General features: G+C 39.1%; 7 protein-coding genes and 5 pseudogenes across 7 annotated transcripts; 9 read left to right on the top strand and 3 right to left on the bottom strand.

The window, feature by feature from the left end:
- The first annotated feature begins 4,836 nt into the window (after nucleotides 1–4,836).
- Nucleotides 4,837–10,941, top strand: LOC129351457 (protein phosphatase 1K, mitochondrial-like; annotated as a pseudogene).
- A 3,201-nt stretch (nucleotides 10,942–14,142) lies between these two features.
- On the top strand, nucleotides 14,143–30,973 carry LOC129351454 (broad substrate specificity ATP-binding cassette transporter ABCG2-like). Its single transcript, XM_055020308.1, is given in 22 exon segments — nucleotides 14,143–14,472; nucleotides 18,174–18,254; nucleotides 18,332–18,456; nucleotides 21,630–21,631; nucleotides 22,904–22,961; nucleotides 24,026–24,140; nucleotides 24,396–24,548; nucleotides 24,686–24,843; nucleotides 25,035–25,078; nucleotides 25,081–25,136; nucleotides 25,242–25,290; nucleotides 25,372–25,470; nucleotides 26,770–26,880; nucleotides 27,057–27,202; nucleotides 27,387–27,469; nucleotides 27,565–27,654; nucleotides 27,784–27,908; nucleotides 28,675–28,829; nucleotides 29,353–29,442; nucleotides 29,560–29,618; nucleotides 30,520–30,536; nucleotides 30,539–30,973. Coding segments are annotated over 22 exon segments (1,944 nt in total). The 5' UTR covers nucleotides 14,143–14,469; the 3' UTR covers nucleotides 30,664–30,973.
- A 3,286-nt stretch (nucleotides 30,974–34,259) lies between these two features.
- Nucleotides 34,260–36,806, bottom strand: LOC129351404 (uncharacterized). The gene is made up of 4 exons (XM_055020268.1): nucleotides 36,153–36,806; nucleotides 35,410–35,497; nucleotides 35,228–35,324; nucleotides 34,260–34,703 (listed from the first exon to the last, which is right to left on the bottom strand). Exons 1-4 carry the CDS (start codon nucleotides 36,773–36,775, stop codon nucleotides 34,585–34,587), a joined length of 927 nt encoding a protein of 308 aa, XP_054876243.1. The 5' UTR covers nucleotides 36,776–36,806; the 3' UTR covers nucleotides 34,260–34,584.
- Nucleotides 36,807–36,869: 63 nt separating this feature from the next.
- Nucleotides 36,870–40,657, bottom strand: LOC129351395 (cyclin-dependent kinase-like 2). The gene is given in 9 exon segments (XM_055020262.1): nucleotides 36,870–38,000; nucleotides 38,098–38,186; nucleotides 38,298–38,437; nucleotides 38,510–38,622; nucleotides 38,700–38,735; nucleotides 38,737–38,882; nucleotides 39,085–39,279; nucleotides 39,491–39,670; nucleotides 40,542–40,657. Coding segments are annotated over 8 exon segments (1,971 nt in total). The 5' UTR covers nucleotides 39,659–39,670; nucleotides 40,542–40,657; the 3' UTR covers nucleotides 36,870–36,916.
- Nucleotides 40,658–41,652: 995 nt separating this feature from the next.
- LOC129351431 (tyrosine-protein kinase TXK-like) lies at nucleotides 41,653–55,316 on the bottom strand. Its single transcript, XM_055020290.1, is given in 19 exon segments — nucleotides 41,653–41,830; nucleotides 42,838–42,995; nucleotides 43,080–43,198; nucleotides 43,432–43,496; nucleotides 44,489–44,705; nucleotides 44,789–44,960; nucleotides 45,505–45,552; nucleotides 45,555–45,575; nucleotides 46,088–46,212; nucleotides 46,296–46,321; nucleotides 46,323–46,376; nucleotides 46,579–46,633; nucleotides 46,718–46,736; nucleotides 46,739–46,776; nucleotides 46,931–46,995; nucleotides 47,229–47,354; nucleotides 47,425–47,506; nucleotides 48,703–48,751; nucleotides 55,217–55,316. Coding segments are annotated over 19 exon segments (1,524 nt in total). The 5' UTR covers nucleotides 55,230–55,316; the 3' UTR covers nucleotides 41,653–41,758.
- Nucleotides 55,317–57,245: 1,929 nt separating this feature from the next.
- LOC129351432 (tyrosine-protein kinase Tec-like) lies at nucleotides 57,246–71,567 on the top strand. The gene is given in 19 exon segments (XM_055020291.1): nucleotides 57,246–57,322; nucleotides 61,309–61,504; nucleotides 62,796–62,900; nucleotides 63,544–63,625; nucleotides 64,689–64,817; nucleotides 65,091–65,134; nucleotides 65,223–65,430; nucleotides 65,966–66,015; nucleotides 66,722–66,805; nucleotides 66,988–67,070; nucleotides 67,531–67,664; nucleotides 67,852–67,926; nucleotides 68,034–68,205; nucleotides 68,354–68,570; nucleotides 68,646–68,710; nucleotides 68,776–68,870; nucleotides 68,873–68,893; nucleotides 69,696–69,853; nucleotides 70,761–71,567. Coding segments are annotated over 18 exon segments (1,944 nt in total). The 5' UTR covers nucleotides 57,246–57,322; nucleotides 61,309–61,366; the 3' UTR covers nucleotides 70,845–71,567.
- A 941-nt stretch (nucleotides 71,568–72,508) lies between these two features.
- On the top strand, nucleotides 72,509–75,988 carry LOC129351410 (endonuclease domain-containing 1 protein-like). Its single transcript, XM_055020272.1, has 4 exons — nucleotides 72,509–72,538; nucleotides 73,340–73,672; nucleotides 74,371–74,600; nucleotides 75,075–75,988. Exons 2-4 carry the CDS (start codon nucleotides 73,343–73,345, stop codon nucleotides 75,460–75,462), a joined length of 948 nt encoding a protein of 315 aa, XP_054876247.1. The 5' UTR covers nucleotides 72,509–72,538; nucleotides 73,340–73,342; the 3' UTR covers nucleotides 75,463–75,988.
- Nucleotides 75,989–76,659: 671 nt separating this feature from the next.
- On the top strand, nucleotides 76,660–79,808 carry LOC129351382 (uncharacterized). Its single transcript, XM_055020254.1, has 2 exons — nucleotides 76,660–77,384; nucleotides 78,126–79,808. The coding sequence occupies exons 1-2, from the start codon at nucleotides 76,989–76,991 to the stop codon at nucleotides 79,056–79,058; spliced, it is 1,329 nt and encodes a 442-aa protein (XP_054876229.1). The 5' UTR covers nucleotides 76,660–76,988; the 3' UTR covers nucleotides 79,059–79,808.
- Nucleotides 79,809–82,787: 2,979 nt separating this feature from the next.
- Nucleotides 82,788–84,683, top strand: LOC129351415 (tripartite motif-containing protein 16-like; annotated as a pseudogene).
- Nucleotides 84,684–87,089: 2,406 nt separating this feature from the next.
- On the top strand, nucleotides 87,090–88,999 carry LOC129351393 (tripartite motif-containing protein 16-like; annotated as a pseudogene).
- Nucleotides 89,000–92,251: 3,252 nt separating this feature from the next.
- LOC129351316 (E3 ubiquitin/ISG15 ligase TRIM25-like) lies at nucleotides 92,252–93,196 on the top strand (annotated as a pseudogene).
- A 14,812-nt stretch (nucleotides 93,197–108,008) lies between these two features.
- The window catches only part of LOC129351280 (F-box/WD repeat-containing protein 7-like), a 20,789-nt pseudogene continuing 6,901 nt past the window's right edge, over nucleotides 108,009–121,896 (top strand).

Below are 121,896 nucleotides of genomic sequence, written 5' to 3'. Positions count from 1 at the left end.
CACAACTTCAGGAACCTCACAGAAGGAGAAAACAGCATCACCACTTCTCAGGACCAAACCCTCCCGAGTGACCTCTCTGAGTCCGAAACCATCCACACAAAGAAAACCCACCAGAACCAGAACCATTAAGGAGTCACGCTCTGAGGGGAATCTTCACAGTAAAGACTTAAAGGCCGCGCCTGCAACCAAATCCAGTTCAACCCCCAAATCTACGAAACGATCCAAAGACAGTCTGGATTCACAACTCGGCTCCAGGTCCAGAGACGGGTCCAGAGACGCTCTGGATTCCAGAAGCAGCAGCGCCTCGAAAAGCAGTTTGGACTCTCGGGACAGTTTGGATTCTAAGAAGCTCCAGAGTTCAAAGGTTATCCGAAATCCACATGACCCAAAAACCTCAGCAGAAACCAGGATGGAGAAAAGCCTCCAACGTTCAGAGGAAGTTACTGATTCCAAAACGGTCCCAAAGAACAATCACGAGTCTAAACGTCTTCAAAACTCCAAAGCAAGTTTTGATCCCAAATTCAAAAGCAACTCTGGTTCTGATTCTAAACCAGGCATGACCCAGTCAGACTCTCCAGCTGCCCTGCAGGCCTCTGCTTTCAATATGTACCTTCTTGGATGTGGTTCCCTTTCTCCCATCTCCAGCGGAACCATCAAGACGTCAGGTTCTGCTGCCGAGCTCAGTTTTAATCATAAGAGTCAGTCAGATTCATCGAGATCCAGACAAGTTCTGCCTGGTTCTAAGTCAACACTCACTGGTTTGTCCTCTCCGAGTCCAGGATCCAGTACTGGAAAAAGTTTTACTTCTACTCTAACTGGATCAAACAAGGAGAACCAGAAGAGTCCAAGTTCCACTCCAGGTAACAACAACCAAAGTGTAAAAATACCACAGAGACGCAGGCAATGAGGCCGTGGACCGGTCCAGAGACACTCAGGACCCAAATATTCAGCAAAGGGGCAATTCAACGTTGCGACACGATTCCAATAATTAATGTGACTAAACTTAAATGCATGGATGAGTTTCTCTAGATCTTCCTCAGACATAAGTCAGAAAAAGGAAATGTTCTTCAGGTGGCAGAAGGCCGACTTTATTACTGTCTTTATGTGGCTCTGAAGGTTCAGGTCAGAGTCCATCATCACACCTGATCTCTGGTTTCCAGATGGAACTACTGGACTGACTTTAGGTCTGTCCAGTAGTTTTATAACTACTGTTTTTGAAGTTTGGTAGTAAATGTCTCGGTTTTACCTTCAATTTAGCTGCAGAACATTAGCTTGGCAGCCATGTTGCTACGCTATCATGTGCCAAAGCAAAGCAGATCATCCACCGTGAATTTACACCAGTTTAGTCAGAGCTTTAACCTTTATCAAACATGAGTTACTGTTTTCTTGACAAGGATGAAGCAACGTCTCTGTCAACAGATGAAGTTTGTTTTGTTTTATTATTTCAGGTATCCTGGCCCCTTTGGCATCTTCCAGTCCTAAAACCAGGCCTGTGGTGACCTTGAAAATCCTGGAAGGATCCACAGATACCTCACAAGATCCTGCAGTTACGAAAAAAGATCCTAACAGTTCATCCCGGAATACTGGTCTGACTCGAGGTCTTACCTTTGACTCAATCACAAAACCAGGTGATGATACTGACAATAAGCATCTAAAAGCCGCTCAGAGTGAGTTTAATACTCAAGGACAGGTGGAGGTTTCCCAAGAGGCCAAGAGTGACAGGGATGGATGTCCATCAGGAGATTCGGAGGGGAAATCGGTGCTCCCACTGAGTAAAGCCGGCCACCCAGGAGACACAAACATCATCTCATCACCTCGGCCAACCAGAGCAAGAGAACCGAAGCAAAAAGTCCATGGAAAAAGGAATGAAGGGAATCCTTCACCTCCCCTTCGTCCTACCGCTTCTTCTTCCACTCATACACCAACCAAGAAGAAAGTCAAAGAAACTGCACCTAAACCTGAGCTTCCTCAAAGACTCCATCAACGTGCAGGGGAGCAGAAAGAGGTGGGCGTCCAGGTGGAGGTGGAAGTGGTCGAGCGTTCTGCTTCTACAAGCCCCAGCCTCCACCGCGGACCCCCCACCTCCTCCATGATTGGCTCCTCCAGCTGCCAATCATCGCTGAGCGGCGTGCCACCTCTCAAGCACGTCTGCCAGATTGAGATTGAGCTGTGCAGCCAAACGCTGCTTCCCTGCGTTGTTCCTGACAAGGCCGGTTCCCTCCCTGCATGTTTGCGCTTCCAGCAGAACCCCGCTCTTCTGTCGGGGTTTGGACCGCACCACCACCCAGATGTCAGCGCTGAGAGCATCTGGGACGACGAAACTAAGGAGGAGGAGCAATGGCAGCCCAACCAAAACCAGGAGGATGGGGTCAAAGGGCAGACGGAAAAGCCCCCGGAGGTGTTGTGGGACAAACAAGGGATGACGTGGGAGGTTTACGGCGCCTCTGTAGACCTGGAGTCTCTGGGCTCGGCCATCCAGTCCCACCTGGAGATGAAGATTCGAGAGCAGGAGAGGCACATCCGGATCCTCCGGAGGTCCATCTGCTCCAACAGCAGCTTTGCTCGGTACAAGAGGAAGAAGAGGCGGAGGAGGTTACTGGGCTGCTGCATCAAGGCGTCGGCCGTGGCCGACTGAGGTCAAAGTTCAGACACGTCAGACATCTGACTTTGACTAATCCAAGCTGGATTAAGATCCACCAAACTGTAAAATGTCCCTCACATTAAAATGTTTGTAAAGTAAATAGGCAACATAACAACTGCAGAACAAAATGACCTTCAATAAGACCCTCGGGTCAGAACCTTTAGCTTCATGTTACTAAATATTATCTTTCTGGGAAATTGGATGGAAGATAAATGTTTATCCTCGTTTGTTTAAGAAAGGATTTTAGTTATTGGGTGTCCATGCATCCGTAGAAAGTTGTAAATTTATATATCTAAAATTAAAGCCTTATAAGGTCTTAAATTAACGTAAAAACTAAGTTAGCCTTTAATGCGTCAAATCCCAGGTTGTAAATTTGTTTTGACAAGATTATTTAATCCCATATAATCCATGTATTTTTTTATGACAGGATTTTCTCCCAGTTTGAGTATTCAGAAGATGGTTGAAGCTCTAATAAACCCCGGCCAGCTCTGCAGCTTTTCTGCTGCTACCATCTATAAGTGCAAATTTATCGCCAGTTAGTTTGACGAAATGGGTTCGTTTGTGTGCAGAACCAGGTCTTAAATTTAACTCATAATGATCTTAAAAAGTCTGAATTGGCAAAACTGATTGAACAAAAACGATCAAACTGTGAAAGTTTGACAGAAAAAACTCTGGTAGAAGCTCGTCTGAAATGTCACGTATGAAACTGAAATCCCTTCTTGTGTCCTGCTGTCCGGGTCTTTGTCAGACCGTGTTTAGCCGTGTTGGGTTCTGTCTGACAGCAGAACGGGTCGGTACCTCAGAACAGCCGCAGTGGTTGTTGACGTGGAGCTGAGAGGACAGCAGCTCCATTCCTGGTAAATATTTCATCCCGTTTCTTTTTTCTGAAACTCGGCACAAAGCACTCAGGCAGAGCAGAGAGATCCCAGCTGCAGGGATTTGCTAAGGACGGAGGAAGTCTCTTCTGTTTTCTCCTTTCCTCTTGTTTTTCTCTTTTTCCTATTATTTTGGTTTTCTTTAAGTTTTGCTTTTTCCTTATTTCCTTGTTTTTTCTATTTTCTTTTTTCTCCTTCAGTTTTTCTTTCGATCTCTTTTGAAATCTTCTCATTTACTTCTCGTTTATTTTCTTTCCTTATCTTTTCCCTAACTTTCATGTTTTCCACTTTTTGCAAATTTTACTCCACTATCCACACAACTTTCTGACTTTTCTTCCGTTTGTACTTTTTCCTGTTAATTTTCACAGTTTCTTTTTGTTCCTTCTCTTGTTTTGTGTCCATGATATTTCAGACCCGAGTGATGAACTTGTCGTTCTTCCCTCCCTCTCTCTCTCTCTTCTCCTCCTCCTGAACCTCTCCACCGCTGATGGAGTTGCATCATTTATCTGAATTATTCAGAAACATTAAAGCTGCGCTCGTGTTAACAACGGAAACACCACCATATTTTATTCATCTGTACATAAGAACACAGCGACTGTAAGGATTCCAATATTTAATTAAAGCTTCTTTACAAACTCGTTCATGATTTTGCATTTCATTGCATGTCCTGTGTAAATTGTTTGTAATTTCTGAGCCTTTATGTGTGATGTTTATACCATGCATTGGTTTTAACCACTTATTATTGTAACGTTTCCTACATCCAGCAGCCATTGGGTGAAAACAGTCAGTTACAGGAAACTCTTACTAATGGTATTTTAGAAAGAAAAGTCAACAAAAATGTGGACACAGGCACAAGAAAAACATACAAACTCCTTGGAGAAAGGTCCTAATGTGGGATTTGAGTTTGTCTTATGAGTCTTGTATTTTCTTGCTGCAAAGTTGTACCCAAAACTTGCCTTTAAAATTGATTTATGAAATAATTATTCCACTGAAGGAGAAATGGGTTAAATTACATCAACAAAAGCCTAAAATAAATATAACATACATGTGAATAATGAGAAGAAATAAACTTCTGAATTTTTATTGTACTTTTTGAGGAATAAAAAATATTTATAATTTTATATTTGCCTCCAAATAATTAACTACCTTAATCTTTATTGTAAGTTTTGCACAGAGTCTTTATTTTCTGGCTCAGATCAGAAACTTGGACCTGATTAAACAAGAGAAACCAAAACAGCGTCACGTCTGTTTTGGGTGCTGACGTCAGAACATGCTGTGCTCTGATTGGTCGCCTGGGGATCAGTTTAAAACTGCGCGAGCTGAAGAGTCACAGCGCGAGCGGCAGTCCGGGACACCTGTTGCCAGTGAAACCGGAACCAGTGGGAAAATTACCAATTAATGACGTGAAAAGGTAAAATTATTATTATTGATATTATTATTATAACTTACCGCCATTTTGATTTGAATGTTTTCAACAAGTTTGTGAATTGCTTGTAGCAAAAAATTTATATCCTATATTTTATTTTTTTAAAACATTTTTAGTTTCTTGAGTTTTTTCCTGTAAATATAACAATCTCACCTTATATCTATTATAAAAATAAGCGTCAATTTTATAAATAAAAACAGTGTTTTAGAAGAAATATATGCTACTATAGTCTTAAAACATTTATTTTCTCATCACACGCTACTTTCTGATCATGCTTAAATTAGTATTAGTTTGTTCATAAATTTAATTCTGACATATTGAGTCTCAAACATGCATGTGCTGCATGTGTTTGGTTTTGTCGTCAGCAGGTCACATGTGTTTTGTTGTGTGCACTGCTCTGAAGGTCATCAGGTCTCACCATGAAGAAAAGTCTCCTCTGGTTGTTGCAAAGACAATTTTAGTCCAAACATGTCAGCAGCAGCAGGTGATCTGTATTAATTACCCTGGTAAAATATTGGACACATCACCAGAAAATGGGAGAAATTTGATACTTTCATATGTGAAATTAGTTTTATGTACAGATTTTAAACTCCAAAGTGAATTGTTTCATTTGGATATTAGTCATTTTTCCTTGGGTATCACAGGTTGAGCTGAGTATTTTTAGAACGAGCCTGTTGTGGGTGACAGATAGAGATAGGAAAGCAACCGCGGCTATTTGTGGACCACACACTTACACAGAAGGCTTAATGGTCACTGGAATGTAATCCATGTTAATGTCAATAATTTGGAAGATTTATATTACCAATCTGAGGCCAACAGCTAAAGCCCTCTTTCATCTTTCCTAAGTACGCAAAGGTTGGAGTCAGAGATACGGTTACAGTAATGATAGTGCCGTAGTGTGTATGTTTTTCAGGACTCTGCATGTTTCCCAGGTTTCATTTCTACATCTAAAATCTCTGCAGCTGTTAAGGACAGTCAGTCATGTCGTCTCCTGTGCTGCTTAACCTGCTGCGCTGCGGCCGCTTCTCCATGTGCAGACAAGCCCTCTTCGCTCTGGAAGCCTCCACACAGTCTGTGCAGGTGAATCCGACTACGCAGGTCCAACGTGTAGCAATTAACTTTACTAAAATAGCATGACAGGAAACACTGACCTATTTCAACAAAGAATGTGGATCTTATTCTTTCTTGCCTCTATGTGGCCCATAAAGGACAATATGAACGCTCACTTTAGAGGAAACTTTCTAGCCTTTTGCGGTTACAATAGCTTTCCCTAGAGAAGACAGGATGCAGACTTTAACTTCATCCATTACATGTCAGAAAGTACTGTTTGATCCTTGGTATTTTTGTTTATTGTGGTATTTCAACCAAACTACACTCTGGTGCTTTAAGGGATCTTTACCTTCAGTGAACATAGATGTGCTAAATGGCTAGCTAAGGGTTGGTAATTATAGGATATCAATGGGATTCTTCAATGGTACCTAAAGATACAATTAAGTACCTTCTGGTTACCTACATGGCACTTCTATAGCACCTATATGAGGCATTTACAGGCTGTGCACTTGGATGGGTACAAAAGTGGTACTTAAAGGTGTAAGGATTCCTGATTATTTATTGGGTATTGACAGGATACTTACTAATGCCAGTACTTCCATGTTGCTACTATTAATTGTACTCTATCTAAAGTTTATTTGTACTGGTTACTTTTGGACTAGGTTGGTGGACCGTTGTTGGGGCTGCTGGGTGTGCGCCAGGCCAGCGGGTCGATCAGGTTCGACAGTGATGGCAGCGGCCAGCCAGTGACCTGGGACTCGTTTGGTATTTGGGACAACCGGATAGAAGAACCAATATTACTGCCTTCCAGTATCCGCTATGGAAAACCCATTCCACAGGTAAATAAACCACTGGATTAAGGAAGAAATGGTTGAAGTTCTAGTTAGATTTGACAAAACGATGTTTGAAAGGACAGACGCACAAAAACAAAGTAAAAGTAAGAATAGCTTTGTTGGTGTATTCAAGTAGATAAAGGTCAATATTTGCCTTCCTCTCAGATCAGCCTGTCTCGGGTCGGCAGTGCGTCTGTTTTGGGTCTCCGGAAACAGAATGAGGACCGACTCCGTATCGCCCGAATCCATGACAACCTGCTGTACTTCGCCGTGTTTGACGGTCATGGCGGCCCACACGCTGCCGACTACTGCTGCACCTTCATGGAGAAATTCATCAGGTTGAATAAATTTCCTTCTGTTAACTTCAAAGGTCGACATCTTAACCAACAAGTATTATAAACTCTCGGGATTCTTGTTTTAGAGACGCTTTGGAAGAAGAAGATGATCTTGAGAAAGTTTTAAAGAAAGCTTTCCTAGAAGCCGATAATGCTTTACACACACACCTGAGGTACTTCAACAACGGTAAAGCTCTGGACTAAAGTACTTACTAAATGAGTCATATTTTTTAAATGAACCTTTATATTAATTAGGCATTTGAATCTAATTTTACACTGAACTTGAATTGCTAGGCAGAAATGTTTCAATCTTTGCTTCTCTTCCACCCAGACTCAGTTCTGAGGTCAGGTACAACAGCAACAGTTGCTCTGCTGCATGACGGCATTGAGCTGGTGGTTGCCAGCGTTGGTGACAGTCGGGCGATGCTGTGCAGGAAAGGTCATGCCAAAAAGGTCACCAAAGACCACACACCAGACTGCAAAGACGAGAGGAAACGGTACGAGTCCTTTTAGTCCTAGTGTGATATCCAGCTGCAAAAACTTTCTATGCAATCTTTTTGTAGTCCTCATTTGAGGACTTACTATGTGTTTGTGGGTACTTACATCATATCAACAACTACTTATAGAGTACTCACAAGGTATTAATGGCATACCTCCAGGCCATGTGTGAAGTACCATATAATTATTAAGTTCCTTGAGACACCTACAGGGTACTTACAAAGTATAGATCGGTACGGTTTGGTGTGCGGTTTTGTAGCGTATCCAGGAGATTGTTGTCAACACCAGTTGGACTCTCACTAACCAGGTGGAGTTAAACGAGGCACATAGCCTTGTTTGTTTGTGCAACAACAAATGTGATGGACTAGTGTGTCGTGCTTGTCGCAAGAAGTGACGTTTCTCTGTCCTCCAATCGATGGACTGTGTTGTGTGATGCCAGTAGCTCCACTATAACTGTAACATTGTCCTGTGAACTGAATGTGGATTGGTGTGGTACAGGTGGGGAGCATGGCCCACTTTTACACTGGAAACATACAAAATACCGTACCAATCTGTACTGACCTGTACCGTACCAACCAGGTAACCATGGAGTATCTCTGAATATTGATAGGATACCCAGTGGGTAAATATTAACCAGAACATTCCTAATTCTCCATAGTTACCTCTGATCATCTGCAGGATTCTGGGTGGTTGATAATTGGTAAATATTAGAGGTGCCTTAAATCTAGAGACAAAAACTTAAACTCAATCTTAGAGCAAAGACCAGTGGAATGAGACCACTTTGAAGATAAAGATGTTTTATGTTGAGGTTAAGAAACAAGCTGTACAGTTTTCTACTGCAGACAGACGACTGATCCCTTCTCCATATCCAAGACACTTGTTTAAGTCACAAGTTTCAGTTGAGCCTTTATGGTTTCAGTTCAATTAAATCCCTCTGCTTCACTTTTATTGTTCACTAGTTTTTGGGGTTATTGTAAGGCGCTGCAGCTTTAAAGCAGCAGCGCGGTTCAGGTTCCCAAACAGTCGATGATCAGTTCGTTTGGTATGAATAGTGTGGAAGTCCACATTCAGGAGCTGAAACTGGAGCAGAGCTGCAGGTCGGCAGGTTTGGGATTCCCTTCAGCTAAAAGCAGCCGGTGTTATCTAACAGCAGGGCAAGCCTTCGTCTGGCTGTGGGCATCAATCAACCGGTTAGTGCAGGTTAAACTCAAACACTGTCAGAGACACAAAATAAACTTTCATTTCAATGAATTCATTTGATCCAACTTGAAATGGTGTAAAACTATTTACATTTTAACTGTGGGAAGTAAAAGCTGCAGAGTGTCTGACTAGCTGAGGAACTTGCCTTCTGCAGGATTATGTAACATTTGATGAGTTGATGGAAATCAGTGTGTAAAATTTCCAGTGCAGCCGTCTTTGACCTAGTCCAAGTCCTACTGTATCCTTAACAAGACACCGGCTGGTCGGCTGGGCTTTTACTCTTTTAGGGTGGGTACAGTGAACTCCCATCTATTCACGGTTCACTATTTATAGACTCACTGATTCTCAGATATGTTGGTGGAATATAACTCCAAAATATTTGCTGAAAATTCACTTATATAATGTAAAATTAAACTCTGGAAGTTCAAAACCCTAAAATCAACGCTACTTGGAAAAGCAGCAAATCCTGGAGTTCTGTTAATTTCCCTGGTAATTACTGGTACCCTGCTGAAATGTGCTATGCACATAAACTTGATTGATTGAACCTGATTGATGTCTTATTGGTTGAAGACAAGAACAAACCCAGAATGTGCTTGATCCAGTTTATTGAAGACCCTGTAGAGAGAGGTATCTTGGTTTCCCCATTGGACCCCAACCTCAGATAAGAGGAACCAGAGAGTTAAATATTCAAGCACTGGTTCAGCCTCGCCTGGTTTCACACAGAAAATAACTGATCCTGTTTGGTTTTTGTTGTTCAGGATCCAGAAATCTGGTGGTTTCGTGTCGTGGAACAGCGTCGGCCAGGCAAACGTTAACGGACGGCTCGCCATGACGCGCAGCATCGGAGACTTCCACCTGAAATCCAGCGGCGTCATCTCAGAGCCGGAAACGCATCGTCTCTCCGTGAGTCCTGGACCAGCTTGGGCTGATGTCTTAGTTTCAAATCGGTTTGGGTCTGTTGAGTTTTGAAAGTTGGTTGAAGCGTTTTTACCGAGCTTTGTTGTAGTTCGGTACATTATTCCACTGGACAATCATCTTATATATTCATGATCTGTTTCTGCAGGTCCAAACATGCCGTTGACTCCTTCCTGGCTTTGACCACAGACGGCATTAACTTCCTGCTGAGTGACCAGGAGATCTGTGATGTCATCAATCAGTGCCAAGACCCGACTGAAGCAGCAGAGATCATCTCTCAGCAGGTGAACGACTGCTGAGAGTCTTTGATACAGAAACAGTAGAGGAAAGATGATTAAATTTAACAATAAATGTCTTGGTCAAAATTCATAAATGTCATATCTACGACCACATTAAAGGCATTTCTGTGAGCAATAAAAGTGAATACTGCCTGAATAAGTGGATGAAATGTGTTTCAGGCGCTGCAGTACGGCTCAGAGGACAACGCCACCATCGTCATCATCCCGTTTGGAGCCTGGGGAAATATAAAAGCTCCTCCAAGACCTACAGCATGAGCAGGAACTTCGCTTCGAGCGGCCGATGGGCGTAGACAAAAACATACATGAAACACGACAGAACTCAGCCGATTACCTTAATTTAACTTTAAGTAACCCAGAGGATTTAAATGATTTATGACGTAACGCAGCCAAGCAAACCCACCAGCAGCATCGTCATGCTTGTTCCCAGCTGGGCAGTCGACACTGTAAATAGTGTAAAATAATGAAGGTTGTACATATAAAGATACTTACTGCAGGGTTTGTTGTCTGTCAACTTTGTCAGTGTTTTGCATTTAGAGAGAACATTTTAGTATGTTTCCTCTTTCGATCACTGCTTTCGTTCTGTAAATGTTGAATGAAACTCCAACATATCAGCGTTTTATCAGATAAGAAACTCAGTTTTAAATTCATCAAAAGAGGGAAAACATTTGAACTCCAGGAGAAAACATTCGAGAAAAATGTTTCTGTTTTGTTACCAACAAACCTTTTAAATATTTACCAATGCCAGAAGTTTGGCTTGATAAATCGATGTTCACCTCGACTCCGTTGGTCCTTTGGAGTGATAAAGTAGTTAAACGTAAATTTACTGTTTGTTTTCTCAAGTTGTATTAAACCAAGTCTGTGTTTAATCAGTCAGGCTCTGCTGTTTCATTTTGTTCCTTGACTTTCTTTACATTTCACTTCAATATTCTCTAATATTCTCTGTTGGAAACTTTAGTTCATTCCTCCTTCATAATGTCTTTGGCACTTTGTGAAAGTGCATTGAAAAGATGGGATATTGAAAGGATTGTATGTTTTCTAATGTCTCCAGTGAACTTTTCTGCACTAATGGTTCCAGTGGAAATGAGCTTTGAAACCCCAAATCACTCAAAAAGCAAATTAAATTATTACAAGGCTTTCATTACCTGGTCATGACAAACATGTGAGAGGCAAAGCATCAGAAAGAGTTAAGCTAAATCTCATCGCCACAAGCAAATGTTTGTTTTAATGGTCTGCTTAGTGGCTTTTATTGACAGTTATCTGTCAGAGCGAAGGTTTGGAAGTAACTCCTGGCGGCTGAGTCTAGGAGTGGAGGATCGTCACACGCTGCCTCAGAGGTCACTGTTTAATGCTGTCCATTTACCGTCACCTTTTGAAGCCAAGATCTGAAGGACAGCAGTCACATTCAAAACAGATTCCTTCAGAAGATGTTGGCAATGAACCGACCATGTTCTGCGTAACTTACCCTGTCAGACCAGCTGTGACCAGCTGCCCCCTGCTGGCCGAGGGGACAGAGGAGCCTGAGATGCACTTGAAACAAGCGAGATATTGCAGGACATCTGGACATCAGCTGATCATCGCACCGCCCGGCTTTGGGACTCTTCCCCGACTGCAGAGTGACTTCCCATCAGTTCTCTTTCCTTATGATCTATTTTGTGGGGAATAACAAGCGTTATTAGGCCAAACTGCTACTTTTGGAATTGGACCATTTGGGTCGTTCACCTGATGAATGAGTGAATCCTGAGGCAATTCGTTTTGATGTTTCAGTGCCGTCACAGCAGGAAACTGTCTGTTTGAGCCTTGATATAGATCCACACATGTTCCTCCATTCATCTCTAATGTTGTAATTTACCAATAACAATCAGGACTGAAGCTTACAGAGTCATGACATCATTATCTGTGTTTTCAAAGCTTTTAAAGGCCTCAACAGATTAGATTCATCAAACTTCCAGCCTATAGAAACGTTTTAGCCTTTATCAAACAGAAATATTTCTGTTGTTCTGCCCAACCTAAAAGGATCGGTCCGCTTGAATTTGGGTGAGATTCAAACATTCCTCTCGGACATTCAGGTGGTCTTGACTGGAAATGTTTGGCTCAGATTTAATGGCTGTCATGATTTTTTGTTCCCGGTTGACTGACCGCTGACCCTCCTCCTCAGCCGTCCAATCACTTTGCAGGATTCTCCGCCCAGCGAGGGGCTCGGATGTTGGGAGGTAAATTTAGAAACCGTCCAGCTGAACTGGATTCATATGACCAGGAGGTGACGTTGGCCACAGCAACACACCCTCCTCACCGTCCGCGTGAGTCTGCTGACCTTCACGAAATGCTGCCCTGTAAGTCAGAGTCTGCTGCCGGTCATGTGGTCATGTTGGTGAAGACCAGGTTACGTTTCAGGGCTTTAAAGGGGAAACATTTGCTGACTGTTTTTCTTTAGTTAGAAATTCTTCTGTTTCTTTTAGTTTTTTCCTGTTAAAGGGAGTTTTTCCTCTCCACTGTCGCTCCGTACATGCTCGGTCTTTAGTGATTGTTTGCTGTCGCTAAATGTTTGAATCATAGTTTAGATAAAAACTTTTTAGCCGGTTTAAATAATGAACTGACTTCACCGGATCTATAAATAGGATCAAACTGGAATGAATGCCACCAACTTTTAATCTTTTTATGTGATTAAATTTGTGTGTATAAACTGGATTTGCTTTTAAATGGTTGATATCATAACTTAATCAAAAAATATTTGAAACATTTGGCATTAGATGACTGAAAATGCATTTAATTAATGATCTTTAATGAGCAAATTTCATGAATATAACTTTAGTTTTTGGATTTTTTCCTTTTCTGGTGTTAAACAATATTCTGTGATGTTTTTTTACCGTAATTTCATAATTAGGTTTTTCAGGGGAACAAAAAGGCAACAGGAAAATTAAAGAAAATCAGAACAAAGAATAAAAACTAGCATTTGATCATTAATATTATGAGCTATGGGAATATAGACGATCACAAGAGGTGGATAAACCACCCAGAAATGATCCAGCGAGAGCATCGCACCCCCAACTGATTCTTATTCAAATAAAGGTCAAAACTAGCCGTCCAAGAAATTACTCTAGTAAAAAAGTATTTGGTAAAAAGTTTACCTAACTACTGAATAACTGATTAAATGATCAACCATTTAATATTTAAAATCTACATCATCAGATGAACCGAAACATAAAGTTAAGTGAAAATTTGGGCAAAAATGACAATAATTCAAATAATAATAATAATAAAAAAAATCAGGCAAAATAAAATGTTTCCAACTCAGTTTCTTTCAGTAAAAAACTCATGAAGCTTTTACAAAAACTGCAGGTGTGTGTCTGAGTTTGGTGATTGTTTGGTTAAATTATGTTTGTTTTTTATTCAGTGGGTAGAAAATCCAGACATTTTATTCCAACCGGAGTATCAATAGTTCATCATAAAATTATTGAAGTAAAAGTTCAGTAAAAATACTCTTAAAAGTAGCCCACATTTAAAAAGTCAGTCAAGTAAATATTATTGAGTAAATGTGAACAGTTACTACCTCAGGATATGATTAGTAAATTAGTAACTTTTACCACTTTACTGCTCAAGTATTTAATGTTTTCTATAAGCTCGGTTTGGTAGCTTATCCGATAAGAGCTATCAGATTCTGTGACCGTAATATTCATAACATTAAGTGCAACAGCGCCTCCTGCGGTCACACGGTGGTAACAACGTGATGTAACACCGGACTGTAATTCCACCTTTGGACCAGCAGGGGAGCCAAAGCAGCGCCTGACAGCAGTTACATCACATCAATTTCAACTCTTATTATTAACACTAACATCATTTAAAACATGAGTTCATCTCAGCTGGTTATTTATTCTCATTTCTAAAGTTTTTAATTCAGCTGCATCCGGATGCAGAGAGGATCAGTGAGGGAACAAACATGTTCATGTTCATGTGTGTGTGTGTGTGTGTGTGTGTGTGTGTGTGTGTGTGTGTGTGTGTGTGTGTGTTGTGTGTGTGTGTGTGTGTGTGTTGGTTACATGTGGTAACAGGATGTGTGTTTCTCTGACTTCCTGGAGCTGCGGGTCGCTGCGGGTCGCTGCGGGTTCCTGCAGTCCCGCCTCCTCTGCTGCTTTCCGGGTTAAACAGATCCGCACCGGCGCGTCGCTGCGTCCATCCTGAGCTGCTTCATTTCATCCAAACATCAACGCAGGTTCAGAAAACTGTTGGCTTCCGATGGTTCAGGGTTTTTTGCGTGTTGTTTTCATTTTGTGAACCGGGCGGGATGTGCGCCAGACTGCAGGGATGATGATGATGATGGTCCCTGGAAATCATCTAATTATCCAGAGAAAGGAGCCGCAGGCACGACGTCACGCAGTGGGCGGGGCTTCACAGCAGACAAGATGGTGAGGCTTAATTCACCAAACAACTTTCAACCCTCAGAAACTTCTCTGGTTTTCATAAACCTTTAAAACAAAACAAACTGAACCACGGATTGACTGTTCAGATTCTGTTTTGGGGGAATTTTAGAACTTTAATTAAATTTTCCACATTAGCCAGAGGTTCAGACAGAATAAATTGCTTAAATTGAAGCAACATGAAGTTGCTAAAAATGCTTCAGCAACAAGGCAATTCAGAAAGCTTTAATCCATAAAACACAACAGAGTAAACAATTATGAGACAAAAAAACATCCTTAAATCTGCAGCAAAATATTAATAAATTTTCTACCAAAAAAACTTTTTGATAAAAGTTTTCTGTTTAGTGTTTTGGTCTGAACTAGTTTTGTTTACAGAGACTTCATAATTAATTTTATTTGTTGTTTTGTTTATTTATTTATTGCAGATATTTAAAATATTTTCCAGTTCCAGAGTTAAATATTCATTAGGATTTTAAGTTTATCGATCTGTGAGAATCAATAAAGTCATAATTATGAGATTAGCATTAAAATACTGGAAAATGGTCTCAAAGCATCAATATTATCATTTATCACAATAATTTCTTTGAGAATATATTGACCAGTCTGTTATTGTGACAGAGAAAAACAGCCTTGGAGTTCTTTGTTTCCTTTTTGTTTGTTTCCTTTTTCTTTGTTTCCTTTGTTTCAGACCTTCTGCCATGACAGCAGCAGATCTTTAAGCCTTCAGTGGTTTATAAACTGACATTCAGAAGGCTGATTTTGTAACCGTCTTTATGTGGCTCTGAAGGCTCAGACCAGATTCCAATGAGACGTTACTTATTAACACAAATAAATCCCTGTTCTTTAGAGATCTCAACCAATTTTACGTCAAAATAAAGCATCACTTTGTGTCCAATCTCAATAAATAAAAAAGTAAAAACAAAGAGAATTAGAGTCTATTAGTCTTAAAATGTTATAAAGTAATTTTTTAAGCTCCATGAATTCACTTTACCATTTTACTGAAGTAAAAGCAGCGACACTTTGAAATACAGTTACTCAAGTAAACGTAAGTCATTACTACCAGCTCTGTTATTGGGTTAGAGATGGTAAAATTAACTTTAGGATCATGTGTTTCATGTTACGCAAAAAAAAAAAAAAAAAGTCAAAATCCCTTTTATTTGTCTGTTTAAATCTATAAAAAGAAACAAAATTCCTGATTCATCTTTGGTTTATTTCTTTAAAAATGTTCCTGTGTGTAAATTAAGAAACCTGATGTAAAATTTAAAACTAAACTTTGACATGAAGGTACAAACCTGAACCTCTTTATTGCACTTTCTCTGTATTTTATAACTGTAGGTAGGAGTCATCCTCAGTTTTTCCCTTTTCCCTACTTATCACGCCTCGGTTATAAAACTAGACTTAGCAAACTTCCTGGCATGCGCAGCCTGAACTTAAACAAGTGGCCTCTTCTGTGTCAAACACACATCGATCAGTCGGCTCCCTGCAGGTCAGCGTCTGTTGCTCTGCGACTTCAACAGGTAAAAATATCTGTGCTCTCTTCTCTCACTCCGAAATGCTGAACATTTTTATACAAGTCAGCGTCACGTTTAATTCACTTTAGCTCATTTCTTGCGTTAAAAAGGAAGGTTTGCGCTGCTGGAAAGAGGAATGAACAAAATTAGCTGCTTCTGAGTTTTTGACAGATTTGGGTTTTTTGGACAAAATCAGCAGAATCTCAGGAAATTTGTCAGAGAAACTGCAAACTGGACTCTGGTGATGCAAATAAGACAATGACTAAAGTTAAGCTAAGTTTGCCTGTCAGTGCTTAAAAGTTACATAACTGAGTTTCTGGAAAACAGTTTTTATGCAAAATAAATAAATATAAACAGAGAATAAAAAAAAAAAGGTAGAAATGATCTGTCATTACAACAGAGTTGGTAACTCGTTACCTGAGGACCTTTTGCAAAGAATTATGACGTATTTTTACTCTTACTTGAGGAATATTTCTGGATTTTCTTCCCACTGAATGAAGAACAACCAGGTTTTAATCAAAATTCATTAACAGTTATTGTTAAAGTTTCATAAGTTTTAAATTGAAACAAAACTGATTTGGAAACTTTTTTTTTTTACCTGATTGAATGTTTTTGTAACTCTTATTTATACAATTAGTTTTTTGTTTTGGTCCTTAAAATACTAACATTTCCATTTAACTTTATATTTTGGTCCGTCTGATGACTTTTGAATATTAACTTACTGATCATTTGATCATTTATTCAGTACTTTAGGAGACTTTTTTACCAAATACTTTTTTACCCTTACTTGAGTAATTTCTTGCTTTTTGATTACTTTGGTAAATCAGTTGAAGTGCTACTTTGACTTGAATACAATTTTTGGGAACTTTTCTCACCTCTGCATTACAGAGGTAGTTAATCATACCAAAATGATTAACTAATGTCCACATTTTAACTATATTCTTTTATATTTTATCAATTAATAGTTTATTTTTTTACTAAATATCTGCTGTAAAAGATAAAATGAGTTTTACGTTTAGACAGAAGGGCATTGTTGTCTTTGCAGCAATTTTATTATTTATTTTTCTACAGTTGTTGAGAATAAGTCTAACCATTTCGGTTTGGTTTTTCCACCTAAAATAATGACCAAAAACATTAAAATCGAATTTAAAGACTTTTTTCACACCAGCATGAAAATGCTCTACCGTAGTAAATAATTAAGATATGTTTATAGATAAATGCAAACATCTGATATATGATTTATCTTGTGCTTCTGTCAACTGTCAAGTTAAAGTACCATATTATTTTAGGTTTGGTAAATGTAGCAGTGGATCAGAATAATGACATTAACAAAATGTTTTTGGAGTGAAAACAAACACGGGTAAACCAATGGCACTTTCCTAAACCCGTTAAAGTTTTACCAGAGCAAAGCTGTGTTCAAATTAACATTTTGGAAAAGTGTAGTGTGTTAAAACAAAGAGTGTAAAGTTCTAACATTGTATCTAATGGAACGAAACAAAACTGTTATGGTTAGCTTGTAAATAACTGTTATGTAATATATCTTACCCAACAAAGCCGTAACTGTTGATATTTATGGCTATCAGATGATAAGATAACATTGTGATAAAGCAATGACTCTGTTAGCTTCTAAAGTTCTGACATGTGACTGAATCAAACTGTTAGCATTAGCTTTCATAGTATATTAAAAAAAACAAAGTTCTTAGTTTTAATCTCTAGCTTGTAAAGTTCTGGTTTCCATTAGCTTATTCCGGCTAACATGTTAGCCAAGCCGTTTCCATTAGTTTTTTTAAAGTTTGGGCTAACACTGTGCCTGACAGTTTTTGTTATTTTACTGTTTTAGCCAACATTGTGTGTCAGGAAGAATATGCTGTTACATTTAGCTACAGCTGTGGCTAACGCACCTCATAAAGTAAAGTTGCTATTAGCTAGTGAAGCTGTGGCTAACAGCAGTTAGCAAGTGACATGATTTTCAACATTATAAATTCTAAAGTTTTTCAACTGATGCTTTCACCAACATTACATATTCTAAGTTAATGTTTCTCCAAATTTTGAATTTTTAGTTGGTTTCTGAAATTCACTGTGATTCTATGGAGTTGATGGGTTTTACAGAGTTTGTTCTTTTGTTGATTCATATTGATGTAAAAAATATTTACTTGTTAATCCAAATGGACTTTTCAGGATTCTGAATACAGGAGGTGCAGCACGTCTAATGACCGAGACGCCATGGAGCTTGGGCAAAACGGAGCCTCCAAGCACCAGGTAACCGCCGGCCGTCATGCTAGCAATATTTTAACTTAGAAGAGACTCGTCTTTTGGCTAAGGAATATTTTTTTCAGTCTGCAGGTGCAAACAAACACGGTTCCACCGTTAGCTTCCACAATATTCACTATAAAGTGAAGCAGGGAGGAGGATGTTTCTGCATGAAGAAGGCCACAACCAAAGACATCCTCATTGACTTGAAGTGAGTACAGGCATGTGTCCAAAACACTGACATTTATCTTAAATAGATCTAAATACTTAGATTTTAAAGTAGCAAAGCTGAAATAAAAGGTTATGTTTCTGAGATTTTTCTAATTTCAAGTTGTTTTATGAGATCTGAGCTCTATCTACGCTCACAATGCAAAATCCTGAACACTACAACATCACAGCCAGCAGGTATGCAAACTGTCCAAGAAACAAAACACCCTGAATTTGTTGGTCTACGTGCCATCGGCTGGGAGGCAAAACGTGACATGATCGGACCTGTTCTTTGGTTCCAGATCAAATACCACATGTTGGGAAGCAAAGGAAGGAAGCGTTGCTTTGTGAAGCGACTCCGGTTTTCTGCTTTGCCTCTGCAGCACACATCGTCCGTTCTGCAGGCTGTTATAGCACAATACCTTTGAGCTTAAACCAACAAACAGACACAGTAGCAGGATGCCGATCTATTTAAATAGCCTGACACAATGAGAAAGTTCAGGGTGTTAAAGTCACAGAATCAAGTTGGCTTTAAGGATTTCACTGTTGTGTAACAAACGCAATTATAAAGAAAATTAGCAGTGAGGTGCAAAGCTGGTGAGGCACTGACTGAATCATAATCATATTAGCAAATATAGACTCTTTGATTGTTATTGTTTACATAAGTTTTGCGCATGCAGACAACACTGCAGGCAAAAAGATGTTCTTCTACACATGCTGCATCGCCGCCGTAGAATAACTCCGTTAACTCAATCAAACTTGGTCAGGCGGATGTTATTATTTCATGCTGTGCTCCACAACAAAGGAAAATAACATTAAAGTGAAACTCAAAACCGCTTCTTTCCTGCTGCTTTAGTTACTCTGCAAATTTAGCCCAACAATCTGAGTTGAGATTTTTTAATCACTATCAAGATTTTACCAAACTCTGGATCTTCCTGGCATCATTAATATCAGATCATTGATTCCCACAGACGTTATAGTTGGGCATAAATTATGAATATATTTAATGAAGATTCCTTCAGCTCCAGTTATTCTGACTGTAATTTAGCCCAACAGACACAAAAATGTTGTTTTTATTTAATTTGAAGACGTACCAAGCTGTGGATCATCCCAGCATCATTAATATCATATAATTGATGACTACAGATGTCATAGTTAACCAATCACTGCTCTTCCACTATAAACCCAAACAGGCAGTAGAGGGATGGATCCTGAGTTTATTTGGTCTCTGGTGCATCTGATGCTGTTCTTAGAAACAAAACTTCATTGTGTGGATGTTGTGGAAAGTATATTTGGTCAAAGTTCAGGGTGTGTGTTTCTATGCATGCAGGATACTGTACACAATGCCTGGTATCTTCATTATATTCCTGTTGGTTTAATCATTGACAGAGTTGAAGGAGGGTTGAAACTTTATTTAAACTCACATGACTTTGAAGCGTACATCCAGCAGATTTTACTCCGCTAACTTTCCCCTCACTGCTGTGTGAAGTAAAAACTGTTATTATTTCTGTTAAGAATCTTATTTTAGTTCTTTAGTCATTTAACACGAGTATTGCTCAGTTTGTTAAAACGTGCTCAGTTTGTTAAAACGTGCTCAGTTTGTTAAAACGTGTTCAGTTTGTTAAAACGTGCAGGTCAAGGAGTCTCTGAAGAATCAGGTTTCCTTTTGACCTCTCCTTGTTCCCGTAGGCTGTCAATGACTAAAATAAGGCGCCAAAGTTTGTTAACAGATAACAACAGACAGTTTAGGTAAATACAGTAAGATGGAATAAGCCTAAGGTCTAACAAATTTCTCCATTGAATGTCAGAAGCTCAGAGTACGTACGAGGTCTGACAATGTTTTTGCTTTGGAAAATTGTTCCATTAGCATCCTGATTTTTGGGAACTCCCATATTTTGACCAAGAAGATGTTTGTCAACTAAATAACTGACCTTTCAGTAAGGAGAGCTGCATCCTGTCCACCCTGCGGCTACTGACTGTGCATTAACCTGTTCAACTGGGTCTGGGCCAGGTGTGACCACATTGTATAGACTAGAGTCCTATGTATTGTGAGAGCTTGCAGCTCCAAGTCAGAGCTCATTGTAGCTACAGCTGCTGTGTTGTGGTTGCTGTGTGTTCTCCGTTTGCAAACGACAGAGAAATAAAGATTTTGCTCTTTGCCATTTGCCAGAGTCTCAACCTGATCTGTTACTACAGATTAGATTTTGTTTTTTCCACAGCTGTTCATATGAAGAGTTTACTGGTGGCTCTGGTGGTTTGGCTGCGGCTAAAATCTAACAGAAAAGAAAGACAAGTGATGGATTTTCTTGAAAATTATGGGGTTTTCTACCAAATGGACATTAAGATCTATTGAATCAGCAACAAAATCCCATATTTTGTTTTAACTGGTGACTGTATGTCCAAAACCAGCAAGGCAACTTGCAGCATCATGGTATCGATTAGAAAGTCTCTGAATGAATGACTTAACATTTTTCACGTTGACATAAAATGCAGAGTCAGCATTACTGACGCAGCACTCTGTAGTTTTACTGATAGAAAATCGTAAGCAGTTTTAGTTCCTTGTTGCATGCAGTCACACTAGTTACACCCCTCGGGATGCAGAACTGAAACTGGAGCTTCACTGTCATCAAAACATTGGAAAATGTCCTGAAAAAAACACATAGTAGGCAAATTTAGAGAAAAAACTTTGTCATTCATCTGTCTTATATTTTTCTCACCAATTTTTCAGTAGATTTTATCCAATCCGATCTGTTTAAATTATATTTCTTCCACTATGTATTATCTTAGATATTTTAATTTATTTTAGGAATATTAAACATACAGTCAGCATGAAAGAAGTTGGTTTTCAGAAAGTTTTTTCCAACTCAAGTCAGTTTGTTGTTGTATTAATCTGAGAAAGCAGCTTGGTGCCCCCCCCCCCCCATAAATGTTTATATTTTAACACCGACCATAGATCTATAATTTTAACATTTATTTATTAAGAATGAGCATTTTGCATTTTATTAAATTTGAATTCAACAGTTTCAGCATAGATAAATTAAAATATGTTAAATAAACCAAAGTACACTTTGTAAAACTGCAAATAATCTTTATATTGTTGTGTCACCATAGCAATAATCTGATGCTATGTGTTTAAGGTTTGTTCACAAATAAATCTCATCAGATATTAATTATCAGTGGTGATCTATATTGAAATGCTGTAACTGATGGTGATTTTAACTGGGGCCCCTGAATCACATTCTGCTTAGCTTAAGGTAACTCTTTTTGGTCGGCCTGCAGCAGTTTTAAATCTAGTCTGTTCTGTGCTTTAATCCTACAGAAAATCATTTTTAACTTATTCCATTAAATTAAATCACAAGATACCTTGAATACACCTGACAGTTCACCTCTCACCCTCAGTCTGATGGAAAATCTGATAATCTTCCAGGATTAAATGTTTATCTTTATTGAGATCAGAACAATTCTCCAAAAGGTTAAAGATCTTTCTGTCTGATAACGCTGGTTATGAAAACACCCAGGCCTGTTATTATAATGTTATGAAAACTTTGGGCAAACAGCGTCTTGTTTCATGTTGGTTCTGACGGCTCTGAGTCGTTCAGCTGCTGTTTTATTGTTTATTTTGTCTAATTATTGACGGAGTTAAAGCCTGGGTCAGTCTGTGTTGCACGTGAAGCTGAGCTCTCCTGCAAACTCGTGTTTTTAGCAGTTTACTGCTGTCTGATGGTAAAAATTGTCTCATTTGACTGGATAAGGCAGATTATCCACCTTGAGATTTTTGGTTTTATGATTTTAATCATCCTCATTATTCTCGTTTTAAACTGTAAATTCATTGTATGTTTAATCTCAGCTGTATGGATGTTACAAAATGTTCCTGCGGTCAAAGGGCGGAGAGTTTTTATTGGATAATGATGGTAAGGTGAGCTGACCGTTTTCTGCAGAGTTGCACTGAAGCAACAATAAAACCTTCCTCTTTATGTATTTAACTTCCAAGATGACAGTTTTAGCATGTTTTCAGATTTGCAAAGTTAGAAAACTCTAAAATACACAGGAGCATTTATTTGTACTTTCACATAAATTCACCATAAAAAGAATTGAATTGCTTTTAGTTGTAATACATGGCTTGTTGAGCTGACAAAACAAAAACTCAACAAATTTGCTACGTTTCCTTCTTAAATTTTGAACGACTTTTTAAAATGTCGCCAAAGGAAAGAACTTTAAATTTGAAGTGAATAAATTAGTAATTTATTTGTAATGTTGGCGTCACAAACAGGAAGTAGAGGTTGAGTCTTTCAGCCTCCATCTTTACAGGTTTTGATCCTCCTTTTAAAACGTGTTAATTGTTTGAATGGTGGTCGAATTAAAGCGACGGTGACGTGTGTCGCCAGAGGTTCTGTAATCAGCAGCTGGGTTCTGTTTCATGACCGGTTCCTTTCACGTTTGGTCCTCCTCAGGGCTCATGAAGCCGGGCCTGAACGCCATCATGGGAGCAACAGGAAGCGGGAAGTCATCGTAAGTCAACTGCATCTGTTTGTTATAAAGCTCTCACCTTTCCTGCATGTTTTCACTTAAACTGAGACAAAATGAGCTCAAACGTTCTTCCCTTTTTAGACCAGGATACGAATGAGGTCAAATCCAGAATTATTTCTATAATTAATCAGTTTTTTTGTGTGTTTATTGTTGGGAATAATGTCATGTTGGTGAAAACAAAACCATTTTCTAACTGATCACTGAGAAAATGGCTCCCAATTTTCCACGTCCTTCCTGTTTCCTGAAGATGGAAATAAAAACATCTCATCCATAACTGGTTCACATGGTTTGTATTCTTAGCCTGATTTCACACCAACCCTAATAATAATAATAATAATGAGAGTAATAATAAATAATCCCAACTCCAGTCCGTTTGTCTAAAAGTCTGGTGTGCTCAGGTTCTTCTTCAGAGGTTTTTGTGTTGTTTCCTTCTGCAGCGCCCCCACAGGCGAGGAGAGGCAAATGTTTGGTTCGTTTAACAATGCAGTGTGAAAGCAGCAGCTGGAAATCAAACAAATGTTTGATTAAGAACCAAGTTTTTTAGCTGCTGTGGTTCTTTCTGCAGTGTTTCTGCTTCTCTCCTGTGGGCGCTACAGCAAGAACCACTGAAGGCAAAAACACAAAGACCTCTGAAGAAAAGCCAAAAGTTTATTTCCTTCTTCACAAAATGTAAACAAAAATGGAGCAGCATCAGATTTCAGTGGTTGTAGAATTTCTCTTATGTCACAAACCGTTGCTCCTGCTAGCACGAGGCTAACGTGTTTGTTGTGGTTGTATTTACCCAGAATGCCCTGTGCTTGTGGGCCCTATGCCTGCTCCTGCCTTGTGGAACAGTCTGATTCACTAGATGTTATATGCATTCGCTCTGCACCAGAGTTCACTGCAACCTCACACTGACAGGTTTATCGGTGACATCAGAGTTCAGTTGAACATTCTCACCTCCCCTAATGAACTAGAGTTTAATTGAAGTGGACTAAACAGCGCTGGTGTGAATGCACCTTTAGAATCAAGCCCCGCCTTATTTGCTGCTGCTGGTTTTTCTCCAGGTTCCTGGACGTTTTGGCAGCCAGAAAAGACCCTGCAGGTCTTTCAGGAGAAGTCCTGATCGACGGCGCTCCGCAGCCTCCCAACTTCAAATGTCTGTCTGGATATGTGGTGCAGGTAGGCGAAAGCAGTCAGGAAGCCAGACCCACAGAAACCAGCTTGAAATGTTTTTCTGCTCAGGAATGTTCCCTGGAAGGGAAGGAAGAGACGCCTGCAACAATACGACCCGCTTCTTCGGCCAAATCTCATTAAATAAACTGTTTTGAAACTCAAAGTCGCAGCAGAGGAAGTTTGATTCAAGGACAGAAATAAAGGTGCATCCAGCTGCAGCTGATGTTTGAGTTTTTCTAAGCGGCAGCTTCCTGTCTGCAGGACGACGTCGTGATGGGAACCCTGACGGTCAGACAGAACTTCCTCTTCTCTGCCGCGCTGCGTCTGCCGTCCTCCATCAGCCAGAAGGAGAAGGAGCAGAAGGTGGAGAAACTGATCCAGGAGCTGGGACTGGGACGAGTCGCTAACTCCAAGGTGAGCTGAAAAATGTTCCAACATAATATGACGCCATGAAAAATGAATAAACATCTCGATACGTTTCGCATTTTGTCACAGAACATGACGTTGAATGGGTTGCTTGTGGTAAACGTCGGCCATACGCTGCGTTTCAGGTGGGAACTCAGCTGATTCGTGGGATCTCAGGCGGGGAGAGGAAGAGGACGAACATCGGCATGGAGCTGATCATCGACCCGCCCGTCCTCTTCCTGGATGAACCCACCACGGGGCTCGACGCCAGCACCGCCAACTCTGTGCTGCTGCTGCTGAAGAGGTGAACAGCACCTAACCGGTTTCCCCCCAGTTAGGCCACATAATAACTTATTTACTTTTTATAATCCCATTTGTGAATCTGTTTTTGACCAGCTTACTATAAATTGAAATATCATTCCTATAATCACATTTGAGTATTATTCACACTTTGTAGACCTGAGCCTTTAATTTATTTCTAAAATGTTTTGGTAGGATGGCGAAACACGGTCGCACCATCATCCTGTCCATCCATCAGCCGGGTACAGCATCTACCGCCTGTTCGACAGCCTCACGCTGCTCGTCAACGGAAAACAGGTCAACATAACCGAAACATCAACGTCTACTGACCAAACAGGAGGCCTAAATGTGAAGAAAAATAATAACAATAACTTTGTTTTATGGTGAAATTGAAACGTCCAGGTTTACCACGGCCCGGCACAGGAAGCGCTGGAGTATTTCTCTGAAATTGGTAAGAAAGTGGATCAAATATTCAACTTGTTTTGATTCAGCAGGGATGTTTTTCAGCTCAGTTTGGGTTTTTTTCTTCCAGGGTATCACTGCGAGGCTCACAACAACCCTGCTGATTTCTTCCTGGACGTCATCAACGGAGACTCGACCGCCGTCACCCTCAGCAGCCTGGAAGGAGACGGTAGGAGCTTTTAATCCAGTAAATAACTGTGATTGTTCACTGCTTCTTTGAAAAAATGATTATGGTTAACCCACTAATTTATGGTGCCAAATATAGCTAGACGACATTAATGAGGGGTGATTCGTCATGGTCTTTGAAATCTAAACAAACACAGTGATTGGGACTTATCAGAATCTCTTTCTGGTCCCAGGAGATGGACATGTGCCACTTGGGGTGAGTTTTCAACAGAGAGTAAGGACTTGATGAATAGGACATAGGGACAATGGGTTGGTTCGGTTCGGTTCGGTTTGGTAAGAGTGGAGCTGCTGGTGCTGAGGCAGAAAAATATTACAGCTTGAGACACAACAAGACGTATTAGTCGTCACGTCTGTTGTTGCACTAATATGGCGCCAAGTTAGACATTTGGGTTTAATCTGCCCAACTGGTGGTTGAAATACTCCTCTGGACACAGAGGACCATAAAGTAGCGAGCTAACCCGCACCGTGTCTTACCACTGTGGACAAAACAAAATCTAATCTGTAGTAACAGATCAGGTTGAGACTCTGGCAAATGGCAAAGAGCAAAATCTTTATTTCAGTCGTTTGCAAACGGAGAAAACACAGTAACCTCAACACAACAGCTGTACCTGCAATGGGTTCTGACTTGGAGCTGCAAGCTCTCACAATACATAGGACTCTAGTCTATACAATGTGGTCACACCTGGCCCAGACCCAGTTGAACAGGTTAATGCACAGTCACTCTTAACAGGGTATAGAGAGAGTGCAATATCCATCCTTAGGGTAAGTTAATTGTTCAGATGATAAACATTTTTGTTCAAAAATAGGTGTGTTTCCAAAATTCAGGTTTACTAATGGAACAATTTTGCATAACAAGAACATTATCAGACTTTGTACGTTTAGCGCGTAGCCTTAGCTTGTGACATTTAATGGAGAAATTTGTTGAGCCTTAGGGTTTATTCCATCTCACTACAATTACCTAACCTGTTTATTGTTATCTGTTAACAAACACTGGTGCCTTATTTTAGTTACTGACAACCTACTGGAACTTTTCCAAGGAGAGGTCAAAGGAAACCTGATTCTTCAACGACTCCTTGACCTGCACGTTTTAACAAACTGAACAATACTAGTGTTAAATGAATAAAGAATTAAAATAAAATTCTTGAACAAAATAATAACACAATTTTTACTTCACCACTCAATGATGCTTCGGTCTGCATCAAGTAAAAGTGAACAGGGTTGGTGCCTAGCTGTTGATCTCAGTCTGAGTTCATTTGACTGAAAGTTGTTTTTCTTGTTGCAGACTCTCAACAGGATGCAGAATCAATATCCAAGTCCAGAAAAGGAATTGAGGACAAATTGGTGGAGGAGTACAGAAACTGCCAGTACTACAAACAGACTAAAGACGAGCTGGGTAAGTTCAAGAGAATGAGATTTACCCCAAAAACCTTTGGAGAGACAAAGACCCTACGAAGGCAGACTATTGATTAACTAATGAAGCCAGATCTTTATTGGCAGAAACATTGACAGAGGCCACTTTGTCTTGAGAAATGTTAGTTTTCACATAATTTTCTTACCTTTTTCTTCTAGAAAGGATTTGTCAGGGAAAGCCAACAACCAAGAGTTCTCGGTTCAGGACCATCACCTACAACACCAGCTTCCAGACCCAGTTCAGATGGGTTCTGAAGAGAACGTTCCGCAACCTGGCGCTGAACCCGCAAACCTCCATCGCCCAGGTAATGAAGCTCTTCCCTGAACTAAACAGTAAACTGTGAAGTTCTGCAGCAGCATCTGCTGGACAAGAAGAGGAACTGCACTTTCAAACACATGAAGTGTCTGAGTTTCAGAAGCAGCAGTCTAACTGGCTCTGAGTCACACAGTTGTTCTGAGTTTGTTCAGAGTTTGTTTTGTGTGTTTCAGGTGGCGGTGACGCTCTTCCTCGCTCTGGTTGTCGGAGCGCTTTTCTTCGACGTCCAGCTGGATGACAGCGGCATCCAGAACAGGTATTTCCCTCCGTTATAATCCAGAGCCGGGTTTGTGGGTGTGATGTCACTCTGCTTCCTGACTTGGCCTCGTCTCTGTGTTGTTGTGTTTCCAGGACCGGCGCTCTCTTCTTCATCGTGGTGAATCAGTGTTTCAGCTCGCTGTCGGCCGCTGAACTCTTCATCACAGAGAGGAAACTCTTCATGTGGGTCTGACTCACAAATCACATATTCTGACCCTAAATGACATTTAGATTGAGAACTGAGTAGCAAACATAATTCATCTTTACGGAGGAGGCTTACTGATGGAAGCTATCATATTTCTCTCTCTGCAGCCATGAATACATCAGCGGTTACTACAGACTCTCTGTCTACTTCCTGTCTAAGATCCTGTCTGACATCATCACTCTGAGGACCATCCCCGCCATCGTCTTCACCTGCGTCGCCTACTTCATGGTTGGTAGGTAAAATACTGTGATTGTAGGAGAAATTATTTTACTGTAATTATGAAGTCGTAGCATGTCAAATTTAAAGGATTAAGTTAAACCTTGTGGCGTCTTTATGGGAAATGAAAAACTGGATCTGAAGTAAAAACATGAATAACTGCCTGAGCTGCTGCTTTGTAGTTGCATATATGAATCTAAATGGCAGAGAAATGGGGAGTTAATCTCATATTTTCACCACGTTATCAATTCATTTATGGATTTTACAGTTTGATTAGTGAATCTCATACTTAGTTTGCTAACAATATTCAAATTGCTAACTAAAAATTTAGTTTGTAAGCTAAATATTTTTTCTTGTAAATATATTTAGCTTTCCTACTAAATATTAATTAGCAAACAGATTTTAGTTTGGGAATTTAGTTTGCATGCTAAAAATGTTTTTCATGGTAACTAAATATTTAGTTAGCAAGCAAGATATGTACGTAACTAATTTAGTTAGCTAACTATTTAGCTTGTTAACTAAATATTTAACAAGCTACGGTTATCTTGTTAGCGAGCTTGGCAGCTAAATCTAATTAACTATATTTAACTTTAAATATGCTAACTAGATATCTAGGCTACGAACTAAATATAGCTAGCTGTGTTTAACTATATCTAAATTATACCAATGTATATATTTAGTTCTCAGGTTAAATATTTCCCATTTTTTGCCAGATATTTGTGCAGACATGCAGCTGATTGCTTTGTCCTGGCTGAGGTTCTGTTCTGGTCGGTGTGTTTCAGGCCTGAAGCCGACAGCTGGGTGTTTCTTCACCTTCATGTTCAGCGTGGCTCTGGTGTCGTACACCGCCACCTCCATGGCCTTCGCCATCTCAGCCGACCAGACGGTGGTGGCCATCGCCAACATCTACATGACCATCACCTGCGTCTTCATGATGGTGAATAAACACCAACGATCAAAATGCTCTAAATATTCTTGCAGAGGAAAGACTTAAGACTTAAAATAATGTTTTAAAATGTTTGAAGGAAACTCAACTCTTCTCACATTTATTATTTCTTTGAACAAAATAAAGAGAAGGTTCATCTGTATTTTAATTATGCAGCGTCAGTCCAAAAATCCACCTTTTAATTAAAGTGTAAAACCATCAGTTAACATTAACACAGTTTAATGTCAGTTTGGTTTTTCAATCTGTAATTAATCATGTCATCTGCTAAAAACACATTTTAAAGATCTGATATAATTTTCTGTATTTCCATTAATATTTGTTTTTTTTTTTTTTACTTTCTATTAGCGTTGGCCCACTGTGATTTTTATTTACTAGCTTTTGTTAATAGAGTTTTACATTTACTAAAGCCTCAGTATTTTATCTCTTTTATCATTTTACTGGCTGTATTGTGATATTTGTAAAGCATAATCGATATTACAGCTGAGAAACATTTAAAATGTGATGATTTGTGCAGATCTTTGCAGGTCTGTTGGTGAATGTGACGTCCATCGTCAACTGGCTGGCCTGGCTCAAGTACCTCAGTATACCCAGATATGGGCTCAGTGTACGAACACAAACCAGAAATCATCCTTACACGCTACACTTTCAATTGTGAATTCAACATTTTTAACATGCATGCAGTATTTTTGGCTTATTTTTATTATTTCTTTTTGGTTTTTAGGCTCTGCAAGCAAACGAGTTCCCCGACCTGCAGTTCACCTTGAAAGGAAACATTTCCATGTAAGACGCAGAGAAAAACAAAAACGAACTTTTAGGAGCGACATGAACGTCTCTGCAGCCATGATTACTTTTTTTCTTATTGATTTATTCTATTGATTATTCTGACAGTTGATTCATCAGACTAAAAAAAAATTATATTCTGCATTTTTTTCCTTTTTATATCATGTTAGAAATACTAATAAAAGATACAAATAATAACTTTCAGTACCTAAAATGCATCGATCACTTGATCATCTGCAGCTAAAAGATACTTCCAACATGTTTTTTTTAAATAATCAACTAATTAATTAATAATTGACGAGTAAAAGTTTTTTTTTAACCAAATTAGAACCATCTGAGGCTAAAACAATGTCACTTGAGGACAAAGTTTATTTTTATCTTAAATGTGATATATTTATATTGTTTCCACAAAAAGAATATAAATATATCACATTTAGTGTGACTAAATAATCTTTCCAGAATCTTTACATCTGAGTCTCTATGCTCCAGTTACTGATTAATCAATTACCAAATTAGTTGGTAATTACTTTTAAAACTGACTAATCACGACTAATTTGATTAATTAGTTAATTGTTTCTTCTTTACTCGTTTGTCAACATTTTGACACTTAGTTTGATCTTAACCAGACGATCTTTAATATGTTGCTCATATTTTATTATTAATAGTTTTATATAACGTATCCTTGTATTTTTTGCACTTTAATGATGTTCTTGGGGCCTTTCTAAAAATGCCCACAGCACTATAGATCCACTACCATACTTACAGAAACAACAAATTTGAATATATTAACCTTTTAAAGTCGAATCAACCTGGAATGTTTCATGGCTAAAAGCTCCGTCTCATGATTGTGATCTCATGATTGTGATCTCATGACTGTGATTCCTGTGTGTGTGTTGAGCAGGACAGGTGAGATTTACCTGGAGAAGCAGGGGTGGATTACTCCACCTGGGGTCTGTGGCAGAACCACCTGGCTCTGAGCATCTTGACCGTCTGCTTCCTCATCATCGCATACCTCAAACTGCGCTTCATCAAGAAGTTCACATAAAGCCTTCTGGAAACACTGCAACCAAAGTTTAGATGCAATCTGTTGTTTTCCATCCGTTTGGTTCATTATTGTATTTACGGTTGTTTAACCAGCCAGATAACTTGTTTGTTGTAAAATGTTTCATTTTAAGGCGAATCTTGTACTCACTCCATATTATCACTGCATTGTGCTCTATTAGTGTAGCTTTATTTTGATTTCAGCACTTTAATGCTCAAAGTCATGTAAATTTATCATTTTATATCTGTCATTTTTTCTACAGCAATAAAGTAGTTCCTTTAAAGCAAACAAATACGGAAAGAGTTTGTTTTAAAGTAAATATGATTATATTCCAAGTTTATTTCTTAAATAACTCCAACTCAGATCAGACTTGTTGTTCCCAGTGAACATTGTGACATTTAACACAAACCAAAAACAACATCAGTTGGTTTTTGTTTGACCCTTTTAAGCTTTTATTCAAACAAAAGTAAATCTTTACTAAATAGTAATAGAAAAAAGAATTTTATTTGATAATTGACTTTATATTTTGGTTTAAAAGAAGCCAAAAGAAGAGGCATATTGGATGAATCCTGATGTAAACGGACATTTCTCCTGCTGTCTTTGGGGAAATCCACTTCAATAATAGGAAAGCTGCTTCTGAAAATGTGTGGAGGAAAAACCTCAGTGTAATCTGGATGAGTAACTGTTCCTACAAATCAAAACCTGAAAATGACTCAATCCCACAAATTACCCCAAATAACGAGGCTCAGCTCTGATCTGGCAGGTGGGGCTGAGAGACGGAGACGATGGTGGGTTTGTGCAACCATTTTTATTCATGGCGAAAAGATTTTTCTCAGGTTTATGAACAATGTACCCACTCAGGCCACAGCAACAAACAACGGACAATGGAAAGTCACAAAACTTATAGAAAAAATCTAACTTTTCTATCAAGCAAATTAGTTTTTTTTTTCATAAAAAAATCTCATTTTTGAATTTAATTTAAATTCAAAAATTTGCTAGAAAAACCTTGTGAACTTGCTCTGAGTAACTTTAAAGTCTCATTAACTGTGTAGGAGAGTTATGGAAATTCCTGAGTTTGAAAAGTCAGGTTTGTAAGCAAAAAAAATCTGAACTTTGGAGATAATCTTTTTTTCTCATTTTCAAAAGTAGAAAATTTATGATTTTCTGAAATTTTTTGAGTTTCAAAATTCAAATGTTTTCAATTTTTCTAGAACATTTGTGAGATTAAACTCCAAATTTCAGATTTTTTTTCTAACAAATGTTCAACTTTTGGAAACTCAGAAATTTCTCAAATGTTTGAGATAAATTTCTGAGTTTTTTATTTTTTTCAGTTACATTTAGTGCTCCTTTTTGTTCTGTGGTCCTGAAACGCCGTCATATAAATCCTCTGACTTTCAGATGTGAAGTGTTTTGGAAACCTCGTCTCTGGAGATCAAACAAAGCTTTTGGGCTTAAAGTGCAGCTAATCTGGCCTGGAATATAATTACACAACCCTGTTGCTGCTGCTGTTGCTCCTATTGTTGATGCTGTTGTTGCTGCTGCTGTTGTTGCTGCTGCTGTTGTTGCTGCTGCTGTTGTTGCTGCTGCTGCTGTTGCTGCTGCTGTTGTTGCTGCTGCTGCTGTTGTTGCTGCTGCTGCTGTTGCTGCTGCTGTTGCTGCTGCTGCTGCTGTTGCTGCTGCTGCTGTTGTTGCTGCTGCTGTTGTTGCTGCTGCTGCTGTTGCTGCTGCTGTTGCTGCTGCTGCTGTTGTTGCTGCTGCTGCTGTTGTTGATGTTGTTGTTGCTTCTCCTGTTGATGCTTCTCCTGTTGATGCTACTGCTGTTGTTGCTGCTGAGGTTTGGCAAGGCGGTTCAAACTTTATTGGAGGAAACGTTTGGGGAATTTCAACTGTCTCCATCCCAGATCATAATAACAGGAGGAAACCTGTTTCCAGTTTCATTATGTTCCCTCAATAAATGTTTATATGTTTGTCCTATTTTAATTTAACAAACATCCATCTGACACAATATGCTTAAATTTGTGCCTTTTACTAAAAATCCAACCGACTCTCATAAGAACAAGTAAAAGCTCCAGCGATTGTGAAACATTGCTGGGATTAAGTTGCTCAGAGATTCCCTGGGAAAAGCAGGAAGGATTTTATTCTGTTGTAACTCTGAGCCACAAACTTGCTCTGAGTAACTTTAAAGTCTAGACACCGTCCTGCTTCCACTCCCTCTCTGCCTCCTTCACTCTTCATCACCTCCCTCTGCAGTCATCATGTCTCCCTGTTTCTCTGCTTCATCCATCATTTTCCTCCTGTTTTTCCTCAAAGTTCACAGCAACAACTGGATCCCAGGTGAGCAGATTCACTCATCATTGTTTTAATAACTTTTGTCTCAGAAAATGTTTTCAGCTGAAAGAAACAGGCAGGATGATTCAGCATGTTGGGAATCAGGCTGTAATTTCATCTTTTGATGTGTTTATAGCAGCTCAGGTGGAACAAAAGATGGAGACCAAAGAAAAACACCTCAGAGCTGTTGTTCTAAATAATGCAGCAGACTGGCAGATCAGATTGCAGCAAAGACACCTTCATACAAACAGAGCAGACAAGTTATAGATCCAGGCTTTTTTTTTTTTCAAATATTTGGCAGTGAACAAGTTTTAAAAATTACAGGTTACTCTCAGTGTTTGAGAAATTGCTGTGATTTTCTCTTTTGTCTTTGGTAAAAAAAAAAAAAAAAAAAAAAAAACAAGCCATAGCTACTTGCTATGAAACCAATATTCCTCTCATTTCTCTTTACAGTGGAGTCTTATCCGTCTTTGTTGGGATTTGAGCTTCCAGAGATTGACGGTTCACCTGTTGATGAGACCTGCAGGATTTTTGACTTGGGATCTAACGTCAGTCCAACAACCAAAGCATCAACCAGGCCTGCCACCGCCAGGTGAGGAGATGGACGATAGAAACCAAACGCTGCTGAGCCTGGTGAAACCGTCCACACAGACGTCCAACACGTCTCGCTTGTCTTGTTTGGCTGTGATTCTCATCATAGTAATCAATGATTATCCAATATGGCAGCCAAAACAAAAAGATACATTATTCTGTATCTGTCTGAATGAGCTTAACCTGCTAAATATTTGTTCAGTTTGTAAATCTGAATTCAAATAGTGAGACTTTGTTAGAGGAGTAAACGTTTTGTTTTTGTAAAACTTCACAGCAGGTCATCACAACCCAAATGCCCGTGGTCCAATCGTCAGCAAGGAAGCCGGTAACCAACGTACCAATCAGGAAACAACCAATTGCTGGAGGACCAATCAGAAACCACAACAACAACCAAGCTCTCAGACTGCTCTACCAGCTGCTGGCCAATAGCAGAGGGCGTTGGGCTGGCTCTCAGCCAATGAGGAGCCCGACTGTGATGTCGAGCAGTGAGGAGTCGGTGCCAGCCTGGAAACTTCGGGTCATTACATCAGAAGACTCAAGTGATGAGTCGTAGGATTAAACCATGTTTATTTCTTAAATAACTTAAGACTGATGCTAAATGTGGAAACCAGTGGAAAGTCGCCAGCGTTCTCATCTGTTGTAATTAGTTTGTTTTATGGGTTGGATTTCTTAAAGTTTACAGAAGCTTCAGCTTTTCATGCCTGTGACTAATAAAACACCCACACGTTTTTTACAGCTTATTTATTGTTGATTTCTTTGGGAAAAAAAGTTACATTAGTTGTTTTACAGTTTCTTGTGTTTTACCACGAAACTACCAAAATAAACAATTCATTAACAGTTTTCAATAATCGAATGTTGTTAAAGGAAATGATAAATATAAATGTGTTCTCATACTCAAAGTTTAACATTTTAGGAATTTAAAGTCAGTATTTGAAGCATCACCATGATTAAATAATAATAATAATGAAAATTAAGATTAGTGTCGTTTGGTGGCGGGAACTCGTTTTACTCCATCTGTTTTGGTGTATTTGTGTTTTGTCCATATTGTCCGTCTGCTGGTGGACTGAGTGGGACTGGAGTCTTTTCTGTCCTCTGTTCCTTGGTAGCACATTTGCTCTGTTTAGCTGAGAAGACATTAAACATTTTATTTCACTTCTGGCCAGGTTTGATTTACAGCTGGAGATGTGAGTTAGGCACTTTATAAAACAATAATAAAGTTTTATTTTATTGAACTTAAATTACGTGTGGTTTGTAATAGTTTTCCTCTAATGCTTCGTTTCCACTGAGTGGTTGGTTAAATTATTTAGTCTGTTTCCAGTTTTATGCTTTTGATCTGCTAGTTTTACTATCTTTGGTATTCACAAGGCCTCTCCTACGTGAACAGTGTGATTGCTGAAAATCGCCTTGTTTTTACTTCTATTTAATTGTTCGAACGGATAGACGTGTCACATCCAGGCACAAGGAAATACATCCACATAACTCAAATGTTTTGTGTATTAGCGTGTCAAAAGCTTACGAGACCTAGTAATGTAGGTGTTTGTAAACTTCTCCTTAAAGAAAGGAAATTCAAAAATCCGTAATAACAACTACCCTAAAATAGAAAAGAAAAATGGTCAGATTTAGCGTCAGAAAGAGTTTGTGTTCATACCTTCTTTTCCACTGAGCTCCGGCAACACTGAGGTTCTTACATCTGGGAAATGGACGATGTTTTTAGACCTTTCACTTACAAAACTCTTTTCTCGTGCCTAGACAGACAGAAACAGTTGATATAAGTTATTAGGAATATCCTACATGGCTGAAGGCAAAAAAGACACCAGTTCAAACTACAACCTGCGAGGTGAAGGACCTTGCGGCCTGGTTCAGTCCAAACTGTTGTTCCTGTCGGTCATGACCATAACATATTGGTTTAACTAAATTCCTACAACAGACAGGAGGAACAGCTAGCTGTTAGTCATGTACAACATTTGTGCAACTGTTCAACAAGACTCTTATTGGATTGTGCAAGATTTATGAATCTGAAAAAAAGTTCTCTCAACTTTGCTAATGCTAGCTTTGGGGTAAGTTTGGCTGGAAATTATGACTTACATTAATAAAACCAAACAAAATCAAGTTACAAAAACACAATATAATCAATATATACAGTCTAACAAAAACAGTTGGACTGACCTAGCCATCGAGCGAGGAGACATTTAAAAAGGACATCTAACTTTGATTTTGTCCAACCAGCCAAGTCAGATTAATGCTTTCAACTACTGGACAAACATGTCAGGAGTTCTTGAGACAACCCTCTCACTTATACAATGGTTTGTCCGGCCACTGCGTGACAGATGTCACGATCAGACAGTGGGGAAATGGGAGGAGGATATTCCGTTAGACCGTCAGTTCCCGAAACTCTACACAAAAACCCCTCAAGTCCTATACACCCTGCTAGACTGCACACCAGCTTTCCGAACAACACAAAAGGCTTTTCTTAAGACCGTTGAAGGGTAGGAGGGTCAAACAAATTTAGGTTATATCTTTTGAATTATTCTTAGCTGGGTGAAAATTTCAAAGGCAAACACATTGAGAACTACCAAAGGCTGTTGGTCCCGGTATGAAAACTTCCTCTCTGAAGGGTATCACTGGCAGCAGACCTGTTGGCACTGGAGACAAAGATGGAAGGGGTGAGAGTTTTGGAAGATGGAGGGAGGTGAAGGAGATTGGTAGCTGGTGCAGGAGGAGAAGGTGTACATGATCGGGCTACACTGTGATTAAATTCATCAGTGTCTGTAGAGTCCCTTTCATGAAGGATAAGACTTCTCGTCAAAGCTTTGTGATCCACAGACATGACTGAAGTCAAATCGGAGGATAAATTTGTGTTGTTTTCTTCCAGCTTGTTGCTTTTCTTCCTTCCATCTGGAGTAAATGCAGTTTTTTGATTCTTGGGGTTCACTGGGAACCTCATGTGATCAACAAACAATTGAGACATTGTTTGGTTCTGATTATGGTGGAAAATGTTCAAAGACTTTGCATCAAATTTGAACTCCTGGCTGCTATTGTTAGTTTTGTCAATAGATGACCTTTCAGGAAGCATTAAGGTTTTATTCCTTAAGGCATTAGCTGTTGAACTAATGGACACAGAAATGGCTGAATCCTCTTGGTCCTCTTGCACTGACAATGCAAGAGCTTTTTCTACTGGTAAGTTTTCATTTGGCATAAGGGTTGAGGTAACTTTTTCTTCTGCTGCAATCCTGTTGCTTTGCAAACTAGAAAAATAATGCTGATGAGTCAGGTTCTCCATCTGAATCATGGGCCAACCAAATAGGTTTAGTTGGAGTTTCTATCATTGGATTCAGCTTCAAGAATCTGTGATACTTCCTAACACCCTGGTCATCAGAAGGTTCCTTGTCTTTTGAAGGAGTCTTTGCTTTTGAAAGTGAGAGTCCTTGAGGTAGGGTGGACAGGTTGTGGGCAGCACTGGTTTCGGTAATAGGTGTAAACGGCTGTTTGGAAAGATCTGCAGCATCCCTTGAAGGACTGAATGAGGTGTTTGAGTGTGTTGGCCACTAGTTGAAATAGTTTGGGATTTCCTGAAGCTTTTGGGTTTGGCTTTTGGACATTCAGAGGAGTCGTGCTTTGCATTAGTTTCCAATACCTCAATCTGAAACTTTGATGTCAAACTTGTCCTTCCTGACTTTGTGACATTGACCATTGTTGGGGTAGGAAAGTCATTGAAGGATGGGAGAGGATATGTAGGTGCTACACTTGTGTCCGATTCTAAAATGGTTTTTGGGGATAAATTTAAACTTCCACCATCAGTGATGGGAATTTTAGATAATTTACTGACTTTTAAGCTAAGGTTGCTTGAGTTCCTCACAAACTCTTCGTTTGTCTCAGATTGAGATGTTTCCCCAAGGAGCTTCAGGTTGCTGTAGTCTATATCTTTGGCCTTCTGAAGGTAGTCTTTGCCTGAGTCTAGAGACACATCAGGTTTATTTTTAGGTTTTGTTGCTACTGAGGTTTTTTTCTTTAAGCTCACAGCTTTCTTGGTGACATCTGTTGAGTCAGAGAGACAGATTTTAGTTGACTTTAAAATCTCAAACTCCTTTAACTCTGAACCAGGTGTTTTTTCTGGTTTCATTGAAAACTGCTCTGTGTGACAGATGTCCTTATTGCCAAATGCTTTTGGTTGTTTGGTCATAAAAGATTCATTGGTGATATGAATAGATTTAGGCAGTTTGGATGGTTGTTTTCCCTTTGTTTTCTCTGTCTTATCCTTGTTTACTTTATCTTCAGTTTCTTCTGATTGTTTCTTGTCTTTGATTTTGCAGTTTTTATCATCCCCTTTATCTTTTTCTGGCAGTGTCGTTTTGGGTATTTTGGGAAGTGTGGAGTTTTCTCTGTGGTCTTTTTGAATTTTAGTGTTCAGCTCATCTAAAAATCTGTGCAGACACAAAGAAAGATGCAGAAGTTTTTGACTATGCAGAAGATAAATTCTAGCATTTGAGACTTATTTCACAAAGCAAAGGTAAAGTATACCTGATGTTGAAAGAGTCTTGAGTAAATAGCAGATGCTTTAACAGATCTGAACAGTGAGCTCGTGTTTTTGGGTCCATCTCTAGACATTTCTGAGCAACAAATGAAGGTATAAATTATGTTAATGATTTGGTCACTTAAACAATACCTAAAAGGAACTTTCATTTGATACTTCATTGACTGATAACCAAACTGTGTAATACCTGTGTCAGATCAAGGGCAGTTGGTGGAACTTTAGGGAAGCGTTGCTGCAGTGGGACAATTTTTGAACATTCAGGTAGTTTCACTCCAGAAAAGACAGGATTTCCGTAAAATAACTCCTGGTGATGAGCCGTCAAGTTACCTGAAGCCAAAGGAAATATATTAAAAAATGGATATGAATCAGTATCCTGATGAGGTTACTGTAAGAGCTTACCAAAACATCTGACAATGTGGTATATCTGGTCAAGGTCGGAGTCTCCGGGAAACAGAGGTTGTGCGGTCAGCATCTCTATCAACAGACAACCCAGCGCCCAAACATCTACCGGTCTACACATACAAACACACTTACCAGTTATTGTTTGGCATTCATAACATCCAACAGGAAGCAGTGCAAAAATACCTACTTTCCATACTTGATGTCCCCTACAAGCAGTTCGGGCTCTGTACCAGCGAGTGGCTACGTAGTCGGTATAGACGCCACCTTCAGAGGGCGATGCAATGGTTCGGGCAAAGCCAAAATCACACAGTTTAACCACACCCTCTTGAGAGATGAGGATGTTCTCGGGTTTGATGTCACGATGGATGACCTAATGAGGGGAATTATTCCAAACACAGGGTTACACATATTTCCATGACATATTTATTGGAAAAATAATTTAATTTGTAACTTTAAAGCAGTGAGTCTTGATGAGAAAGTCTAGCCTGGACCTCTGAACCTGTGGAGTAAATTTAATGATCCTTGATACCTTTTTTGCTCATTTAAAAAGAAGCTTTGAAAGTATTCCTTACATCCTGTTGATGACAAAAGTTGACAGCTCTAAGGATTTGGAATAAGTACTGCCGACAGGTGTTAAGGTCCAACCCGCTTGAGGACTGCTGCAGTTCATCCAGAAGCGTCCTGTCCACAAACTCAAACACCAGATACCAGCGACGACGGCGTTTCCACACCTCCAGGAGGTTCACCAGATTGTCGTGACGCAGTTGCTGTAAGGTTCAAAAGAGAGCAGCGAATGTAGATGCATGTAGTTTTGTGTTTTACTGTAATTAACACTAACAACGGGTTCGATTGTGAGAATTTGAGCTTGTTTGTCTTGTGGTTGGCTGATTATCTCAGTGTTTCAGCAGCACTCAGGTTTCAGGCTCAGTTATTAATCAACTGATTGACCGAATGGTTGATAGGATGATTGGCAAGTACCCTGAGCAGCTTGATTTCCCTGAGGGCGATCTTCTTCACTGTCTCATCATCATCTGAGTCCAGAAATTTCTTGATGGCGACAAAGCGACCGGAGTGTCGATGACGGCACTTGACCACAGTGCCGTAACTGCCCTCCCCGACCGGACCCAGAGACTCGTAACGCTCCATCACAGTTTTATTCTTAAAGGACAGAACAAAGCTTTCAAGTTATTTATATCAAATTAAATATATATAAAAAAAAAACTTTTATTACACATTTTGAATGGTGGCACCTTGCTTCACTCTTTAATTTAGTGTATCCTCCTTAAAATCCCCCTTTCAATGACTTTCTTTTTATGGTTTAATTTAATCTTGATCACAAACCGAAGACTAAGAATCATCCAAAGATTTTATTTTTGTACGTCAGCTGCTTTTCTCTTGTATTTACTTATTAATATAATTGCTTTATTAATATAACTGCATTCCGATTAGCGTTTCTATTTGCAACTTAATAATGACCTATGAATTATTGAACCATAACGTCTTCTAAACTAAAGACTCTAGAGCTTTAGATTAGAAGTGGCAATAAAAAACCAAATGTCAATTTGAATCTTTCAGCCCTTTCTTACTCTCAGCTAATTCAAATTCAATGTTTTTTTTATTTCCATTTCAATAAAATGTAAGAAAAACTAACATAATAATGAAAATTTAAGTAATTAAGAAAATACAGAACTTTTAATTGGAAATTACAGTGAACATTAATGCAGATTTGTCATCATGAACATCATTATTACATTTGATTTATGAACTAATTCTAGAAAAAAAATTACACTAAAATTACAACAATAAAAAAAGACAAAGTAAAGACTTTACTTTTGAACATCTTGTATCAAATGAACAAAACAAAGAAATGACTCTTATATATTTTTTCTTTTTTATTTATAACAGTTAAAAACTTATCTTTAGTCAACAGAGCTACAAAACAAGGCAAACTAAGTGACAAAGTGTCCTAAAGCCACATAATGGAGGTTCAATGGACTAAAACAGGAGAAACCAACAAAAACAAACTCACCACGTCACCGACCTCAGCAGTTGATCCCAGTTTGTCGCTTTAATCTGTTCCATCAACGTAAACACGAGTATCGGTGTCTCCGGTGCGTGTGGGAACGTGTCGGTCACCTGAGAACACGGACACGCAGGTAGCCGCGAGGGTTTCAACCGACGCGTTGCTACGGCAACACTCCCCTCCCGCCCTGCAGTGGTGACGTAGTTCAGGGGAAGGAAGAAAAAAAAAAAACGGCTCTTCCTCCTGGAGGCGCGCGCCGCCATTGGAGGCGTTGAAATGTAAAATAAACCGATTGATTAAGAAACTTTCCTTCCATTTAACATTTGTAGCAACTATATTTGAGTTATTTATCACATGTAATAGCATGAAAACGGAAGAAGCACCAATTCTGGCCCAATTTAGCGGCTTTGAAACGGTAATGGTCAGGCTACTGTAGCCTTTTAGCTAGTCCTTTCGCGGACTAAAAAATATCAGGTTTTATCCTAAAAGGACATTTTTATTTTTATAAAAAAGGTTCAAATAGTAATCCAAGTTGGAAAAGAGCATTTTATAGTTCTTGGAGGATGTTTTTAGTCCCAAAAATGTAAAGTTAATACATATGTCGACCCATTCCTTCATCTGCTAGTTAAAAAGTTTTTCTTCTAAATGTCCAGCAGAGGGCGATGCTGGACGGAAACAATCCCAATTTGAGTTGTCATGAAACCCTGCTGGCTGAGAACATTAAACAGTCGACTGGTTTAAATTGAATTAAATAAAACTAAAAACCTTTACTTTGTCTTATTGACTTCTTCAAATTCGGTGTTAAGGTTTGTTTACAATCCTCAAGAATTCAAAGAGAGGCCATAAATTGGGCATTGTTGTTGCACCCCCTCTGAATATACACTTTAATTCACTTTGCAAAAAATAAAAAATAAAAAATGGAGAAAGTATTTAAAGTGACATTTATTCACTCATACAGTTTTGTTGTTAGTTTGTACGTTACAGTCTGTACATTAATATAAACAGAAGCTTCATAACCAATTTCACATATATAAGAATCAGCTTAAAATGTAAAATCTCTTGTTGGTTTCATTGCATATTTCAAAAATAAATAAATTATTTAAAGCACCAGAATAGGTAAGTTAAATTTATACATTTATATACAGCAATAAAACATTTTTTATTTGTACATATGAGTTTGAAAACAGCTTGATATTCAGAGGTAAAAGAATAGCATCTTTGTGTTAGTCTGGATTTTCTGCCAGTTTTCTGATTTCCTCCAACAGTGTAGAGAACGCCGGCCGTCCCTGAGGTTTCTATACATCCAAGAAAAATGAGGAGAAAAGATGTTAGAAAAAATGTCTGACTAGCAGAAAAATATACAGAAATTAAACAGGTCACTGGAGTAAGTACCTTTCAGTTCAGTTACTTTATTCGATTTGTTAAGGATGTGGGACTAATATGTTAAATCAATAACAGATTCTATCAACAAAAAGGCCAATTTCCAAATCAAAACGTTTACATGTATTTGTCTAAATAACATCCCTGGATGTTTGGTTGTTGTGTACAGGGCCGGCCAAAACCTTTTTGGGGGCCTAAGCAGATTTGTTTGGGGGGGGGTCCCCATACCAACATGTCAACACCAGAAGCTGTAGCACTTCTAAGCTACATTTTGTGCGTATTAATTAATTAGTAATTAGTTTTCATTATATTAGTGTTGTGATGGCTGTTAATTTTAACCTTACAGGAGTAACTAACTACAGAAAAATTATTTGCTTTTTGAAATGCAGAGTAGAATTAAAGTAGAATATTATTTTAACTATTTGAAAGAAACACTAGCTGATAAATACTAAATTTACAGATAACAAATTGACAAGTTGGCTTGTATTTTCCCAACAGTAGCAGCAGGAATCAACAGGAAGATAATAATTATTATTAACAACTACAAAAACAATACAGATATTGTTATTCCATGTGTAATAGCGTTTAGTTAAATATATGTTTATTTTTTGCGAGCTTGGTGTTCTTGGGGCCCCTGGTGATTTAGGGTCAGTTAACTTGCCTTGGGCCGGCCCTGGTTCTTGCCGTTTGTTTAAATATTTTTAGAAAAAGTGAAAAAAACAACAAGGATGACGGAGCTGCTTCACTTGGTCCACTGGAGGTTAATTTTTGCTTCAAAAATCAATCTGATTGGACACTAAAAATGACTACTGTTGTTTTTACGTTGTGCTAAAAGCAGTTAGCCTGTCAGCGAAGCCATTCAAAGCTAAACACCAGAACCCAGCGTTTCCTGTGCTCTGGTGCAGACGAAGCGGGTCGATACCTCGTGCCAGCAGCGGTACATGATGGCGTACAGCGGCTGGGAGGCGCGGTGCGGCCGGTACAGCCGAATCCCTTTGGTGATGTCGTTCACTACTTCCAAGTTGGAGCGGTTCTCAAACGGCGTTCGACCCTCGGAGAAGATCTCCCACATCACCACGCCTGAACACAGACACATCAGTGACCTCTGACCCCTGGCGTTAGAGTAACACAGCGATCAGCTGCTGGTTGGTTAAGGTTTCCTACCGAAGGACCACACGTCTGACTTGCTGCTGTATTTGCTGTAGTGCAGAACCTCCGGAGGCGACCACTTCACTGGGAACTTGGCGCCACTGGAACTGGTGTACTGGTTGTCCAGAACGTACCTGCAGTCGGTTTAAAAGAAACGCTCAAAGTCCAGGTGATAAACTAGAGAGGAAATAAATAATTGTAACTGATCTAATCTAAACGTTGATATGATCTGATGAGAAAAAAATAAAAGAACACACAAAACCAAGCAAATCATTTAAATTGTATCAATTAATAATTTTAAATGTAATTTTTATCACTACTAATAATTTTTTTAATTCTTTATAAGGGTGGAAGTAAAGTGTCGTACCTGGTCATCCCAAAATCGCTGACCTTCACCACGTTGTTCTCGTTAATCAGACAGTTTCTGGCTGCCTGAATAAAACAGAACAAACACATAAAGAACAGAAATTAAACATAATTTAAATGGATATTAAGGACTTTTTGAAATATTTTTGAAGCTATATTCATAATCTGCTTCCAATAAAGTGAGTATTGGCATTTTCAAGTTTATGTTGCTGGATGTAACATCCAATTTAACCTAGTTACTTCTTAAATAAAGTAATCAGTAAAGTAACTAAATTAGTAATCAGTGGTTTGACTGATTTTTCATTGGAAACACTGATGACCACATAAAGCTTGAGTTATGCTGGACGCGTCCATGAGGTCAAAGTAGGTTTTTCCAGCCAGACGCCTCCTGCACAGGGCAACCAGCAAATTTCCCTCTGTTCTTTTTAAACTTCTAAACGTTACATTTGCTCCAGGGGACTCTACACTGCCCCCTAGAGCCTAACACAATAAATCATACTGTGGGATTGGCTTGAGCGCCAATTCTAAGCTTGATCCATTCTAAGCTTAAGCTAGCAACTAGCTTTACCATTCCTTTTCTTAAGCTAGCAACTAGCTTTAGCATCCCTGTTCTTAAGCCGGCAACTAGCATTATTGTCCTTGTACTTAAGCTAGCAACTAGCTTTGCCGTTCCTTTTCTTAACCTAGCAACTAGCTTTAGCATCCCTGCTCTTAAGCCGGCAACTAGCATTATTGTCCTTGTGCTTAAGCTAGCAAGTAGCTTTACCATTCCTTTTCTTAAGCTAGCAACTAGCTTTAGCATCCCTGTTCTTAAGCCGGCAACTAGCATTATTGTCCTTGTGCTTAAGCTAGCAAGTAGCTTTACCATCCCTGTTCTTAAGCTAGCAACTAGCTTTAGCATCCCTGTTCTTAAGCCGGCAACTAGCATTATTGTCCTTGTGTTTAAGCTAGCGACTAGCTTTCATTTTTCTATGCTGGAGATAGCAACTACTATTAGCATTCTTTTTCTTAAGCTAGAAACTAGCTTTAGCGTCCCTGTCTGTCTGCTGGAGACTCACCAGGTCTCTGTGGATGAAGCTGTGAGCCTCCAGGTACTCCATCCCCTCACAGACGTCCTGACACATGGACATAAGCCACGCCTCCTTCAGAGCTCCGCCCCTCTGCCGCAAGTAGTTCAGCAGACAGCCGTTATCCATGAACTCAGCCACGATCAGCAGGGGGCGATGCTTCAGGCAGACGCCGTACAGCTGGACTAGTTTGGGATGGCACAGCCTCCTGGAGCAGAACACACAGAACCGTTATCGAAACTCGTTCTCTGTGTCTCGTTGGTGGTTTTTGTCCCGATTCTCCTCCCGTACATCATGACTTTGGCCTCTTCGACGAAGTCCTCCTCGTACATGGCTCCCTCCCTGATGGTCTTGATGGCCACTTTCTGCTGGTCTCTCCACTTGCCGAGCTTCACCACTCCAAACTGGCCGCTGCCCAGTTCCTTCATGAAGGTCAGCTCACTGGGGTTGATCTCCCACTTCTCTGAAAGAGAGAAAATCAGGGGCAATTTAAATAAAATATCAGGTTAAACTGCTTGAATCTTATTAGCTGTGTCCCTTGATAATATTAGAAGATCAGAGAATTAAGAAATTAATCATAATAATACACAATCTTTTGTGTGATTCATGTATTCTCTTGTTTGTTTTTGGTTAAAAATGCTGTATAAGTTTTATCTGCTTTCTCCCAGTGCTAACTAGAAACAACCAATCAGAGTCAAGAAGTGAGTCTTAGCATTGTCAATCCTCTCTGCTACGCTGCAGCCAGCACAGGCCTGTTCTGAATGTGAACGCTAGTTAGCATAGCCAAAGAACAAATATAAACAATAAACAATGTTTCTGTAACTATATGTTGTTTCCTGCCACTAGCACATTTAGCAGCGAGTGCATGTGATTGATTGAAAGCGGTAAGGACCGCCTCTTTGCTCTGATTGGTATATTTTGGTGGAAAACAGTGCATTTCATCAGACAGCTACAGAAGTGGGTTTTCACAGATTGTCTCAACGATGTATGATACACAACGTGTTTACCTGAGCTGAATCCTGCTGTGGCTGGAACACACCTTCCCATCGGTCCCGGTACCGTAACCGGGTCACGAGACCTACAAATACGAGCACGACAAAACCATAAGGTATGACGGCAGTGTTGGAAACATTACAGCTGACCAGGATGTGAAAATGTGAGCACAGACTCAAGCTGGGCGTTTCTAAAGCGCAAACACTGATTGGCCAGTAGAAATTAATCTATGTATTTCTCTCATGGCTCAGGATAGTTTAGTCAGATATTTAAAAAATTATATTTTGTGTGTATTTTATTAAAATTTAGTGCTTTATTCAGAGGATCCATTTTGTCCCTCTTCTCAAGAATCACTTTTAGCTAGCTTTAGCTTTTTAGTTAAATCTAGCTTTTACACTGGGTTTTGTATAATGAATGGAGTATGCTACATGCTAATGTTAGCCGAGATGCTATCATTAGATTTTTAGCTAGTTTTAGCTTTATCTAGTTAATTTTCTTTCTATCTAGTTCTCTAACATACTAAAGTAATATGCTATATCAGGTGTTGCTGTTGAGAAATGCCCTCTTCTTCTGCAGAGACAGCGATTTGTCTCCTACCTGCTGCATTGTGTTCATGGTAGTGTATAACATCTGGTATGGAGCTGAAGACGTGTTTTTCAGCCAGGTAGAACTGTCCAGTGTTGGTTATTTTTATCTGGTAATGCCTAATGTCCCCATTCAAACTGAACAGAAGAAATATTGGTTAAATATTTTCTGTAGATGTAAGTTTTATTCAAAGGTCTGGGATTTAAAACTTGTGACTCACCTTAATGTCTTTGTATAAACAGAAACGTGTGTAAGTTCCTTGTTTACTGGATTCCCGCACAACAAAACCACCTTCTTTATCCTGGAAAATAGCAATTAGTTATTAGGACTGTGGTAAAAATTCACATTTGAGATAAATCAGGAGTTCATTAATTGCAACTTTCATGTGTAAATATGCTTATATTTATACAGGGGGATGAATAATTCACCTCAAAATTCAATTCAAGTTCAAAAATACTTTATTGAACCTAAAGTGAAATTAAATGATCAGAAATAAATAATACCTGCTGTTTCAGCAGCTGTTCTGCTTCTGTTCTGGTGATGTTTTTGCAGTACCACCTTCATGAAGGACATTTTAAATAAACATTAAATGTTTTGTAACTGTGCTCTGCGGCCGAGTGAAATGAGAAAGTTCAAACTTACGAGTTTGCTTCGATTCTGTTTTCTCTGTTACGTAGTTACTGGGGATGAAGCCTTTATTCCTGAGCAAAAACACATCAGAACCGAGTTGTTGGCTTTTAGAGGATTTATAACCGACTGAATCTGTAAACTTTGACAAACTGGTGATTGAGATAAATTTGTGAGATTAAATCAGAGTTTAATGGAATAAATGATTCTGGACTCGGTCTGCCGTACCCATGCCTGTCCTCCGCTCGCCACCACAGCTGGTCCTGCTTATGGAGGATGACATATTCCTCCCCCTGGAGACACAAAGCGTTAGCATTACACACATTTATTTATTTGCTTTTTGTTGACAGCAGCGTGTCGTAATTAAATCTGATTCAATGACTAGTAAATATCTGGTCTTTCCTTGTTTAATCTCTAAAATCATTGTTATTTTGGTTTGACCAGAGGTCATAATGTAATAATGTTTATGAATTTAAATGGAGCAAAGGGCCAAAATGAATGGGAATACAGTGTAACAGAAAGTTACCTGTTTAATGGTGAGGTCTGAGTCTTCTTTGGCCGTGAAGTCGTACATGGCAACAACCCTCACCAAACCTTCACCTTCTCCGTTCTCCGGAGGCGGCAGAGGGAGCTTTTTCCTGGACCGGTCCACCTGACCAAAATGGAGCAAACATCAAAACCTACAACACAATAACACACGGATGCAGAGAAATGTTTTTTACCCGCCGGGCATTTCCAGGGTATCGTCTGCTTGGGAAGCAAAGAGACGTTCTGCCCTCCAGCTCCATGCGTGTGCTGATCTCCCTGAAATCAGTCGAATCAACTTTACATTTCATTTTTTTCTATTCAATGTGAAAACGTCAAAATTAATCTTTCCACCTCTGAGATAAATTATTTCCACTTCTTTTGGTATTGACAAATCAACAAATTAGATTTATTTGGGTGCATATACTTATTTTTAAGGTAAAATTAGGACAAATAAAAAATTATGAACAAATAAGTGTAAGCCCATTTCTTGGGCCAGCCTTAAGAAATGGGCGCAGCCAATCGTTAAACTCAGACCATATTTGCTGCTGCCCATATTAGGAGCAGCACTTTTGTGAATATTTGGGGCAACTCCAAAAATGGGCGGAGTCAGTTCTTTGACTCCACCCATTTTGGGGGCAGTCTCGAAGCTTTCACCTGCTGACAGAAATTGTGTTATGCATTATGTATTGAATAATATATTAATCATCTTTTGCATGAAAGTGGCACAACCAAGGCTCGTAAGGAGCGGGATCAAATATTGAACTCTGCTCATATTCATTTTAAGAAAACAAACCCAAAGATTTGCTTTTTTATGAAATTAAGTCAAACTTCTGGATTAAACATTTTGTTTCTTTTGCTATTTTTAATCTTAAGAGGAAAACTTACAAATAAGATTAACTGAAAAATTATATGCAACAAAAGAACATTTTCCTGTTAAGTTTATAGACTAAAGAGTTTCATGATTCAACCGCTTTTTTTAATGTTATTTTGGTGCATGCATCTTTGCAAGCTGTTCATGCGTTGGACACGGTTCGCTCACCGCATGGCTCCGAGGGTAACCACAAGCTAAAAACTCTAAAACATGGCCTCGATCTGTGAGCTTCTGCAGGACGGACGTTTCCTCTCCATCTTTAGAAATATGCAAAACAACACAACTGGGAAGTCAGAAATATCCTCATTTCACTGCCAATTCCTCCCAGTAGTTTTTATCTTTATACAACCAAACGTTTCAGCTCAACTCTTTGGTCCAACCACAGCATTTCAATCAAGTTGAGGGCTGGACTTTGACTGGGCCAAAGTAGCGACTTATTCTGGTCTTTTTCAGACCTTTTGTTGTGGATCCTCTGCTGTATTAATATTTTTAAGAGACAGAGTGCAGGGTTGACTCAGTGACAAGCTTTAAAAATCACAACTGAAAATGTCACTGAAGACTTTTCTACCTCAACATTACGAAACACAATTCTTATCTTTACCTGCTTTGAACAGCACAGCAGCAGCAGAATATAGAGTGGGTGGATTGATCTGAAAGAGACAGAAAGAGGAAAAGTTATGGCAAATCTTTTAACATAGAAGCTAAAATCTAGAATTTTTACGTTAGATTGGGTTACGTCTAAATTATCTATAAATGCAGCTGCAAATAAACAGTTCCTCCAGTTCTTTTTAATTCCACCATCATGGAAATTCACTCAAAATCAACAGATTTTTTCTCAAATTTATTGTAAATTCCACAAAATGGTCAAAAGCGTTGAGTTTTAGCTAGATGTTAACTCCCATTCACAGCACAAAAACAATCTAAGATCCTGGAGAGACTGATTCATATAATAAATGACAATATCATCAGCATACAGATGTATTTTAGCTGAAATTGATTCCTTTCCTTCTTCTATATCTCACTATAAGTCATGTATGAAAATGACTTATAGTCATTTATAGTCATTTTCATACAATTCTCATACAATGTATGAAAATGACTTATAGTCATTTTCCTGTATGAAAATGACTTATAGTCATTTTCATACATGAACTTAAACATATTCCTGAGGAACAACTGTGGATACAAAAGGAGAAGCGAAGTTTCATAAACAGCACTTGTTAAAGTTCAGGCACTATGCAAAATCAACTTTCCTAGCTTTATGTGTGATTCTCTCATCAAAAACTAACCCAGAGTGTTGATTGGATTGCATATTTAAGAAATGTTAAAAATCTCCCTACATCATTCAGGGCCTGTTCAAACAAAGTGCTGTCGTTTTACCCAAAGTTCCAGCCAAGATTCTCATCAAAACTCTTCCTTGCAGACTAGCGGCAGCAGCAATTAGCTGCTGTTCTCCTTCCCGCTGAAATGTTGGTGAAACTTTTGTTCAAGTATTAATAGAGGAGACATGTTGTTATGACTTACTGGAGGCAGAGTTTCAGAAAGAGCAGGAGCTTCTTAAAGAGACAGGAGCCCAATTTCAAGACATTCAATTACAGTGAAATTTCTCCTAAATTAGTTTTGATACTTTTCATAACAGCCGAAGGTAACTTAGTTTAAAATAGCACAATGTGCCTGGAAAATACACAATTTCCCCCTTTAATTAACTACATACTTAGATCTAAACAAATAATTAATACTGTCTAACATTTATAAAGTGTAATTTTTCAAACCAGAGAAGCCCCAGCGTTGATATCTCTGAGTTGCATAACATTTACACATTGAATGTATTACTATATAACATTAATCCTTATTTGACCATTTTAGAGAGAAAACTGTTTCTGACGCAGCTTTTAGCATACATTACATTTACTTTCTGTTTGACTTTGGCCAAGTTTAAACCACTAAAGTTAACATTTTCCATTTAAGAGTGAAATTTTAACCAGTCAAAAGATAAAATCTAACAAGGAAACACATATTTGCAAATTGTCCCACCAGCTGTTTAGTAATTTTTTTCTGTCTTTGTGCCTCTGTGGTTTCAAGTGGGAGGTCTTTGTCAGGAAGCATTGTTTCCTTCTGCAGAATTAACTCTCTTTGCTTTGAGCGAGTCCGTTTGTGTGTTTCTGTGGGCGAGTGAAAAGGTGGTGCGTGTGGCCGGGTCATTGTTTGTCTGAGACTGCAGGGAGAGGTGGCTACATTACTTCCTGTGTGAATTTAAAAAAAAAAACACTCGTGCAGAGCAACGAGTCTCATGCGATTCTGAAGGCACAAAATGAAAGCAGGTGAAAAAAAGGTGATAAAATAAACATGCCAGCGAGCGACGAACTCTTTTTCTCATTAAGATGTCTAATCTACTATTTGTGTTACTAAACATGACAGACACAATGAATAGTTCCTCTAATATATTGCAAAACAATCAATTCAAATGCTTTAACTATCATCTTTTGCAAAGAAATTTGCTTTATTTATCCAAAAGTAAAGATTTCTTATTCAATTATTTAAGATTTGCAACCCAGAAGGGATGAGTCATGTAAACTTTTTCACATTTTGTCTCATTACAGAAACAAAATTCAGTGTATTTTCTGGGAATGATCTGTTGACAAACCAGGACAAAGTCGGAAAAGGAAACAAGGCTCCAACAGTTTGAGATCCTGGGAAGTTTAATGTGAAACAATGTGCAACGAACCGCCTGCAGAAATCACAAAGGGGGCAGTATTGTGTATTTTACAGCAAAATCAAGTAGCTATTATGTTACCTCCAGTTGTTATTAAAATGCAGTATATATCTTGACTTCATAATTTAACATCTTGAAATTGGGCCTCTGTCTCTTTAAGAAGCTCCTGCTCTTTCTGAAACTCCACCTTCAGGAAGTCATCATAACATGGCTCCTCTGTTAACCATTTAGCAACATTTTCACCAGAGAAGTAGCTCCTATAATGAGCTCAGCACTTCTACCAGGTGTTTGCTAATTGCTGCTGGCTAGTCTTAAGGAGCTGAGTGGGGGAGGAGCTGTGACTCGAAGGCGGGTGCCAAAACGTGCTAAACTGGCCGTTTAGCATATTTGAATGGTGGCCATGGAGGTCAAAGGATTTCTCAAACATGCATGAAAAATCAAGGCATCACTTCATGTTTGTTTATGATGGATGGATGGATGGATGGATGGATGGATGGATGGATGGATGGATGGATGGATGGATGGATGGATGGATGGATGGATGGATGGATGGATGGATGATGGATGGATGGATGGATGGGATGGATGGATGGATGGATGGATGGATGGATGATGGATGGACATTAATTAAAATTTTGATTAATTTTATTCAGATGGGTGTTTGAAAGCCTTTATGTCTGTTAATTATGACTCTTAACATTAATAGACGTTCATAATGTCGGGGAACGGAATCATTTCTCTGCCTCTATGAATGAAACGTCGGCGCTCAGCTCAGCATGGGAACAGCTCGTCTCACTAAGGTTTGTTTTAGAAATGGTTTTAACAATCTGAGGTTTACCAGATGCATGAGAACCACAGCGTTTGGTTTGTGAGCATAACGTGACAAAAGGGACACTTTGTACAGAACGATCAGTTTTCTAACTAATTACATCCAACTGTGACATTCTCTCAAAGCGTCAGTTTCTACTGGTTTACCAAGCGGTCACTGTAAAGTTAATAACTCTGAATGACCATGTTGTCACAGTTTCTATTGATCTTGGTGACAAATCATGTTTCACTGACTGCGGTTCTGTTGGATCCCCAGGAATCATCGCCCAGTGAGGCTGCATCTGAACAGTTTGATTCAGTTCCCTCAACCCGTTTGTTTTAAACTTCTGTCTCCCTGCTCACTTATTTAAAGATTTCATTTTGCATTGGGTCATACATCTTTGGACTGGATTTGACCCGGCGCCCTTCAAACCAGCCGTGGTGATGAACCCACTTACTGAAAAAACGATACTTAATGGTAACCTGGATGAATTTCTGTTTGGATCTTGGGATCTTTTGATGTTTTGGATCATTTAGTTCTGTTTTATTTATTTTTTGATGGATGGATGGATGGATGGATGGATGGATGATGGATGATGGATGGATGGATGGATGGATGGATGGATGGATGGATGGATGATGGATGGATGGATGGATGGATGGATGGATGGATGGTGGATGGATGGATGGATGGATGGATGGATGATGATGGATGGATGGATGGATGGATGGATGGATGGATGGATGGATGGATGATGGATGGATGGATGGATGGATGGATGGATGGATGTATGGATGATGGATGGATGGATGGATGGATGGATGGATGGATGGATGGATGGATGATGGATGGATGGATGGATGGATGGATGATGGATGGATGATGGATGGATGGATGGATGGATGGATGATGGATGGATGGATGGATGGATGGATGGATGGATGGATGGATGGATGGATGATGGATGGATGGATGGATGATGGATGGATGGATGATGGATGATGGATGGATGGATGGATGATGGATGGATGGATGGATGGATGGATGGATGGATGGATGGATGGATGGATGATGGATGGATGGATGATGATGGATGGATGGATGGATGGATGGATGGATGGATGGTGGATGGATGGATGGATGGATGGATGGATGGATGGATGGATGGATGGATGGATGGATGGATGGATGGATGGATGGATGAATGGATGGATGAATGGATGGATGGATGGATGTACAGATGTATTTCTTACTCTCTCTCTCTCGTTTCTACTCGTCCATCTGTTCTTGTTCAGTAATCAACCATCAACTCATTTTTATTCCTCCTTCCTAATCCTGTTGTTACTGGATTCCTGTTTTTGTTTTCCTCTGGTTCCCCACCGTCTTGCTAGTTTGGTTCTGATCGTTTTTCTTCTCTTCCTCTCCATCACTGCTCTTTTGTGGCAGCACTCCTAAATTATGGAGTCCCTCAAGGTTCAATATTAGGCCCTGTTTTGTTTATATTTTACTTCCTGCCTCTTGGACACATTTTTCAGAAATTTAGAATCTTCTTTCTTTGTTCTTGTGTTTTTTTATCTGTGGTTTTAAGAAAACTGTACAGCACTTTGGAGCAGTTATTAGTTATTAATTATTACCACCTAGTTTTAGAGTGCTTTATAAATAACATTCATTTATAAATGTATAAATTTAAACATTTATTTTTAAGTGGGTGTTGTTTTGGTTAGAGACTCTTTTAAAATGTAACTTAGTAGAAAATCTCTAATTTTCCTTCTTATGGACCGAAGGTTAAAATAAAACCACTGCTGGATAATTTATCTTTCCTCAAACATGAAGCTGCATCTGTGGTGCACAAAGGAGCATCAACAGAGATCCCTCCTCCCAGCAGATTACAGAGAATAACATACATTTACTTCAGTAACTATTTGGAGAAAAAATGTCCTTTTATGAGTATTTTATGTTTTGCTTTTACTTGAGTAATTTTATTTGAAGTATCTCTACTCTTACTTGAGTAAAATTTCTGGATTTTCCACGTAACTTTATGTTTCGGTCTGTCTGATGATGTAATTTTCAAACATTAAATGATTGATAATTTGATCAGTTAGTCTGGACTTCAGTTTATTTTTTTACTCTCACTCTTCTGTAACCATCCTGTCTTTAAATAAACATGACAAATGTTTATCCCTGCTGGTTTTTGCACATCTGTTCATTGTTCACTTGTAACACAAACATCAATATTTTGGATTTTTCTTTAGTTATCCTGATCCGTTGTGCGTTTCTTGGCTATTTTTGATGACAGTAAAGTATTTACGCTGTAATTTTACACTTACTGTACAGAATGTAATTGTTAATTTTGTTTATTTTTGTTCTTTTTCTTTGTCTGATCCTGAATGTTTGATTTCCTGTCTCTTTGCCGCTGCTACACCTGGATTTCTCCATTTTGGGACAGTAAAGCTGATTTCTTTTCTTCTTTTCTAATCAGAGGTTCTTCTGGGTTTCTGAGTTTCCCTCTGAAGTTTTGTTGCCATTTCACTCATGTTGTCCTCGTCTTTTAACCAAACGTGTGCAGAATGTCTTTAAAAGACCAACTGGGGCAGCGAGAGGCTCAGATGCGAATGCAGCAGGTGCAAAAGCCACCATCCATTCAAAACTCTGAATTTATCAAGTTTAACTGATTTTTAAAAATAATATGAGTGAAAAAGCAGCTAATGCCAAAAGAAAATCCTTGGAACATCCTGAGAGCAACAGTCTGGATGCTGTGGAGGAAAATATTGACTTTCTCTGGTTTCTGTTGGTGGAGGGACTCAATAACACATCTTATAGTCAGTAATTAATCATTTTAATGAAAAACTATGCAGCCAGTTGGAAAACCTCCAAGCAGAAAAAGGCAGAATGATGAAAACGTAAATAGTTTTGTCAGGACATTTAAAGATGCAGCAGCTCAACACAAGAAAACTTTGTGAGCAAAATGTACATGTTGTGCTTTTGGCTGATCATCTCTGCTTGTTGTTATTGGATGTTTTGAAGAGCATCAGATTTTTGTTTGTATCAGAAACAAGGAAATAGAGAGTTCCACTTTGAAACACTGGCATGAAAATGTAAACATGAGTAATTTCAGATTTCCTGCCAGTTCTGACGATTAATCAGCTGGATAACATGTTATTTCTAGACAAGTGCAGTCGCCTTTGCCTTGTGTTCACTTTGGTTTTCTTCTTAATTTCTAATTAAATCCCTGATCAGATGTGAAACTGCTTCTCTACAAGCCGCCAGGCAGTGAGAACTGAAACCTGTCTGCAGGCCGGAGCTGCTAACCGAGGAGCTTCTCTGCGTTTCCATCTGCACAGGTGAAGCTCGGCGCTGTAAAGCTTTGTTTTGATTAGTCATGGAGAAACAAAGGCCAACCGTCACTCTGCAGGTTTGGCTGATTGTGCAGATTTAGAAGCAAAATATTGTAAACATTTGAGAGTTTCATGAATCCATGACGGCATCTCCTGTACATAAACACCAATCATCTGCTTCTTCCAACTCCCTTCATTTGCTCTCTTGTTCTGTTTAAGTTTAAAGCGTAAATGTTTAGATTTTGGAGAGTCTACTTACTCGAGTGGATCATGCTGGTGTTTGGTCTTCGCTCTCTTCTGTCCTCCTCCTCCTCCGCCTGGTTTTGCTCCAGTTCTGGTTCTGGAGCTCGAAGTCGGCTTGGTTTCTCAACACGGACGCAGCTGCTGTGATGCTGCAGGTCGGAAACGGCCGAGGCGTGGAGTCAGAGACAAGAAGAGAGGCAGGTGGGTGGAGGAAGTGATGTAGGTGAAAAAGAGCAGCAGAAAGACCCAAAAACAGGTTCAGAAAGAGGCTTTTTAATCGCTGGCGTTGATGTTTGGATTGCTGCTGAAACAGTAAACAGTTTTCTTTAAATTGTGCTTAATTCACCAAAGTTTATAGAGAATTAGAAAGATAAAGAGAGCAGTGCAGAGGAAGTGAAACAATGACGTGAACGAAACCACAAGCATCCGTCTGAGAATAAATCCAGGAAGAAGAAGAGCACACATACAGTAATCGTCATGCAGCTCTTCAGTCTGACTCTTTCTGTTAATGACGCTCTAAAATGTTTTCTGCTCCAAAGCCCTGAAAAAGAACGAAGCCACGACCGATGGTTTGGTCTAGTCAAAGTTACTAGAACAGAAATTAAAGTGAGTGAATTAATCAAAAAGATATGATTAATGAAACTGATGCTAAATCAAATTAGAAATAAGTAACTGACTGTTAGCATCTTGACTTTCACCACTTTGTACTTTTGTTGTTTTGTTACTTTGTTTTATGTCAGACTGCTAGCGCTAGGCTTCAATCTATGTCGCTAACTCTATTAGCGCTTAGCTTGTTACAGAGTAGGAGTTTATTTGACAATGTTAGCTATTAGCGTTACTCTAAAAAACTGCTAGCTTGACCAGATTAGCTGTTAGCTTCAACATCACCTTCCTAAAATAATCTGTTATATGTTAGCTTGAACATATTAGCTGTTAGCTTGCCTGTATTTAGATGTTTATTAGCAATTGTTTTAATTTATGTAATATATTAGCTTGACTTTAACTTGTTGTTAGCTTGACTAATTAGCTGTTAATTTGACTTGGAGAATTGAAAGCTTGAATAGTTGATCTCTTGACTGTCAGCAGCTGTTAATTGGGCTCTGTTTGCTGTTAGCTTAATTCTCCCGGTTCTCAACACACATGCTAATCATGCTAATCATGCTAGGTTCGTCTTTCCTCAGATAGGAGACTGAATGCCGTACTTAAAAACAAACAAAATAAACAAAAACTGGTCTGTCTTTTTAAAAAACTGCTAATGTTAGTGGTAGCTTTTGGTTTGGTTGGTAAATCTTGAATCTAATGACTCTGTGAGGTCAGACAGGAAGTTGCTGTTCGCTGAACCTCCAGGAATGGAAGTGAAACCGCCTGCAGAAAAGGTTTCCTGTTGGTCTGCAAGGACAGATGTTGGGGTTGAGCAACATTTAGGCTTCTTATTACCACTAATCTGTTGATGTTTAAACATAGTCGGTTTTATATCAACTCAACAAGGTGGTTCCTTAAATATTTTTTATCCAAACAAAAAGAATCCAATACTAACATTACAAAAATAGAATCATAATTTATGAGAATAATGCCAGAATGTTACAAGAACAGTATAATTTTTTGAGAAAAAATTGAAAAAACACAAGAAAAAAAGTCATAATATTTTAAGAATAAATATAAAACATTACAAGAATAAATGGTGAAAATCAGGTGGAAATTATACGAACATAAAGACTTTAGAATTTTATTTGTTACTTAATTTGTCAAAACTACTTAACAGAAATTAATAATAAAATAATTCATTAACTAATTAAAATCCTCCATTAAACTTTGACTTCCTGGTAAATTTATAACCAACATTTTTCTCACAGTGAATCTTCATTTGTGCTCCAGTTTCACACTGTGACCCTTTTTTCCTTCCGCTCTTTATGTGACTTTGCGGCGGCGCAGCAAGAAGTTTATCTGTGTGTTTTATTCAGTGCGCGTGGCGTTGCGTTGCGTGCGTGGCGTGGCGTTGCGTGGCGTGGCGTGTCGCTGCGTGTCCGCTCCTCCCCTCCCTCTTCATTTCCTCCATCCTGCTGCTTCACGTCGCGTCGCGAGTCCAGAGGTTCGGCTGCGACCCGGAGCATGACGCGTCGAGGTAAGACGGAACATTTTACCGCTTCACAGTCCGACAGAACCGGGCCGGTTCGGTTCTGAACGTTCTCTTGCGGCGTGGGAAACCCAAACAAGTCAGAACTTTGAAAATCCGTCAGTCTGATCAGTGAGCCAGAGCTGATCAATCAGAGGCATCGATCCAGGCTCCACTCTGTTGTTTTTCTGTTTCTGCTTGTGATCGGATGTAAACTCTTAACACCTGCGGACAGGTGCGAACACGCTGCTGCTGCTGCGTTCAAATGCCGTCGGAAACAATTTCAGTCAATCATATTGAGACCTGCGCGCGTGACTCCCACAGACACTTGATTTCAATGTTTTCAATCTGAAATGACTCAGATTGAAGCAATTATGACTTTAATCTCTACAACCATAAACGCAGCTGGGTGGAGAAGTCTTGGTTTCCTCCACAGTAAATAACAGAAATATGATTTTTTTAAAAGTATGTAAACAAAAACTAACAACAACGAAAGGTGGGTTTGCTGATGACGTCACAGGAGGACGTGGTGTTTGAGCGGATCGCTGGGTTTGGTGAAGCTTCAGTTACTCTGAAGTTTCTGATTTGATATTTTGACCTGATCTTTGCTCCCATGTTCGTGTTTAAATATTTAATCTAATTAGGGATGTCAAACACAATTTCTACCAGAATATTTTGATAAAGCCCATTAAAAATCTGTTAAAACTGTAATAAATCGCTGCATTAAGTACTTTTAATATTTAATAAATCTTACATTTTTTAAATTTGGCATTATAAAGATAAAAACTGCTTTGGTTTGATTGATTGAGAGTCAAGAGGGCCGCAGAAGAAGCTTCGCTATCCTGGATTTTTTCTGGTTTATTTGCAATATCATGTCTACTGCGTGACATTAGACTGTCTTCAGTCAGAGGCTTCTTCGACATCGCTATGATACTGACTGCTGCTGGAGATCCTTCCAACCAACCACAACAACTGCCTGAAGAAACTCAGATTATATGAGTCCCAAAAACATTTAATGACCTTTCAGGATCAATAAAGTATTTTTTAAATTGAATTTGGAAACAATTTAAACAACTTTGAACTCTTCAGTTCCTGAAATAAGTTGAGGGCAACCGTTGTTGCCGATTGTTGCACAACTTGTTTTCCAGTTCAGAGGGCAATGAAGTTTTCATGTAGAGCGACGTTCGGTTGGACAGTTTTCATTTCCTTCATTAATGAATGAAATCCTGATTTAAAAACTGTAACTTTGTTATTTACTATGAATAATAATTATATGCAAATACTAAGATTTCAGCTCTTTTCTGCAGAAGTTTTGCACATTTCAGCCAAATTGCATCAAAAGGTAAAACTTCCTTCAGAAATGGGAGTAAAAATGTGTTTGAGGCATTTCAGTCAAACGTTTCAGTCAAAAGTTCTGGAGACATTGTTGAAACCAACTCCAGTTAGTCATGACTAAAGTTTGTTATGCAAGAGTAATTTCCGTTTCATAACTTGGCATCGACCAAAAAGATTCAGTTTGGTCCAAAACAATTTAAAAACTTTCCTGTTTTTTTTTAAAGAGACGAGTCTCCTGGTGAATTAAAGGTGAAACACTTTAAATGTTTCTGGAGTTGAACGTTGTTATCAGTAAAACTGGCTCTTCCTGTTGGAGGCTGTTTTTAAGCAGGATTTAAAAAATGCATTTCCTTTTCCTCCAGCCTTTCTGAGCTGCGACGGGTCTCTGCCGACCCGACCGGCGGTTCTGAGCGGCTCGTTTATCCTGATTTATTGTTGTTGTGGTCATGCAGCCATTCTTTACCCCTGTTCTCATCAATCCTGTAAAATAAGCAACTTCTGCTCAGTAAATTTAAGTCTTAAATATGATTGGCGGCTGCAGCGGTTGCTGCTTCTCTGTCCTCATTGTTGAGGAAGTGAGTTTCTTTTTTTATCCAGCTGAATAAAAAACTGATAGTCGTGATTACAAACCTAGAAATGACATTTTTCTCTGAGGAAGGAAGTAATAATCGAGTTTCTGTCTTATCAGCGGTGCTGATGGACGTTGGAATCGCTTTGGGTTGGAGGCCAACAGGTCGATTCATCACATTCCTTCCTCTGTTGGGATCAAATATGCAGCTTCACCATGTTAAGATAATTTGGATTTAGATCATAGACGTGTGGTTATGGTGGGAGTTTCTTCTCTCAACACTCTAATATATCGTAATATCATCTGCAAACAATGTAATCCACAATGTGCAAACACAAAGTTTTACATGAATTATTATTATAATTATTTAGAGTTTTACAGATATTTTGTCAGATTGCATGTGTTTCTCATGTTCCATTCTTTCCCATATTCATCTGGTTTCTAGTTTCGTCCTTTTTTTTGTGAAGTGCACTAACTTTCTAGTAACTTCTCACCAAGATGTAAGAGATTGTTTTAAGTTAATAATTCCTTAGCATGAAGAACAGGGATTTATTTGTTTCAGTAGGTAAAGTCTCATAACATGCGGAGTCCCGCAGGGCTCAATGCCAGGACCCTTTATTCGGTACACTGCAAAAACACAGCATCTTATGTTTTGGTTTAATATTTGATTACACTTAAAACAAGAAGTTTTGTTTCTGTTGGCAGATTATTTCCGTTGTAACAAAACATTTTTCATCTTTCTAGTGAATTTATCTTCCAATGGAACAAACAGTTTTTCATCAATATTAAGGATTTTTTTAAAAACTTAAAATAAGCTTCTATGTCTTGGTAAAAGTTACTTAAAGGTTAGTTAGTTTTATTTTAAGTGTAGTCAGATATTTAAGTTAGAGCAAAATTTCTAGGGAAGGTTTTATATTTGGCAGTGTATCTTTTTGCTCAGACTCACTCAGGTTATTACAGGAAATAAGATTATTTGTCAAAACTATGCAGATGATACACAGATTAGTGTCGCTAGGCATGTTCCATTCTTTCCCATGTTCATCTGGTTTCTAGTTTCTAGTTTGTCTTGTAATAAATCAATTTATCACAAGACAAATTGAAACAAAATCAATAATTTCCATTTGTATAATTTATTGTTTTTCACTTTCTCCCAAGAGAAAAGTCTTCAGTCTGGTGTTTTAACTAAAAACTTCTTTTTTTTGAAGGACAGTTTTATTTTCAGATACTTTATAATTCAATTTAGTTTTGGTTGTTTGTTTATTCTGAATATTTCAGATTTCTTCCATTTCCAGTGTTTAATATTCATCAGAATTTAAAGTTTATTGATCTTTAAGAACGCGTTTTGAAATTATTATTATGCCATTATTACTGTTGAATCAGTTGAAAAAACAATATTATCGTTTATCGCGATAATTTCTGGGACAATTTATCGTCTAGTACAATTTGCTACCATGACAGGCCAACAAATCAGTAATGTTGACTAATTTCAGTTTACATATATTTATAGCCAGTGGAAATTCTGCGAGTGAAACTGGTTCTGTTGGAGTTTAACTGGTTCAGTTGGATCTGAGGTAAATGTGTGAAAAGTGAGTTTAAACTGGGAACCTTTCCTCTTGTTGGGTCTGTGAACGCCTCCTCCTCAGCTGGCACTCATGACCTTTGACCCCTGAGGATGAGGTTGAACATTTTCGCGTCTCTCAGGAGGAAATATGTCACCAGCTGACAGAGACTCATGGGAATCAGTGACCACATTAGTGAGATTATTTTCTCAGGGACATTTTGTAGCTGTGAAACCAAAATGGAGGAAGTTGAAGACGAAAAACTGACCAGATTTTAAGGGAACAATAAAATGGCTAATTGTCCAATTCTGGTGCATTTAGAGCAATTTTACTTCATGTGCTTTGGCCTCATTTTGCCCTTTTTTTTAAGGATAAATTAGTTTATAGAGTTCTGTCTCCATTATTTGTTGTTTCTGATGTTATTTTGCATATTTAAAATGTCTTCTAGTTGCAGTGTTAAATGTTAGAATATAAAGTTTATTGATTGTTTTAATAATAAAATCATAAAAGTGATACGTTGTATTTCCTCTCAGCCCAGCTCCGTCCCTTCGCGGCGTAGCGCCACGGACAGATGCTGCAGGTGGAGCCAGAATGAGTGCCGATCCGCTACTGCAGGAGACGCTAATCAAGCGTTCGCAGCAGAAGAAAAGGACGTCGCCGCTGAACTACAAGGAACGAGTGTTTGTCCTCACCAAGACCAGGCTGACGTACTACGAAGGGAAACCAGAGGTCGCTGTTTTTATTTCTTACTGTCACAGTAAGACATAAATTAATCGCGAGAGAAATTAAAACTGAATCAATAATTTCCATTTGTTTGATTTACTGTTTCTCTCTTAATACAAAAAACTGGATGATAAAAAAAGTCTTCAGTTTTGGTCTCAACTAATTTCTTTTTTTATTTGTTGTTTGTGTTATTTTGTTTACTTTTAGATTTTTTTAGCATTTTTATTATCCCGTCACCGTTGTATTACGATGGTGTCAAAACAACAATATTATTATTTATTCGCAGTAACTTCTGGGACAATTTATTGTCCTGTAAAATGTATCATGATGACAGGCCTACACTGCAAAAACACAAAGTCTTACCAAGAATTTCTGGTCTACATTTTAGTGCAAATATCTTCCTCCACTTAAAAGAAGACAAAACCAACTTAAAAGTATTTTTTCATGAAGAAATGGGACTTTTTGAAGTAAAATAATTCCTTAATATTGACGGAAAAGTAAGATTTCTTGTTGAAAAGTTACTTTTAAGTTAGTTTGTCTCTTTTAAGTGTAAGAAAATATTGAAGTAGAAATCAGACACATTTATTCGATAAGTTTTTTTGATGTTTTCAGTGCATCCACAATGTTTCTCATGAAGCAAATACACTTAAAAATGTTGGCCAATGTTTAATTTATTGCTGGGTTTTTAGTCTTGACTTAAAGACACTCAGGGTTTCAGCTCTTTTGCAGTTTTCTGGAAGTTTGTTCCACATTTGTGGTTTGTTAACGCAGATTTGTGAAGCTGAAAGCTGATTCTCCATATTTTGTTCTGGTTCTGGGGATGCAGAGCAGTACCAGAACCAGAACCTGAGAGGTCTGGAAGGCGATAGAAGACTGATTTTGTAATCGTCTTTATGTGATTCTGAATGTTCAGCTTCAAGTTTGTTATCATTTTAAGCTTAAATCTATGCAGAAATCATCCATGTAGATCTAAAAGGATTCAGTTTCTATCTAAACATTTTATTTTACTGTACACCAGTGACAGTTTGGTTTGAGAGAAATCCAGTTTTACGCCCACGTGTCTCTACAGTGAGGCAGATAACCAAATCAAAAACTGTTCTAGAGGAAATGACAGTTTTAGGTTTTTTTATGTATCATCATCATCAAGTTAAAAAAAATGAGAGAAATGAAACGAGCGTTGGCTTATTACTCATCTGATAAACTCCAGCTCAGAAACCAACGTGTCTGTCGGCTGACAGCAACATGTTAGTGTGAAGAAGCAGAAAAAGCATTTCTGACACATTTTTTCCATCAACAGAAGAAGTTCAAGAGGGGCTCGGTGGAGCTGAGCCGCATCAGATGTGTGGAAATCGTGAAGAATGGAGGTGGGATCATCCCCTGCCAGAACAAATACCCGTTCCAGGTAAAACACGCAGCACGGCTGCATTCTGCTAAAACACCATGAAAACTGACGATCTCGTCACGACTGGAGATGAAACGGCGTCATGCGTCTGCGCCAAGATAACAATCAGAGAAAACCTGCTGCTGGCAGAGCCCAGCTGCAGCTGCTTTAACCTGCAGATCAGCGTTTCGGCTCAACGAAGCTGCAGTCACTCCCACAAGTCTCTCACCTACAAACGTCCTTTTTCCACCTTCACAGCTTCCTGGTCAGACCAGCTGACCGTAAACAGGCCAAACTCTGTTAACTGGATTTATCATTTCACTTTTAACTTTTATTTTCCCAGGATTTTTATCTCATTACTGAATCACATTAATGTGCTTTCTTTCCTCAGTTCCTCCATTCCACAAAAGAAAGAGACTTTTAAAGTCTAAACTGGTTTTAGAAGAATTTATTTTAAATTGGCTACAATATAATAATTCACACATCAAGTCTGACCACTTTATTTAAAGTACTGCATGTTTAGTTTATTGCTGAGGAGGAACAAGAATATTTTCAGGCCTTTTTTGTTCAAACCTCGACGATTTGGACCAAACGTTTGGACAATCTTATTTATATTTGCCACATCTTATCAAATCTTCCTGAATGTTTCTGTGTTTGTGTCCAGGTTGTGTACGATACCAACACGCTGTATGTTTTCGCTCCCACTCAGAAGAGCAGAAGTCAGTGGGTCCTGATGCTCAAAAATGGTGGGTCAAATAAAAACAAGAACCAGTCAAACTGAAAGTTTAGCAGATGAGAAAAACCAAGATGGTTTAAAACCACTGAAGGATGCCAGGGGTTAAAGGTTACCTGGAAAAGTCTGGAAGTTGATTCAAGTGTTTTCCAGGTTTGGACAAAGAAAGAAAATTCTCTCCATCAGTTTATTTCCCATCTGCCCTCATCAGCACTTTTGTATTATTGGATTTTTCTGCAGAATTTAACTCCAAATCGTTGATTAAAAATTTAAGTTTTCATGGATTTTTTTCTTGTAGATTTTATATCAGATATTTGATCAATGAAGTCATCTGCCAGGCTGCTGTTGGAAATCAGAAATGGGTTTAAAGGGGGATTTTTATGCGAAATTCACATTTTTGTTCCCTTTTTGGTCTGTTCTGCTTCTAAAAACACAGGAAAATCAACCAGCTGATGTTTGTTGTTTTTTAGCAGTAAGTTAATTATTTTATTTCACTTATTTATATTTAGTCATATTTAAAATGCATCACATTTATTTTTTAAAAAGTACAAAATCTTGCCAAGTACTTTTGGGTCTTAGGAAGCGTAATGTGTCGCCTTTAACCTCCCTGCTGTCGGGCAGTAATGGACGCCGATGTTCTGCAGCTTCTGGACCGGATGAGGTTCTGTTCACCTCCATAATGTTTTTGTTTGATGTCGTTCTGATGATCGTGGCGTTGAGGGCGGATCTCTGATGTCACGCTGAAACGTTTTCACACTTGGAACCGCACTGTGAGGCTGGTTTCTCTGCAGCCCCCTCTGTTTCCACTGCGCTGTCGCTTTTCTTTCTTTTTAGCTCAAACCTCTAGTTTGGCAGGAAGTGGACTCTGACTGCAGACTGATCCGGTTTGATTTTTAAACACAAATCTGCTGCAGTCGGTCACTTTATACGTTTTGATATCGAACACGAAGCATGAAACTAAATTTATACCGACTTAATTTGTTCATAAAGACAAAAAATGATTAATACAGCAGAAAAATCCCATTATTCTTAATTTCTCCTTCACATGGTCTTTTTGTTCTGTTTGCTGCTTCCAGAGATCCAACACAACCCAGTCGTGCTGCTGAAGTTTCACCCCCAGTTCTGGCTGGAGGGCCAGTGGCTCTGCTGCCGCCAGGCAGACAAACAGGCGCTGGGCTGCGAGGAGTACAACCTGCAAGGAGACAGTAAGACCCGCCGCACGGCTTCCTGTTCAGTGTGACGCTGCGTCATCCATCAGTCAATCCATTTAGTCAACTATGGTGCAACTATATGCACGTTTATAGAAAGATGAGTGGAAGGAAAATGCTATTTATATATAAGTGTAACGTGTGACATTTAAAGCTTCTTGAGAAACATTCAGCTTGAGGCCAAAGGTCACAGTGATCCAGCCAGTAAAGACGAAACAGAAACGTTGAAACTTTCTGCTTCACTGTCGGTTTCTGTTCCTCTTCTTCTAGTTTCCAGAAAACCTTTGCCTCCGATTCCTGGACAGGGAAACACGGTGAGTAAACAAAACGAGCAGCGGCAGCAGCCGATGAATCAGGAGCAGCAGAGATGCTGACGCAAACACTCCGCCCTGCTGTCCGCAGCGCCGGCCGCGGCCGCCTCCCGTCCCGCAGGACGAAGACGAGGATGACGAGGAGGAGGAGGAGGAGGTGGTGGTGGCTCTCTACGACTTCCCAGGCATGGAGCCGCACGACCTGAAGCTGGTCCGCGGCAGAGAGTACGTCATCCTGGAGAAATGTGACGTCAACTGGTTCAGGGCACGCAACGAGTACGGTGAGAGGTCACACAGAGGTCACGCAAAACCTTCTAACTGTCCGCCATTTTGGCTAAACTTTGTCATTCTTTTGGCCTTTTTGGCATTCAGAGCGAAAATCATCTGCAATAAAGGGTCATATTTTCCAATTAAGACAAAACTAACCAGAAACTTTTCAGCAAGATATAGAAAGCTTGTTCTAAATCAATAATTCATTAATATTGATCAAAAGCAATATTTCACTGGCAGATTATTTCACTCATGATAAAACATTTTTCATCAATATTAAGGAATTATTTATCTAAAACAAACTCCTTTATCTTGCTGAAAAGTCACTTATAAGTTAGTTTTGTCTCATTTCATATTTGCACTAGAAATTAGAGCAAAAATATTTGGCAAGGTTTTCTGTTTTTACAGTGTATTGTCTCAGTTTAAAGAGCTGGACGCTTCAGTAGGCAAAGTGGTTAAATTAACCAGATTTCCAGTTAAAAAATGACACTTTGTGCAGAATAAAGTAGATTTTTTCCCACTTTTTAAACCAGATTTTTGTGGGTTTGTTCCTCAGGGAGGAAGGATACATCCCCAGTAACTACGTGTCGGAGAAAACGTGGGAACCTGGTGCAGTTCTCGTAAGTGGCTCAAATGTTTCCTGGTTCAAAGTTGAAACCTGCTGCAGCTCTCATTAGTCATTAACTTTCTTAACTCGCGTGATCATAAATTTTGTGACAAAAGGTTTTCTGTATTTAATGAATGTAAAAGTTCACTTTAATGACTGTTGCTACTTAAACTGAAGCTTATTTTTATTTCCAGCTGGTGTAGAAGGAACAGCAGGACTGCCAGCAGTTTTGCACATGTGGTTTTTGTTAAATTTCATTATTTATTAACATTAAACATTTTTCTTAAGTTTTTGATGTGAATTTATTTCATTAACTGATCAGGATAAAACAAAGAGATGCTATAAAAACAATAGTTTGTTTCTACAAGCAACTTTTCCCCCAATATATAAAGTTTTGGATTTGAAGAGAAAAAAAACAGACAAGAACAAGGTTTTCAATAACTTTGTTTGCAAATAGCATTATTAATATTGCTAGTATTGCTAAAGTATTATTGTGCTTTTTATGTACTACTTTTACTGTAAATATAAATATAAATATTTGACTACAAATATGAACCTAAACATTCCTCACCTGCATATAGAAAGTTGTTTTTGTTTCACAAGAACTTATCACTTATTTTGAATTTGTCATGCATTTTTCTAAAAATAAAAGTCACATTTAGGTTGACATTTATTACAAAATATAAGGTAATCTCTCAGATTAAGTGTGGAAGTGATAAAAGTCTCATAATGTTTGTTTCAGGTGGTACAGTAAAGGAGTAAACAGGAACATGGCTGAGGAGCTGCTGAGGAAGGAGGTCAGTCTTTATTATTGTTTATTTTCTGCTTCTTTACTTTTAATATTTTATCAAACGTAAACCTTCGTGATTCAAACGCAGAAGCTTTGATTTAAATCTCCTCAGTTAAATATCAATCAATTTATCTGTTAACAAAAAATGACCAATATTTTTGGTTTGTTTGTGTTTGTCGCCCCCTGCAGGACAAAGAAGGAGCCTTCATTGTGAGAGACTCCAGCCTCCCGTCGACATACACAGTCTCTCTTTACACCAAAGCAGGATCTGGGTAATAATCCCTGTCAGCCTGAATTTGACTTGGTTTCTGTTGGTTTTGTCTGTTTTAGACTCTTGACAAAACTTCTGCTGGTTACTATGATTAATATTTAGCTGTTTAGATGTTTTTAAACCTCTGGTTTGACTGGATTTAGGCCATTTTTAAAATTAAAATTAAACTTGGTACTTAAACCAAACCTCAGTCGTATTGAGTATTAATTTTGAAGTTTTGTCTCGACCAGTTTAAGATTTCAACCATTTTTCTTTGCAATGTAGCCAAAGTTTAATTAAAAGTTGGACAAGAAACATCTCTGAACAACAATGTCTACCTCAGACTTAGGTTTGGACTAGGCCGTTGTAACACATAGTAAAGATATGCAGTGAGTTTTGCTTACAGACCAAACGGTCCGGCTTCAGTTCAACGTGGATTGTTTCTTTCTCCCTCTGATCTGCTGTTTTATTGTGTTTTATAGGAAAGGAGGTCCAATGATTAAACATTATCACATTAAAGAGACGCAGTGCTCCCCCAAAATGTTTTACCTGGCTGAGAAACACATGTTCAGCTCCATCCCTGAACTCATCGAGTACCACAGCCACAACGGAGCCGGTAACAAAAAGCCCAGCAGAACGGAGCTTAGCCGAGGCCCAATTTAATTTATTAAGTTGTATTTGATACATGTAGCATTTTTGTAGGAACTAAAGATAATATAGTAGAGTGAACTATAAATATTCATTATTGCCTCTTTAAATATTTGAATAGCAGATCATTTATGTGTGAATTTGTTCTTCTTCAGGTCTTGCAGCCAGGCTCAGATATCCTGTAGGAAAGCAGGACAAGTCAGGTCCATCGACGGCAGGCTTCAGCTACGGTGAGTGGGACAGCCAGATTATCTTCAATCTTTATTTCAGACTTTAGTTTACAGTATTTTTACCTTCACCTGCTCTTGGTTTAACCCTGCATGTGTTGTATCTGCAGAGATGTGGGAGATCAACCCGAGCGAGTTGACCTTCATGAAGGAGCTGGGCTGCGGTCAGTACGGCCAGGTGAGGCTCGGCATGTGGAGGTCTCAGCACAAGGTGGCCATTAAGGCCATCAAGGAGGGCGCCATGTACGAGGAGGACTTCATCGAAGAGGCCAAACTCATGATGTAAGGACCAGAAAACAACCAAAACGAGAATTACTAGAGTGGTTTACTTGGCAAACAAACAGAGCAGAATACAGAGGGTTAATGTGAATGAACCCAAAAGCCTGGATTTCCTCATGACGGGCGGCTCATTCTCTTGCCGTCTCTCCAGGAAGTTGTCCCATCCCAAGCTGGTGCAGCTGTACGGCGTCTGCAGCCAGCAGAGGCCCATCTACATCGTCACAGAGTTCATGCAGCAGGGCTGCCTGGTGAACTACCTGAGGCAGCGGCGCGGCAGCTTCAGCCCCGGGTCGCTGCTCGACATGTGCCTGGACGTCTGCGAGGGCATGGAGTACCTGGAGGAAAACAGCTTCATCCACAGAGACCTGGTACGTCTCTTCTGCTTCTGACTGGGGCTTTGCAACCTCTGCTGCTGTCATTTATGAGCTGCTTGTCTTGTGAAGGCGGCCAGGAACTGCCTGATGAACGACGCTATGGTGGTGAAGGTTTCTGACTTCGGCATGGCCAGGTAAGACTCTGATTATTTTCATATCACTCACACAAATCTGCGGCCATTAAACGCTCCTCTTGCAGGTACGTCTTGGACAACCAGTACACCAGCACCAAAGGTGCCAAGTTTCCTGTGAAGTGGTCTCCGCCTGAGGTCTTTAACTACTGCAAGTTCAGCAGCAATCGGACGTCTGGTCGTACGGTGAGAAACGCTAAAACCACAGAGCAACACATTTACACATCAACACCAGAACAGAGCTGAGAATCTCACTCTTAAGTAAGTCAGCGTTAATTGTGATAAAACAACAAATAAACATTAGAGGAAGCTAATGCTAAAGCTAGCAGAAACTAATGCTTAGGCTAGCAGGAGCTAATGAGAAAGTTAGCAGAAGCTAATGCTAAAGTGAGCATAAACTAACGCTAGACTAGCAGAGACTAAAGTGCTAACTTAAGTTTAAATTATATATGCACCGTCTATGCCCAGTTTAAATTTGAAATTATAATTTACATTTTCTATTTTACCCGGAGATATTTTGTTTGTATTTATATCTTTTTCTCTGCTGTCTGTTTTATTTTGTTCTTGTATGTTTGTAGTTTTAAATAGGGGGAAAAAGAGAAGCATCCCATATTTCAAAATAAGAGCATGAAGGATTTTCAACAGTTGATAACAAAAATGTCAACACAGATGTTGAACTTCATCCATCTGAAAGTTTACTAAATAATTACGCATTTTAAAGAAATTATAATGCGTTGTTTTCAAAGTTAGCAAAAGTGCTAAATTGAAATTTAGCTCTGCTATTAGCATATTAGCATGTTAGCGTATATCGATGGTGTCAGAGAAACAAAACCTGGAAAAACACAACGAGAGTCTTGGGTTGGATCGGTTCTGATCGTTATTTGAAAAGCGATGTTTCTTTTGTCTCTTCGTTTTCTGATGTCTAAACGTCTTTGAGTTAAAATCAACATCTCTTTGACGACGTTGACATGCTTGTGTCTGTGTCCAGGTGTGCTGATGTGGGAGGTCTTCACAGAGGGCCAGATGCCGTTCGACCAAAGACTCAATCACGAAGTGGTTGCCATGGTCACCAACGGGCATCGGCTGTTCCGGCCCAAGATGGCGGCGCCCGCCCTGTACGACATCATGCAGCTCTGTTGGAACAACGTAAGTGGAAGGAAAAAGAGAAATGTCTGTCTGCTCCCTCAGCCTTTTTCTGCTTCACTGACTCACAGAGCAAACAGCTCAGATTAGATGCTGTTTTAACACGGAGTTGACAAAAACAAACGTATTCAAGTAAATAATCAGATATATTTTTAGTTTAAAAAAATAATCTAAAAAGAAATTCTGACTGTTGACAGAAGTTGAATGAGTTTTTATGTTTTATCTGCTTTTTTATTGAATATACTTTTCACAATGTGTCTGACATTGCTGTCTGTAAATGATATTAATTGCATAATTTTTATGTTTTTAATGGACGACAGATGAAAATTATCACTAATATTTTTGTGTGTTTAATAATAAAAGGCTTTATTTACAGAGCTGGTTATTCATTATTGAATGTGTAGCGCCATCTGTTGGACTGTTCTGTTATTTCAATTCTTAACTTTGAATTCAAAAGGAAACTAGAGATTCATTTTATGTTTGTAGATAAAAGGATTTTTTTTTTTTAGCCTGAACAGAAATGTGTTTATTTCCTTTAAAACATTCCTGTTTTCTGTTTTGTAAAAACTGGTGATGTAAGAAATTATTGTTCAAACTTCCATCAATGTTAACTGAACTGTAAATATTTCATACTAAAATAATCTCCTGCATGAAAAGTTACCTGTAAGTTAACAGGTAACTTTAATTTCAAGTGTACTGAGATATTTGCACTATAATCTAGATAAAAAACACTTGGGAAAGTTTTGGGCTTTGCTCCATTTGGCGTTGTTCCACAGAGCAACACAGTTACTTTATTGTTGTATAAAATGGCTCTATGAGGTTGGAAAATGCATACCGGCCCTTTAAGAGTTCCAGATTCTGCTCTGTTTTTCTAGAGGACGTTTCTGAAGTTTTACTTTTCTCTCTGCAGAGGCCGGATGAGCGTCCGTCTTTCTCTCAGCTTTGCCTGATGCTCTCAGACGTTTTGGAGGACGACGGTACTTTTTCACCCTGAGCATCCAGGATGATGCTCAGGATCCTGGCTGAAGACGCACCTGCTGTCCCAACCTTTCCAAAGGCTTTGTGGTGTTTATATTTTAAAACCACAAACGGAAGGATAGCAACCTGCACATTAATGCTGCTTAACGCGATGAAACGTCGAGGCGCGAGAGGAACCGACCACATCTGCTCATCAGCTGCTGCGTCTCTGCTGAACCCGATTCAGGACGGCGAACTGGACCTGAGCGACGCTCACTGACTGCAGAGGCTTAGCCAGGTGTTTCAACATGTTGGGTGGAAATAAATGGCTTCCTTTCTTCTGCTTGTTGGAGTTCTTACTGCAAGTAAAGAAACTCACAAGTCGAGGTTTGGATTAACCGCAGCACAGACTGATTTTTATTTAAAACCAGCCCTTGAGTGACACCTAACACAAAAATCAGAAACAAATTTTTATATTCTTAACTAAATAAATTTTGTGGCCTGCCAGCAGTTTAAACTCTCCAGTTTTTGACAGTTTTTTGGTTAAACCTTTTAAACTTTTTTAAAAGCAACATTGTTGCTAATCACACATTGTTTCAACATATTGTGGTTTGTAACATGTTTATAACACTTTTCACAACAGTGTTATAAACAATATATTAATGGCAATAAGTTACAAAGCAGCAATATGTTGCTTTACTCTGTAAAGCAACATATTGCTGCTTTGTAACATATTTTTAACATGGTTACAACATTCTTTATAACAGATTATACTGCAACAATATTGCTGTTAACATTGTTTTATAATAATCGTATGTTGCTGTTACAATGTGTTTTGTAATATATTGTTTATAACATTGTTATGAAGCCACATTGTTTATAACAATGCTTTGTAACAACATACTGTTTATAACAATAGATTGTTGCTATACAGCAGAATATTAAAAAAATGATATGTAAAAAAGCAAAGTTTTTCGACTTTTGTTAAAGTGACATGTTGCTAATCAGAAGTTGTTTCAACATATTGTTTATAACATGGTTATAACTGTATAACAACAAACTTGATATAAAGCAAATATGTTGCTGATTACACGTTATTGTTGTCAACAATATGTAGTTACAAAGCAACGTAACGTTGTTATAAAGAGCCGATTCCACAGTCGGTGACGCTTTGGGTCTCCATGTCATCAGCTGTTCATGCAAAACAGCCCAAACCAGTACAGTTACTGGTCTACTTACACTGAATGTACAATAATGGTTTATATATATATATATATTATGCTACAAGTTTCAACTTTATGAATGTACTTAACTGAAATAAATAAATAATTTCTTAACAGACTCCCAAAGCTTTTCAGTGGGTTTGTGTAACAGCGCCAGGTCGACCTCAGACATGGGTTAAATCCACAGACCGATGAACACGTCAGTCCCCAGAAACTGCTTATGAATGCAAACTTCATATTTTCTCCTCTGCAGACTCATTTGTGACATTTCTTTGACATTTGAACCAGCATCGTTTCGCCAGACGGTCGGGGGGAATTAAAACGAGACATGCAGCAGCTTTCAGAGAAAACTAGCTAAAGTTAGTTTCCTGGCAGCAGTTTTCTCAAACATCCGACCGCACATTCTGTCATGAGAGAGAGCCACAAGTTCCTGTCAAGTTTGAGGAAGTCATATTGATCTCTTCATTAGAGGAAACAAACACGTCGGGACACTTTCTCATTAGAAACGGTGAGCTCTGTTTTATCAACTAAATGCTAAACATGGTGAATTTGATCAGATAATACGGATTTACTTATTAACATAGTTACTAAGTATTTAAAACTTTTTATATGGGTCAAGTTCAATATTTCATTTCCAGAGTTTCAGTTTGTAGTTTTAATTAATTTATCATTCCAACATACTTTAGGAAACTAAGCTAAATAGTCCAGTTTCGTTTGTGATTTCTATGTTCTTTGAGGATAAAGTATACTGCAAAAACATAAAATTCAGTATGTTTGTCTAGTCGATTGTGGTAATATCGGAGTTATTTGAAATGTAACTTGCAAGTAACTGATAATCTCTCTGCTGCAAAGTTACTTGTAAGATAATTCATTTTGAAATAAGACAAAACTGAGATATTATCACCAGAAACTAGACCAAAAATACTTGGTAAGTTTTGTTTGGTCGGTGTATTCGGGGTTGACTCTTGAACTGCCTCCGTTCTTCAGTTCAAGTTTTGTGATGTAGGGTTAGGATGCAACAGTCAGGAAAGCAGGTTTGTCTGTGTCACACATTTCAGCAAACGAGCCAATTCATTCCAATTCATCCTGGTTATCAACAGTGAATTGAGCTCAATTTATTATTCAAATTATTTTAAAAACTTTTCTCTACTAAAACCCAGCAGATTGTAAATCGTCAGAAAAAATGATCAGCATTGCTAACTGGTCTTATGCAACTCTAATGCAACTAACCAACAATGTTAGCAGTTTATGATGTTCAACTGTTCAGAACAGATCTAGATCGACCCACTTTTGTCTCCTCTGATCGAAGGACATGACGACTCAGCAGGTTTGGTGTTTCCTGCCAACCACAGCTCTTCTCTTCCTCCTGTCTGTACAAGCGTTTGCTGAAGTGATGAAGTCAGTATCAGACTGTGACCTCTTCCTCCTTGGCCAAACACCACCGCACATTCCAGGCATCCTGGAGGGCGGGATGATCCTCGATCAGAACCGGTACAAGGTCATTTGCCAGACCTACGGGAATCAAAGAAAATTCTTGACGCTTTACGATGTGCGCAACCGGATTCCGGTGTTTTCTGCTTTCAAGTTCACTGGAGAAGTTTCCAGAAAAAGACCCAAAACCGTTTGGAAGATAGAACCGCAGGTAGGCTTGTTTTCACACCTGAGAGTCCTGTAGACTCGACTGAATTTGGGACCAAATTACATTTGTTATATTTCAGTTGGTGTGGTTAGCTTTCACAATGCACTGAGTCAAACCAACCAAACCTTTTGAAAAACCTGTTCCTTCCCCACCTGTGGGGGCAAAATACCAAGAACCACTGAAGGGATAACAACACAAAAACCTCTAAAGAAGACACTGAGCAAAAAATGGAAACAAAAATGGAGTGGTGTCAAATCAAAGCAGTTGTAGTTTTTCAATTTTAGCAGTACACATCATCCATTTCTGACACTAGACTAGCGTGTTTGTTTTGGTTGCATTTATCCCGAATGTGCAGCGCTAAAGTCCACTTCCTGCTTCTGGAGTGGTCTCCGGTCCACTTAGCACTCACATATGCAAACCGCACCAGAGTTTGCTTTTTTGGTCAAACATTCACACAACCCCAAACAAATCAGACTCTCTAGACCGGGGCAGCTCAAGTCCAGTCCTTTAGAGCTTCCATCCTGCAACTTTCAGATGCTTCCCTGCTCCAACACACCTGAATCAAATGAATCGTCAGCAGGTAGGTTCAGAGTCGATCCTGATCTGTTGGATAAAGACGCATCTAAAGGTTGCATGACGGAAGCTCTGGAGGACTGGACTTGAGCACCCTTGCCTCCTTGTCTCAACTACTCTTTTCACAGCTGGAGAATCCAAATGGAGAGAAGAGGATGATCCCCGGAGATACGAACAGAACCTACAACCACCAGGCCGGCACTGTGGATTACAGATCCAACAGAACATTTGACCGGGGTCACATATTTCCTAGCTCCTACGCCTCAACCAAAGCGGACAAACGGTCGACTTTCACCCTGACCAACGTTGTTCCCCAAGCGGAGTCCTTCAACAAGGGCAGCTGGAACAAAATGGAGAGGTGTGTAAACATCGTTGTTTGTCTCAGATCCAACATGGCCGACTTCACAACAAACTCACTCAGGTTCACTGAATACAGTAAAATAAAGTACAATAAATAACTTGAAGCAAACTACAGATGCGCCACCACAGCAAGCCCATAACAATAAATACATTTTGATAAACTTCACATCAAATAAAACCCTTTTACATGTACAACATTCAGAGACTATTACACAGTGGATAACGGAACATCTCTAACAAGAGAAAATCAAGTACAAAACCCATGAATATTATTAAATTAATTTAAAATATATGCTAAAATGCAACAACACAGAACTGATCGCAATATAGTTAGACTGAAACAGAAAAAGGGGAGGAGCTGCCCGTAACTGACTGCTAAAGTTACCACCAACTGTCAAGAGCCACATGACTTATACCAATGAATCAAAGTCAAAATTTAGCTAAAGTTAACCCTAATGAAACCCTGTTCCAGGTGCACCAAATGCATCATGGAGAAGTACTGCGTCAGCAGCGGCGGCGGTACCGGGGGCTTTGTGGTGACCGGGGCCCTGCCCAGCTCCAACAGCACCCTCAACAACAGGGTCAACGTTCCCGCTGCGCTCTGGTCGGCGTTCTGCTGCTACAGCGCCGTGGCCGAGGCGTGGATAGCGAGCGGGCACTGGGGCCACAACGTTCAGGACGAGTCCAAACACAAGTATCTGAAGACGGAGACTCTGGAAGACCTGCAACACCGGCTGCACAGGTCCAACTCTGAGTTTGTAATATTCCCTGGATCAGAATGTCCTCTGACAACAACCGTAACAGAGTTTTACCCAGAAACGAAAAACTGCTTCTGCCCACCGACCGTCCCGGACCCTTGATCTTCTGTCTCTGGTTCCGCTGCATTTCCACCTTCTCGCCATGCGCTCTTCTTCTCCTTCTTTTTATTCTCATATCATCACTGCATATCCTGATATTCAAGACAAACAGACTGAACTGGGACAGTGAAAACCAGTAAATAATCATTGGGAACCTTTCTTTAATCTTTCTACATTTTCCAGTCTGTGTTGCAATTGCTTTCCTTTTCCAGTAGATGGCGCAACCTTCAAATAAAATTGGTTGCAATCTCCTTAGGAATGTATAAATGCATCTTTATTTGCGTTAAACTGTTCAACAATACCATGTGGAATGTGATTTGTAAAGTTAGACAGTTAAAAATTAGCAACAATAATCTGGATTATTTGGTCCATCTTAAAAATGGAGATTCACGAGGATGTGAGATACAAGAAGAAGGTGGATTTGCAACAAGAAGGAAACATTTGCAGCACAAATCCTGGTGGAAAATGAGGAAAGAAATGCCCTAGAAGAACTGGACAAACTGGAGTTTGTCCAGACCTACTGGACAAACTTCCTATGAGACGCTTCGCTCAAAGTCTGAAGACGCAGGAAGTCGCAAAGGTTTAGTGATGCAAGGGTTAATGAGGAACAGCAGCTCCTTGATATGTTTCATAAAATATCACAGCAGATCATATTTCTGCCAGACAGTGAGAGACGTTTGCAGGAAGAATTGGACCACGTCAAAGTTTCATAGAAGAACTCCAGTGCAAATATGAAAAAGATGTTTCCAGAATGAAACAAGAAGTGGAAATGTTTCAACAGCAGGTCAGAGAACGTCGCTAATTTACAAATAACAACTGAGAATCTGAGGCTGCAGATAAGGATTCTGATATAAAAACCTTTATTATACAAAGGCATAATATTCTGTAAGAAGGATGAAATCATAGAACATGTTAGAATGTCACAGATATGAAGTAGAGAGAAGATTATCAAGAGAGAGTTTGGAAACTAAAAAAAGGAAAGTGAATACACTGAAAAAAATGCTTAATAGAAATGGATGATATTTAATATTTAGTTTAGTCTATGTTTGAGTTTTGTGTTAAATGTATATATATTCCAAAATATTCTAATATTCTAATCTTGAACATTTTACTGACATTTATATACATTTATACAGATTGTATTTTTATTTGACAACAGATATTTTAAGACTTTAATTTCTCTTAATTGTGACAATTTTCTGCTAACAGTTCATGAAAAAACTAAATTTAAGACTTAAATATTACATCAAATCGATAAACTATTTTGAAGGCAGAAATGTGGGATTATTCGCGTAATCATGAATGACACTCTGTACCGGTAGGTGGCGGTATTGCGCCTGTAGTTGTTTGCCAACCGCGAACCGCCATGAAAACACAAGAAGAAGAACCAAAGACAACAAAGATGGCGGCTGCACGTTCGAGTTTTGTTTGGACTGATGAAGAGGTGGAACTTTTACTTCGTGTTACTTTAGAGTATAAATATTTAATGTACCAGGAGGACATTGATTGGGAGTCCTGCCCGACAAAGTATGCAGATATCCACGAAGCCTTCGTGCGGCGGTATCCAGCCGGCAGAACGGTGGAGTTTCCCCCACAGCACCGAGGCGACCTCCAGGCACCAGCTGACCTGCAAGCTCAAAGCGATCCGCTGGAAATACCGGCAGGCTGTGGGCTCCGGCCGGCCGAACAGACACGGCCGTGTGGTGATGCTGTACTTTGAGCTTTGCAAGCAGATCTGGGATGAATCACCGGACACGGAGGCAGTAGAATCTGGGTTAGAGACCCGAGAGGTGGAGGGCAGCTTCAGGAGTTCATCGGCCGCAGAGACTCCACGTGCTGCTCGGTTCGACCCCGTGGGGGATGAAGTCTCTCTGAGCGATGAAAACCTCGGTTCCGAGGTGAATACAAGACGGAACATCCTCCAGGTGGGTGAGCACATCCTCTGCAGGCCAGTGGCGGATCTATTTTAAAGTGGTTAAAACTGATGGTCAGTGGTGTCCAAAGTGCGGCCCGCGAGCCATTTGTGGCACTTAGACTGATTTTTTTGTCTCCCTTAACAACAAGAGTTTAAACTTTTTTTATTTTTAATCAGGTGGAAATTCTCACTGACATAATGGAAAATATGCCTTTGCAAAGTGCTGCACAGTGTTGCAATTAACATGAATATAAAATGTTAATTACAGCACAAAATGTTTGTATTTTTATCCCCAAACGTCACTGAAAAGCTGACTTTGCTGCCCCCACATCAGCTTTTAGTTAGTTTATCAAATAATAAATTAATATTTATTGAATAAGTTGTTCAACTTAGCGTGAAATAATTTGAAACAGATGTGCAAAATCATTTTTCAGTTTTGGATCGACATTGAATAATATTGCTACAAATAATCAACAAATAAATCAGGATAATCTATAAAAACGTTCAAAAGTTCATGTTTATTTGGCTATTTTGTTGCACAATCATCTGTCATCTTCAGCAGCCGTTTTACTCATTCCAAACGTAATTGAACTTTAATTTGGTAAACTATCAATTAGTTTGGTCAAACAAGAAACAAGTTTAAGTATTATTTCAAGGACATAAACCTTTAGAGCCCTGTCCCCTTTTTGCCCCCCATGTGGATCCGCCCATACATAGATTTGTCATGTGATGTTTTGTTTCTCATTTAAAGGCGACGCGCGCAGGCCACCAGAGAGACCAGCTGAAAAGGAAGGTGCTCTCCGATCCGGCCGTGCAGGAAGACCTCCAGATTAAAAGACGCATGTTGCAGTTGCTTGAGGAATCCGAGAAGAACAACAAAACTAAACTGAACAACCTTTCAGTGCAGATGGAAAAGATGTTAGACTCCATTGATAAAGGGATGACTTTACTAAGAACACTCATGTGTCAGTCACAGAACAACAGCCCACGTCCTGATGGAAGCAGCAGCAAAGATACAGATGTTCACATTCCTTCATCTGGACTCCAGACTGAAATCCAAGCTGCTGCAGCAGATCACCACTATCACCACTATGAAGAGATGGACTGTGATGTCTGCACTGGGAGGAAACTGAAAGCTGTCAAGTCCTGTGTAGTTTGTTTGATGAGTTACTGTGAGGAACATCTCCAACCTCACTACGACGCTCCACATTTAAAGAAACACAACCTGGTGAATCCCTCCAGGAAGCGACAACAAATCCATCAGAGAATCCAGGACCAAGAGAAAGATGTGAAGCTGCTTCAACGGGAGGTGGAGGCCATCAATGTCTCTGCTGATAAAGCAGTGGAGGACAGTGAGAAGATCTTCACTGAGCTGATCCGTCTCCTCCAGGAAAGAAGCTCTGATGTGAAGCAGCAGATCAGATCCCAGCAGGAAACTGAAGTGAGTCGAGTCAAAGATGTTCAGGAGAAGCTGCAGCAGGAGATCACTGAGCTGAAGAGGAAAGACGCTGAGCTGGAGCAGCTCTCACACACAGAGGATCACAACCAGTTTCTCCTCAACTACCCCTCACTGCCAGCACTCAGTGAGTCTACAGGATCATCCAGCATCAACATCCGTCCTCTGAGACACTTTGAGGACGACAGCAGCTGTGTCAGAGCTCAGACAAGCTACAGGACGTCCTGAGAGACACAGGGACAAATATCGAATTGAGAGTCAATGAAGAACCAAAGACAAGAGCTGAATTCTTAAAATCTTCACAGGAAATCACTCTGGACCCAAACATAGAAAACAGAGATCTGTTATTATCTGATGGGAACAGAAAAACAATAAAAGAAGAGGAGTCTGAACTCCCTGATTATAATGGAATCTGACTGGATGTTGTTTCTGGTTGGTGATGTCATCATGGTTTCCTACCAGAACATCAGCAGAGCAGGACGATCAATGAATGTTTATTTGGATTCGGTTACAGGTCATTATGATGCTACACAGATAAAAGTTTCGTCACAACAAAGTTAAAACTCCAGTATCAGGTCCAGTTTCCTCCAGAGTCGTACCTGGATCACACAGCAGGTATTCTGTGTTTCTGCAGCGTCTCTGAATCCATGACTCTCCTCCACAGAGTCGGTACCGTTGGTTTTGTTTGTCTGTAGAATTCATTAATCTAAACATTCAGCAGTGATCAAAGGTCCAGTTGGTTCAAGTGTGTATTTTAGTTTTTAGTTTAGTCTTTATCATTGCTGCCGAGTTATTTTATGGATCAGTATTGTGAAAACTTTTTTTTGAAGAGCTATTGATTAAAATCGATGGTAATTTCCAAAAGGTTGTAGTCATTTATGAGCTGATAGAGAAATGTCCTCTTTGTTTAATTGAATTTGCTGAAGCATTTGTGGACACAGCTACTGTATTAAAACACTCTGGAAAATAGGAAAATAAAGAAATGAAGAATAAACCGTCTAAGAGATTTTTAAGAAAAAGAAACATTTGTTCAGCAGAGGGAGGGAAACTAAATAGGTTTTGGGTTTGTGATTTGGAAAATGACAGCAGGAAAAACAAAATCACAGTCACAAAATCATCACAATAATAAAGAGCTAAAATAGTTAAAATGCATATTTCTATAATTAATTTCCTAGTGACATTAGAAAAACTACATGACAACATCCAAATGTAAGAAAAAAAAACTACTGAATGGAAACTACATCTAACTTTTACATTGTTTGAAATAAGGAGCTTTTAATGTCAATTGTCCCAAAGAAAAGACCATTATTTTTACAATTAATTTTGACAATGTTGAATTTGGGGACAAAAGAAAAATAATATCTTGGAAAAATTGTCATAATTAAAATATTAAATCATGTAAAAATTAATTAGACTCCAAAAATATGGAGTGAATTATTTCTGAAAGGTTATATTATCCATATTTTACTCACCTTTTATCACCAAATCAAAGTGGACTTATGTTGACAAAGATTAGAGCTCAAAATACCAGTAAATTAATAAAATCTACAGTGTGAAATATTGTTGGAGTTCAAATAATTTAAAGAAAAGCAGGAAAGTCACGTGAGCGTTTATTTGGATTCAATGACAAATGTTGGTGTTTAGAACGTGACTCAGAAAGTTACGCATTTTATCTCAACGATGCTGAAACTCCAGAACCAGGTCCAGTTTCCTCCAGAGTCGTACCTGGACCACAGAGCAGGTATTCTGTGTTTCTGCAGCGAATCTGAATCCATGACTCCTGCAGAGTCCAGACCAGATTCACTCAGCCGCTGCAGGCTGGAGTTTATATTTATGTCGACTCCATTTCAAACCGAAATAGACAGCAAAGATCTGAAATCTAGTTGAAGATGTATATTTCAGCTTCAGCTCGTCTCTCATTGACGATGAAACATCATGGCTGCCGTTTCTTCACTGCTCAGAGATTCATCTTTCTTTATGAAGCTACTCTGTCATCCTGTTTGAGGTTTTATTGATGTTGGGGTTAATTCAGCCATGGAGGCTTTTGCTGCTCATTTTGTGTCATTAGACTTACATAAAGTCTTACTTTTTCAGACCAAATGTTGTTCTAATCCACATGATCATCAATCAGGAGATCAGTCACTGTTTTACTGGAAATATATCAAATTCTGGCTCAACCTGATAGTAGAAATTCATTTAAAAGTAGAAATGAACAGAACAAGAGTCACTGTCTGTTTCATTCAGACACAAATATTGTGTCTGTTGTCCATAAGCAAACAAGTTGTCACATTCTTTAAATCTTTATATACATTAGGGCTGTAAATGTATTTAGATAAATAAAATAAAAACATTTTCCATTTTTTATTTAAAAAAAATGTTTTATTTTTAAAAAAATAAAACATTTCCTAATAAAATCCCTAAAATCATCTTCGGTTGTTATTGAAAAGTGAAACTCATTTTCCTCTGTGTTAAAATTTTCTATTTGTACATTTTTATGTTTTTTCTGCTCTTAGTCTTAAAAGTCCTAATAAAGTTAAAATCTAATCCTTTTAGATGTTTGTGAAGCAAATGTCAGTTTTACATGATTCACCATCCTGGATCTAATGTTCCATCAATCTTTATTTCAGTTATTCAGTCAACAAACATTTAATTCAATAAAATTATCCAACATGGCTGACACTACATACCTCATGTTATTTCAATTTATGTATTCATCAATCTTATTGAATACATAAATTCATTTGAACCAAACCTTGGAAAAGGCTTTTGAACGCTGCCATCTTGTGGACAAAAATGTGCAACTAGCAGTTTTGGGCTTGAACAAGCTGACGATCTGAACGTCCTCCAGATGTTTGGATGTTTAACTCGCAGCTGATGACAGAAACCAGTGGAGAGCTGCGTCTCTTCCCGTCTCATCAGATGTGAATTATATTGTTGGAGCAGCTTTGCCTGGTGCTGTACCTCGGTGTTGTTGCACACAGACTGTAGCTCTGCAAACAAGATCATCAACTTGTAAATGGATGATAGCGATGGCTGCCTGACCTAATTTTCAGTCAGACCTGGCGTTACAGGTTCAAAGGTCACTTCAGTTGAGGTTAAGTGCTTAGTTACAGGTGTGGCTTTACTGACTGTTGTTTGAACAGATCCTTTATGGAGTTGTTGGCCTGATTTGAAGAGCAGTTTGTTTTTCATGTTAGCTGGGGATGACTTAGTATTTTACTACTGACAAACTGCTTCCAGAATAAGAGAAACTGATTATGAAATCTGGATCTACATTTTAAACAAACCTCTGACGATTCCCAGCTGAACTGGACCTGAGCTGAATGCCTCCCAGTAGCTGCCAGCATGTTGGGTTGTGGAGGCTGTGGGGCCTGCGGACGCAGCAGGAGAGCATCCTCCCTCACTCAGACTGTCTTACTGACGTCCTATCACTTCAATTTGAAAAATGTTCCCTGATTTCAAAACTTTAGCTCCTGATTGTAATTCAGAGTCCAGTGGGGCTGCAGGGTGTAGATTCAACCTCCAGATCAATATCAAAACGTTTGATTGCACATAAGTGGGTGAACTGTTAATGTTCATAACTGAACTGTGTTGCATGTATCTGATTGTGTAATGACACAATGTGGATTCTCTGTTCAACTTGTTGAATATTAATTTAACTGAGTGGCACAACGTTGCGGTGGGACATTCTCACCCACTGGTGGGTTTGTGCCTGATTAGAGGAACAAAACCAGGAAAGGTTTCATGTGACAAAATTACAGTTTGCCTGATTAATTTGCTTCATAGCAGGAAGATCCGCTTTTGTTCAGCCTGATGTTTATTCCCCAGCCCTTTAGATATTATAGGGCACAACAATGATAGAGGAGCTCAAAGTCTGACTGAATGACTCACATGTTTGGATTAAAGTTCAAACTAATTAAACCTCTAAGACATAAAAACTCAAACAGTCGTTGTTACTGAGAAGCAAAATGGCTCAGAGAGAAGCGCAGCTGCAGAAGATCACCTGTTCGATCTGTTTGGATCTACTGAAGGATCCGGTGACTATTCCCTGTGGTCACAGCTACTGCATGAACTGTATCAGACGATACTGGGATGGAGATCAGAGGAGAATCTACAGTTGCCCTCAGTGCAGAGAGACCTTCAGAAGAAGACCTGCATTGAGAAAAAGTACAATTTTAACAGAGTTGGTGGAAGATCTGAAGAAGATTGGACTCCAGTTTGCTGCAGCTGATCACCGCTATGCTGGACTTGATGATGTGGCCTGTGATGTCTGCACTGGGAGGAAGAGGAAAGCTGTCAAGACATGTCTGGTTTGCTTTGTTAATTACTGTGAGAAACATCTTCAGCTTCATTATGAATCTCCAGCTTTGGCAATGCACAAGTTGGTGAATCCCTCCAAGAAGCTCCAGAACAACATCTGCTCTCGTCATAATGAGGTGATGAAAATCTTCTGTCGTACTGATCAGCAGAGTATCTGTTATCTCTGCTCTATGGATGAACATAAAGGCCATGAAACAGTCCCAGCTGCAGCAGAAAGAGCTGAGAAGCAGAAGAAGCTCCAGGAGAGTCGACAACAAATCCATCAGAGAATCCAGGACCAAGAGAAAGATGTGAAGCTGCTTCAACAGGAGGTGGAGGCCATCAATGTCTCTGCTGATAAAGCAGTGGAGGACAGTGAGAAGATCTTCACTGAGCTGATCCGTCTCCTCCAGGAAAGAAGCTCTGATGTGAAGCAGCAGATCAGATCCCAGCAGGAAACTGAAGTGAGAGTCCAGTCAAAGATGTTCAGGAGAAGCTGCAGCAGGAGATCACTGAGCTGAAGAGGAAAGACGCTGAGCTGGAGCAGCTCTCACACACAGAGGATCACACCAGTTTCTCCTCAACTACCCCTCACTGCCAGCACTCAGTGAGTCTACAGGATCATCAAGCATCAATAAAGATCTTCTGATACACTTTAAGGGCATAACAGAAGCTGTGTCAGAGCTCATAGACAAATTACAGGACGTCCTGAGAGTCTCATGGAGAAACATCGAACTGAAGATTGCTAATGTTTTATTGACAGAACCAGAACCAAAGACCAGAGGTGAATCCTTAAAATATTCACAAGAAATCACCCTAGATCCGAACACGGCAAACATGAATCTGCTGTTATCAGATGGGAACAGAAAAGTATCCTCAACTGACCAACAACAGTTGTATCTTGATCATCCAGACAGATTCACAGTTTTTCTTCAGGTCCTCAGTAGAGAGACTCTGACTGGACGTTGTTACTGGGAGGTGGAGTGGAGAAATGGAGGCGTTTATGTTGCAGTTTCATACAAGAACATCAGCAGATCAAAATTGTCAGGTAAATGCAGGTTTGGATCCAATAAAAATCTTGGTGTTTAGAATGTGACTCAAGAAGGTACATATTTCATCATAACGGCATTGAAACTCCAGTACCAGGTCCAGTTTCCTCCAGAGTGGGAGTGTATCTGGACCACAGAGCAGGTATTCTGTGTTTCTACAGCGTCTCTGAATCTATGACTCTCCTGCACAGAGTCCAGACCAGATTCACTGAGCCTCTGCATGCTGGAGTCCGACTTTACTATGGATCTTCAGCTGAGTTTATTAAGCTGAAATAGTCGTCTGAGGAAGATGGCCCTACATTTCTAGAGTTAGATGAGAAGCAATATTTCTCCTGCTTATATTGAGAAAACCTGGTAATGAATTGAGTTATTCACTAAACTGCATTGATTTGTTTTCTCTACTTCATGCAACTGTTATTTTATTTTACTTTCATGAATATACAGTTTGTTGTTCAATATTTGCGTAAACTGAATTTATCTGACATTGAGCATATTTTAATAAATCTTTCACACCAGTAAACAGCAGTACAATAAAAACCTTTCTAAATGGTTTTATATTGCTATTATTTCTGATCTTATTTGTGGAGAAATGGAGGACTTTTGTAATACACGTTAATTTAAAGCAGTCGGCCTGTAGAGCTACATTTAATCCTTGACCAACTTGCATCAAATCAACCAAACTCAATGTGGCCACTTGGTGGCAGCAAAGCTCAACATAAAAGGGTAAAACGAACCAATCAACAAACCTGTCAGAAAGAAAACAATAACTGGGTGATAAATGAACAGTTATACTTAACCTGAAACAAAGGGACCCACTGGAAGGACTTTATTTCTCAGCCAGAGGGCTGACCTTTCTTGTCACCCTCTGTCAGTACAGGGTCACAGGTCATACAGACTTAACAACAAGCTTATTCTCATCCTGAACTGACAGCTGGCCAAGTTTACATGCAGATCTTCTTCTGGGTGGATGTGCCCAGGACCAGACGATCACAATAACCCTTTGGAGTCGTCATACCCCAGTCCACTAGGGTATGATGACTGATATCCCATCATACCCCAGTCCACTAGGGTATGATGACTGATATCCCATCATACCCCAGCCCACTAGGATATGATGACTGATATCCCATCATACCCCAGTGATTTTCCCCCAGAGTTGTGTGGAAAATTGGCCTCAAATGGTAGCAGAGGATCATTGAAAACCAAAGAGTACCTTTTACCGTCTGCTTTGGCCCTCAGTGTCCCTCATGCTGGGTTCGATTTTAAAGACTGGGATTTCGTGATCGAAACAAGACCACCGTTTTCTTTGCAGCCCGCTCTGATCCCCTTCAAGAACCCTGAAGGAGCCCAAAGTAGTTTTGGAAAGATAAAGGGTCACCAGCAATACTTTGCATTGAGACTGGGAGGCTGTGACTGGCTTTTTCACTTCAGCTTCGGGTAAGTGGGGCCGATCTGTGATTTGTTTGTTTGTTTGTTTTAAGAGTCGGATTGGCTGATCAAAAAGGATGAATGTTTCAGCCTGCAGATTAGTCCCTGCAACCAGTCACATTTCCTTTGGGTCTCGTTAAGACTGCAAATGTCTTCAGAATCCAGCAAATACGTTTTGTGTAAGAGGATCTTTATTTCTGGCAAAGGTCTGGGATCCTCAACAGGTTTGGGTTTAGGAAACCAAAACTAGTAAATACTTTACGCTCAGTAGAACGTTACTGAATCCTAATTCCTGTGATTTTAAACATAAAATAAAAATATTTTAGCTTTTACATTTATCAATACACAATTTCTTAAACAGAAATCCTTGCAGGTGTCTTGTACAAATACCATTTGCAAATTTATGGCCAAGTTATTCCTCAAAGGAAAAGGTTCATTGGATCCTTTATTGTTTTACATCCTTAGAATTTGATCAATTAATTTATTGCTGTAAGTGAATGCCTCACCAGATAACAGGACATTGATCCCCACCGTGGAGCAAAACCTTTTAATAGAAACTTTTAACAGAGACGGTCTGGATCTCTGCTCTCCTGAGAAAACCTTCTGTGTCTGAGACACATTTCCATCAAACATACAAAACATAATAGCATGACACGAAAATCAGATTAATAGTCATAATGAACTAATTATTCCACCACCGACATTTATGACATTCTGCAGTCATTATCATGTACCGAGTCCAAATCAAGTACAGCAGCTTTAACACTGATAAAAGAGCTGATTAGCTACTTATATAAATAGATTAGATAAAATGTTACACAGAACATCACAAAGCAGGAAACAAGAGTAAAAAAGCAACTTCTAGTCTCTGTATCTAAAGGTCAAACATTAAACTTCCTTATTGATGGTAATGAGGAAGTTTTCCTGGAAACTGCGGCTGATTGTTGCTCACATGGAGACCACAGCTCTGTAAACTGGATCATCAACTTGTAAATCAAAGATGTTAAAGTTCTGCTGCAGGTTCAAAGGTTCCTTTATTTAAGACTTTAGAATAGAAAATAAATCTGATTTATTGTCCCACAAAGGTAAAAATCCTGTGCAACAGCAGCAAATTTTAAATGTTTTCTGTAGATGCTGATTTTATAGGATCTGCAGTTTGTTTCTTTCTAGTTAAAAAATTACTTTTTTTAGTTGGTGGTTCAGTTTCTTAAAACTGACTAAATTAAACGTGGATCTGCATCTTAAACAAAACATGAGACAAAAGCTGCTTCTGTTAAAGAAATAAGCATTCAGTGTCTGGTATGAAATATCTCTCTTCCTATAAATAAAGTCATGTGAGTCGATCTTCTTCCTGCTTTAAAACACTTTGTTCACTTTGATTTATATTGCCAATAAACAGTAGTGGCAGAGATCAAAGTCTGACTGAAAGAATCACAAGTTCAGATTAAAGTTCAAAGTCATTAAAGACTTTAAGAGAGAGAAACTCAGACAGTTGCTGCTACTGAGAGGAGAAATGGCTCACAGAGGAGATCTGAGGCTGGAGAAAATCTCCTGCTCCATCTGTCTGGATTTCCTGAAGGATCCTGTGACTATTGCATGTGGACACAGCTACTGTATGACCTGTATCAAACAATCCTGGGATACAGATGAGAAGAAAGTCTGTAAATGCCCTCAGTGCAGGAAAACATTCACACCGAGGCCCGCCCTGGTGAAAAACGTTGTATTAGCAGATTTAGTGGAGGAGCTGAAGAAGACCGGACTCCAAGCTGCTGCAGCTGATCACCGCTATTCTGGACCTGAAGATGTGGTCTGTGATGTCTGCACTGGGAAGAAGATGAAAGCTGTTAGGACCTGCCTGGTCTGTATGAATTCACTTTGTGGGAATCACCTTGAAACCCACAATAACGACCCGGAATTGAAGAATCACAAGCTGGTGAATCCTCCAAAGAGTCGCTCCACAGCATCTGCTGTCATCATGATGAGGTAATGAAGATCTTCTGTCGTACTGATCAGCAGTGCATCTGTTACCTCTGCTTGATGGAGGAACATAAAGGCCATGACACAGTCCCAGCTGCAGTAGAAATGGCTGACAAGAAGAAGAAGCTCCAGTTGACTCGAAGCCAAATCCAGCGGAATATGCAGGACCAAGAGAAAGAAGTGGAGCTGCTTCAACAGGAGGTGGAGGCCATCAATGTCTCTGCTGATAAAGCAGTGGAGGACAGTGAGATGATCTTCACTGAGATGATCCGTCTCCAGGAAAGAAGCTCTGATGTGAAGCAGCAGATCAGATCCCAGCAGGAAACTGAAGTGAGTCAAATTAAAGACCTTCAGGAGAAGGTGAAGGAGGAAATCGCCGATCTAAAGTGGAAAGAAGCTGAACTGGAGCAGCTCTCAAACACAGAGGATCACATCCAGTTTCTCCTCAACTACACTTCACTGCCTGACCAAAATGAGTTTGTAGAATCACAGAGCATCTACATGCATCCGTGGAAAAACTTCAAGCATGTGACAGCAGCTGTGTCAAAGCTCAGAGATCAACTGCAGGATATTCTGGCAGGCACTCTTAAAAAGACGACAGTTAAAGTCAGCAAAGTGGAGGCTTTAAAGTCAGAACCAGAACCAAAAACCAGAAATGAGTTCTTAAAATATTCACAAGAAATCACTCTGGATCCAAACACGGTGAACAAAAAGCTGCTATTATCTGAGGGGAACAGAAAAGTAACCAGAAAGAATAAAAAACAGTCGTATCCTGATCATCCAGACAGATTTGATCGTTTATATTATCAGGTCCTGAGCACAGAGAGTCTGACTGGTCGTTGTTACTGGGAGGTGGAGTGGAAAGGAGACAGAGTTGGAGTCGCAGTTTCATACAAGAACATCAGCAGAACAGGATTGTCAGAGAAATGTGAGTTTGGAATGAATGACATATCCTGGTCATTTGACTGCCGAACAAAAAGTTACACGATTTATCACAACAGAGTTGAAATTCCAGTACCAGGTCCAGTTTCCTCCAGAGTGGGAGTGTATCTGGACCACAGAGCAGGTATTCTGTGTTTCTACAGCGTCTCTAAAACCATGACTCTCCTCCACAGAGTCCAGACCAGATTCACTGAGCCGCTGCATGCTGGAGTTTGGCTGGTTTATGTTGACTCCTCTGCTGAGTTCATTAAACCTAAATAGTGAAGCGTGATCTCAGGTTAAAGTCTGTGCTTTAGTCTCTTTAGTCTCTCTCAGATCAGCCGTCTTTATGGAGCTTCTTTGTCGTTAGTTGAAGTTGAGGTTCTCGTCTCTCACAGCGAGTTATTTTTGACAGTCCAAACTGTTGAGTGGTTCTGTTAGCATGAAGCCAACTTCTGCTCCATGAGACTTAGACAAAAACTATCCTGAAGATTAATCACTTTTTCTTTCTTTTTTTGTCATCAATGGTTCATTGTGTTTGTTCTGATTGTTATATTGTGTGAAAATTGTGCCTGATTATCCTGTCAATGATTAAAATCTGACGTGTCGGGTAACAGAGTCGACAGCCTGCAGAGTCACATGGGAGCCATAGATCTGTCTCTGAATCAAATCCTCTGACTTGAACAATCGATGAACTGATCGATCGTGGTCACGAACACGTGAGCAGTCCCTGCAGTTACAGTTATGATAAATATACTTTTTCTAAAAACATTTTGCGGTTTCAGTGCTTTGAGTGAATATCTAGTGAATATTATTTGTTTTTTCCTGCCAGCTTCAATATTTTAAAATGAAGAACTTGTGGACATTAAATTGTCAGTAATGCAGACATGTTTCTAAATGCTGGTCAGTTTTAGATTTATTCTTTCATATAACCTTTAATAAACTTTCCCTCACTGGAAAAGGAGCAAATGATGTAAATGAGGATTTAGATTTGATTCAATTTACTGATAAGTGATCAAATAATGTTATTTTGGTAAACTGTGAAATTGATGATATATGAAAATGTCCTGATTTAAACAAACTGCAAATTAAGTAAATTTTGATCAAATTTCAATCAATCATCAATCAAATTTTATTTGTGCACATTTCAGCTAAGGCATTTCAAAATGATCATAAACACAAAATGCAACATAGAATAAAATACCAATTTATTTGTACCTTCAATGAAATGCAGAAACTTAAAATCAATTTGCAAATTTAACATTTTCAATCAATTTATCATCTTTACTGGTTGCAGACCCATGGTAAAAAAAATCTGTTTTTGTTTTTAAAAATCAGAAAATATTATTTTGTTTATGTATGCAAATCAAAAACCTGAAATGGAATAAGAAGTGATTGCAAGATTGATTTATTTAAATATTAAGATGTAATTAAGGATTGTTTTTAGACACAAAGTGTAAATTTTGATTGAAATCTTAATTCTTGTTTTGGTTTCTTTAAATAAAAAAAACTTAATTAAATAAACTAACCAAAAAAACGTCTACTTGTTTATTGAACCATTTTCTTTTCCTTATTTATATTTCAATGAGTCCTGGCAGGATTAATAAATTAATCAATACATGAGCTGGTTGCCTACATGCGAAAATGAAGATTTCTGTGCAGAAACAATCCCTGCAACCAGAATCCAGGATGTGGAAACGAGTGAGTTTTATTGGATGGATGTGTGAGCGACTCTGGGAGAACATCGGTCCAGACAGCAAACAGGAAGGAAAGAATAATGCATGAACATGAAGGAGTCTTCATGAACATCTGACTCCTGTCATGAATGTCATTCAGTAAATAATGACACTTCAATGCAAAGTCGTCACTTTTAATGTAATTTCTTGTCAAACGTGTCATTAGTTACTGAATGACATTCTTAAAGACTCGTTCATGTTCATGACAGTGTCGTGTTTATGGAGGGTCATGTCAGGCTTTCGCACACCCTGTCAAATAAAGTGTTACATAAAAACCATAAGGAAACTCTGGTTAACAGTAAAGAGACTTTTCATTGACTCCTTCAAAGGAAAGTTGAAGGAAAGAATCAAAGTCCCACCGAAACAAAAGACTTCCCATCGACACAGAAAGCAGACTGAAGCTGTCGTAGACCAACCAGGTGACCTCATTCGCTCACAAACACAGACAGGAGGTTTAGATCTTACCCAAAGTGATTCTTAGGACAGGTGAGCTTTATATGAGGAACACAAAGGTCGGGAGAAGCTGTGAAAATGGCCGAACTGTGGGAGTCACTGACCTGTTTCCAGCCACCATCCTGCTGAAAAGCAGAAGACTCAGACTGTGAAGAGGTTTTATTCGTATTAAATGATGTTCCTTTATGTGTCATATAAATGTAATGTTTTTTGAATCACAGTCAAGGTGTTTTTCTGTGCAGCTGGAAACGGTGTACAAACTAATGAACCAAGATGTGTCTACTGAAGTAAGTTTCCAGGGTTGCTGAACTTCCCCAGACAGTTATTTGGGAACTCGCTGTTTTTCCCTGCATGGAGATGGAGTGTTTAGTTTTCACCTCCCATAGACATTACAGTGAATGAACATACAAGGTTTCGTATTTTTCCTTTGTTTCTTTTGTTTGGTCTTCGAAGATTGAGTCTCCGCCTCGGTAGTAAAGAGAGATGAATAAAGTACTATGCAACTCTGGGTTCCTCAGAGCGGATCCTAATTTGTGCCTAATGCAGTGTATTTCTTGCTCTCCGTCTGCAGATGTATAAAGATTGTTTTTGCTCCCTGACTTTTGTCTGGACCTCAGTCTCTGAATTGTGCACTTCACAAGACAATTTAAAGACTCAGGAACACAAAGTTCGAACGCTGAGGTGTGTTTGATTCTGCTGGATCGGTCCTGCTGGACTTGTTTGACCAGAAAGCCAGTTGGTGCTGAAATGTAACTTTTACAAGTGTGACGGTTTATTAAAATGCGTTTAAATTAAATGTGGAGACTTAGTTTTTTTGCTTGCTTCAGCAGATTTCTTTTACTTTGAGTTGGTCAGTTGGAGGTTCAGAGGTCACATTTTATTCAGAAGTTGATTTTAAATTGTATTTCCAGAGTGTTTTTTTGTCAGAAACTTCCTAGAAGCTGTAATGTCCCCAGACTTTTTATTAAAATGTCCTGTTAAGGAAAGCCAGGCTGTTTATTTGATGGTGTTGTTTGATGCTGAGCGGGCCGACCTGGGCTCGGACCGCGCAGCGCTTTGGGGATGTGGATCTTTGGTCGCCATTATAGCAAATTAGGAAAGCTTTTAAAAGACTGCAATCACATGAATACAGCATGTAATGTGAGTTTCATTTGTTGCTTTTATGGTTGAAAGGAAACAATAACAACTATCTGTGTTAAACTGTGGAATCGTCACAGTGAATATTAAATGGTTTATCCTTTTCCAAAAGAAAGCTTTGATAAGTTTCTATGACTGTTTCAAATCAAAAACAAACTGTTTTGTTGAATGAAATATTTTTATTCCAAATTTCCTAGAGTATGAATATGTTCAAGCTAAGTCTTTCATAAAATATACTCAAGAGTCAAACACACCTTATGGAAATGAGTCAGTCTTAAAACATGTCTTCTTCCTGCTATGAGACAGAGATTCCAGATTTTCAACATATCTTTACTCATCTCTTAAATCTGGGAGTAACTAAGACCTGCTGAGAGTCAGAAGTCTTCTGATTTAAACTTTGTCGTTGCTGCTGAGAGGTAAAATGGCTCAGAGAGGAGTTCGTCTGGAGGAAATCTCCTGCTCCATTTGCTTGGATCTACTAAAGGATCCGGTGACTATTCCCTGTGGACACAGCTACTGTAAGAACTGTATTAAAGACAAGTGGGATGGAGAAGATCAGAGGAGAATCCACAGCTGCCCTCAGTGCAGGAAAGAGTTCAGATTTAGGCCTGTCCTTGTAAAAAACATCATGCTAGCAGCACTAGTGAACGATTGGAAGAAGACTGGACTCCAAGCTGCTCCAGCTGATCACCGCTATGCTGGACCTGAAGATGTGGCCAGTGATGTCTGCACTGGGAGGAAGATGAAAGCTTCTTACTGTGAGAATCATCTTCAACCTCACTACGACGCTCCACATTTAAAGAAACACAACCTGGTGAATCCCTCCAGGAAGCGACAACAAATCCATCAGAGAATCCAGGACCAAGAGAAAGATGTGAAGCTGCTTCAACAGGAGGTGGAGGCCATCAATGTCTCTGCTGATAAAGCAGTGGAGGACAGTGAGAAGATCTTCACTGAGCTGATCGTCTCCTCCAGAAAGAAGCTCTGATGTGAAGCAGCAGATCAGATCCCAGCAGGAAACTGAAGTGAGTCGAGTCAAAGATGTTCAGGAGAAGCTGCAGCAGGAGATCACTGAGCTGAAGAGGAAAGACGCTGAGCTGGAGCAGTTCTCACACACAGAGGATCACACCCAGTTTCTCCTCAACTACCCCTCACTGCCAGCACTCAGTGAGTCTACAGGATCATCCAGATCAACATCCGTCCTCTGAGACACTTTGAGGACGTGACAGCAGCTGTGTCAGAGCTCAGAGACAAACTACAGGACGTCCTGAGAGACACAGGGACAAACATCTCACCAAGACTCACTAAGGTTGATGTTCTACTGTCAGAACCAGAACCAGAACCAAAGACCAGACTGAATTCCTGAAATACTCACAAGAACTCACCCTAGATCCAAACACAGCGAACAGATTCCTGTTATTATCTGAGGGGAACAGAAAAGTAACGAGGGTAGAAGAACAGCAGTTTTATCCTGACCATCCAGATAGATTCTCTGGTTGTTGTCAGATCCTGAGCAGAGAGAGTCTGACTGGACGTTGTTACTGGGAGGTGCAGTGGAGAGGAGGAGGAATTGAAGTCGTAGTTTCAAATAAAAGCATCGGCAGAGCAGGGAGATCAAATAAATGTGAGTTTGGATTCAATGACAAATCTTGGTCATTAAATTGCACCACAGACAGATACACATTTTATCACAGCAACATTAAAACTCCAGTATCAGGTCCAGTTTCCTCCAGACTAGGAGTGTATCTGGATCACACAGCAGGTATTCTGTTTCTACAGCGTTTCTGGTACCATGACTCTCCTCCACAGAGTCCAGACCAGATTCACTCAGCCGCTACATGCTGGGTTTGGTCTCTTCTCCCTATTTTCACATGATGGTGGCGCGACTGCTGAGTTTGTTAACTTGAAATAGTTTCTTTTGTCTCCATCATTGTTGTCGTCTTTCGACTCTGGTGTTATTCGTTATTTTTGATGGTGCAAACTGCTGTTAGTTTAGTTCATATAAAGTCATGTTCAGCTGCATTACTCTATTTTTGTTCTTTATTTAATAAATCATGGTCCATTGTAATGGTGATTACAATGATACTTTGTTCTCTTTGTTGTTTCATTGATGTTTGTTTGGGTGCTGTCCCTTCCTGTTTCTGTTCAATTGTAGATGCTGTCACTGCTCCGAAGGATTTCATCCATCAGATATTTTTACGTTTATTACTTTGTCAAACCAGATATTGCTGTTCTATTTGGGTTCTATGTAAATATTGTGATTTTGTTAAATTTGTGGTTTAGTGGAAACAGAATATTTATGTTTGGTTTGTCAGGTTAAAAAATAAATTACTGGTTTATTAATTTCTTCTTTTACTATTTTATGATTTATTCAAGTGGTTTGTTGGACATCAGATTTCGCTGTTCAAATATTTCTAGTGAATGGCTTGATGTGTAGTAGATTAATTTGTTTTGTTTCACATAAACTGGCTGCAGGAAGATAATTATGTTAATATAAATGAGTCAACTCTTTGTAATTATAGTTCTTAGCTTTTACATTCCTTGAATTACTGGGCCAGGAAGAGGAGCAGCAACCGCTCCTCATTCAGGTTCATTAACTAAACAATGGCTACAAATTACAAAGCACTAAAATCCCTTGTTTGTTGTTTTTTAAATAATCCGTCTCAGTTTTGAAATTGGTTTTGAGATTTTCATCTTATTTATTGTTAAATAAATTCATGTTGACACTAAAATGAACCTTTTATGGTACCTTTGATTCATTTTGCTTTTTTCAAAGAATCTACGCTCCTGTCATCACACGTTGGACTTTCTTTTGACTTACTGAATGTAAAGAAATAAACATTCTTCTCATAACTCTGACCGGTTTGACCTTTTTAAACCACCTGTAAGTTTATTTCAACTAAGCACTGAAAACCAGAGAGAAAATATATTTTTATCTACATAAAAACTGTTTTGGATCGACCACAAAAGCTAATTGTCTCCACTACAGACAGTGAATGGCAACATTCATATCCACATAGAGCTGCATTAATTTTTCATGAAGCTCTTGTAAAGTCGGACCATTAAGGAAAGTCTTGTCTGGTCTTGTCTCAGTGGGTTCAGGGTCTGGACTCCAGTAACCGACCCGAGTGGGAAAATTACGTCTCCTACTCCCTGAACCAATCAAGTTAAATATTAAACCTGCCTGATGGAAAAACTCTGTCACTCAGTGTATTTAGTAACCAGCCAACTTTCCTTTGGGTGCAAAATGTTGCAGTAACTCCAGATTATGGCAACGCTGCCTCAGCATGACGTCTATTTTATAGTGTTGACTTGATCCATAGTTAGTGTGTGTGTATGTGTATCTGTCCACATTTCTTCCATTCCACTAGATGGAGCCTCTGTACCACGCCTGATCCGGATGGGAAGCATAGACTTCTTTCTACAAAGGAGTTTTGCCAAACCATGTGAATAGAAATTAGTAAATAAATTACATACAGAATCTTCAGTTTGCATTAGTGAACTTTATGGGTCGTATTATTGACCTCTGACATTAGACAGGACAGTTTTTGCTTCCTTGCTGAGAAAGAAACAAATGTTTCAGCACGTCTGAGATACAGTTTAGTCTCTCTCTCCTCTGAGTGTGTGTGTGTGTGTGTGTGTGTGTGCGTGTGTGTGTGTGTGTGTGTGTGTGTGTGTGTGTGTGTGTGTGTGTGTCGCATCCAGGTGCCACAGTGTCTCCTGTGTTGTTGTCTTTATAAACAAACTGAACGCCACTCCTGCTCCCATCGTCTTGTTTCTGGGGCAGGACGATGGGAGCAGGTAATGATGGGAGTCTTGGTAATGATTAACATGGAGCTTGTGGTGAATCTCAGTTTTATTTTGCATTTCTTTAGTATTTATAGAAACATTTGGAAAACAACAGTTTAACCATGCGTTTATTTATAGTAATCACATGTCTAAACAATAAGCTGGTGCTAGTCTTTCCACAACTAGATAAATATATAATTTAAGTGTAAAAAGTGACATATTTGAGATTTGTGTAACCTTATATCACAACATATTAATGCTCCTGATGTCTCTGTTAGGGGAGGCAGTCAGCAAACACCAATAATCAGAAGTAATATAACATTTAATTATACAAACCCTTAGATCAGACCTAACAGCTGTTAATACGCTTCAGTGGTGAAGTTACTGTGAACTCAATATATCGTATTTATACTGTCTCCATGTAAATCTGTTGAAAGTGGACATTTAAATGTCTTCCAGCTGCAGCCAGGATTTGACTTTGTCTGGTGAAGTAGATGCAAGCTGTCATTATGAAGGCACAATCAGTGCTTCAGGCTCAGCAGCCTGTATTTATCTTATTTTGAAGTGAAAAAGGAAGTTGTTCTCGAGTTGTCCTGTTGCGTCAGCAGGGCTAAATACTTTAAAATGTTTTTTTGATGCGTTTATGCATGCAGAAGAAAAAAGAAATGGCACCAAAGTGAAAGATAAGTTACGATGTCTGATAAGTATTGTAAAAATAGAGACCAGCTAAATGTTGCTAAGCTGCTGCTAGGAATGGTAAAGTTTGTACCAATCTCCGGTAAACTTAATGGATGCTTCACAGTTTTCAAGGAATTTCGATTGAATTTAATTGAGTTTGATTAGTTTTATAATTTTATTGTATTTTTGTGAAAACAAAGAAATGGAGCCTCTTTTGTCTCTGGTGGTCCGCGGGCGCCCCTAGTGGTCCGCGAGGTACTGCATGTGAAAGGCCATTATTTGCCGTGACGTCATCTCAAAGCGCGATGCTAGAGCTAGCTTACCGAAGAGCTGTGGTTAAAAATAATAATGAATTAGTGGCTTAAAAACTGAAAAGAAAAGCAGGAATACAGATGTGATCGGAGAGTATTGATGAGTCGATTTGAGTCTTTTGAACGAGTCTCAGTTGGTGAGAACTGTTCTTTGTTTTTTACCAGTTTGCGCTGGTCGCACCTCAACAGCTGTTTCTATTTTTATTTATTTACAAATGATTAAGTTGCATTATTTAAATACATTTGGTAGAAATGGATGGATCAGTTTCACATTTAATGGTGCAGAAAATTATTTTAGTTTCTGCCAAAGTAACTCATGTCTATTTTTCTTTTGTTGTTCTTCGAAATTACAAATAGATATTTAATATTTCTAAATTCGCACAGAAACATAAAGATGAACTAACCTATCAACCAGTTTATCAGGGAAACAAAGTTGATTCTCTCTTTAGTTTAAGTTTTGAAGATTCTCGTTTTTTTGTCACCTTTTTGGCTTCATCATCCATCATAAATCATTTCATGTGAACTAAGATACTTGAACCAGAAACTAGACCAAAATAACTGGTAATATTTTATATTTTCGCTGTGATATCCCTGCATGTTCCACAAGTCTGTGCAGCTGGACTTTAAAGTACAACAAATATTAATTCATTGGTGTGTAAATATCAAACAAGACAGATTTTCTGCACCTTTCTTGCTTCGAGCTCTGCTCTGGTTTTTTTTTTTGTCTTGTTTTGCTGAGAATCATAAATGAGGACAAGGATATCTGCAGCGCTCACACGGGCCTTGTGGGGCTTTTCCAGCGTGCTCAGCAGGATTACAGTAAAAGAGTCAGTTTTATTTCACGTGCATTGAGAAACAAGACTAAAAGTTAAATGGGAAAAAAACAAAATATTAATAAAATTTAATGCAAAAACAAATAAGAAATGAGCAGATTGAATTAAATTAACTTTATTTGTAGAACTTGTGCTGAATAAATTGGACTCAAAATGAATGTGGAGTTCTGAGTCTCAATCTTTCTACTTTCAGGTAGAAAAACAAGCAAAACTACAGCGTATCAATTTCTCCAGCATCAAAACAAAAACACTTCTATCAGTAAAGTGAATAGAAATGTAAATATTTCTCCCAGTGGCTGAAAGCTGAAGGTTCATCCTTCAGACTGTAAGAGGAGATGTGTTTGCATACCAGACATGCCACTGAGGCTCTAACGCGCTTTTTATTCACGCCGGTCATCTGACCGTAGCATGATCGCCGCGTTTAACCAGAGGCTGAGGAAGCACACATTAAAACCGATTCAACACAAAGATAAACTCTGGAGGTTTAGACAGCATTAATGTAATTCGTCTGGAGGAATGTATGTGTGGCGCTGCTTGTGGGAGAGTTTAATCTCTCATATGTGTAGTAATCCAGGGAAAAAGCTCTTAGATTGCAGACCTTTCTCACCAGATTAGTGCCCCACTTTTTCTTTTCTGTCTTGTGCAGAAGAAGCACATTTGGATGAGCAAAGATCCTGTTTAACATTCATCCGTAGTTACACCTGATTAAGTCAGAAAATAAAACGCTGATGTAATTATGTCCTCATAAATATGGATTCTTTATCTTTAGGTTTCTGTAGATCCATAAAATTCACATACAGAAACACAAGACATCAGTACAGTTCCCATGGGAGCAGACTTCATTTCCCATGATGCAACAGTTGTGACTTGAATCTGAGGAATGTCGACTGCTGCAGATTCCTGTACACACACACCTACCGTTACAATCTGAGGATTTTACCACAATCAGAATCAGATTATTGGCAGGCTTTCAGCTTCATAGCATTCAGACATGAAGCACTCAGTAAATATATAAATTACAATTAAGAACATAAAAGATAAAATGAGCAATAATGTAAAAACAAAATCTCTCCAAGTATTTTGGACTAGTTTCCAATCCAAATATCTCAGTACAATTGAAAGAAGACAATATAGGTTTCCTACAGGTCAAAAAGTTTTGAATTTTTATTTAAAAGTACTAAATTCACCGGCAGATATTTATCTATAACAAGTTAAAAATCTCTGTATCTATACCGCATCAGCATCACTAATTTGTAACTGAAAAAGCCCACAATAAGACACATGTCAGTTCATACAACCTAACGAGAAAATATTCGTGTCTTAACTGATGAGAAGTTAAGATTTATAAAACTCTGGTCAGTTTTATAAATATGACCGACCACAACAACTAAATCAACAAGTCAATTTGGTGCATTTTGAGTTTTACAGATCCATAAACTGTGGATTTGAACCTTTCCAATTATGTCAAACACATGGAAATAAAAATAAGCTGTGAATTAATAACATTTTAACTGTAGTGAGATATTTTTGCAGTAGAAACTTGACCAAAAATAGTTGGTAAGATTTTGTGTTTTTGCAGTAAATGTCTTTAACTGGTGAGGTCAAAGTTCAGCAAACTGTTAAAAATGATCTCATTGAGTCTGAAGCAACAATAGCTGCACCCGCTTGGCCTAATTTCTGAAAGAGTTTTCCAGACTGATCTCTTTCTTTCTTCTTTCTTCACTCGTGATTCATGTGTGAAAATACCTGACAGCTCTCCTCTCCGAACCCTCTTCCTGTTGTCTTTTGTCTCACACATTCTTTGTGATTAAGTCTCTTTCTTTGGCTCATACACACCTCAACACGCCCTCATGGTCGCTCTGTGTGTGTGTGAGGTCACATTCCAGCGCCGGGCAGCATTCCAGCCATTCAGGTTCACTGCAGCCGATCCAGCAGAGTCAGCACACCAACACAAACTCGGCCGCGCTCTTTGAGCTGCAGCAGCGATCCTGAAGTCTTCAGCAGGACGAAGGCTCAAACTTTGTAACCTTAAAGTTGCTGTTTGGCCTCCTGATGTGGGTGGAGCTGCTGAGGGTCCAGAGTCAGCAGGCAGAGGGAACCAGGAGCATCATCAGAGTTAAAACGCCTGGAAAGCATCAGAGACCAGAGGTCTGCAACCTGTGGCTCGTACGACACCAAACAGGAAGTTTGATGTGATTATGGTCATTTTGGGAGTTTTTCAGGGTTGAGCGAAATCTGCTCTTTATCTGCAGGTGCGTTCACACCAGCCCAGTTTAATCCGCTTTAATCAAACTCGAGAAAGTTTGGTTTGAAAAAAAGTGAACTCTGCTCCACCTACAAACTTTGGTCTCAGTTCGGTTGAAGTGAACGCTGGTGCGGTTTGAAAGCCAAATAGATCGATGACCACTTCAAAAGCAGAAAGTGGTTTACAACGCAGGGAATTCTGGGTAAATTCAACCAAAACAAACTCGTTAATTTACCGCTAGCGTGAGAAAAGACAAAGAGAAATCCTGCCACCGCTAAACTCCGACGCCACGCCGTTTTTGTTTAAATTTTGTGAAGATGGAAGTTGTCGTTTTCAGAAGGTTTTCATGTTGTTTCCTTCAGTTGTTCTTGGTGCAGCGCCCCCACAGGCGAGGAGGGGAACAGGTTTTTCAAATTGTTTTGTTGGTTAATTACCAGACCAACTGAAAATGTAACAAATGTTGCAATTTTTGTCCCCAATTGATCCACATCTACCAGGTGTGAAAATAATCTACACCAGGCTTCCAAGTAGCTCATTAGTTTGGCTCACCCCATTTTGATAAATATCTTTTTGTGTTTCATTATAATGTTGGATTCTGAAATATGAGTAAATTTTAGTTAATTTCTCATAATGAAACATATTATGTAGTAAGTCTTTAGTAAGTGAGTTTTATTTTAAAGTGACTGCCTTCATGCTGCCTTCAGGCAGCATAAAGGCAGTTCACGTCCTTCATGCTGCCTCTAGTGGCCACTGTTTGTACTGCACTGATGGCAGGTTCCTCATCAGCTTCATAAGTTCAACCAAACCATGTATGAAACCATCTTAACATCCTAAAATATCAGTTTCTCCTCTGCTTCTGCTTAACTCTCTCCGTCTTTCGGCTTTGATCGGTGAGTCTGTAAAATCTCGGCGTCTCCTCTGAGAGCGCTCAGCGCTTAGAGACCCACACATGACTGCTTGTTAAAATATACATGAGCACTAAGTCTCCTACATCCCTGCAACACCACCAGCATTTATTATTGATGAACACACTCTCTCTCTCACACACACACACTCACACATGGTGCGGTTTGCAGCAGTATTGTTTATTGTCTTTATTAAGCACATGTTTGCTGCATTGCACCTTTGCAATCTGTCCCACTGGAAACACGAGAGGCAGCTTGTTAGCCCACCAACAACAGTTTGTGTTGTGCTGACCGTCGCAGTGCTGCTTTCCAGCTGGATTTTAATGAAGAAGCTCTCGGCTGTGGCTGCTCCAGGCGCTGCCATCACACCTGGAAATGGTGGCAAACAGTTGTTTCACGCTGACGGATTAGATCTGAGGTCCTTCAGGCTTCTTTGACTCATGAATATGATGTGAAACAAGCAGTAATTTCTGTGAATGTCTTGGCTTTCATTTGCTGAAATGCAGAGCGGTTTGTTTTTTCTCGGTGGTGTTATGACTTTACCCCATCACTGCTTTCCGCTCTCCTGTTACACCAACATGTTTTCAGAAAATGTCAGCTTTCTGAAAAGAAAATTGGTGTTTAGTCTGAACTTTACCTACATTATTATGGAAATGACGTTTGGTTTCAAAACAAAGAGTTCACAAGAGGAGCAGTTCCTTTGCAAGAGGTTATTGTAAAAATAGCATCACAGTTTAAAAGTAACCCATCATTGAAACAGATCTATGTAGATTATATCTGCACAAAGTCATTCTTAGATGATCTGGTCAGTTCTGCCGTTCAGATTGAACTGATATACGGCCTCTGTCTCTTTAAATCCAAATAAGCTGCCAACTCAACCTTTACTCTTTAAACAAGTAACAATGGATGCGCAATTATACAATCTTAAAACTTTGAAAAGCATAAGTGGAGCCTTCTTCACAACCAGCAAGTGGTTTCTGGATGGAAAATCAAAGCATTTGTCTTTTACAGCAGCCATTGTACAGCACATGCAGCAGTAAAACCAGCTGACCAAACCTACTGGAGCTCAGCTTTGGTTGCTTTTGGCAGCAATTAGGAGGTTTTTGAAACGGCTGGTTTTTCATTGAATGCTTCGGTCGTCGGTCACTTTGATCCTGTTAATTTTCTCACTGTGGGATGATAAAGGATTGTATATATTTTTCTATTTCCTAATTAAAGATGAAACCTAAATGTAAGAAAACAAAGTAACAACAGTTCAGACGTTTTAGATCTGAACTTTGACTACAAACATGATTTTTTGCTTTTCTTCAGCTGCTGTCTTGTAGTTTTACAGCCATGTTTGGCTCTTGCCCAGTTTGCAGAGCAGTTGATGGAAAACCGTGTTTTCCTTTCGGATTTAAGGCGTCATGATATCACGTTATGTTTGTGCTCATGTTTTAGTAACGGTGAACACAGACTGCGATCAGCACGTCCCACTGTTTTCCCAACTGCAGCCAGAACATGCAGAGCTCGGAGGTGACATCACTCCCAGCAACACAAACATAATCATGCTGTCAAGAACTCAAGTGATTACCACGAAACCTTTGGTGTTTCATCACTTTCCTGAACTCTGCAGGGTCAGTTCCAGACCTTAGGACCTTTACTGCTCACCATTCCTCTGTTTCTGCCCGTTTCTCGACTGATTACTGTAAATAAAAGACACCAGAGCTGCACAAATCTATTCTTTTAAATGCCTCTGACTCTCCCCACACTGACAAGTTGCTTCTAAGATCATTAACATGCAGCTGCTCCAGAGCATCAAAACTGTTAAAAACGTTGACGTGTGAAAACATAACAATTTCTTTTTTACAATTTCCATTAAAGTGGAGGGGCCAAGTGCAGGGATTCACTCCAAAGAGTCAAGTAGAGTCCACATTTTGAACGTTTTCATCCGCTGTGGAAAAATACTTGATATTTTGTGGTTTTCCATTTAGGAAAAGACAAGTGTTTGATAACTTAATGCATTCTTGTTGATTGTGCAGGAGGCTCCACTTTTGCTTTTCAAATATGTGCAGTTGTATAATTACACATCTTTTTGCTGCCATTTCCCATGTGAGTGTAGATGTTGAGTTTGGGGCAGTGGCCAGCAGCTGCTCGTTTGGATTTAAAGTGACAGGAGGCCCAAAACATCCAGTTCTGAAACAAAATCTCATTTTGTAAGGATGATTTAGTGCAAAAAATGTAATGAACATGTTTTTTATGTACTATAAACCTTTCCTAACCTGTTCAGGGAAGCACACAGGTCACATTTAAAGCCAGTTTCTCCAGTAATCTGCTGCTCAGTCCCACCACAAACAGTGAAACCTGCTGGCAGCCGGCGACCCCTGATGGTCCGCCTGTCGACTTCATTAAAGACGCTCGGATGACGGACTGAGAGTCTCTCCTCTGCTCCTACTGTAGGCCACACAGAACATCTCCAGAGTGAAATGAAACATCATCTCCTGAAAATCAATCCTTCACACATTCCTCTGATCCTCTCAGCCTCGGCCGCTCTTTATTGATTCTTCACACACTCGCAGGATGATCCAGCCAACACACACACACTCATTTATATATATATCTACACGTCTTTGAAGTGTAAATGTGAGAGTTTCTGACTTTGAAGTGTTTTCCCTTCCATTTCCCAGTTTCCAACACTCATATGAATAAAATAAATCTACTGACATACGTCCTGTTTCTGCAGTTTTCTTTATTTTCCTCTCTAATCTGGTTCTTTTTGTCCCGTTTTCACACATGAGCTGCAGAGGAATTTGATTCAGACCTTCTGTGCAGTTTTTCTCACATGTCCATTCACAGCTGGAGATTCTTTACTCAAGACGTAACGTCCTCCAGTGGGAGAACACACACAAAACACAGCAGTGGGGGGATGATGGATGCTTTTTTTCTGTTTATGAATGGATCCTCAGCATCAAAGAACGAGGAAAAGACGAAGCCTGAAGGATCGGCTGCTGGATTCACGCTTTGTGTTGGTTTCACTGACATTTCCACTTGGATAATGTTTGGAAATGGCAGGGCTTTAGTGCGCAAATTAAAGCAACTTTACATGCAAATTAGAAAGTGAGACAGGAAGGTTCACCTTCAGGGTTGGGAATGATGAGGTTAGTCTCATATTTACACTCACGCATGATAGGAGTGAAGCAGGTTAGGATGTAATTTGGAGCTCCTGCAGGGTGGAGATGAGTCTGTCTGTGAGAAATGCAACAATCTGGAGCAGCTTTTGATGAAAGTTTTGTCTTATTTCAAGTATTCTGAGATGTTTAGTACAAAAATACTTGGTAAGATTTTGTGTTTTTGCAGTGAGCACAATAAATACACAACCAGATCCCTGGTTTGTGCTAAATATGCATCAACAGGCATTAATGGTACAAACACATTAGAAAACGTGCAGCGTGTGATGCAGATAAATGGGATCAAGAGGAATGAACTTTAGGTTGAAGTTATTTTTTCCTCAAGACGACATTTGTTGTGAATCGGCATCGCTTAAATAAAACCGATCTGATTCTTTTAAAAAATGTCCTTTTGTACATTTACTGGAAAGTTTAAGCACAGAATGATTTTTGTATTTGAAATAATAACTTTATATGTTTTAATAATGATATAAAACACATTTTTAGATGTTTTTTTTTACCATGAATTAAACGTGCTGCAGTCTTTACTGCTCGTTATCCTTCAGCGCCATTTTAACTGAAGTCTCTACAAGAACAACACGGTGGTGGAATATTCCTCCTAATCGCCCTTCAGTGTGGGAACGCGCCTGCTTAATGCAGAGCTTCAGGTTTTACAAGGCCATCAGGGGAAAAGTCGCTGGAGGGACGAATACCAGAGCGGGGGAGGAACCTTCAAAGCTTTGAAGGAGCTGCAGGGGAACAGATGAAGAGGAGCTGCAGACTCATTGTCATCTATGGCTGCTCTGTGTTTGGATTCAGCTCAGCCTTTTTTCAGATTGGATCTGTGATAACGATCTGATGTCCTGCAGGAAACGGCCGTTCACCGTCTGTCTGCATGTGATTCATGTTCTGAGGTGAAAAGAAACACGTTTGGACAGTTTTGCATGTTTAGGTATTTAGCATGCTAATTAGCATTCTTTATACGAAATCTTAGCTTCCACACAAACATCAGAGAGTTTTCACTGATGTTATTTAATATGTTGCTTTTTCTATGGTTTCTGTTTCATTTCTCTATTTCTGCAGGTTTAGAAACAAGATTTCAAAGATGTTATTCTCTCCTTCTCTGCAGTCGGTCTGCTAGATATTGTCGTTTTTACAACTGTGAGAAAGTGATTATGATCTAAAAAACTGATTTAATGCCTGAGCTGCGATCATAACGAACAAGGGTCTCACTCCAACGTCTCTCTGCCTGACTTCCTAAACATTTCAGAGATTCAAAGAGGAGCTGCAAAAGCAAATGAGGTGGAGTAGCAGTGCGATGGTTTTATCCATGTTACTGTGACAGTCACACAGAAACTGTCTTCAGTCAGAGGCCTCTTCAGACTGACTGCTACTGGACCCACAGCATCACCATCTGTGATGCTGTGGGTCCAGTAAATCAACGACAACTTTTGATTTACGGCAACATTCGGTTTCCCTTTGGGATTTTTTAACTGAACTGAATTGAAAAACCTGAATTTATTTTTAAAAATACTTTTTTTTACTTCATTTTGAATCTTTTCGACAGCAAAACCGTAAACATATTTAGATAACTGTTCACACAGTGAGCGGTGCAGAGTGAGAGACGTCCAGGCAGCAGTGAAAATTTGTCCCATTGTGACTTTAATCCTCTTCTGTTGAAGGAGCGTAAACCAGCCGGTCGTTTCCTCCTGTCAGGAGCATCCGCTGTAAAACTGCAAGCAGAAACTTGTTGAGTCTGATGAGGAAAACGTTTCATCTTCTCTGAGAAGACCGGCGTCGCAGTCAGGAGGACTGAGCGTTTGATTCAAGGAGACGGCAGCGCCTTTTGTTACGTTTTCCTGTTTGGATTCGGTCTGCAGACGATAAAAACACAAAGACTCTGGAAATCCTGCAGCTTGTTTAAACATCGAGAGAGCGGGAGAGAAACCAGCTCCATTCACTCAGTTACAGACTGGAACATTTACTTTTAAGAGAGTTTTTACTACCTGCACTTGTACTTGAATAATTTTATGATGAAGTATCTCAATCAGAGATCAATCATCAGCTTCTGGTTACAAGATTATTGACGATTGTGGCTTCATTGGAGCCTGATTAGAAACAATTTAATGTATTTTATGATTGTCATTTTTAACTATAATAAACATTTAAAACAGAAATTTATGCTTCAGTTGTTGTGAAATTGTAAGAAAGCAACATAAACTGTTAATCAGGCTGAAATGTGTTTTATTGGTCTAAAATTTGACTTTAGCTCTTTAATTATGTCTTTACAGCTTAAATCATAATGTTGAAATTCAAATGACTGAGGAAGACTGTCATGTCCAGGGATGAAGGTCTGGTTGTTTTATCTAAATCTAGTTTAAGTAAAGCATTATAAATAACATGTGAATGGTGCAAATTGACATCTTGTCTCCAAACTTTTCTATTATCTCCCAAAACCTGTTAGAACGTTTTTAAAATCAATATTAGGGATTTATCGGCTGAAATGTTCCTTGTCAGTTAGTTTTGTCTTGTTAAACTGTAGTAAAACATCTGGACCAGAGATGCTTGGTGATATTTTGTGTTTGTTTGGTTGCTGCCTCCATTTTGTGCTGCAGTGCAGGTGGATGTGGAGGCCTCAGCCTGAACCGCCGCCATGTTTTGCTCCGGCGCTCTGCGGGTCGAAACGCAGAAACACGACGGGCCGAACAGGTGAGGCTGATGTTTAGTCTCTGCAGGCCGACCTGGAGGTTTGACCTCCTGAATTACCCCCTCACTGCCCCTCTGCCCCCTGCTGGGTGTCACTCAGACTGCTTGGTTAATTTATGGCTCTGCAGTTAAAGCTGTTGGTTCAACCTTTCTGCTGAAGCTGGAGGCACTTTGGTCCAATTTACTGCAAATATCTCACTGGAAATAAGACTAAACGACCTTTCATCAACAGATAAGAGCTTGTTTTAATCAATAATTATTTAATATTGATGAAAAAGTATGAGCTCCACTTATAACAACATTTTCCCCATAACTTCCAGAGAATCCAGAAGATTATTCCTTAATTTATTTTAAGGAATAATTGACTTTTCAGTCAAGCTCCTACGTTTTACTGGAAAAGCTTCTTGTAAGTTAGTTTTGTCTCATTTCAAGAACAACAAAACTAGATCAGATACTTGGTCTGAGTTTGACTTAATGCTTTAAAGTATTAATAACTTAATTGAATAAGACCCAATTTTATCAACTGAAAGGAGTTGATTTATTTCTTTAATATAAAAAAAAGTCGCTACTACTTGAAATAAAAATACTCTTATTCTCTCTTAAGGTTTTATTAGGGAACAAATCTGCAGCCATTCCCCTCCTCGCCTGTGGTGGCGCTGCAACAAGAATTAGCAGGGGGAAAAAAGGGAATTTTGTTTTTTCTGCTGTTTTTTTAGCTGTCAAAAATTAGCTAGGAAAACCTCAGAATGTTTTAACTGATTTCAGAAATTTTCTAGAAATAAAGAGATATTTCTTACATTAATCTCAACATTTCTGACAGTTTAACTTAAAAAAAAAATCTAGAAATTCTGTATTGCTGGGACAGTAATACAGTTCTGGGTGACCTCTGACCCGAAAGGCCTGGAGAAGGGAACCAGCGACCTCCTGACCCCGCTGGGGACCAGAGTGTGAGAAAATGGACGGATCTTCGGTTTTAATCAAAAACTTTCTGATTTTTTCCAGAAAATTTTCTTACAAAGTTTAAACTTTTCAAATCCAGAAATTTCTGAAACTTAAATTTGTTGAACTTTTCAAACTCAGAAATTTTCTTGAGTTCCAAATTTTGAGGTTAATCCCAGAATTATTTTACTTTTCTTAATAATTTGTTTTCCAAAAAATTTTGTGTCAGATTTTAAAAATCTTTTCCAGTTTTTGTATTAAGTTTATAAAATCATCTAAAATTAAAACATTTGATGAGAATGAAACAAATGTTGAGACCAAAAAGTGACGTAATCGAAATATAAACGTCCGTTTTTACGATTTATCGATCACTGCACAAGAATCACCCCGCATCACACGCGCACTCACGCACGCACACACGCACGCGCCCCCGCGCGCGCGGCTCCACCCCTCGGCAGCACGCAGGCGGGCGGGCGGCGCAGAGAGGCTTGTCCCTGCGTGTTCGTGCGGGAGGCTGAGCCTCACAGATCCGGAACCGGGACAGAGACAGAGAGACAGAGAGAGAGAGAGGTTCCGTCCGTGGATCCCGCAGCGGCCGCAGCTCCAGCTCTGCGTGGATACTTTTATCGATCCGCGATCGCTCCGATGGATCAGTGAAGCGTCTGGATCTGCGTGTCTCTGCGTGAATTTCTGCGTGTTTGCCGGCGGTTCGGAGCGGTTCTGCGGCCATGGGTTTCTACGGCACCCTGAAGCTCATCTTCTACAAGGCGAGTATCGGTTATTGATCGGCTGGTTGCTCGGAGGGCTCGTGCACCGGGCGGGATGACGAGGCGTTTCTGCTTCTGACAGCGGGGCGCGTGCGCGTGGCGCGGCGCGTGCGCGTGCGGACCACTGCGGAACCAGGAGAGAGAGGTCCGGTGGTCTGAGTCGTGATTGATCATTGATGATCAGCTGCTGGTTTCTCCGTCTGAAATGATCCAATCAGTTTCAATGAATCAATATAGTTCCTGATGTCGTCAGAAAACAGAGATCGATCATCACCACAGCTTCAGATTGCAGGACTATTGGTGATTATGGCTTCATAGGAGCCTGATCAGGTCAAATCTCTGGGATAATTTCATGCATTTTATGATTATTTATCTTTTTCGCCTATAAATTACAATAATTCAACATTTAAAATGAACATTTTTGCTTCAGTTTGTTGTGAACCTGTAAAAATGCAGTCAGGCTGAAATTTGCTTTTATTGGTCTAAACATTGACCTTATCACTATTAACATGTCTTTACAGCTTATATGAAAATGTCAAATCATTAAGATTCAAATGACTGAGGTGAAGATCTGTTGTTAAAAACTACTAGAAAAATCCACCAAAAAACACTTTTGTCTTTAAATTTTGAGTAAAAGCTTAAAATAACATTTTGTCCCATGAAAGGCACTCAATATTTTACCCAATATACTGTAAAAATCCAATATTTCATGTTAATATAAAATAATAAACAACTATAGATGTTAATAAACAAATATTCTCTTTTTATAGTTGTTTTTGTATTTTTATAACTTAATTATTCAGTTTTATTCCAAACAAAAAGCTGTTTATTTTTGCTTTGTTGTGGTTTTTGTTTGCAAAATGAGTTTTTTTTAAATAATTTCTTGGTGAAAGGGGAGGATAAAATCCATAAAACAAGTTTGAAACACATTAACATTCTTTAAGAAATAAAAAATATGCTAATCTTCCAGAACAAAAGACCATAAAACTTTAAGTAAACGTATAAATTTGAGCTTCAAAGATTCCTCCAAAGTGCAGCTGCAGCGTTTTGCATTGTTTTGTTCAAACCTCAGAGAAATTACGACCAATTACACTTTAATATTTTATGTTTATTTTTATTTTCAGCTACACACATTAAGATTTACTCCACTAAAACACAATGTTTCTGCTTCTCTGCTTGTTTAAATTGCAAACAAGGGAGGATCGCTGCCATGTTGGCGCCTCATTCTGCTAAATGAAGGACTTCACATGTGCAGAATAAGATCTTAAAATGTCATTTTACATCTTACAGCTTTTGCTGAAAGCTTTGATCTGCAGGATTAGAGCTGTAAAACGGAGGTTTTCCCTCTTGGAAGACAAAGATTCCTAAACACAGCTGCTGTAATTGTGATATTTCCAGGTAAACGTGTCATCAAGCCTCCAAACTGCAGTTTGAAATAATGAAAAATGTTGTTTATTACAGGTGAGAGTTTATTTTTCTGACTCTGCTTGGTCACACTCACATCTCTGAGAGGGAAACAGCGTCTGTAATCTGCTTTGTTTGGGCCAAATCTCACAGAGATGAACAGGAATCTGCTGCTTGTTTGTCTCTGCTGTTGCAAACCAGCAGATTAAAAACCTGGAAACACGAAACTTCTGCAGAAATTCAGATTTAAGACAAAGTCAGCTCACGTTCCGATTCACGGAGCTGCATTTTAGGAACAGAAAACCAGTCAAATGTAAACAAAATACTTTATAAACTGCTTTAAATCTATGAAATGATATAAATTACATGACCCCACTCCAGTACTTTCACAGCCACCCCAAGGGCCACAACCCTCATGTTGAAGAACTCTTCAATAAAGTCACTTTTTATAAATATTTCTAAAATGTGGCAATTTTTTATGATGGTGTATTAGGGACATTGTTGATAGAAAAAAAAAGTACATTTCTGTCAAACTCTGAAATTTTGTAGAAAGAAAATGGGAAATTTACAAAAAAATTCTAAATGTGTGAGAAAAAATAAATAAATAAACATTGAGATTAAGCCCAGAAAATTTCTAGAGAAAAATAGGATATTAATTCACATTTGAAAATTTCATTTCTGACATTTTTTATGGGTTTTTTTTTTTTGGGCTTTTTTCTGGCAAATTTCAGAAATTAATCTCAAAATTTCAGAGTTTTTTGGGATAGATTTACTACTCCCCTTTTTTTCGAATGGCCCTGATATTCCAATGATATCCTGATTTGCTGTATCTTAGAAAAGAAAACCAATCAAACATAAACAAACTACTTGGCAAACTGGTTTTATGTGATTATGTTGGCGTATTGGGGCCATTGCCGATAGACATCAGTAAATTTGCAAACCACCAGATTCTTCTGTGGAAATGTAAATAAAATAGATCAGCTCACTGTCGACTCTCACAAGCACAAATAAAGCCTGAGGATGAAATGAACCTGGACAAGGAGATGAAGAACCAGAGAACCTTTTGTTTTTGTTCATTAAAGTCTGAATTCAACTAAAAATCTGCATTGTTTTCAGCTGCATAAAAAAAGATTAAAGCCTTAAAAATATAAATTTTGCTCTCAGGAGAAGGGATTTTGCAGATTATAACTGCTGTAATCTGCATGGATTAGATCCTGTATGCAGGACAAAGCATCAAAACTCTGTATTTTAACCACTGTTGATTTTCACAGCAAGAACTCTGAAATAATGACCTGAAACCAAAAGGCCTCCATTATTTCACTCTAAAAACCGTCAACGCTTTGTTTCAATGAGACTCATTGCTCTGAAAACACATTAAATCAGCTGCAGTCGAATTTAATTTCAGCTTAAAATGGATTCCTAATATCAATCGTCTGGGAAGTGAATTATTCCTTAGAGATATTACAAACCAAATCTGTTTCTAAAGGAGTTATTTAGCAATATTTGCCCCATAAAACAGCTGAGCTCAATAATATTTAACACCTCTGGGAGGAATGCTACACATGGAAGGTGGCTGCAACGTTTTAAATCAACCAAAATGTAAAAATATGAAGTAAAATAATACAGACAGATTCATTTAGTGTTTTCCAATGTTGTATCTTCAAACCAACATAATTTAGATTGATGTAAATATCTACTAGCTAGCTGAACGGCTAGCCAGGTAGATATCTAGATAGCTAACTAGCTAGCTAGATGGATACAGATGTTTAGCTAGCTTTAAAATAGATAGGTTAAAATAGATAGGTAGATAAATAAAAATTATAGCTAGCTAGCTAAATACCTAGATGCTATAGCTAGCTAGATATACAAATATCAGTAGCTAGCGAGGTAGATAAAGATACCGAGCTAGATATTTAGCTACCTAGCTAGTTAGCGAGATATACAGATATTTATCTGTAGCTAGGGAGATAGATAGAGCTACCTAGCTAGCTATAAACATAGATACATAGGTAGATGTTATAGGTAGCTAGCCAGCTTAATATCTAGATGCTAAAGGTAGCTAACAACATTATGGGTTCATTCCACGTGAACCTCAGGCTAAACTGTGTCAAATCAACACAGAGTTCTCTTTGATACACTTTTCACAGATACTTAAAACATTTATAACTGACTATTATAATAGTTCAAGCACCAGATATAACTCAAAATGCATAAATACGAAATGTGGGAACCATGTTAGAGCTAAAGCTTTTTTGTCCACTCTAATCAGTGCAGCTTAGCATCGTTGAGCCCAGGTATTTCAACAAATATTTTAGATATGCTTGAATACAATTTTCCACAGAAAAATCTACAAATACTGGACAATACAATACTGTATTTCACACAGAAAACCAAAATTCTGCATCATAAGGAAAAGCCTGATCAATTTATCTCTAAATAAAACAAAAAAGGAGCACTAATCTGCAAAACTGAAGCAAAATGTGGCTTTTCTAATCGTTAGAATCGTTATATCTTCCTACTGGGAACATTGGGATCCTTGAATGGGTTTGTTGCGAGGTCACTGATAATGGCAGACTGCTGCAGCGTCAGTTAAAACATCAGGACTGAGTTATTCTGGTTCTAACAGGAAACACATTCTTTTGGCTTTTACCACAAAGTCAAGGTTTTTTTTTGTTGTTGGTGTTTTTTTTTTTAGCAGAATTGCCACCAACAGATGTGACATCTGTTGGTGAAAGCTGAAGAGTCGAGGAATAGAAAGCAGATTCTGAATTAGATTTCATAGGGAATCACACACAGGTTGGTGTGTGTTGGCTCGCTGCGCTCTATTTTAAAGCAGCGCTGCACCGGCGACATTCCTCCGATTTTCTGCATTCCTGCATTCATTCACTGGCTGAAGGAGAGCGAGGCGGAGGAGGGAGGCTGGATCGGACCTCCGGGTCGCTGCGTCTGTGTGTTCCCCTCTCACTGTGGGAGTTTCCAGAAGAAAACGTTTATCTGCATCTCCTTGTTACCTCTGGACTCGGCTGCAGCTGCTCTGAGGGGTTTTTTATGATACCAGTGACGACCCAGAAACCCACAAATGTTTACAGGAACATGTTCTGTTTCTTCCACCAGGGATGTAGCTGCTAAAATTTACCGCTTAATGATTCTCCACAAGGACGTTGGGTCTATGTCATCCAAAAATGTCAGACAGGTTCTGCTGTTAAAGCATGTTTATTTGTCCACTACATACGTTTGTTCCAGATCCAATATGGCCGACTTCACAGCAGCTTCACTGGTTTTATTCTAACAAGAGAAGAAATTAAGTTTGTGGTTCACATCAGTCCAGCAGGTTCTGCCCATATACATTAAATAAAATGCAAAACATAACCTGAAACAAACTACAGAGCCATGTATTTAACAGTTGTAAATTAAATATGGCTGAAATGCCAAACGGGATTTTGATAATAGTTAAAAACATACGAAACATTGAATATTATTAAATTTTCTTTAAACGAATGTTAAAATGTATTAACTGTAAAGCCTGTTACAAACTGACAGCAAGAATTTAATTTCCCTTTGGGATCAACAAAGTTCAATTGAATTTGAATTAGAAGAAGCTAGCCAGCCAGCTAGCTTGCTAGCTGTTATGTATTTATGGGTGAATAAAACCAAAACAAACGAGTGAGTTTAGCGCTGGCTGGAGAAATCGCTTGAGTTTTATTGTTATCAAAGATAAAAGCACTAAAATCTGAAGCGGATCCAGTTTTGTCTGCATTTTATGAAGAAGGAAGTTACACTCAGCGTCTTCCTCAGGTGTTCCTGTCGTTTCCTTGGTTCTTGTTGCAGCGCCCCCACAGGCGAGGAGGGCAACAGGTTTCTCAATCTTAATTTGAAAAAGGTTTTTTACATTAATTGACTTGAGTAAATAAAGTAAAAATATGAGCACAATCTTAAGAAAGACTGGGGCTTGATTACGTTAATCAGAAGAGTGAATTTGCAGTAAAACAATCTAAATGATATAGAAATATTGGATCAGCAAAAGCTTCACCTCTGGTTGTTTGTGTGAGATTCTGGCTCTCTGGGTTGTTTTCTAACAGACTTTGTGTCTTTTCTTCTTCCCCTCAGATGAAGAGGAAGCTGGATCACGGTCCAGACGGCCGGCCGTTCCCCTCAGGAAAGAAGCACTGCAAGGGGAACGGGTACCTGAGGTAACACAGCTGCTGTGACACCAGATGAAACGCTTCATCACCTCCATTTACAGACAATAATCACCTTAAAGCTGCCAGTAATATTAACTCTTGATCTTTAATACATTTTGTTGCAATAAACTACAACTTTCAGTTTGTTTTATTGGGATTATAGCAGCATTTGTTTGAGAAACAAGATAAATGATTCTCAGGTTTAAATTTGTTTGTGAAATAAATATGGGAACAGTGTGGCAAACATTCAGATTCCTCTCTTTTACTCTGAAACCCCTAAATAAAACATCCAGTGAAAATCATTCCTTTCAGAAGCCACAGGAAACATAATTTTTAAATCTCTGCCAGGTATCAGGTCATCCTGAGCTCACCACTGTGAAACATGGTAGTGGCAGCATCATACTGAGGGAATACTTTGCTTTTTCAGGAGCATGGAAGTTGAGGATCTCTGAGGCTGCAAAAGATTCAAGACTTGGGTTGATATTCCTCTTCCTGCAGGACAAAATGATCCATGTCTTACAGTGGCCTAGTCAAAGACCATAATCAATTACAAGTCTTAAAAATGATCTGACTGAACTGTGTCTGCGTAATAGTTTAGCAAAAGCTTGTGAAGACAAGAGGTACCCAAACTACTTGCTATAGACAAATTTAACAGCAAAATTCACATTCAAGCCACACTTTTCAGATTTTTACATGGAAAAATGAACTTTTATTAGTTTTCTTCCTCTTTAAAATCATGAGTTACTTTCTCACATAATATCCTGGTTAAATGCGGAGATGTCTGTGGACTCATTTCACTCATATTTCTTGGTCTCACCTGCAGCCCCTCCAGTCTGGCTCAGGCCACGCCCACGACCTTTGGCGACCTGCGGCTAGCCAATGGGCATTCAGCTCAGCGCCGACGCGTCAACTCCGGCCCGCCTCCCTCTGGGCTGCAGGACTGGCTTCTCACCTTCCAGGTAAGCCTGTTAAATCACAATAAAACCGCTTATTTTTCTAAGATGTTTAGAATCAGTGAGACTGGAACGATTAATCGTGATTAATTTATTATTGAAATATCAACTAATTTAGTTATTGATTGATTGTTAATTGGATTACATGGACTCCTACAACTACCATTTTCTGAAAGAACAACACATTGAAAGCATTAATTAAGCCAATTCAGTTAAAAAATGTGACACATTTTGGCATTTAAGATGAACAATCTTCTTTTTCAGTAAAAATGTTCTGACCAGAAATCCTCAAGTTTCAAAGTTTTAACTTCACCTGATTCAAATTCTGTAAAAAAAAGACGATAGCACCTTTTTTTATCTGAGTAATAGACTAGTCTATCATTCTGATAATTGATCAAAATAATCTGTTTTTTATTTAAACACTTAAGCATTTTTTATTCAATATTATAACCAGATAAAACTAAAAATATGTTTGTGCACTAGATGAGTTTTGGTTGAAGCCTTTTATAGTTAAATATGTTTTCATCTTAAATGGAAAACGTAAATAAAATGTACAGTTTTATCTTATTTACTGCAATTAATATGTTTTTGTTATAGAATAATCTTTATTTTTTGTGCTCATTTACCTCTCAATGTATTTTTAATGTTGCATAAAAAAGGTGTAAATGTTCAAAGGAAAAACTGTGGTCATTTTTTAATTGTTATTTTAATTGTTATTTGCAGAATCAGATAAATAAACAGGAAGTTTAGTATAAGACAGATTTTTTTCTGTCAGTATTATCTGTGGATGAAAGCCATGCTTTAGTTGTTTATGTCACGTTTCTCTTGTAATCTTGTAAAGCTGCCCTAATCAGCGGTTCTGCAGCTTTCCGAGCCCGTTTCCTTCTTTGTTTGGGCCGGTGCCGGATGGTGGATGACTCACTCGGTCTTCAGACTCCACCTCTCCTGTCCTGCAGCGCTGCAAAACACAATCCACATTTCTTCACGTTGTGCGTCGTCTTGAATGGATTCGTGTCTCTGAGTGCGTCTTCGTCATAAAGTGCTGCCTCGCTCCGAGCCTCCGAGCCTCCGAGCCTCCGAGTCGTCGTGATGCAACCGCTGAAAGGAGCCGCCAAGAACCGCATAAACCACCAACTCATCTGCACTCAGATGAAAGAAACATGAGGAACATCAAACGGCTCCGGACTCAGAAAGAGCACTTAAAGCAAAAAGCAACCAGTTAATTGCTTTTTCACATTTTCCACATATATTTGTCTTCCATTTCTACAGCCTCCAGAAACGGCCTCAAAAACAAACCTGAACTTTTTATTGCAGTAAATTTATGGGTTTTTTTGTGAGCCTTTCAAAGACTTCTGGACTGTAAGGCCACATTCACAGGGAACAGGCCGTTACCGGGCAACCCCGTTACCGAGCAACCCCCGTTACCTAGCAACCCCCGTTACCGAGCAACCCCCGTTACCTAGCAACCCCCGTTACCTAGCAACCAACGTGGAACTCATCAGGTTTATTGATAAATTACCCCGGATGATAAACTGACGATGATACAGATAACTGTTGTTTTTTGAGACCAGTTTTATAAAATACAGTTTCATATAACTCAAGTTCAAACTCTCAAAGAGCAAATAGATTTTATTTCTTACAAAAATGTAACGCTGGAACTGGAAGGTATTTTATAAATGTAAAATAAATAAACAGCCGAAACAGCAAATAAAATTCATATTGAAATTTCTGCCCCACAAATGTTTTATCATCCAGTCTTTGGTACAAAGTATCACAGAGAATTGAGTCCATAGGAAAAGGACAAATAAAATTACCAAAAATAAAACATTATTTTCATAAAATTAGAAAAAAGCCATAATATTGCAAGAATCAAGTCACAAAAGTATAAATATTAATAATATTATTTTCATAATAACTTAATTAGTGTAATTTTATGAATGCGCCGTCGTAGAAAAAAGAGGAAAACAGAAAATAGTCTCCAAATGGAAATGATCGAGCTCTTTCAGATTCAACGTGTGATTAACTGGTTGATTTCTCATCGCCACAGAAAACAAAACTTATCATCCAGAAACTACTCACTGCATTCTTGTTGGTTGTGCAGGAGCCTCCACTTCTTCTTTTCAAAATGTCTGTATGATCTCAGGAGACGCGCAACTAAAATCTGATTATCTCAGGAGGATTTTGTCCAAAAATGTAATAAAGCCCACAGACCTCTCCTCACTGAACCTTAATGGGTCTCCTACCTCATAAATACCGTATTTTCCGGACTAAAAGCGGCTACTTTTTCCCGACACTCTGCAGCTTGCAGCCCGTTGCGGCGTCTCTGTGTGTCTTTCTTCAACCGCCAGGGGGCACTTTAGCAGGAAGTGAATCATTAGAAGTCAAATTTGGAAATCAAAGAAGAAAGTGCTAATTGTCAGCCTAGCATGTGCTAACAGCAGCACGGCGGGGAAATTTCTTCAGACTGATGCAGCTTTTAAGTTGCGTGCGTCGATCTGATGGTACAGGCGGGAAATGGAGCTGCTGCACGTAAACCCCGTGTAGGAAACCATGGAAACGGAGGCCTGCGTCATTCTTAAACCCAGCAGCTTCATCAGGACGGCGCCCTCTGCTGCCCCCTTGTGGAAAACCGAGAGCGGCTGATAAACGTTTACAGTTTTTTTCCCCAAAAATTGTAGCTGCGGTTTATAGTATGGTGCGCTCTATAGTCCGGAATATACGGTAATGTAATGCTCCTTCCTGTCCTGGTTCTTGTGTTTCTGCAGACGTGGAGCGGCCCGGAGCGGCTGCTGGCCCTGGACGAGCTGATCGACCGGTGCGAGACCAGCCAGGTGAAGCACATGATGCAGGTGATCGAGCCGCAGTTCCAGAGAGACTTCATATCTCTGCTCCCCAAGGAGGTAAAGCCGGACACTCCACCTGCCTGCGTTTTAACGGAGCTCGGCGTTTTAACGGAGTGTTTCCTGTGCGCAGCTCGCCCTGTACGTGCTGACGTTCCTGGCCCCCAGGGACCTGCTGCAGGCGGCGCAGACCTGCAGGTACTGGAGGATCCTGGCGGAAGACAACCTGCTGTGGCGGGAGAAATGTCGCGAGGAAGGTAAACACTGATCAGAACAGCCTGGGCGGTAATTGATCCTATCAATTAATCTAACTTTTTGGTTTTGGACGATTTAAATTTTGGAAAAAATTGATTTTTTTCCACCGATGTGATTCTTGGAGTTTCTATTTGTTTGGACTTTGAATCCAGGTCAACCAGACTTTTAGTCATTGATTGTCCAAATGATTAATCAATTAATCAAATAGTCAATTAGGAAAATCTCCTGATTTTTAAATGACCCATTAAAGCTTTATTTTAAATGATAAAATAAATATTTTATTGCCTATGAATAAGTTGTTCTTTCAGCAATGGCCTTTTTCTTTCCTCAATCGATAACAAAATTTGCTGACAATGATTTAAAGACTTGATTAATCACGATTAATCGTTTCAGCTCTACTACAATAGAATATAAAAGTCTGGGATTTTTTAAATTACAAGAATAAAACTAATATTTTCTGCATGAAGTAGAAAAATGAGAAAAATGTGACAGTAATTTTATTAAAAACTCCTACAAGAAGAAGAATAAAATAAATTAAGTGATGTTTCTTTGTATTTTCACTCCTTTCTCACTATTTTCACTCCAGCTGACTATTTTTGTATCTTTTCGATGAGGTTCGTTAAGCAGCTTCAGGAGTGTTGACCTCATTAATCACTCAGGTAGAAACAGGCTCTCCAACTTAATGAGCTTTGTTGATTTTACTTTTATTCTAACCGCACAAGTTTCAATTTGTAGTCTTGTTTTTTCTTTGTCTGACCAAATCCCTGAACAATAAATATAATCAATCTAAATATAATGCAAGATGATGAAAATTATTACCTTGGAAAGTTGATCTAAAAACTGTTAAATTGTCCTCTGCTAGATAGAAATATAGCTTATGGACTGGCTGTTTCCTAATGGAGTCTTGGCAGAGTTGAGTATCATGCAAATAGGATTTTACTTTATTTATTTAATGAAGTGCAAGTATATGATACAGGAGAAGTATTTTACAAACAAATGTTTGTGAAGCTTCAAGCCATTTGTAAGTGTCATCAGAGCAGGAACTCTTCATATATGTTATTTTGAAGATAAAACAAAAGAAAAAACATGAATTCAAGCCAAAAGATGAACTTTCTGGATGTAAAACGCCTTAAAACCTGAGGATTACATGTTCATACAGCAATCCATCACTTCTTTCATTCAGCGCAATGCAGTGGATGAGTGTGTGTGTGTGTGTGTGTGTGTGTGTGTGCGTGTGTGTGTGTGTGTGTGTGCTTGTGTGTGTGTGCTTGTGTGTGTGTGTGGCTGGGCGTTGAGCCAGTCAGTGGAGATTCACTGCCAGCGCTCAGCAGCCATACCAATGAGGCTACCTAACGTTAGCGCCACACCACAGCCATACTAATGAAGGAGGCTAACTGCAGCTCCATAAATAAGGCTAATTATTAACCCTCACACTGCGCTGCTGGGAACAGTGTTGCTGTTCACAAGAGGTCAGCCAGAATACAGATGCAGCTAGCCTTCATTAGCATCGTTCCATTTGCATACTAATGGAACAACTGTTCATGCTGCAGAGCTAGTTAGCTAAACTGGCTAGTCTTAAAGGACTGCAAAAATACAGTCCCAATATCAAACCTTTAGCAGCTAATGTTAGCTTCCCTCTAATGAGGTAAACCAATTACCTTATTAGCATAACAACCTGCTGTTTTTATGTGGTTATTTCTAATATATTGTTTGGGTTTTATATAATAAAGTGACTCAGAACTCAGATAACAGCCATATTTGTAGTTGGCTATAGTTTTAGGCTTTAGCTTAACTAGCTTAAACTTTATTATCCATTTTAGCTGTTAGCTTTAGGTTCATACAAAGATAAAATAGAGCATAAATATATCTATAATAATCTGATCTACAAATAAAATATTGTACAATAAGAGCATAAAATACTGTGCAGTTATTCAAAACACAGAGCGTCAGGAGTTGTTTATATATTTACTGAAGGCCGTAAATATGTTAGAATTGCAACCAAAGTGATTTATTTAAATTAAATTCAATATACAAAGTTAATGTATTAAGCCATTGAAAGCTGAATATTTGTGGTGAAAATTAATTGGTTGGCATTTTAAAGTAGAATTTTAATTTTAATTAGACAAAAATATAATTAGTTTCAAAGTGTACTTTCCTGCTAAAATGAACTTGGCTCATTGCCATTGATAATACTGTAAATAACAGATTAATCAATCTGTTAATAGCAGCAGCACCAACACTTTACTGTTCTTTTAATGTGACATCACCATGACAGGTCTGTTGCAGCCTTTTTTAATGCTGCAGTCTGGTTTAATGCTGCAGCCTGGTTTAATGCTGCAGTCTGGTTTAATGCTGCAGCCTGGTTTAATGCTGCAGCCTGGTTTAATGCTGCAGTCTGGTTTAATGCTGTAGCCTTTTTTAATGCTGCAGCCTGGTTTAATGCTGCAGCCTGGTTTAATGCTGCAGCCTGGTTTAATGCTGCAGCCTGGTTTAATGCTGCAGCCTGGTTTAATGCTGCAGCCTGATTTAATGCTGCAGCCTGGTTTAATGCTGCAGCCTGGTTTAATGCTGCAGCCTGGTTTAATGCTGCAGCCTGGTTTAATGTGTGACGTGTCACATTGTCTAAAGCAGCCATTAAACTGGGCTTTGCTGTATCATTGTTGTTTTATTTCCAGGTGTACCAGACGACGAGTCGTATCGCCGTAGAGAGAGCCTTCGCCCCGACGCTCCGTTCAGCCCGTGGAAATCCGTCTACATCAGGCAGCATCGCATAGAGACCAACTGGAGGAAGGGCGACGCGAGGGAACCCATGGTACCGTCCCGCTGGCCGAGACCCAACCACCGGCCTCCGTTTCAGAAACTGACTCTTCACGTTTTCATAGGTGCTGAAAGGCCACGATGATCATGTGATCACCTGCCTCCAGTTCAGCGGCGACCTGATCGTCAGCGGCTCGGATGACAACACGCTCAAAGTGTGGTCAGCCGTCACTGGGAAGGTAGGGCGCCATTTGGTACGCAGAGATGTTGAAAACAAAAAAACTAATCAATAATTATCAATACCTTCAGATATGAAATACTTATGTTGTGCTAAGGTGTTTAGCATGTGCTATCAGCTTTAAACATAACTCATGAAAGGTTGCAGAGGCTCCAGTGAGGCGGATTTCGGTGCGACGTGGAGGCAGACGGGCCAGATGTGTTGGTCTGGGTGTGTTTCTGAAACACAAACAGCACATTGTGTGTTTTACCTGGTTAACAGGTAAAACACAGAGGGACCTGCTCTGTTTGTTAACGCTCACATGCTGTTCTGTCTGCCTCCTCATCCTTAAACAAACACAGACATAAAATAATCTGTCATTAAACCAACAGTGGAGGTTTAACAGGCACAGAAATGACCTAAATAATTCACTCTACCTTTAACTAACTTCTGCTGTTCTACAAGAGAAAGTTGGCAGGAATGCAGCCGCTTTGGTTACTGGTATAAATATAACGCAGCTAAACTCTAAATAAATGTTTCTATGGTTAAAGTAGGGCTGCAAGTAATAATGAGTTATTCTATCAATTTATTCTGACAATTAATAGATTAATTAATCACAAAAATTAGCACATTTAGTGTTTTTCATTTAACCAATTAATTCATTTTTACTTAAGAGTACATTAAAAACAAATAATTAAGTCCCTTTTTAAATAAGAAAATAAACATTTTATTGCCTAAAATCCAATAATGTCATTATATTTATTTAAAGCATTCACCATTTCAAATTTTTCAGGTTATTTTTACCTGAGAAAGTCAAGTACTGCCAAACAACATAATTTCACATTCGCTTTAAGACATTTAAGTTGAATTAGTGAAGGAGCACGTTATCCTGTAGCTAAACGACCTTTGACCTTTCTGATTGTCTGCTGTGGCAAACGTTAAACCTGAAATTGTAAAAATTTTCTAGATTTTTTTCTCTGCTGTTTGTGGTTGCTAATGCTCACCCTGCTAACTAGCATAAGGTGCTAATGCTCACCCTGCTAACTAGCATAAGGTGCTAATGCTAACCCTGCTAACTAGCATATGGTGCTAATGCTAACCCTGCTAACTAGCATAAGGTGCTAATGCTAACCCTGCTAA

Source organism: Poeciliopsis prolifica, unplaced genomic scaffold (genome assembly GCF_027474105.1).
Source record: "Poeciliopsis prolifica strain line A6 unplaced genomic scaffold, Auburn_PproV2 SCAFFOLD066, whole genome shotgun sequence".
NCBI classification, from domain to species: Eukaryota; Metazoa; Chordata; class Actinopteri; order Cyprinodontiformes; family Poeciliidae; genus Poeciliopsis; species Poeciliopsis prolifica.
The sequence above is the reverse complement of the archived record's forward strand: the minus strand, read 5'-3'. Positions and strand labels throughout refer to the sequence as shown.

Bases quoted from the DNA above. Each gene is read 5' to 3' on its own strand.
- LOC129351404 (XM_055020268.1), bottom strand. From the start codon at position 36,775: ATGCCAAATGAAAACTTACCAGTAGAAAAAGCTCTTGCATTGTCAGTG. The intron at 35,498-36,152 runs GTAGTTCTCAAT...TGTCTGTTGTAG, and splicing joins ACCGGGACCAACAGCCTTTG to GAATTTAGTTAAACCAATAT. The intron at 35,325-35,409 runs GTTGTAGTTTGA...CTGTCTGTCTAG, and splicing joins CAAGGTCCTTCACCTCGCAG to GCACGAGAAAAGAGTTTTGT.
- LOC129351410 (XM_055020272.1), top strand. From the start codon at position 73,343: ATGACGACTCAGCAGGTTTGGTGTTTCCTGCCAACCACAGCTCTTCTC. The intron at 73,673-74,370 runs GTAGGCTTGTTT...CTCTTTTCACAG, and splicing joins TTTGGAAGATAGAACCGCAG to CTGGAGAATCCAAATGGAGA. The intron at 74,601-75,074 runs GTGTGTAAACAT...ACCCTGTTCCAG, and splicing joins AGCTGGAACAAAATGGAGAG to GTGCACCAAATGCATCATGG.
- LOC129351382 (XM_055020254.1), top strand. From the start codon at position 76,989: ATGCAGATATCCACGAAGCCTTCGTGCGGCGGTATCCAGCCGGCAGAA. The intron at 77,385-78,125 runs GTGGGTGAGCAC...TCTCATTTAAAG, and splicing joins CAAGACGGAACATCCTCCAG to GCGACGCGCGCAGGCCACCA.